The 144,179-nt window shown below is 36.9% G+C and overlaps 4 protein-coding genes across 7 annotated transcripts in view; 1 reads left to right on the forward strand and 3 right to left on the reverse strand.

Moving 5' to 3' along the window:
• The first annotated feature begins 7,560 nt into the window (after positions 1 to 7,560).
• ric3a (RIC3 acetylcholine receptor chaperone a) lies at positions 7,561 to 15,527 on the forward strand. Its single transcript, XM_038283742.1, has 6 exons — positions 7,561 to 7,774; positions 9,828 to 10,045; positions 10,223 to 10,298; positions 10,729 to 10,825; positions 14,338 to 14,495; positions 14,637 to 15,527. Exons 1-6 carry the CDS (start codon positions 7,657 to 7,659, stop codon positions 15,410 to 15,412), a joined length of 1,443 nt encoding a protein of 480 aa, XP_038139670.1. The 5' UTR covers positions 7,561 to 7,656; the 3' UTR covers positions 15,413 to 15,527.
• Positions 15,528 to 20,195: 4,668 nt separating this feature from the next.
• On the reverse strand, positions 20,196 to 81,626 carry tub (TUB bipartite transcription factor). 4 transcript variants are annotated; one of them, XM_038283899.1, is made up of 12 exons: positions 81,433 to 81,626; positions 41,038 to 41,089; positions 39,075 to 39,237; positions 35,635 to 35,772; positions 32,624 to 32,776; positions 31,978 to 32,099; positions 25,715 to 25,906; positions 25,452 to 25,564; positions 23,498 to 23,612; positions 22,867 to 22,965; positions 22,575 to 22,746; positions 20,196 to 20,708 (listed from the first exon to the last, which is right to left on the reverse strand). In XM_038283899.1, the coding sequence occupies exons 1-12, from the start codon at positions 81,486 to 81,488 to the stop codon at positions 20,575 to 20,577; spliced, it is 1,509 nt and encodes a 502-aa protein (XP_038139827.1). In that variant the 5' UTR covers positions 81,489 to 81,626; the 3' UTR covers positions 20,196 to 20,574. The 4 variants fall into 4 exon arrangements, with proteins under 4 accessions (XP_038139827.1, XP_038139826.1, XP_038139828.1 ...); XM_038283898.1 differs by having other exon boundaries at positions 39,075 to 39,246; XM_038283900.1 differs by lacking the exon at positions 81,433 to 81,626 and adding an exon at positions 47,402 to 48,011 and having other exon boundaries at positions 39,075 to 39,246.
• A 6,622-nt stretch (positions 81,627 to 88,248) lies between these two features.
• Positions 88,249 to 133,621, reverse strand: rras2 (RAS related 2). Its single transcript, XM_038283827.1, has 6 exons — positions 133,225 to 133,621; positions 97,435 to 97,522; positions 97,165 to 97,267; positions 94,681 to 94,789; positions 93,323 to 93,441; positions 88,249 to 89,683 (listed from the first exon to the last, which is right to left on the reverse strand). The coding sequence occupies exons 1-6, from the start codon at positions 133,324 to 133,326 to the stop codon at positions 89,596 to 89,598; spliced, it is 609 nt and encodes a 202-aa protein (XP_038139755.1). The 5' UTR covers positions 133,327 to 133,621; the 3' UTR covers positions 88,249 to 89,595.
• A 3,952-nt stretch (positions 133,622 to 137,573) lies between these two features.
• The window catches only part of copb1 (COPI coat complex subunit beta 1), a 16,456-nt gene continuing 9,850 nt past the window's right edge, over positions 137,574 to 144,179 (reverse strand). The window contains exons 12-22 of the mRNA XM_038283884.1: positions 141,941 to 142,037; positions 141,681 to 141,841; positions 141,413 to 141,533; positions 141,089 to 141,316; positions 140,623 to 140,802; positions 138,938 to 139,082; positions 138,722 to 138,841; positions 138,501 to 138,646; positions 138,281 to 138,370; positions 137,965 to 138,120; positions 137,574 to 137,814 (exon numbers count right to left, since the gene is read on the reverse strand). Of these exons, the coding sequence (XP_038139812.1) occupies positions 137,755 to 137,814; positions 137,965 to 138,120; positions 138,281 to 138,370; positions 138,501 to 138,646; positions 138,722 to 138,841; positions 138,938 to 139,082; positions 140,623 to 140,802; positions 141,089 to 141,316; positions 141,413 to 141,533; positions 141,681 to 141,841; positions 141,941 to 142,037 (1,504 nt within the window). The 3' untranslated portion in view covers positions 137,574 to 137,754. The remainder of the gene's footprint in view (positions 137,815 to 137,964; positions 138,121 to 138,280; positions 138,371 to 138,500; positions 138,647 to 138,721; positions 138,842 to 138,937; positions 139,083 to 140,622; positions 140,803 to 141,088; positions 141,317 to 141,412; positions 141,534 to 141,680; positions 141,842 to 141,940; positions 142,038 to 144,179) is intronic.

The raw sequence follows: 144,179 nt of genomic DNA on the forward strand, positions 1-144,179 counted from the left end.
CTTTTATTTTTTTTTTTTTTTTTTTTTTATTTTTTAAAAGGTTTTTGGTTTTTGGGGGGGGGTTTTTTTTTTTTTGGGGGTTTTTTTAAAATTTTTTTTTTTTTTGATTTTTTTTTTAAAAATTTTTTTTTTTTTAAAACTTTTTTTTTTTTTTTTTTTATTAAAAAAAGGTTTTTTTTTTTTTTAATTTTTTTTTTTTTTTTTTTTTTTTTTTTTTTTTTTTTTTTAAAAAAATTTTTTTTTTTTTTTGTTTTTTTTTTTTATTTAATTTTGTTTTTTTTTTTTTTTTTAAAAATGGGTTTTTTTTTTTTTTTTTTTTTTTTTTTTGGTTTTTTTTTTTTTATTTTTTTTTAGAAATTTTTTTTTTGGTTTTTTTTTTTTAATTTTTTTTAAAATTTTTTTTTTTTTTTTTTTTTTTTTTTTTTTTTTTTGAAAATTCTTTTTTTCCTTTTATATTTTTTTTTTTTTTTTGTTTTTTAAATTTAAAAAAATTAAAAAAAAAAAATTTTTGTTTTTTTTTTTTTTTTTTTTGGTAATTTTTTTTTTTTTTTTTTTTTTTTTTTTTGGGGGAAAAAAAAAAAAAAGGGTTTTTTTTTTTTTTTTTTAAAATTAAATTTTTTAAAAAAATTTTTTTTTAAAATGAGCTTTTTTTTAAATTTTTTTTTTTTTTTTTTTTAAAAAAAATTTTGAATTTTTTTTTTTGTTTTTTTTTTTTTTTTTGGGTTTGGTTTTTTTTTGGGTTTTTTTTTTTTTTTTTTTTTTTTTTTTTTTGTTTTTTTTTTTTTTTAATTTTTGGTTTTTGGGGGGGGTTTTTTTTTTTTAAAAATTTTGGTTGTGTTTTTTTTTTTTTTTTTTTTTAAAATTTTTAAAAATATTTTAAAATTTTTCCCTTTTTTGGTATTCCCTCTGTTTTTTTTTTTTTTTTTTTTTTTGTTTTAAATTTTTTTTTTTTTTTTTTTTTTTTTTTAAAAATTTTTTATTTTTTTTTTTTGTTTTGGGGTCCCGTTTTTTTTTTTTGGGGGAAAAAGTTTTTTTTTTTTAAATTTTTTTTGTTTTTTTTTTTTTTTTTTTTTTTTTGGGGGGGGGTTTTTTTTAAAAATTCCCCATATTTAAATTTTTAAAAATTTGTTTTGTTTTTTTTTTTTTTTTTTGGTTTGGGGTTTTGGTTTTTTGGGTTGGTTTTTTTTTAAAATAAAATTTTTTTTTTAAAAAGGGGGTTTTTTTTTTTTTTTAAAATTGGTTGAAAAAGTCCCCCTTATGAAAATTTTTTAAAAAAATTTTTTTTGGGGAATTTTTTTTTAAAAAAAATTAAAATTATTTTTTTCAAAGTTCTTAACAACCTTTTATACCCCCTTTTAATTTTAAAAAATTAACCCCATAAATTTTAAAAAATTTACTTTAGGTAGTTAAAAAAAAAAAATTTTTTAAAAAAAAACAAATTTATTTTTTTCTTGGAAATGTTTAAATTTAATACAATTTTTTAAAAAATTTTTTATCAAAAAAAGAAAATTGAAAAATTTTTAAAAAAATTAATTTTTTTTAAAATTTTTTTGATTTTTTTTAAAAAAAGGGTAAAAATTTTAATTTTAAAAAAAAAAAAAAAATTTAAAAAATTTCTGGTTGCCGCTTAAAAAAGTTTTTTCCTCACTAAACATTATACATGAGTCCCTGTAACTCATTTGGGGGTTAGAATCCCTCTGGGAATTCCATAATAAGTGGAGTTTGCATTTCATTATCTATATAATAAAGAAATTGTGCTATTTTTGAAATATGGTATAAAAGACAAAGAAATGAATGTCACCCTGGGGGAAACAATGCAAATGTTCCTGCAACATCTTTTCCCACAATAAAGGTTTTCTGAAGAACTAATACTGAAAGTTAAGCTACGGAAGAGGATTAGGGCCACTGGAAAAAAAAAAGTTAACAGATTTGTTTTATTTTATTTCAGTATAGTATGGGAAAAATACTGACTTTTTTCAGAATTCTGACTTTTTTCAGAATTCTGAGATTAAAGTCAGAATTCTGAGAAAAAAGTCAGAATTCTGTAATTAAAGTCAGAATTCTGAGAAAAAAGTCAGAATTCTGACTTTAATCTCAGAATTCCCATGTTAAACTGAAATAAAATTTAAAAATCTGTTAACTTTTTTTTTTTTCAGTGGCCCTAATCCTCTTCCGTACAAATCAATGAACCTCAGAATGTTATAAATTAATCCAAACAAAACAAACTAATTTTTTTTTTACACATGTAGCTAACTTGTAATTCACCGACCTGTTCCCTAAAGGTGTTTTCAGACCGACCTTAAATTTTGAAGCCAGAGAAGATATCAACCCTTTATAGAGGGCAGCTCTGCTAGGAGGCAAATGTTGCCAGGTGTATAGCATGTTTTAGCATATACATACAGTTAAGGCAGAAGTCCACCGCACCTGCAAAGTAAGTGTGTATATATATATATATATATATATATATATATATATATATATAGCTGCAAGGGGTTTAAGAAAACAATATCAACTGATCATTTTTATTATATAATACAAGTAATTATTTAAATATACATTCACCCCTGGATATAACATACACTTAATCATGACTGAAATAAAAAGTAGTAATAAAAAAGATATATAAATTTCCATGTTCACTGATAGTAACAAGGTTTAAAATCAGACTACAGAAATTAGTGCAATTCCAAGGCGCTTACTAATGCTGTAGATTGTTACATTTGGTTAGTCTGATTTATATATTTTGTTGAATATAAAAATGTTATTTTGAACTTAATTTTCAAAACAACACAGTTAATTATTTTTGTTTTGCTAAAAAAGTGTGTATTTTACATCGTTGTTTGTTATTTCTGATTATTTCCAGTATGACCATAAAAATTAAGGTTACATAATCACAATTATTTTGCCAATTTTTTTTTATTGGAAAAGGGGTTGAATGGCAATTTTTGGTCATTCAACCCAAGTGAGATCTGTCTACCGAGGTCAATCGATTCAGCAAGCGACGTATATTAAAATTGTGGGAACACCAGAGCCAGGTTAACCGCTACTTTACTTGATACCATTGAGCACAACACACCGCACCAGTCATGTCTGATCTTACAACCCCAAACAACTCTCTTTACAGTACATTAGATAAACATAGCGCAGCACTGGTAAGAGGGATCTGGCCAAATAAAAGAGTGAAACGATAAAGAACACCTAGTACACCCTGGCTTCCTTACATGTTGCTGTTGATTGTTTACTTTCCTGATTTCTGTCCCACCGGTGACATCATCAACGCTAACATAGCGTGATGGTGTTACCAGACACGCTGCAGCAGGGGGACAGAGGCCAGCGAGTGGTAAAACCGAAAGTTACATTGTAATTATGGTGCTGTGAATTCCTGGATGACTTCCAGTGGCAGTAAACATAGTGGAGGTGTCTCCTCCTGCTCTGCACAGGTCGAGATAGAATGTTAACAAAGTCGTGCACATGATACGTAGCCCTCCTGGGTGTGCTTCTATAAATAGCATGTCGAAGGCTACGCTCCGAGAAGTTCCGAGTGATCAGTGTGACTGGCAGTCATCCAGGAATTCACAGAACCATAGTCTCATTCCTTCCTGACTGCCAGTGGCAGTAAACAAAGCTGATGACTGATGCCAGCAATATCATGAGAAACACAGTACTCACCCACCTCCTTGGAGGTAGCGGAAACCAAAGGAAGGATCGTCGAAGCCAGGTTGGACTCATGTCCCACATCAATACAGTAGAAAAGTAAAAACGTGCATGGTGTTGCCCAAGACCCTGCTGTACAGATATCCCCCAGTGGCACACCTCTCATTGTCCAGGGCTTAGACACACTCCTGGTAGAATGGCCCATAACACCTGAGGGGGTAGCTGCCTCCACAGATTCCTAAGCCAGCTCAATAGCACTCACAACCCAATGCGACAGCCTTTGTTTTTATAGGGCTTTCCCCCTTTTCTGCCTACTGTGGCACATGAACAGCTATTCTGACCGGAAAAGAGTCTCTGTAGTCATGATGTACAGCTGCAATGCCCAGACAGGATACAGTGTGTTCGCCAACCTCTATTCATCCAACTGGAATGGGGGCAGGCAGTAGGCCGCCAGTTCAATTGCTGAGTTCATGTAGCCCAGGGGGCAGAACCTTGGGAAGAAAGGTGATGGTTGGCCATGTCACTCTGAAACCACCTGCCTTCTAACGGAGGCAAGTTGGGCAGATGGCCCAAAAACCTCAGTGGGGCATCACACGTTGGCTCAAAGGGCAGCCCACTCAGGGCCCTCAATAACGGTGGGAGGTCCCAGGCTACTGCCAGCCTCCGTAAAAGGGGCACAGCCTCTTTGCACCCTGGAGTACCTGGGACACTATCCTGTGTGACCCGATCCATCCACTTTCAGTGCCGTTGTGCCTGGCTAAATTGCCTGCCAACTGCACCTTAAGGGTTGATGCCAGCCATCCAGCCTTTAATAGGCCCTGCAGGTATCTGGGGTTGCAGATGCCACCGGCACCCTTCAGCAGCCACACTGTGTGGAGAAGATGCCGTGGAGATGGATGCCAAATCTGCCCCCAACTGGGAAACCAGTTCTGCTCTTACTGGTAGCCAACACGACCCTCCGTCCAGCAGTGGAAACCAGACCCTCATGGGCCACTTGGGGTCCACTAAGAGGACCCTCAGGGTTGACAATCTCACCCGATGGAGAGTGGGCAGAAGCAGCGGAAAGGGGGCAAATTCTTACAGCAGCTCGGCCGGCCATGCGTTTCCAAGGGCATCCATTCACAGTGGGATGTTGGCCTTTGCGAGGGAGAACCACAAGGGACAATGCACACTGCTTCTTGAAGCAAAAAGATCAACTTCGGCCCTGTCAAAGCCATCCCATATCTGCTGCAGCACCTCAGGATGCAATCTCCATTCCCCTGGGGGAAGCCTGTGGCAGAATACATAATGTGCTACTGAGTTTCTAGTCCCCTGTAGGTGCATAGCTCTGATCAATGCAAAGTGAGGGTATGACCAGGTCCATAGCCTCTGAGCCTCCCTTAGGCACACATGTGGCATTATACATCAGGAAATATATTAAATGCTTCTTTAACTGATATTCTGAGCCGACAATTTCGATTGAATTCTTTTGTCATGTCTTACAGTAATTTAATAGATAAACCATTTAAAGTGTTAATGAAAGGGTTTCTTTCAAGTTCCAGTCTCTCATCTGGAAAGAATAGGGGAGAAAAAGCTTAAAGGTTTAAGCATAGAGCCTTCCTTTAAAAACCATTTACTTTCCTCGTGAGGGTACACATGAGTTTGACTTGTGTGTCTGGTCATTTAGATTCTGTGCATTTATTTTAATACAGTGTGTTGGTCCCATTTTACATGCGTTATGCTCCAAAACAAACACAAAATCTCAGTGGTGGCATACACATTGAGAGACAAGCCGACTCCATAATTTTCTCTGGCCCCCTTCCTGATCGGACCCCATGATGACATGTTTGGTTGCATGTCTTCAACAGAACAGCTGGTTGTCTAGGTGGTGTTCAAAAAACAGTGTGAGCTACGTTGATAAATTAAAGACTTTTGGGGAAAAACCTGGTAAGAGGAACTGCTTCCATCACACTTCAGATGGTTCAGCTCCTCTATCTAGGAATCTCTCCAAATTTACTATTCCTCCCAGTAATTTTTAAGGAGGACTAAGAAATTTGGTACCTTTTACCACATCCAGACAGTGTCTCGCCCATAACATCATAATAATATAATTAAAATTGGCATAACTCTAATTTAGTTAAAGTTAACATAATTAAATGTTGTTTATTGAACATAATATCTCTCTCTTCAAATAGTTAGTTTGAGAATTACTTGATTTGTGATGATCAAATTGATTTAAGTTGTCTTACAGAAGCTTTGGTTCAACAAGATAATCATGTTAGCATTAATAAGGCACTTCCCTCCATCTATTTAAAATTTTACCTGTCCAGAAAGTCTGGGCGAGGAGTGGAGAGTACCAACAATCATTCAGTCTGATTTATTGATTAGTCCAAAGTAACCTAATGGTTATAATTCCATTGAACATTTAACCCTTTGTTACCCAATCTAAGTTAAAACAACAAAACCATGTTACATAAATAAACTGAAATTTCTTTTATTTAGGATTATCTTCAATTCTTAGATTTTTACCCTTATCAAATTTTCTTCTTAGAAATTTCCCATTGCATATTCCATGTTCTACAATGCTGTGATTGACTGGTGGCATGTCCAGGGTATACCTCACCTCTCACCCTATTACCTATGCACATTATGGGAAAAAACAAGGATAGATGGATGGACAGACGGACAGATGGACGGACGGATGGATGACAGTTGTATCTTAATATTTCATAGCTGAATAAAGGTTTAGTAAATATAAAACTTATACAGAAATGTACACATGGCCCTTATTTCAGTCTTGTGCTGTGGGTCCCAGAGCAAAACCCCTAACCCTAGATTGCTCCCTGTGTACTACCCAGTGTGGCATACACTTATCCCTAAGGGATGGGTTAAGTGCATAGAACAAATTCCCCCATGAGCCTATAAAGGGATGATTATTTTCTTGCAAATTGTTTGTCTTAAAATTATGGTATTTTTAAACTTAAGTCTGTAGTGCCATCTGCTGCTCCTTTACATGAAATACACTCTAAAGAGGAACAGGGTTAAGTGTTATGCTAACACCTTTACTAATAAACTTTTAAATGTTAATTCAAACCATGAGTTTAGTAACAATTTATGATCACTTAATAAACATTTTGCAATACTGTGTTGCAGTGAAACACTTGGATGCATCACTACTTTGCCATGCTTTTGTTTTGTTGGGGGATTTCTTTGTTTCCAATGTTGCTTTAAGTCAAACACTAGGGAGAGCATTTAAAGCTTAAATTTTGTTTTCATTTAAAGCATATCTTAATTAGAGAGACACAGTTGTGGACTATAACCATCTAACATTCCCTGCTGTAGATTTCTCCTCACCTCAACACACATTTAAATAGGAAACATTTTGGCAGGGAATGCGGAATTAAGGTCAGTTCTGACTTAAGCAGAAAACATCTAAATTAACTTTGTCTTTATCCAAATTTGGCACAAATCAAACTACAAATTATAACTACAGAAATTAATTGTACATATATAAAATGCAATATATTATAATTTAACTTCACTTTAAGAGATACCTCCCATTTTCACAAGCCCATCCAGACTTACTAGTATACTGTAAGCATATTCAGCACTAAACATTAACAGTAGCTGATGAGGTTCAACTCAAGGTCAAATTCAATAATATGTTTTTTAAACAAAGACATTGACTGGTGGCCCCTCCAGATTAGCAGATTTCTAGCATTTTCCGTGCTCTTTGTCTATTCTATGTGTATTTTTTTGGGTTTAATGAATGGAAGCAAGAGCATTAGATAAGTTGGTTGATTTGGTTTATATCTAGAATGTGAAAGTTTGAATAATATAAATATAATGCAATGTTAAGCTTTTTTTTTTCATTCCATATTACAGACAGCACTTGAATGCAGCTTCTCTAATCCTCACTAATCTGAATGATGCATCGTTACATAAGACCCGACATCTGTGGACAGAAACTAGCTTTTCTACTAAAAAGAAATTCCTGAATGCCGTGCTTTTTTCTGAGACAGGATGACCATTACAACTTTTCAGAAGGTTACCCTAATTTCATGCTCTGTTCTTTGTGTGTCTCTCTTCCTCCCCAGGATTCTTCTACCTAGAGCGAAAAATGAGAGGGGGCAGTCTGAGGGTAAGGCTGTTTATCAGGTTATCGTCCATCAACATCCATCCTGCTCTATCTTAAGTCTTTCTGTTGTGTTTTTTCAAATCATACTATAGAGTGTTTTTTTCCATTTAAAAATCCTTTATACTGTAGATGTTTTTGCTGTAGATGTTTTTGCTGTAGATGTTTGTACTGTAGATTTTACTGTAGATGTTTTTGCCAATATTATGTCTGACAACATAATATTGGCAAAAAAAGATCTAAAAAAGTTAAAATTTATGCCTTGATCCAAAGAAATAAAAGAACAAAGGAACAAATTAATCTATACAGAAAGGATTCAAAGTCAACTTTAAATCTTTTGGTCTCTATTGGGTCACAGTAGGAGCTTTGATCTAAACAAGGAGAAACATATAAAACCGTTTTAAACCCCCCAAAAGAGTAATCAATCTCTTAAAATAAAATGAAAAGTAAAGACTGCCTTAGCTAAGGTTCATGATTCAATATTAAGAAATAGTAGGAGATAGATATGGGCTCTACATATACATATATATGGTATATTCTGGAGACAGGTAGTCAGATTGACTAGAAAAGAGTTATATAAATTAGTCCACTTAATTAATATATGCAGCGGTAAAATAATCAGCGGTCACTGAAAAAAATCAAAAAGTGATTCTGAAAAACTCTTATATAAATAAGTCATTTTAAATTGCAGTCTTTATTTTGATGTTATTTCAAGTCAGAGAACCGATCAAGATTCTCCTTGTTAGTTTTAAGCTAAAGATAAAAGTGTGAGTGTAGGTTTTAATAAAATTATCTAATTTGAGATTCTAATGTATATTTAATTAACAAATAAACGTATTTTCTGTCTTTTCAGACGAATGTTTCAATAAATCTGAGCATATAATAAAAGTGACTCCCTATGAGAAGAATCACATTTATTTATTTTTTTTTCATGTCAACTTCAGTCACATAAGACAAAGAATAAATTTGATGCCCAAACATCTATAAAATCAAGAAAACGTCATCTGAACTATAGATCAAAGAGCTTGAAATAGAGCACGGAATGTAGTAGGGCATAATTCAGTTTTCCCAAACAATATTACTCACGAAGGTTGTTCAGTGATAATTAAATTATAGAGAATTGTAGAGAATTATAGAGAATTACAATTAAGGTATTGCTATGCTGAAAATCAAAAAACAAGCCAAGTTTTCTAATAACTTCCAACAAATTACAAATTAAGTCACCTCCTTATTGCAAACAATGAGGACGATCTTTTTTAACACATACTCATCCAATTTTTAAAGCATATGTTTGCTTCATCTGTTACTGATGACCATCTCCGCAGTCCTAACATGGCCACAGTCATCTGGTTAAAGGAAAAAGGGCAGATCTGTTTATCGATCAAAAACTTTGTAAATACATGAACCACTTATATAATACAAGAGGGACATTTGCAACCAGATATGATGGGATCAAATTTAACAAAGTGTGGTGTTAAGTTTTTGTTTGGGGATTAAGGGTATTTCTTTATTGACATTGCTGCATTATGAAGAGCATTTTCAAAACAAAAAAAAATGTTATGAAAGTAGCTAATTCCTTAATTAGTTAGTTTTTATTCATGAATTAGTACTTCATACCAAAACATCATAATGATGATAATGTCATTGCCCTAATGTGTTTGTGCTTATGTTGATATTTCCTACATGATTATGGAGTTTTTAAGGTTAATAAAAAAGAGGAAGAAAGTGCCTAGAGCAGAGGAAAACAATATAAGCTTCCATTGAATATCAATACCTACCTATTCTTTCTTCTTGATTCATGTCCTTCAGCAGTAATTTGCCACGGGGTGGGATACACCCTATAAAAGCTCTTACACAATCAAATATCAACTCAAAGACAAACACACAGCCACACCTAAAAGCAATTAACCGGGACCAATTGGCCTCATTAACGTTACACACAGTGATAAAAAGTATTGAACAAATAGAAATATGGCAGTTCTTATTAAAGACTTTAGACTTAGATATTTGATGAATAACTTTAAGCAGTAATTGAGTAGCTGTCTTTTATCTTCTGCAGTTGGACCTGGGTTTTACCCTTCAAGGCGGCACCAATTATCAGTTTCTGATGACCCAGAGCTGTGGGAACTGGATCCTTCTCGCTCCCTCACACACAGTCTTGAAGCCATGGCTAAAGTGAAAAGCATTGGGCAGGGCAAGAAATACAACCTAATGGCTCAAGTCATACCCATATATGGTTTTGGGATTCTGCTTTACATCTTTTATATAATGTATAAGGTAATCACTACAACACTAGAAGTATTAATCCAAAGTTATACTCAGTTAAACTTCATGTCTGTGATGTCAGCGGTAATAACATCAATACAAATAAAATAAAATAATAATAATAAAATAAAATATCACTTTTCTGGATACTGCTCTACTGAAGTAAACCTAACTTTCTCTTTTCCTCAGCTAACCTGTAAGGGAAGGATCAATAAATCTCAAAACTATTCTACAGAGAGGACAATAAACAAGTCAAATACAAATGGTAAGTTCATTTAGACAAATAAGGGGTGCTAAATAACATGTGCAGTTTTTAGCATGTACAATAAGGGGTTGTGTTGCAGGTAATTAATAAAGATTGCTGCAAAAATGTAAAGATGTACAAACCTTCTGAAGATCAAGTTCATGGTGTTTATTAACACTAAGTTTATTCTATACCTTATTTTTTTTCAACATTTTGATTGTATAGATTCAATGTGGGAGACAATTCAAATGTTTAAAAACAAAAAGCAACAGTTAAGCAAGCTGCAACACATAAGAGCACAAGCCTAAAGCCAGACTCCCTCTAACCATGTCAGCAGTAAACAGTGATTTTGAAATCTTTTTAATCTACTAACATTGTTTGAACATTAGGTTTTTTTTTTTTTTTACTTTCACAGTTTATTTGACAGCATGATTTTCATTAATTGTTTTAGCCACTGAACATGAACTTGCTAGGCTTCAGGAGAAACTTTTGCAAACAGAGATGATGTTAGAGAGAATTGTCTCAGGCAGAACTCATCATTCTTCAAGGTAAGAAAGACCCCCACCATTGCCGTTTCCGTGTACATATGTCTGTCTTAATTTTAATTGGAAATTATGAATTTGAACCAACAATATCAAGTTATTGTTGTCATTGCGTCTCTATTCATGTAGCCTGGCCAGCCAGACTGACTTACACCATATATAGGTATATTAATCTGGAAGGACGCTGGTAGATCCAGGCAGGACAGGGCAGGACTTTATTCCCCAGGTGCACAGTATTTATATTGTTAAAACACTTTACAGTGCAGTATTTTATTTGTTTATTTTTTAACTCTTCACTATTATGTTATTCTTATAAACATATGTGTGACCATTTTTTCTATCATCTTTTTAACATCAGAATTTCCCCATTGTTGGACAATAAAGGATTTTCAGTTTTATTCTATTCTATTAGTCAGTGGAAACAGGTTAAGACTAATCACATAAAGAAGTGATGCAAAAATGTCATTTTGAAAAAGAAACGTTTTTACAAAAGCCAGCAGTTAAAATGTTAAATGTATATCAAGTTCATTCAGGACATAATAAAGGGCACCATTAAAACATCACTCAGTTATGGCTGCAATCTTCACTTCAACGATTACAAAAAATAGCTGATGAATTACTAGACTCACTTAAGCCCCGTGTAAGTCAGTCTGGCTGGGCAGGCTTCCGTTCTTGGGTCAATTTTTTCTCCTGCATGTTTTAGATGTTTCCCAGCTTTCACACACCTGTTATCAATTGATAGCAGATTATCCGGCTTTGCTGAACTGCAATCATCTGAATCAGGTGTGCTGAAGCTCAGAAACATCCAAAACATGCAGAGCAGTGTGCCTTGAGGACCAGGGTCGAAAAACACTGATCTAATGAAACATCTATAATGAAACTGTCATGGTTTTGGTTCTGTTAAAGTTTTCTTTTTGAGTTTTCATTGGTTTCATTTCCATTTTGTGTTATTCTAGTTGTTTCTGGTTGTATTTGAGTGTATACGTATTTCTTGTTTACCCTTTGTTGCCCCCCTGTGTAAGCCTCCTTCCCCTAGCTCCATTCTAGTTGCTTCCATCATCAATTGCTCCTTGTGAGCTCATAAGCCCCGTCTTTGATCAGTGTCCCATTTATACCCCTCTTATGCAGTTTCTCAGTGCTCGTTCCTCGTTGTCCTCATGTGTGTTTTCCCTGACATCTCCTGTTTTTTGGTTTTGCTGTATTTTGTTTTTGGACTTAATCTTCTGTTACATTTGGATCTACATTAATTCACCAAAAGCTCATCTCTGCCTCCTACCCTCTCTGCATTTTGGTCCTCTTCAAACCTCCATTCAAAAACAATATAAATTTTCTTATGTCTGCTCCACATTTGATGCAGTAAGTGTAAGGGTGTCTAAAATCTTGTTTTTTTCTGTAATTTACAATATTTGAAGTCATCATCAGGACTATACTTTATGAAGCTTAAGCGCAGAGAGGATGCAAAATACACAGCTGTTGTTATAGAAAGAGACTTAAACTTTAGCTTTACAGAAAAAGTCTAATACCAACTTTAAACATAGCCAAAGTAAAGGGTTTCTTGACAAAACTGCACAGAAAATACCTGTTGATTTTTTGTTTGTTTTTTTGTTTGTTATTTATTTTATTTTCATAGGCTAGATTATTTCATAACATTCTATCAGAAGTTGGGGGGTTAAAGCAGGACCAAAGCACAGCCAGGAGTTAGCAAGCAACATTTTGATTCAAAGATTTAATGTTAAATAAAAACCAAAAACCAAGGCCAGATGAGGACAGCTGGAAAGCTTGTGCATGATTTGATGGAAGAAATCAGCAAGCAACAATGAAAACCAAGTAGCTAAACGCTTAGGATGTTAGATAGGTGACATGGAACCTCAGCTTACCTGAGAAACACACAATCTCTTTTTCAGCTATAAAAAGCCTTAATTTAATTGGTGATTTTGGTTTGGGTGTTCTATCTTTGGGATTAATTTTTGGTCTGAATGAGTTCATGGGTTTAAAATAGACCTGTATGTTATGTTTGGAGAAACCATCCCGCTATCATCTCAACCCCCACCCCCATGCAGGGGACCAAACATCTCGCCTGGTTAGCCAGGCCACAAATGCCCCTAATGACCTCCCTTTCAGAGGCATAGACCAATATTGAATTGAAAAAGCTTCCTAGATGGTAAGTGAAACGTCTTCAAACTTGGAAACAAAGTCCAGTGGATTGTTTTTTAACTTTTTTGGAAATTTGGAGAAAATCCTTCTGTTTCTTCCAGAAAATCGAGACACATATGGAAATACATTAAATCGCATCTGTCTGATTTATCCTGTGTGGTAGATGGAAGGTTGTTCTGGAACTTGTTCAAAAGAAACAGAAGCACACTCATCATGATTCAAATGGCATAACACCTAGTCCATAAAAGACTTAAACAACCCAGGAATGTGTTGGGTGGGTCTTTGATTTGCAATTGAAATTAAAATTTAGGATATGCTTAGGAGGATGGTCCTCCATGGTGCTTGAAACGTTAGCGCTCGAACTACCTATTGCTCTTATGTGAACTTGCAGAATTGACAAAGACTCCTGGATAAGTGTTGAAATGTTTTCAGAAAAACTGAACCAAGGTTTGGTTGAATCTATATTAAGCCTGTTTTGTGGTTGCCATCATCCAGGTAACTGAGAATGTACACAGGCGATTTTTAAAGTTTAGGAAAAAAATAAATGTCTCATTTTGTCATAATTTATAAAGAAAAAAAAAATCAGGAAACAAACCAAGTTGAGTTTCTAATCAAAATGAAACGCAAATCTTAACCTATTCTAAAAGGGAAATTACTGTAAATGTTGCACAGGCCTTCAATAAAGCAAAAAAAAAAAAAAAAAACACAGTGTAAGTGGACTTTACAATTCCAATTTCTTCAAAACATTTAGGCTGACCTGCATTGATTCACAGGATTAAGCATTAAATAGGATTAAGATTTATGCTAACACAAAATCAAAGTTTAAATTGTTTTCTGTACCTCCAACTCCTACCATGGTTCAAATGCTTAATTAGCTGCAGACATTATTCTATCCTGTAGAGTGGAGTGTTTTGGCTTTTTGGCACCTGCAATGCATTCTGGATATTCTGGCAAGATCCTTATTAGTCCTCCTCCTCTACTTTCTTCGCAGGAGATCACACATTTGCCATTATGCTTAATGAAATAGAAGGTTTGAACTTCCTCTTTCACATTACCCCTGTTCTGCAAACCAAAATATCTCCTCTTTAGCTCAATGTGAATTTCAGGTTTAGGTTAGCGTAATAGTTCAGCATTAGAAAAGTTCCACTTGTGAATAACTGCCCCATAGAACTGTTAGATATTATATGTGGTCACCAGTAAAAAAGAAACAGCAAAAATCCATAATTGAAAAATAAAGAAATAAAATCAAACGCATAAAAATCAAAAGAGAAAATGCATAATGACATGTTAGAATAATAATAAGAATATGCAATGTTTATAGTTATATTTCTGAAGTTATTGTGTTAACTTGTGCTGCTTTATAGTGGCAGAAGGCGGAAGAGTAAAACTTCAGTGTCAAAGAAGGAGGAAAAACTCCTGAGGCAACTGCGACAAATCACACTACTGATCGAAGAGGGTCGCCTTGAGGGAGTCTCTCCTGAGATGGAGGCAGAGGAGGTCCCCTACAGTGCAGATTGGGAAGGTATATTCTTAAATTTAACTCCTCCACCCAAGGCAATAACTTTGTTCGAGCAGCAGGGTTAGCCTCTGGTGAAACCCTAATAAAAACCATATTTTTATTTTCTATTTAAATTTGACTATTTACTATGCCTTATTAAAACAGGGTATCCCGAGGAGACTTACCCAGTGTATGTTGACCCTTGTGATAGACATAAGTATGAGACCATCAAGCTGGAGGATTACCCCTGCCAACCCACTGCTGAAGCCCTTGCAGAGAGCATGGTGCAGGAAGATGAAGAGATCCTGGCCAGGAAACTCTCCATTGTGCATGAAGAAGATGAGGAGGAACCGGAAAATAAGGATGAAAAACATAATTTACATAAAGAAGAGGAGGATGATGAAGAAACTGAGGAATTAGAGGAAGAAGTGGAGATAACAGAAGAAGACAACAAGCATGAATATGTGCAGGAAGAGGATGAGGAACAAGAGGAAGCTGAGAAAAAACGATTGCTCGGTCCTGCTACTTCTGTCTTTGGGAGAAAGCAGGAAAAAATTGGTTTTGAGGTGATGAAAGAGCTGAACCTTAACAGTGGAGGAAAGAAGCAAATAACCTTCAGCAACAAGAAACATGTGTTCCACTACCCCAAAGAGGATACCTACGAGGAATACGAAACAGAAGATGGGATGGAGCAGGAGGATGAGGAGGGGACAGACGCAGAAGAGGAAACTGATGATGATGATGATGATCCTCTGATGGAGGCAGAGAGTTTGCAGTTTAGTTGCGAAGGCTCTTCAAATTTAGAAGAACAAGCTGAGGAAGTCAACGAAGAGTATTTGCTTACTTTATCACTAGTGAAAGATGAAGCTAAGATACATGCCGACGGCTCCAAAGAGGTTGGACGGAATGGCCTGAGGATGCGAAACCGAAGAGAAAGATAAAATTTTACAGCAAAATCATTCAATGAATTAACAGGTATAATGCACATGTAAAGTCCAAACCAGTACTTAATTAAGAAATTATGTAATTTCAAAAATAAAAACTGTCTTCTCATGATATTGTAATTTTTTGGTGTAGTTTACCTTTTCTCTGGTATACTCCCAGTAAATTGTCTGTTCAGGGTTCATCCCATCTAATGTTCAATGACAACTGGATAGATTCCAGCTCCACTATGGCCCCACTACCACACAAAGGTATAAATACAAAATGGATAGATAATCTAGATAAGGTTGGACACATTTGCAGTAATCATGATCAAATTCATTTAATTTGTAAACTCATGAAATTAATGTGAATAAAGAAGTTTCATAAAGAGGAAGGTGTTTTTTTAACATATTTTTCTGATGGATCTAAATAAACATTGGTGGATTTGTTTATAGTTGTTTACATATCACACATTTAGTAAATAGTCAAACTTATCTGTAATGTGTGTGTAAAATCTTATTTAACAAAGTATTTTTGCATTTTACTGATACAAGAAATAATGTGTACCATACAAAACTTTTATTTCAAAGTACAAAGTTCAACCTTTATTGAATTATCAATTATCACTTACTTATTTGTTCCTACCACAGCCTGTGCCCACCACCTTACTTTTATCTTTAGCAACAACAAAAAAGCTTTAACCTCTCCCTGGCACACATATGTATTGCCACCATTCTGTAACAAAGTCAACCTGCCTTAATGGTTAGCGACTATAAAGGCGCTCTATTCTGTGGTAAATGACATCAGCCAAAATGGAGAAATAATAAGAAGAAAAAAACTCCAACCAAGATGCAACAACCTGCTGCTAAGTTATTCAGTAAAAAGCTTAATAAAAGGACATCGCTCACTACATTCTACAGAATTTAAAGCCAGCACCCTAATAACATACAAACATACACCAAATTATTTGCTGGAGCTTTCACTGGACTGTTTGGTTATAAAAAAAATTAAATAAAAAAAGGGATATTTGGCTCCCTCTTGTGGTTCTATTTGGTTTAGTTTAGCAGTTTGGATTATACTGTGACATTATGGGTAATGCTCTAAAAGCATTACAGATTATTCCAAATCCTCCTCTGCAGGGAAAAGATATCAAAAGCATTTTCTGGTAAGAGCCATTACCAAAGTAAATGGCCATCATTTTGTCAGAAAATACATGCATCATTATTTGGTTTTTAAATAATATTCAACCTAATTCTCAAAATGGAGAGTGTTTAGAAATACCAGAAGAAATTTGATAACATTCTTTATTTCTGGAAATGTTTATTTTTGCTATTATATATTTCATTTTGTATCATTACTTGTTTATGTGTACAGAGGCATGTTCATTGTGCCTTGTTTTAATCTGTAAATGTCCATCACAGATTAAAATCAGGCAGCTTCATCCCCCACGAGATTCATACTGAGCCAAATTATTTCAAGTCCAGTAAAGAGCTTGACTTGAGGTGAAGAAACGTTAGTCTTTGGGTGATTCTTTTGTTTTGTTTAACTAACCTTATTTATTTATTTGATCAGGGACAATGTACAGAAACATTAAACTATCATAGATTAAAGATGTACTGCACAGTATTCTAGATTCTCAGCAGGTTTTCATTTGCAGAATCTGCGGCACATTGGAAAGGTGAGAAAGCTCAAGATAAATTAAATATCCAGATAAAAATATATCTCATGCAAAATAAATGATAACATAATTGGCTAATTAAAATCTGTCCCTTTTGTCTCCATTTTTTTTTTTTTTTTTTTTTTTTTTTTTGTGAGCATGGAGATTTTTCCATTCCTCTACTGTATAACTTCTATTACAAAAAAAACAGACCGTTTTGTATTTAGCGATGTTATATTTCCTCCTGGTTGTTGTACTTCTTCTAATAAACTGTTTTGTGAAAACAGAAGGACATGTAGGACTGCTTTAATCCATAGCAAATACCCCTTTTCATTTTCAGACTGGTTTTCAAGTTGGTCACTAATGGTAATAACAATTTTTTTTAGTTACTATGCATCTTTTTTTAATCTCTTGTCAAACAAAAAACACACAAACACACCTTTCCTGGTCTGAGATGTATTTTTGCATAAACGCATCATCTAGTGCAGTGTTTCCCAACCTTTTTTGACTTGTGCACCCCTTTGGGCATTTTGTCTTACCATGAGTACCCCTCTCAGTCAAAAGTATTGATGATTGTCCAAAAGGGGAACGTCCAATAACTCAGTGTTTTTCAACCCTGGTCCTCAAGACACTCTGCTCTCTATGTTTTGGATGTTTCTGAGCTTCAGCACACCTGATTCAGATGATTGCAGTTGAGCAAAGCCTGATAATCTGCTATCAATTGAAAACAGGTGTGTGAAAGCTGGGAAACATCTAAAACATGCAGGGCAGTGTGCCTTTAGGACCAGGATTGAAAACCACTGCGAATAACTGATTATAAAATAAAAACTATTTTACTTAATCTTTTTAACTTGAGCATCCAATTCTTGGGCATTTTATGCTTTCCATCTCAAATAAATACAAAATAAATATGATGCCTAGAAATTAGTAAGGAATCAAAATAAATACAACATCAAATCATATTATAAACCTGTATTTAAAAAACTGGAGCTCCTCTGAGTAACTCCCCTGTACTCATTTAAACTGGATGAATTGGGAACAAAATATAGAATGAAACTGATAGTCAGACTGACTTAATTAGTTTTGTTATCATTAAGACACCTGACTCAGGTTGGTGACATAATATTTGACCATGCAAAACACAGATTTGCCTTCACTTTGCCTCAGAAGGGCTAGATTTATCCTCAAAAAAGTGAACCTTTACATGAAATTTTGTCTTTATAATGTTTTTTGTTGTTGGCATTCATATAAATATACTGGTGTTATAAATAAGTAAATGTTTGATTGGTTTTTGGTATAAGTCTACTTTGAATTTACAGTCCCCCTGGACATAACTTCACCAGCCGCCACTGCACTTGAGCTGCTTTAATGAACTCCGATAGCTCAGTGTGAAAAACAGCTGATACAATGCGGTTCTCTATGCTGTTCCTCTGCTTGGTTTGGATGTGTGTCAAAGCTGAAAGAAACTCAAAGAAAATTTTACCTTTTAGTTAATAAAAGCATGTTTAATTTTTTAATTGGGTCCTCACAAAACAAAATAGATCCCAGTCCTATTCTTTTTTGCTATCTAAGAAATAAAATATTAATATACCCCTTGCAATGCACTCACGGACCACTAGGAGTATGCACACCCTGGTTGGATATCACTGATCTAGAGGCATGCATTAGAGACTAGAAATCAGCAAACCCTGTGAAGATGGGTTCAGAAGTGATGTATTTTAATATTTTTTCAGTCCACAATTGCTTTCTCAGACATTTCTGTAATGCTGGATCTGTTACTGTGTATTTGTGACACTTCTAATGACTTTTGAAGCATTTATTGGTTGGAAGAAACACTGTTCAGATGCTTTAAATTCTTTAGAAAGAAAGAAAAAAACCAACAGAATCCACAATCTTTTATTTGACATACTGTAAGTTTATTTTCTTTTCATGATCAAATGACTTTTTTTTTTAACCACCAGTGTAAAATTGTACACCATTTACTGTACATAATAATGAGAGCTCTGAAACCAGATCATGACAGAACCTTTGGGTCCTAGACACATAAAAGCAGACTTTACAGCAGGTATCAACCATTTGGAAATAGAAATTTCAAAGAGAACACAACTGAGTACAAGAATAGCATATTTGTTAAGGATCTTTTCATAACCCACAGTAACAAAAATGGTGTAAGTGGCTGTTCTTTGCAACCACTTGTAGCATTTTGTTAACGGTTGTAAAATAGAAAATCTACTACTTTACATTAGACGACAAAAGATTCCACCCTTAAAGTGTCATGTACAATATTTTAAGTAAAAATGCCAACAGTGTGTGATGTACTGATTTACTGCCAGTTAAATATGGAATGTACAGAAATTCTTTATGGAGCATAAAGATTTTGAAATATGTCCAAAAAAAGATATGTTTTAAAACAAAAGGTGGATTTGCACTCTTTGTTGGCAGTAAGGTGATTGTAGCTCATATGCTGTTAATAATTAAGAGACTTTGATGGACATAAGCAGATTCTTGCTTGGCTCAATATATACTTACGGAGGGACCAAAACTGAAACTTTATCCAGCATTTAGCACTTTGGAATTTAACATCTCAAAAATATTCTGCAATCCCCTGTGTTTACCAGTTCTGAACATATGCTTTAGGCAAATAAAATTTAGAGAAATACTTTCAGTGAATGTGAGAACATTAAAAAATAAATAGTAGTTCAAGTTCAAGCCATTTTGTTGCTAAACCTTAACACTGAACTTTGTCTTCAAAGGCACAATAAAGTATGTACAGTTTTTTTATCTCTCTATTACGTAATTCAAAGTAAAGTGCACCATCATCCTGTACATTCACATTTAACTGTGTGATATAATATGGTAGACAGCACAGCGTAACATGCCTTTGCCCTTTTGGAGTCTGATTCTTAATGGATTCTTTTGGAACCAAGCGATTTTCTAGCGATGATGATTCATGTTTGCAGCAACGAACAGCCAGTACTGATAAAATTGTTACAAATTACGGTAATAAAAGAAATTAGCATGCATGAATTATGGAAAAAGAAAAATGATGTAATGAGCATGTTTTGTTTTGTGTTTTTTTTTTTTTTACAAGATATAATTCATGCATGATATTTATGTTTGAGGATGTGCTGTAGACGGCTATCCGTTGAGCTGCTCAGACATAGTCCAGTGTTAGCTACAATTTACAGGGAAGGAAATGTTAAAATCATATCGCTACTAAATAAAAAAAAAAGGGTACATGTTTAAAATGCAATTGCAGAATACTAAATTATATTTCTTTATATAATTCCTTTGATCTTTCTTTTCTTTTTTGTGCTTTTCTTTTACGGATCATGACCATTTACCCCCTTTTTGCCCTTAGGCAATCATAAACACCTAGAAAAAGAAGCACACAATGTATTTTGAAGTATGCAGAAGTTCAAAGGTACTGGGTGATTTTAAGAGCTCAAACTGACCCAAGGGATACACAAGCAACCCTCAAGGACAGATGAACCAGCTTTTGTCTAAACCTCTGAGTTGAGTCTATTCACAGGCAAGTTTACTGTCAAAGCTGGAGAGGGCAATGGCAAAGGCTTGCAGTGCACACATTGGGTAGTTATAGTCCATAGTGAAGACATCCTCTGCCACACGGCCGAACTGCATCACAATGTAGTCAGCTGTCAAAAAAGGAAACATTTACTCAATCTGCACCAACTTACAAAAACTACAAAAACTGTAGAAGTTTATGTTTATCAACCAGAAAGAATAGTGAGATTTAATACAAATTACTAAACAGTGGCATAACTGGCCAGGTTTTCACTCTGGTTTCCATGTGTCAATCAAGACAGTGAGTAAAAGAAAGCATAACAGACCAATCAGACAACATTACCAACACCTGGGTTTATCAGGTTATGTTGAGCAGTTGCTTGACATATGGCTTGCAGATATCACAGGTGCGTAGGTATGTCATGGGTATGTAAAGACACCCACACAAAGCTTGTGTCATCCCACAATATGTTGTAAAAATTAAGTTCCATGTGGTTGGAAACTATAAAAGAGGAAAACGATGTCATGTGTACACCCAAAATACACTCCATGTCAAACTCTGTTAAGTGCTGGTAATGCTGTCTTATGTAAAAGGAAGCCTCTTTGCCTAGTGACTTTTTTCTTCTGTCAACAGGACTGTTGCTCCCGCAAGGCCACTAAATAAATATGGCATTTAATGTGCAATGCATGAAAGCTCCTTGCAAAACTCATTAAGTTGAGAATTTAGTCTAGATAAAAACAAATTAAATGACTACACACTGACGCTTTTTTGTAGCTACTAAAAACCTTAAGTAGTTTGTTTTTGCAGGATCTGTCTCTCGCATTCTTTCTGACATTGATGCTTGCAGACAGTTATTTTTGGACACAGCTGTCCAACTAAAGCATTTCAGCTGTGTCTGAAAATTTTGACCTTTTTGCGTCTGAAATCTTTAGACCATTATACAGACTTTAATTATTCTCTTGTGTACCCGTTTCTTTTGCTGCGGTTTTTTTTAACCATTTTCCTGTTGTTGATGCAGTTTAGTCTATCATATAGCTGTCAAAGATGGCCTTACATTTAGCTCCTATACTACTTTTATATAGAGCTGTGTTCCTGGTTGACTTGATTACAGCAAGGTGTGCCCCAGTCATATAGCCTGGCCAGCCAGACTGATAAAGCATGCATACATCGTATCAACCTAGTAAAGAGCTGGTTGAGCTCAATTACAAAGGTGGGACCAACACGGTCAGCATCATCAGGTTAAAACCAATCAGATAACTACAGATGTGACACAAAAACTCAGAGCAACGCACTCTGTTTTTGTGGTTTCTGTTTAACATGTCGAGCTGTGGAAGAAACTCTCCAGTGAGCAATTTCTGACGGTTTATATCTGCGGATATAAAGTGTGCTCTCTATCAAGTTCTTAATTTTGCCTGCAACATTGCTCCATTGCGGTCGCAGCATGTCATGCTAGCAGAAAAGCCCTGCTGTAGTATGAGTAATTCTGGCGTTGGGAGTCGCGCATCATAAAGAAGCACCTTCCGAAGTCTGATTGGTCCAGCCAGATCTGGCCACAGTCAATGGTGTTTTCCAGACTGAATTATGTTCTGTGCCATTCAGTCTGGCTGGCTGGGCTAGCAGCCATCAACCTGTCAGCACCATGCTCAACAGTTACCATGATCTGTTAAAACTCCATCTAATTTTAAACAACATTTTTGTGGAATATCCTGTATCAATTTTTTCACTGTCTGCAGCAACATTTTTCTTTAATCATTCTTTTCTTTGCAGCAGCTTTTCTCTTGACATTGTATATTTTTGACTTGTCATTATTTTGGAAAAACACCACCTCTTCTGATTAATTTACTAAGATAAAATTTAAGCCCCGTGGTGAAACCTACTTTGTAAAGAGGAAAAACAAAAAGGAGATCAAACTGTGAAATTCACAACATCTTATTCTGAGTGCTTTACTGAAAACCATCTTTCCACTCTCTACTGTACCAAAGTTGAAGGAACTTACGGTCGTTGTCGTGAATGATTTGAAAGTTTTTCACAGAAGCTTGTGTGACCCTGCCATGGAAGTTCAGAACATAGGACTGAGTGTCATCATTCCACACAGGTGTCTTGTTGTGAAGTTCAATCACAGTTTCTGTGTTCTTGTTCTGCCACCTTGCCAACAGAGATTCATGCTCCTGAAATGAAGAGCAATCAAACACCTTTGGAACTAGGCATCAAAGTTGTTTGATCAATTACAAAATTATTAGAAAGACTTAAATAGCTTAGCACATGTGTGGCAGTATATTAACTCTTACATTGCGCGGCCTAATGGAGACTCTCTCATGATCCATGTTCATTCCAGGAATAATGACGCTCATCTTGCGTGGTCCTTTGAATCCTAAAACATTGGTTTCCTGGATTGAAAAGATAATAAACTACATAAAATCTAGTAGGAGGACATTTCATCAAAAATATGAGACACTGATCATGTTTGAAACTTTTTTTTTCAATCAATGTAGTAAATAAGATTTACAAAAAGCCACATTAAGATTAATCATCAAATAGAAAAGGATTGATTGTTTGAGTAAATAAAGCCAAACAAACACATATTTAAACATTTTTTAGTGACATTAAATGAACATTTATTTAGGCTAAGAAGCTATGGATATGGATTGAATAAATAAATGCAATCCTCTTTTTAAATTTCACCTGTTTTATAAATACCTATATTATAGCTTTTTTTGTAATATAGGCTTCTTTTAGTTGGATAAGAATGAATTAGATAAATAGTTGGTATTTTTAATTGTTCTTTTCTTTCTATGATCCCAGGTCCGTTACTTTCTGCAGTATTTTAAAAGTAACGTAAATAGAAATAAGGTTAACAATTGTAAACAATTTGAAGATATATTAATGATGTAATGATGACAGCCAAGCCATTATACTCACATAACAAATGGCAGCTAGCTCTTGGCGAAGATTGCTGGCGTCTAGGCTGGTAGTGCCCTTCATGGGGTTCAGTCCGTTGTCATAAACGGTAAACTTGGTACCCATGAGGTTTGACCTGCAAAAAAAGCATTAGGCAATAAAGTCAAAAAGAAGTTTCATGTTTTTAATCACTGTATATATTTATCAAAACCATAATAGCCTTTTAGGAGTCATTTTATAGAATGTAGAAGTGTGAAACATAAGATCGGACAGCAATTATTTAAAAATTATCTAAAAGAGCCTTAAAAAGGTAATTATTTCCTTAAACTTACATTTGACAACAAATTCTGTTTCATTCTTTTTTACTGACCAACTCATTTTACCTAATTTTAAAGTGCAAAATTAAGAAAATGTGGCTTTAAATATTGTTGTAGAATAAATTTAAAAAAATCAAAATTGTGAAGCCTGTATTTCTGTTCGACCTCCTTTACTGCGATACTCCCATAAAATTCTAACCACTCCCTTCAGAAGTCACCTATTAGTAGGTCTACATTTTTTGAAAGGCCTCAGCAGTTATTTAGATAACATTAGGGAACAAACATTATCATATGGACCATTTCAGGGTCATTTTTTTTTTACCTTGGATCCTAAGAGGGTTAAAGAAGCAGCTCAAGAGAACCTTGTGGAAGATGGCAGCATTGGAGATGCCAATCCTGTCAGCTTCCATAGTGCAGACTATAGCTGTATTTTTTCATCTTAATAGACCATATAAATTATCATAGTTTGAATGATACATTCTGCAGAGGGAGAATGATCGATGATGAAGTGGGATCACACCTCGATTTGAATGCCTACACTTGAGGCACCACCTTTTTTGAGAATATGAAAGTACATATTCAAGGCTCATTAACAACCAAAGACAAATAAATACAAATAAAATAAGATGTTTAAAAGCATTCAATAAAAAAAAAACATTACTTAAATTCAAAGAGTCAAATATAATTTAAATATAAATAAATTTGCCTTATTTACCAGTCATTGCTACACATAAATACAATCAAAACATGCACACTATATATATTCAGATATATATATATATATATATGAAAGAATGATCGCAAAAAGGAGGAATTTAACTTTGCGTTATTGTTTCTATATCTACAGCTTAAAAACTACTGCCTGTGTATCTCTCTAAAAGTCACTCATCATTAAGGCTAGTCCTCACAAGGACTCTTGAGTGAGTGTTCATATAAGTTTAGATCTCAATCATTCAAGCAAGATTGAGACTGTAGAGGTTTGAGCAGCGGACAGACGAGCTCTGAAGATTAAAAGGCTCCGCAGAGCCATGTTTGATTACTCTGCAAAGGAGTTTCCATGGAGCTGCTGCATTGATGTTCTCTCTGATGTTGACATTATAACTCAGTTCAAATAAAGCAACAGATAAAACAATAATTTTTAATAAATAAAAAAGATCACCTAACATTTTAAAAAGTAAAACTGATGTGGAATCTGTCATAGTTTTTTTTTTATTATTTGATATTTTTGCTAATATGTAATAAATACACCCCAAAAACCTTTACTATCAAAAGTTTCTAAACATACAGTAAAAATATGAAATAAAAAATGTTTATTGTAAAAATGTATATTAAATGTATATAAAAAAAATCAATCCTAATATTAGGACAGGAAATTAAGTAGGTAGATAAAACATTCTTCCATATATTTTCTTATCCCTCATTATCCTGATATGAGAAACTAAACAGTTTTCTTACATTTCTGCATTTATCAAGTAGACTTTTGTTTTGTATAAAAAAAAAAATGAAAATACAGAAATTAACCAGACTTTCAAAGATACATATCAATCTTGGTTAGAACCCAAAACAAATCTGTTCACTATTAACTACATACCAGGTGTTTCTATTTTATCAGAGTATATAGAGTACACTCTATAGTGCAAAATATCTAGGGAATTCACCTCAGTTTTCCAATGAAGCTCTCCCCACCACGAGACAGATCGGTGGGATCAATGGAGATGAGGTAATTGGAAGTTTTACTCTTTTTCCTTTTCCTTCCAGCTAACAGGAATACCTGTAGAATTTTAGGAAAGAAGAAGAAATACAGTCGAATAAGCATGACGGTTAAATCCAGTAATTAAGATAACATAAATGTTTTTAAAAAAATTAAATGTTCTTTTCATTGAGAACACTTGTTCTGCTGCTGCTGCTCTTCTCCTCTCACCTTCTTCCCATCCTCCCTCTCCAGGTGAAGATAGTAGGTGGGATACATTCCTCTGTCCATGCCTTTTTTGTCCCTGGTGATTCTGCATTTCACTCTGACGCCCTGTGGGGCGGGCCGCAGAGAAAACTCCTCCAGGTCCTCAACATCGATGGCAGGTTCATTTGTTGGCGGGGTGGGTGCTGAAGCCACCTCCTATTAGAGGAAACAGTATTATGTATTAAGATTTTTTAAAAAGATAAAAAAATCGGGTCAGGCAGTGTAATAAGCCTGGAGATCAAACTGCCCACAGGGACAGAAAATGAGCACACATTGCTTAAAATAAAGATCCAGTGAAGGAAAGAGGATTGAGCTGATTGAAAAGGAAGGTAAAATGAGGAGAGAGCAAAAAATGTCCTAATAGAAAGTTAAAGCCACAGACACTGTTATCGCATATAAACAGAGGCGTCATGTAACAAAGTACAAATACTTTGGTACCTCACTTAAGTAGAACATTTGGCTATCTATACTTTATTGGAGAAGTTATTTTTTTGACAACTTTTTACTTCTACTCCTTACATTTTTTTTTTGCCATTATCTCTACTTTCTACTCCTTATATATTAAAAAATAGACTTATTAGTTTTGTTTCATTTAAGCTCATTTTCATTATGGCCTGTTGGTATTTAAAAAAAGTTAAAACCATCAAAATAAGTTGTTTCATCCAGACAATTAATTTCTTTGTGGTTGGTACGTTTTTCAAGATGACGCAAAGCTAAATTTGACACTGTTACCATTAGTTATAAAATTAAGAAACTTAAGTATACGGAAGTTATTATGCAGAATTGTAGGGAGATGTCCGTTTTATAGGGTAGCACAGTAATCAGTATAAAGTTTAAAGCATAGGTTCTTAATATTTTTTCCTGTTATGACTGGAGTCGTCGACTTAATTGTACAAATGTGAGTGTGCAGGTGCCTGTCTCTGATTGGTTCCTTGAAGACGACAGAGACGTCCAATTGGTGGCCTTCCGGAGGTGACGGATATAAAAGCTGCAGATGAGAATTTCCTGCTGACCATCCTCAGCTCATCTCAACCACCACACTGTTTGTCTGTTAACGCCACGTAAGAGTAGAGTTTGTAGTATTGAGCTGTCGTTTAAATTTGCTTAGTTTTCTCATGTTCTTAATTAGGGAGGTAAGATTTTGTCATTTGATTAATTTACTTTTAATTAGGTACGTTTCGGTTAATGTTCAGATAGTTTCCTTTTGTTTGTTGTTTTCAGCATTATAGCTCACTGAAGCCATTTGCTCCATTAGTAACATATTAACCAAAAATACATCTTTTTGAAATAAATAACATTATAAAAAGTTCATCTTCGTGTGTGTTGGCTGCTTGGGATCTGAATAGGATGGAATCTTCATGCTATGATCCGGCCACCCTGAAACGTGTCATAACATTTACTTTTAAAAATTGTGCTTTTACACTTTTAGTTGGGCAAAAAGCTTAATTTGATACAAAATGATGCCGTATTTACCTTGTGCCAAAGGAAGTAGGCATTCTTTGGGCCTGTAACTGTGATCAAACACTAATTATGTAACCACATTATTTAAGATGAACAGTTTTAATTTTTAACTGCAAATCAGATTTACACTTGTTATGTTATCTGTTTTGTAATGAGATTGCTTATTTAGTCAGCCTTTTTACTTAAAAAGGTCTTTATTCACAGATTCGTGCTAATTCATCAGTCGTTGTTTTTTATGTCAAATTAGATGTTTAATTAGAACTTAAGGGTTCTCTCTGGAATTGTTTTATAGCAGTAATCATATTCCACTAATACATATGAAAAGAAGTAAACAAAAGAATACATACAAGCCAGTTAATATCCCAAAGGAAGGTAAGGACCTTAAATGTCCGTATGGAGATGCTACATACATCATCCTGTGGTAAAAAAGTATCCTCATATATGCTGTGTCTTTGCTGTGGAGCAGCATCACAGACAGAGAGGCCAAGCAGCTGGATAAGCTGGTGAAGATGACTGGATCGGTGATTGGAGTGAGCCTAAAGCCCCCAGGCACCGTTCTGGAGTGGCACATGATGAGCAAGCAGCTGGTCATCAGGGACAATGCCAACCATCCACTTTACCACATCCTGGTAGAGCAAAGCAGCAGCCACTGTGGATGGCTGATCTACATGTGATGCGGACCGAGAAGCACAGGAGGTTCTTCCCTCCAACAGCCATCAGCATGTATAACAACTCAGTCAATGGCAGAAGCTCCTGAGGTGGTTGTGTGTGCTGCCCCCTGATAGCTCACATGTACAATGTGGTCAAGACTGAGGGTCCTTTAATGCTTGGTTGCTGTTGTCGTTGTTAGGTATTTGTTGTTTGTCTGTGTGGTAAATGTCTCCAAGTGGGGAAGCTGATTGAACAAAGCAGTTCAATCAGCTCCCTTTCTATGCAATTAATTTGTAACTTCGAAAGGGCTGTATTTCTTCACTGGATTCACAAATCTGATTGCACTGGAGTGGGCTCCAAAATTTCAGTAGATGGGAGAAATTTACCTCTGTTATATGTGCTGTTTTAGCAACAATAATAAGATATAGGGAAGGGATAAAAGAGATATAGGAAACGCAATTCTTTTATTAATTTTGCTGTTTTCATCATTGTTATACGTAAAAGAAAATACAACTTTCAGTAAACCATTTGTGACTGGTTGGAATAAAAAAAAATGCATTTGTAAAAATCACGGATGTAAAAGTGTATCAGATTATAAAATGATTACTTAGAGTCATATAGTTTTTATTTTGATGGGAAGAGAAACACTTAAACATGATTTATCCTATCTAATATCAGTTAATAAATAAAGAGAGCATCTCTGTTTACTCTTTTTGTATTTTTCTACTGATAGGTGCTGGTTGTGTGCTTACTTGGCACCTTCTCCTCTTTTCTCAACCTTCACAGCACCAGCTGACTGGGACAGAGATCCTCGGGGCCCCTAACCAAAGTAGTGCAGTATGGACAGACCTTCTGTTATTTTAATTCTGTCTAATACCTGATGAAAGTGGAGCGTTTGCTAAGCAACAGTTTTTAAGAGGAAATAAATTTGTAAATAGATCAACCATTTCATAAGGGCTCAGTTTTCCCTGTTGTGAATTTCCTGACTCGTTTCTACTTTGCTTTTTAAAAACCATGTGTGCAACAGGTCACGGCTCTCTCTTGTTCTTCTTTGATGGTATTACCATCCTTTTCAGGTAGACAATGTTTATTTCCTGTCTGTTCTGCAAACAGAAAGGGAACCCAGAGTCCAGAGCTATTTCTTTGGTATTCTCTTTTTTTTTTTACATAAAAACACATAAACTTGAAGTGACTATCCCCTAATGCATGCTAAACACCTTGTTTACTGTAAATGGCAGATCCATCCATCCACCCATATTCTAACACGCTTATCCCGAGTGGGGTCGCTAGGGGTGCTGGTCCCTGTCTCCAGCTGTCTATGGGTGAGAGGCGGGGTGCTCCCTGGACAGGTCGCCATTCCGTCGCAGGGCAACACAGAGACAAACATGACAAACAACTATTCACACACATACTCACACCTAAGGGGACTGTAGAGAAGCCAATTAACCTAACAGTCATGTTTTTGGGAATGTGGGAGGAAGCCGGAGTACCCGCAGAGAACCCACGTATGCTCAGGGAGAACATGCAAAGCGTAGTGGGCAGCAGTGTTACCCACTGCACCACTGAGCACCTAAAGGGCAGATGTTCCCTTAATTTTATTTGACATATTTTAATAATCCACTTTTTTGGTCCTTAATCAAGGGAGCCAGGTGATTTGAAGATATTCACAGGATTTTTCTAGCCAACAAGAAAAACTAAACTATATAACAAAATGGCATTTGTGTTTCTGCTGTATCAAAATAAAAGATTCCTTACTGCAGTCCTCCATTAGACATGTCTCTTATGTTGCAGAGGAGTCTCTGCTGCAACAAAGTTAAAGAACTGACTGAATTACCTCTTTGGGGTCTCTTAACATTCTACAGAGGGCATGGTAAAGTAACACTGATATATTCGTTGAATCAGGAAGACGATCTAAAACAGGCAGCATGCCGCCTCCTGAGGAATGGAGTTGGAAAACCATATGCTGAGTGATAAAGTTAACTCTGTAAGTAATATCTGTATGTAGTAATATGTCGACACATCACAGAAATCATTGATGTCAAATATAGATTCTTAGTAAGGCTAAATATTTCAGTTGTGTTTCTTGATTCTAAAGACTTCTTTATGTCCTATACTTCCACAGGTTATGATAATATCAGTAACTGAAACTGTCCAAGCACTTCAGGCATAATTGTTGAGTCAAGTTGAGAAGCAATAACCTTGCTTACAATCTGAATTCTAATGGTCTTCACAACACACACAAGAATCCATGTTGACCCACTCCAGCTGCATCCCCTTAAGACCGACCAATTTTAGGTAGATCGATCACGTTCATAGGCGGATCTACTGGGGTGGCATAGGGTGGCAAATGCCAACCTAAATGACAGCTTGCCCCCCCTGCTGCCACCCCAGTTAGCGGTAAGGGTAGAAAGGCTTATAAATTATGGTTAATTTGAGAATAACGACCAATAATTTCTAATGTCGGACTGCAGTGAATGCAGCACGAGATGACGGGAGAGCGACTGAGACTGATTTGTTTTAAAAACCGAATGGGGCAAAGCGAGGGAGCCAGGGATCATGGGGAGAGGAGACACAGGATGAAACAGGTAAAAACTGATTAACTATGTATCGAGAAATTAAATCATAATGAAAGCACAATGTTGCTAGCATAGCTGCGATGCTGATTTTGAGATGATAAAAATCAGGTTGCAGAACGTTATTTCTCTAACGATGATGTTAGTTACAGTAGGCCTGACGTTTCAGGCTCATAAAGACATATTTGTGGTCAACTATGACAGAAAAAAGACTATCAAGTTTGGTTGTACTCAAATCAAAACGCAAAAAGGCATTGGATCTAAATAAAGTTGTGAAGCGTTTTGCTGAGCAACATGGAAATCGCCGTATTCAGCTGTTATAGTCATGTTAACTTTATGTTAAGCAGTGTTGTTGTTTCTTTTTTTGTATATATAGTATGAAACTATCCAGAAATTACCTGTATGAACCTACTCATAAAATGTTTTGTACTTTTTCAGACTGGAAGCAAGATGTATTTTTATGTTGCTTCTTTTCAGATTTGTGGAGTTTTGGAGGTAACATACAGTACCTGCCTTTTGTGATTTTTTGATACAGCAGCTCTATCTACAGCATATTTACATGCATGAAATGTCCCTTTTATGTTGCCTTAACTGCTGTATGTCAAGTTACTGAGGAACAAATGGAGTAAATGTGTGTTCAGAGTAAACAATACATGGGTGTCTGGTACCTTGTTTGGGTGCCTTGACCCATTTATTTCTACTGTGTAGTAATGCTCACTTTAGAACAGCTCAGTCCATAGATTTTTGATGGGTAACTTTTTTCTTCCTATAGTTTCTTCTTGTGCAAATGCTGCAAAGCTGCCTCTCTGACAGTCAATATCACACATCTGCGACTCAGCACCTGTTTTCTTACCTTAATACCTTTCCTGTGATAATGCCCCTCTAGAAGTAGTGTTATCATTCTTCTATCTCCTATTAAGTGAGATCACATTGTACAATGTATTACTAATATGAACTGTTTCACATGAAACATTTACTGTACATACTATTCTCACCAAACTGTGATAACTGTGATTAAATTCAGTGTAAACAAATGCCATATGTTGCCACCACTCAAAAATTCCTGCCCCCCTCTCGCCACCACATAAATATTTTTCTAGAACCGCCCCTGATCACGTTGCAGTGTTATGGGAAAAATAGCTGTGATTAAAACAAGAGCTGCTGAGCTTCCATCTTTTAAAGTGGAACCTCAAGAGTGCAAAAGTTTAAATGGTTGTGGCTTCCTATGAAGTCTGCTGCTATTTCATATGTTACCATAATTGGCTAAAATCCAGCTTTGGTAGGCAAGAATTAGGCATAAATTCGCCTACAGTAATGAACCTTCTGAGCCTAAACTCAGTAGGTTCTGCTAAATGTCCCTGCTTCCTTTAAACAGATTTGATCGAAGCAGTCCCAGGTTAATAATGCGCAGAACTAACCTTGAGTGTTACACTTTATTATTTTTGGCTTACCAAGTTAGAGAGACATAGTGCACATTTCATTCTCTCTACTTATAACAGGTTGATGACACAGTGTTTATCCGAGAAATGAAATTCATTTTACCTTGGATGACTTCTTGCTGGTGGCAGATCCTGGTCTTGTGTTGCTGTTGAGCTGTGAAGAACTTGAGCTGATTTCATCATCATCATCCTCTTCTTCATCAAAATTCATACTGCTTGATATACCTTTGGAATAAAAAAAAAAAAAAAAAAAATATATATATATATATATATATATATATATATATATATATATATATATATATATATATATATATATATATATATATATATATATATATATATAAATGTATATTACGGTAAAACAGGAAGAATTAAAGGAAACCCATTAATTTAAACATTTAAAGAAAAATAAAAAAATAAATTAAATTAAAAATCCACATTTGTGCATTTTCTTCACTGACTGGCCAACAGTCTTGCTGAACCCTATATAACATTTTCATTCTAACTATAAATCATGTCTACATTAGGGAAGACTAAAGAATAAACTATTGAGTATTTTCTACAACATGATCCTAATCTCAGTATTGCTGGGTTTCAAAAGGGATCAGCTGTTTCGGAAGGATGATAGATTAAAGATCAGTCAGAGTGTTTTACTCACTTATTAGGGTATGGTAACTAGTCAAGTGTAAAAGTGACCTGGAGTGTGGCAGGGGTAAATAAAAAAATATAAAGACGAGAAGTTTTACCTTTCTTAAGCATGGTGACACGCAGGTCCTGCCTACTCTGTGACTGAGTGCAGCTCATAACCGGCTCTGCCTCGCCCTCCTCTGCAGCACAGTGGCCCACTGTCAGGATCTGGATCTGACTGTCATCCTGCAGGGCAGCTGGGCTGTTGATCGCTGCCACACCATCATGCAAAAAGAAAAAGCTTTTCAGGATGCTGCTCAAAAAAATAAATTACTATTCTTGCTTTGCATGTAAAACTATACAATTTAGTCTTCTATCATATTTATTTTAGAAGCAGATACTGAGATGTTCAGGGGGGGAAATACTTGCCATTAATTTGTGAGAGTTTAAAGTTAATTGTGCTGAGAAATTTAATGCTTCTAGCTTGTATGTAAAACTGGCAAACTTTATAGCAATGTAATAAATTCAACTTCCAAAATATAATACAATAAAACATAACTAAAACCACATTTTTAACAAGCACTGCTAAATGAAATGAAATCCATGCAAAAAATTCTATAGGTTCTCTTGCATTACAGACTATTACATTTTGCACTGACTATTGCAAAATTCTGTGATTGCTCTGTTTTAAAAGTGAGAATGTGAATGAAAATATGTGGCCCATTTTGCAATATACAATCCCTGTGTCTGTTGTTGTCATCAAAGTGCATTTAATAACAGCCATGATATGGATTCTAGACTTTAAATATTGTTTTTTTTAATAAATGCAAAACTTTAAACCATTTAGTTGCTTATAAGTTTCACTGCCATGGTGTTAAATTACTTGTAGGAACATCAACAAACCTTATAACATTAAATGCACAGGCTATCAGAACAATGTGCTATATAAACAGAGGAGGAATAACAGAATGAAGTTGATAAAACAATTTAGTACAATTTAATAGGGGCAAGAACATGTTGTCCGCTTACTTACGATCCAAGATCAACAGAAAACATCTAAACCAGTAAGAGGCAAGCTGACACATTCAACCAAAGAGGCAACATCTGTGTTGACCATTGTCCATAGCACTTAGTTTGTGGTAATGCAAAACGAAACAAGTTTGGGTTATTATGGCTAATTACTGTCGACAAATAGGAGCATAGGGGACTGTTGGCCTAGTGGCCTTAGTGCAGTGTGCTTGTGCTCTGAGAAGTTTGCAAGTATCCGGTTCGATTCCCTCATGCTGATCTCTGGATCCCTGAACAAGACCCTTAACCACACAATTCCCCGGGCACCACACAATGGCAGCCCACTGCTCCCCCGAAGGGGATGGGTCAAATGCAAAGGTAAATTTCTCCAATGTGAGATCAATAAAATTCAATTATTAAATCTCTCTGTAAGCAAACTCTTTTTCAGCACCATGGAGAGCGTAACCTTTAAGACTTGAATAATAAATTTAGGACATTCTGATTAGCCATGTTATCCAGCTGTTAGTGGAAAATTACACAATTTACTGAAGTGAAAGGGTCTTTTATAACATTTCAAACAATGCAGAATTTTCATCTCAGCAACTTTATCCTTAAAAGCCACCATTCTATCCTTAAAACCCCAGAATTGGCCAGTGACCTTTTGTCATCGAGCATGCATAAATAAAGCATGAACAATAAATACTGGCTGTTTTTTTTAACCATATCGAGCTTGATTCAATCAACTGATCAATAAAAGTTTATTTATAAAGCACATTGTATATTAGTAACAATAACCACCCCTAAAAAAGAGAGAGAGCAAGAGAATCTCTGATAAAAGGAAAATGTAGAACTAGTATCAGCTAAATGAAAGCGTGTGTGTACTTTGTGTACTTTCTGAAGTTTCCATGTTGTATAGGGACATCTCATTGACTTCTATTCATTTGTATTACTTAACCCAGATCCTAATCATGACCATGACCAACTAGCCCTAACCTAAACTGATTTCACATCATGCAGCCCAAACCCAAGAAGAGAACTTTTCCTTACAGGGGACCAGTTCAGTGGTCTCCACAAGTAACTGCACATTCCCATAATCTTGAATATTTAACAAAAATCTTTCTTAGACTATGAGAGTGTGTTTGGGGGGCCAATATCTGCACTTCACTTTAGATCTCATTGCATTTTAAACAGGAATGTGTAATTTTGCATAAAACACAATACAGGTTATTCCAATCTTGCAGAAACTATCCCCAAACGATGGCAGTTAAAAGTTTTCATTGGCTTAAGACCGACCCATAATCTTGTTGCATTTTACATTTTGTGGTGAATTTTAAAAAAAATGGAGTTTTAGTGACATTTTATTACATTTTGAAGTTAAAAATATTTACTACATCCATACATAGTTTGGAAATTCTACATATTACAGAGTTAAGGGTTTTTCTACTTATTATAAATAATTGCAAACAGTAAATTGTAAAGAAAGCCGAATAACCATGAATAATTAAAAGTCTTGCTAAGCTTTTATACATAAAAGGGTCAGTGGAGGAAGATATAAGCAGATTTACAACCTACTGAACAAAAAGGCCTCTGTTCTAATAGCTTGTTGTTTAATGTTAAAACAGAGCTTAATTCGAATATAAAAAAAAAAACACAGCCTCTCAGTTTGCTTGTGTGTGTTGGGTATTTGTGTCCTCTTGTTTAAGCTGCAAATTGAGTTTAGGTTGGGTTTAGGGTTAGGTAGGAAATTGTAATGGTTAGGTGCAGGGTAAGGGCCATGGTAAGGCAGTAGAAATTTATGGAAGTCAATTGAAAGGCACCGCAAAGACATTTAAAAAAGTCTTTCTGGTTGTGGATGTGTGAGTGTGTTGGGATGATTCTACAGCTGCAGAGCTTAGACACCAAAATAGAAGAAGGTGACACTGATTTTAGATTTGAATGTTCAGCTTCTGGAGTGTTCAGCCTCTAAAACATGACCCCAGCATAGCATATAAGCATAGCATAGCAATAAATTGGTTGATTCCATTTCATAATTTAAACTGTTACAGTAATGAGAATTTTTTTAAGCATTGGCCATAATGTTGTATAGTAGATTGCTTGTTGATTTGAATAATGGTATTCTAACCTTTGTGTTTCCCTTTCCTCTCCTTCTTTTCGCTGCCTGTCTGCGGAGTGGAGCTTTCTGATGCTTTGCCCTTTTTGGCTGAGCGAGGCAGCTGAGCTTCTGAAGTCACCTTCACCTCCTCCCGTTCAGGATCTTGCACTGCAGAACATTCAAATGAAGTAAAGATATGGAAAGTAATTTTCAGCAAAGTGAAGAAAATTGATACTTTATTTATAACATTTTAAAATTAATGAAAACAGTATTTTTAATGGAAAATGTTGGTTTTGAGAATTTGGGTTTATAAAAGAAAGTAGGAAAGCTTAAAACTGTTGACTTCTTGAACAGCAAATTTGTAATTCTTAGTTAGATCTATATAGAAAAAAAATCTATTACGCTTCCTTTGCTCTAAGTAAAAAGTACGACTTAATGGCTAGAAAATGTACCTGGTGTTTGTGCATCATAAGAGGACTTCATTAACATTCAGCTTAACACAGTTTCAACTCCTAAGTGTTTAGATTTGCAGGCATCAATAAAAAAGTGCTGTTAGCACAAAGAGCCGGTGTGAATTCCAAAGTCTGAGTCTGGCTGATCAAAAATTATGTTAATAAATTCAAAGATCAGTTATTATGGCTTTTACACAAAATTAAATGTTTCTACTGCTGCACATGGACAAGGTCTGAGAGATACTGACCTTCCTCGGTTTTCCCCAAAAAGTCTCTCTAAATTAAGTTAGAACACAATATTTAATTTCAAATAAGTATTTATAACTCTGAGCTTATTATTTAGTTTCTTTTCACATTATTGTTTTCATAATATTTGTTGGAGTCTAACCCCTTAAAGGTGCATTCAGACCAAGCACGGTGTCCAAGGCAAGGATGGTGGATTACATAATCTAACTATGCAAAAAGGGAAGCAATCAAAGGGTGAAGCAACCAGCAGTGAGTCCCACTCATTCCACCTTTTGCTACTACATAGAACTGAGATGTTGTCAAACAGCAGCACTGTATGGAGAGAGTAGAGCTGTGATCCCTGAGGTTGAAAAGACCTGAACTTTTCTATTAAATCACATGAAGTAGGTTAAAGAAGAGCAGCCAAAGCGAAGCTTTTTTCATTAGAAATCGGATATAGAGGAAATAATGTTAGTATGGAATGCTCTGAAGAAGATTTCAGTTGGCTTTTAAAAAGATCTTTTTATTTAGCCCTAGAAGGACCGTTCATCATCCTCCCTTATCTCCAGCACAAATCCCGGTCTGTCACTGTCCACTCCCCAGCATTGGTGCTGCATGGGTAGATTTACAAGAACCCATCGCCGAATCCGACACTCATCCAGACGCAGATCTGAAGGAACTACAGTGATCTGCTTTTTATCGCTTCAATTGCTTTTCTAAAAATTGATGGTCTCCCTGAGCCCATTAATCAGTTGTGCATAGAAAACAATTTACAAACAACAGTAACATGCATGATCTTTTTTTTGTGATAATTTTAACTACACAAACCTGCACTAAGATAGCACTAACCACTCAGTTTATTTGATGAATTTTATCACATGGGTGGGGTGTAGGCTTATGCTACTTCAATTTGATGATGCAGTCTAAGTGCAAACACTGTGCATCTGAAATGCAGAGCGGCAAACTTCCTGCGGTGCTCGCAGAAATCTCCAAAGACGTTGTGTTTGGTCTGAAATTTACAGGACTGAGGATCTCTGCTGTGGGCATGGCTGTGGGCTCCTGATTATCCACACCTGCGACTCGTTTTGTAATCACCCACTGGGAAAGGAGCAGTGTAGATGTCATAGCATGATGGTTAACCTACCTAATAGAATCAAGGCTCCTGAGAAATCATTAAAGATAAAGTGATGGCCAAATTAAGCTTCATAAAGCAATGAAGCTTTCAAACCCAATGCTTTGCCTAAAGGTTCATTACTTGATGCTTAATTCATTATTCACTATTGAGCAGCACAAACACTATGAAAGGCCTCATATTTAAAAAATAAGACAACAGTAACGAGTGCGTTGTTATACATATGCCTCATTACTTGTAAGTTATTAAAATTATTTATACCTAGAATAATCCTTCTAGTATGTTGACTTTCTTGTGGCAATTATTTTAGTTTATGTCATGGACAGATTTTTGCAAAGAAGATGGACTGTATGCTATCTGTTCATTATTTATTTCCTGGAAAACCTTACCGGTAATTCTAATTTATATTTTTCTGGGACTCCTCGAGATCCTTTATAGTCACTACCTACAGAAATTCATTCTTTTAACAGCATTCATTTTGTTTCTCCTGTGTGAGACTGAGTCAATGCTGATCAAATAAGTACATTTCAAATTTCTAGTGGATGAGTAATTGGGTATTAGTTATTTTGATCAAAAAATAGGACTTATTTCACAGTTTGGCTGTTTCTAATTTAGACAGATTAAACAATACATTTTTAAATGAAGACAATTTCATTGAGATAGATAAATAAACTTTAGGAAATAATAATAAATAATACATTTAGAAAACAAAAAGTCATACTCAGGCTGGTGTGTGTTTGTATTGTATAATTTCTCATGTACAGTTCTGTGATGCTGAAGCATTGCAGTATCATTACTGTAGACCAGCTCAAAACATCACAACCAACACTTAGACAACTTTTGATATCGTTTTGTATACACAGAGTGTATACAAAAATTTTGTTTTCTTCAGAAAGTGAATGAGCAGATGCTTAGCAGTAAAATTTACATTTCAATTTCATAAAGGGCAGCAGTGATCAAATGTAAACAGTGTGGGAGAAAAAACATGGTGCAAAACACATTGATATGAAAGTTCAGAGCATTACATGACAGACATATATAGTGAAAAATCTGAAAAACTAGACAACCTTATATGTCAAATGAGACAAAGTAAGTGCTAGTGATGAAATTATGACGCACTTCTTTAAACCTTGTTTTGAAGAGTAATTTCAAAGTAATCCCGTATGGGAGGGGCCCCTCTTTTTTTTTTTTTTTTTGCTGGTTCCATTCTTCTTTTAGACTATTCTGTTATAATACTCTTAGATGCTATTTCCAATGATGGAAAACCGAACCACCTACAACAACCAATGGAGCATCATGTTCCATTGAGCTTTTATTTTGAAATCTGACACCGGAAATGAAGCAGTGACATGAAAACAGTAATGTGAGGAGCATCGAAGCAGGGTTTCATTAGACACTCGGCACACGCCTCAGAGCCTAGCTGCAGATGCCCCAACACTAACAGCAGCCCATCTCAACTCTAACAGTTCACCCATTTTTACAAACTCAAAGAAACTAGAAATGTGAGTTACTTCAGAGGACTTTCATCTGTGGTTTAAAACAAGTTCTGAATGTATACATAAAAGCATCTGAGATATTTCATTGAATCAATCTGTTTCTGAACCCCTCTGTTTAACCTCTATAAATCAAAGGATGCTTGCAAGCTATTGGAGTTTTCTCACCATGGTAGAAGGTGCTGCTATTGCTGCTGAGGTAGGATTCAACCAGCGGGGCCTGTTCTTCACTCTGTTTGGTCCGCCGCGTTCGAGACCTCCCGTCTACGTTGGACTGGACCATCAGAGGCTCTTGCCTCTTCTTCTTCTGTTTCTGTTCAAGGAGGGCTCGCTGAGGTTTCAGCGGAAAATAAATGCCAGGGCAAAAGTCATTTAATGAAGGCACACTTTAGGCAAGTTTTCCTACAACAATTTCTCTACACTGGACAGCAACTATGTATGTTAATAAAAATCTCTGGTATGGCTATTTTACTGTATGTTTCAATTTAATTCAGTTTATTTATATAGCTCCAATTCACAACACATGTCGTCTCAAGGCACTTTACAGTTCACCAGATCATACAGTCAAATTGATTCAAAGTTTTCTATCGAAGGAAAACCAGCTGACTGTATCGACTCATTGACTCGAATGCAATCCCTCACACTAAGCATGCTTGTAGCGACAGTGGAGAGGAAAAACTCACTTTTAACAGTAAGAAACCTCCAGCAGAACCAGGCTGCTGATCTGGTGAACTATAAATTGCCTTGAGAGGACATGTGTTGTGAATTGGCGCTATATAAATTGAGTTGAACTGAATAGGAGTTTGAAATAATAATTTTAAGCTGCTGTCTGCAAATTCAAAATCTAGTCTATTGTTTCATTCATCCTTATAAAAAATAAATGTAATCCAAGGAGAAATCTTGATATATCTCCACAGCAACCTCAGCAGTATCATAAAGTAAATCCCTTCATGCACCTGAGCTTTAGAGAGAAATGTAAGGGACCTTCTGAACTGTAGGCAAGCAGGATTACTATAGCTTATCAGTTTTCTGTTGTGAGCTATTTCAGTTGCTTAATTTAAATTGTTCCTAATCTATTATGCTTTAAAGGCAATGTTAAATGGCCTGAAACAACATGACATCAGGCTAAATGGTTTTCGTGGCTTTTATCAGGACTAATTATATTCAACCAGAGCTTTTTAAATATTAAAGTTTCCCATTAGAGAATACATTAGATTGCACTATTAGATGAAGAAAAAGGAGATATTAAATCACATCCTGGACTACATACAAAAGGGATTGTTCAGTATGAATGTGATAATTTTTAGCTGTGGAATCTGTACAAGTAAAAAATATATTTTCATACACTGTCTGCCATTAAATATACTCTTATCTTTTACTGATGTATTTTAGCCAAAATTTAATTTAAATGCTGATATAATAAGACACAGATTCATACTGCTTTCTTTAAAATAAAAAGTTTGCACATAATAAGACTACCACTTTTTCTTCTTAAAGTTTCTGATACCAAATTCATCTTTGAGTTAAATGGAGGAGCATGTGAATACATTTTGAAGATGAATCTCCAAAACATTTTTAAGATGAATCTCTGTTTAAATCATAAGAAATCAAAAATAAATCAACCAAAATATACTGAGAAGAACAGTGAACCTCCATCAGTTTGTTTTATCCCTGGGTACAGTTTCTGGACACCTACAGGTTTCACATTTATCTCTTTAACAATTCTCTATGTTCAAAAAACAAGCTTTTTGGGTATGGAGTTATTCTTATTTCAGTCTCAACATAATTGACAGCTGAGAATTGAAAGCCTCAATACCAATAAAAAAATAATAAGAAAGGACTCTCTGACTCGTGATCTTCTTATAATGTACTTTGTTGATGTTATGATGTAAATATTTAAAAAGAATCGTATGAATCATAGCTTTAAAAAAAACATTATTTAAGACCAGCTATTGAGTTGTTTTGTTTATGTGTTGCAGAAATACAGAGTATCTCATCAGGGAACAATTTAGTAAAAAACCCTTTCCACAGTGACACCTCTTTTACGATAAATCTTTCCTGAATTATTCAATTTTTTTCTCCGTGCAGGACTATTTTTATCAGCGATATGGGATGAATATTTAAGGCTCACCTGTCTGTCCAGTTTCTGCTGTCGGAGGGTTGTCCCCTCATCATCTAAAGTGCTTTGGAGAAATGAACAGAAGAAGAACCAGGTTACAATAAATGTTAGAAAAAAAAGGATATCATGAACAGTGGTGTGAAAAAAATATTTTCTCATTTCACTGATCTGAAAAGTTTCAAACCATTAAATATTTTTTTTTATATAACAAATAGAAAAAACAATAGGCTATCATATTCAGTCCATTATCTGGACCACGTAAATACGTATTAACTTAAATTTTTTAAATGAGACTGACTGACACATCCCTTAAGTTCATTTTTATGCATGATCGTTGTCCGTTACTTAGAACATGTCTACAAATCATGTCATCATCAAAAGAAACAAAATAAAAATAACAAAAACATAATTAGCACCTAAATATGGAAAAGGTCATACAACTATTTTTATGGCTTTGGGAATGCAGTGCACCTCTATTATAGCCATTATCTACAAATGAAAGAAACATAAACAAGTGCTAGACATTCCTAGGAATAGCCTACGGACCTGTAAGCCTGAAAATGATTAGGATTTTCAATATAATGAAGAATAATACCGAAGAACAATTATAATTGTGTAAAAGCATTTCTAAACTGTTCTAGATTGCCTATGGCTGAGTTATCAACAGCTTATGTGGACTGCACATCTGATCTGAGCTAGAAGAAAATTAATTTGTTTTAATCTCAACACTTGCCACCTGTTATACTTTCTTAGGTCACACATTTCACATGCTAATCAAAGAACAGAAAAACAAGATCTGACAACATTAACAGACTGACTAACTTTCTAAAACATAGGTGAGATATCAGTAATATTTTGAAGCAGCGCTGTGTAATTTTAAGCCACTAGAGGCACTAGACCTGTAAATTTCAGTTTTAGAGGGCCTCATAGCCACATGCAGCACTGCAATATCTAAATTATACAGTCTTCCTCTGTGTTTTGGGCTCTGATAGCAAACCGCTCTGGACCAGTAGAGAACCCATGGAGTTAGTTGTGATGACAATGCCACATTCAACCCTTTAGATTCAATCCTTCATCATAAGGTGAGTAGCGTATCTGTTTTGTAGCAAAACCTAAATTTTTCAAGGTTAACTGTGCTTTGGGTCACATGGCCCATTCATTGTTGGATCCAACTACCGTTGAGCGATTAAACGATTTTCATTGATTAATTAAATTTTTTTTTTTTTTTTTTTTGAAGATTTAATTTCTGGAAAATCAAGATTTTTCTTTTTTCACAAATCCGCTCCTTGGCCTTTTATATCTCAGAGTGATGTCAGTTCATTAAACTTTCTGTTTTTAGATATGTACTGTACCTATAACTGATTACCTAGCACTCTATGTAACACCACTAGCTGCAAACATTTAGTTAATCAATTTTTATTGTTTGATGTGAGTCATTATTATTTTACAAGCATGTTTAACATCTTAAACGCCATTGGCCTTTGGTTCACCTGACAGAGGAAGTAGTTGAAATAAAAGCTAATTTTTAAAAGCAAATATGTCTAATTTGTCATTTTAATTATTAAATGTAAGTGAAATAAAAGATTTATCAGAATGGTAGGGAAACATTGGAGATCTTACTTTTAAGCCATATGACTGTGCCCTAGATTTAATCCTCTAAATTACAATGGTGGGTTTCTGAAACGGGTACATGCGATAACCTGAAAAATAACTTTACATAAGTCAAATTAAGCTAATACTTGGGTCAAAACATACATAGTGCTGTCTATAATATAAAGACAATTTTATATCAAAGGACACCAAATAATATATTTGCAGTTCATATGAATTTTTTCACTTTTTCTTTTGGATTACGTTTTTTTTATTTTTTCACTCACCCTGTTGACAAAGCCTCCACTATAGATATGGTTTCTGTTATATACAGAAACCATATCCAACCTCAACTCTTTACATTCTGAGCTCTGAAAGCCCAGATTTAACAAAGAGCAAGGGACATGTCTGTTTAAAGAGCAATCGCATTTAAAAAAAATGTAAAAAAAAATCATATTTTTTGTTCTCTGTGCATAGAATTGGAGCAGAATACAAGTAAGACATTTTTTTTAAGCATTTGAAGTGCAGTCCACCTCAGAGAGAGTAGAACTAGAGGAGCTCTAATACTTTATGACATTTTGTTACTGCTTGTTAGTTTACCCTGTTTCAGCAGCTTTCATTTTAACTGTCCATCAAAGTAGCTTTGCTGTTAGAGCATGTCCATGTGCCTGTCTGGGCTTCTGGTACATGGAGTAAAACTCATCAGGCTGAAAAAAAAACAGATCAAGCTCCACTAAAATCTAATTTTGAATGTATTTGTGACAATTTGTAATCCACAAACACAGTTAGACTCTGACTGATGGCAGTCTAGCATTTAAAATTCTCCCTGCAGACACAAACAGCACTTAATTTCTAAAGCTGCGTGCTTCTTCTTTGTCACTATGAAATGTTTAAAATAGTTTTTCTATTATGGAGACTATACAGCTCTTACAAAGGAAACTTTGCATGACAATGAATAATAAAAACCTTCATTATTCATATAGTGTTCATCCTGCTGTCAAGTTTATATCATTCTGGGCAAATAAAACAGTAGACATCATTAACGAGACACATGATATTTGCAGAACGGGTGATTGTAGACTTTCATTCTTGCATCGAGTTTTCCCTTCAGAGTTTTTTTAATCACCAGCGACAAACTCACTTATTGTTCCTGCAGTGCTTGTGGCTGAGCATTGTGCGGAGGCCTCTGAGAAAAACCTCAGTGGCTTTAATTAAAAAGATTTATGCAAAAGATTCAGAGGAAAAGAACCAGAGCAAGGGAGAAAAGATGAAAGACTGCTGGGTGGAGGGGTCCCTTGATGAGTAATGAATGGGGGAAATTATGTTCAGTTTTTTTATGCCACCAACTACAACATGCTGTTTAACATGTATTTAGGTTTCATCAGAAAAATACAGATTTTCTAAATGTAGCTTAAAATAATCATGAGACTGATCCTTTTCTTTTGTTGATTTTTATTGATCATAGTGTTTTTTTCATATTCATCATGTGTTGCTACTTAGATGGTTTCAAAGTACAAAATATTCTATCTTGACCTTTAGCATGTTGGACTCAGCCTCTACCTTCATGTTGATATGCCTGCGGTGTAAAAATACATGCATATTGTAAAATACATTTCATGTCTTTGTAGGACTATATTTTATGCTTTACATTGGAAACAACTTTGCATTGTTTTCAAGGTAAACCTTTTATGCTAAGTCACTCAAAGTATGAATTTCTACTTTGTGGTCTATAGTTTGGGTTTTCATTTTTGAAAATAAAACAAAAAGGCTCTAATGGCAGCGAATGGGATTCTAAGAAGGGAAATCTGGAAATTGATTGAAATTGAATGCTTTAGTTTCAACATCCATCCACTTATCCATCCATCCATCCATCCATCCATCCATCCATTCATCCATGCATCCATCCATTCATCCATGCATCCATCCATCTACCCATCCATCCATTTGTCCATCCGTCCGTCCATCCCAAGGGTAAGAACAGAGGACCCAGTATTCAAGGCAAGACAGACAGATTGTTCCTCTTCTCTGTACTTCCTCTGACTTCTAAAATTCTGGCCTGGAAACCTGTTTCTGCTTTGCCTCTGCCTTGGATTTTCCCTTCTGCTCCTCTGCGTGCTCTGGCTTCTGCTTGTCATTGCTCCACTTCTCTCCTGGAACACTGGAAGCGGCTCCATCACAAGCTATGGAGAAACCACTCATCCTGACTTCACTCCCTCTTCTGGGCTCAGACTGAACTTTACCAGGTTGGTGACAATCATGCTCATTATTGCTTCCTGTCTGAGTTCTGAAGTCACTGACTTGAGTTTCCGTCTCTACAGAGTATCCAGTGAACCCGCCCCAGCTGACGAGCAGTCACAGGTTTATATTTTAATAAAAGGCTTGTTCTGAAATCACCCTAAACTGTGTGCTTGACTTGTGGGTCCTACATTCTAAGCTCCTGACATTTATTTGATTTACTGCACTGCAAACAAATTCAAAGTTAAAGAATGTAATACTCCCATTTGGACTAAGTCCCAAGATCGTACTTGAGACAAAAACAATATCAATTTTCTTTACAAGCTGGTTTATGGCTTTGCCAGGCTGATGAACTGGTTGCATAACAATCATGAGCTTCTCATGCTACCCATTTTAGATCAATGTCAGCAGCATCAGAAAAAAATAAACATTTAGAAAAATGTCTATTTATTTTAGTTCTGAAACATTTAACTCCTTTGTCAATGCATGAGAAATACATTCTAATCTCTCAGGTAAAGCATCGGTCAGTAAATAATCACTATGCTGCAGATGAGAAAAGCCCACGCAGTTGCAATAAAGATATATTTACTGCCCATTTTCTGTGAAACATGCTGACAAACAAAGCACTCTATTTCTGCAATTAGAGCATTCAAGAGCGAAAATAAGCATCAGACAGGAAGATAATGACACAAACATGGCTCCAAAGATACAGGTCAAACAGCTCTTCACTTTGAAAAGAGTCTCTGGTCACTGGTATCCTGCAGCACATCAGCTGGTTTTACAGCATCCGTAAAGTGTAACGGTGCATTTGATCTAACAGAAAGTGGCATACTGAGTATATGGATGTGATATGGCATTGAGGTAGAGTTTCACCTTTTCTAACTAGGCCTGCAGAATAACCAGGAAGTTTGCAATTGTTAACAGAACATTAAAGAAACTTTTGTTGTGTGCTGCGATGCAGCTGCACTGTATGTTAATTAACACATTGATAATGTCAGACATTCAAAGTACCTAAATCCAAATCTTCTCATGTGCACAATACTAGCCACCTAAACTCTCAACATGTTAGGGGAATTTTGTTGAAAGTCAGCTCAATTTAAACATCTAGCATTTACAATTCCATTATGCCCACACCAAAAAAATGATTAGATTCTGTTTTATATTAGAATAGTGGAGTTTGACTTTACAGACACCTTTCAAACATTCCTATCTCTATCATCAGTTTTCACACATTATGTGTCTGTGCATGACTCAAACATGGACTTAATTTCTAATTTGCATGGTGCCATCCATGAAATCTGATGGTGCTAAGGGGAGAATGAATCACATGTGGACTGCATAGATATAATTTGACCTTGAAGGTGAATCAGAAACGATTATAGCTTGCTGTTTTTTTTCCTCAAAAACCAACAAAAGATAAGAATTATTCAACCCTCATGGGCTCATCTTTCAACACAAAATAAGAGATTCATCCCTTCATAACTAACAACACAAATATGGTGAATTCGCTCCCAGCAGAGGAACAACTGTGTAATGAGGAATGCTTCTTTGTGTGTCTTCTCAGATTGGCTCCCATCTTTTTGTTGATATCCATGAATATATGTGCTCTGTATTTGTGTGAGTTGACTGCTGTGACCTAAACCAGGGCACACAGGGCCTTGATTGTTTAATTGTTTAATTCAAACTCACTGAGGGCTAACAAAATAATCCCTGTTAATGTTTACAGGTTTGCACCAACCACTTCCCTCTTTAATTTGTTCTTTTGAGAAAAGAATTGTGTGTGGTTTTGTAATTTTGTCTGCCGCTTTGTAATGCTCATTTCCAGACTGGTGTTTATGAAAATTGTAAATTCATGATAAAGGCACACAGATTATAAGCCAATTTCATCAAAGCAAACAGGGGAAACCATGATAATAGTTTCTCAACTAGAGCAAAGAGTCAGCAGATTCATACTGCACTCGAAATTATTAAAACAGTTACAGTTTTGACAGCAGGAGGCTAAAATCTCGTTATGGCTCCAATTTCTTTGCTATTTCCCAATAAAAATTATTTTATCATCATATACAAATGACAGTAGAGCATTTTCTGCATTGGTAAAACCTCTGGTTGCACATAAAAAAGACATTTATGCAAAATGAAAGGAACTTATTATTCAACTTAAAACACAGAATAAATAAAAAATAACAGAATAATCATATAGCCCAAATATCATCAATCTACAACTGAAATAGACTGAAAATAACTGTTTGATTAGAGCTGTTAACACAGAAAACAAACACATGCCTTTTTTTCTGGTCCCCTTCATACTGATTGATATAAATTATTCTGTTTTTCTCTGCTTTGCAAATGATTAAATATAGCCAACATTGTTTCCACAAAACAAAAAAATGAATAATAAATGTAATTTACATCAGTTTCTGATTTTCTCACAATCTTCCTCTTGTCATTCCTTTCTTTCACATCTGGACGCTCACACACATACACACAAACTCTCCTTCAGAACACGAATGCAATGCTGCTTTTGCATGCTCTCGAGAACCTGCTACAGTACCTGTAGGGGATCCAGTCGGAGGAGTGCTTGGAGCTCATTCTGTATTGACTGCTACTGCCCTCTCTGTGAGGCTGACGGCCTGCGACAACCACTGAGAGTGGCTATGAGGTCTGAGCACAGCGATCAGAGCCACACAGCCTACATCTCCTGTTCATCCTCTGCGCTCAGCTCTCTGCTGCGAGCCTGTCTGTGTTTCTTCGTTTCTCCTCTAAAAGCAGAGCAGTGGCTAATTTGAAAAATCCACTCAGATGGCAGCAGGCTTCCCTTCAGGGCTGCACGTTGACCACATGAAATACCCGATTCTTCTTGTCCATGCATATGCCTCCGGTCAATGCCTCTCCTCTTCTCTCCTTCCATTCGCTGCCTGTTCTCTTTGCGCTGGCTCTCTTCCCTCACTCTCACTCTCTTGTCTGGATCTCCCTCTGTTTCTTTCCCTTTAAATCCCCCCTCCTCCTTCTCTTTATTCCCAATCCAAATCCATCTCTCTCTGTTTTTCCCGATCAAACTCCTGTTATCTGTGTTGCAGCATCACCTGCAGCAGCAAAAGCGAAGACTTAGGATGGGGGTGGGGGGGAAGCATGAGATCGCCCTCTGCTTTGCTTCCTTGAAATTCCCACCATGCTATTTCTGAACAGTGCCACCCACTCATTCTAGTGCTACCCTCCACCCTTTCTTTTAACACTATGCATCTTTCTTGCATCCTATCAGGCATGTAAAGCAGGGACTGGGATGTGTTTTCTAGGCAATAATTTATTTATTTGCAGCAAAGAGGAATTAGCATATGAGTGTGCAGACCAGGGCCAACAGCCTTTAATTCAACACTCTCCACAGCCAAACAAAGGTACTCTGTGATAGTGCCACAGCTCAGAACCTCGCGCACATCTGCTTCCGCCCTCCCTATACCACCCCTCACTGTCTCTACACAAACACACACCACTTACTGTGCTCTCTGGGTTATTTAGGAGTCCATCTATAGGCAGTTAAATTAAGCAGTTTCCCCACAACAACACTGGATTACAAGGAGTCAATTCAGGTCCCTGAAACAAGCAAATTCATTCGAACTGAGTAATCTGCACTTATTGATCTCTCTTCTGTAGGAATCTGTAAGCTCAGACTGCACGTTTTTTTACATGAACTGTTTCCCTAGAGCAGTTGGTAATTTCTTGGGAAAACACCTGCATTGGAGGGTGGCCAAAATCTCTGAAAAGAGCTAAGACATATCTTACCTTGCCAGATTCATTTCCCCATGTCAAGGCACATCAGGGGAAGATCCAGTTAAATTCACAATCACGTGGCTAATTTAGAAGACATTGTTTATATTACCTATTAATCCTTCCTTAAAAACAACCATCACCGAGCAAGTTCTGTGGTTGAGTGTTAATTTAAACAGGTGAAAACACCAAAACACAACTGGTTGAGCCCCAGAAAGCAACCAGATCCTACAAAAGCTTAGCATGCTGCTGAGAATTCAACTAAATATTCTGTTAAGTTTAATAAAGATGATTTGCCTTAGAAGCTTTTATGTTTATAATCCTGCATATCTTATGAATGGTATTAGAAATAAATTACATGTGTTTTCTCAATAGAATAAGAAATAAAAATAATGGAGACACTTATACAGAAATAGAATTGATGAAATACTTTGATATTTTGGGTTTTCAGAATAAAACAACAGTGGGAGAGAGAACAGCAGGTAATATTGTTTTGTTACGATGGGATAGTCATCTTTAGCTAATTTCCCCTCATTAGCTAAAGTAGTTGCACTGGTTTCACTACTTGTTGAGATACATACAGATCTAAAAAAGATGACATGTTCAATTGTTTACCTTTACCATATAATTTAGCCTTATTAATAAAAAAAAGACTTCAAATGACTTGAGTTTTAAAGTTTCTGACTTCAGACTTGACATGAGTTACCTGTCTTTACTTGAGAGTTGAACTGGGATTTGATGATAAAGACTTGAGACGTGCATATCAATGACTATCCCGAATATGCCAATTTCTCTGTTTTGCAAGGATCTTGGAATTAATTTTTCCCAGCAAATGATTAATTATACACTGAAGTTAAATTATTTAAAAGACAACCTAAGACTTTTAGTCAGTATGTAAAAACATAAAAATAAAAATTCAAATCCATCATTGACATGAGACCCATTGTACACAGGGAATGACATTACATCACTAGTCAAACATAGAATGACCTTTTCTACATTGATTTGAAAGGTGATCTAATTTTCAATTAAAGTTCTGGCTCCTTATCAGAGTTAATTATAATCAGATCAACATGCTTTAGTTATTAACAAATCTGATAAATTACATGCTAGGAAATACTTTTGAGCTTCTTTAGGGTGTTTGGTTACCCTAAAATTGCAAAAGTGGCGCCAACCACCAGCAAACAATAAATCTACAACCTCTTTAAAAATAATAACACACATTCAAGTGATTTGTGATGTATCACAATAGGTTGTTTTTTTTTATAAATACATAAGCTAAAAGAGGGGATTAGATTTTAGAGGGGATTACATTTTACATGTGGGCTTTTTATTTGTACATCCAACAACAGGGCTCTAACAAAAATAGTTCATGCACTTTGGGATATACACATTTTAAGCTCACTGGAAGTCAAACATTTCAATTTAACCTGCAGCTGCTGATGGCATGGAAACTGAGCAGAGGATGTGTATTATTGCTACTGATCCAGTCAAACCTATAGACCTATGGTCTTAATTTTCTCCCCTTCTCACAGTAAGGTGCCTTTTCTCCATCCTCTTAATTTTCCATCCTTTTTCTTTCCCACTGTAATTGATCATTATGACTACCGTCTAGGGTGGAATAGAGAAAAATAAGTAGAAGCATCAACACTAACCATAAACTAGCTCAACTTGAGAACATTAAGAGCACTGACTGACCTTTTAAATTGTATAATCTTGAAAAGGCTAATTTAAAATTAGAATTCGCTTACAAAAAAACAGCCATTCAAAGAACAACACATGAATAAATATAAATCACTTGACACAAGGTCAATTTCAAAAAGGCTTACCCCAGGGGGTAACCAGCTTTCGTTACACCAACTTTTTAAACCCAATTACAAAACACAAGGAGACAAGCTTTAAAAAATCCTAAATCAAATTAACTTGGGTTGTTTTTATTTTTATTTTTCGTAACTTTTTAAAACTGTCAAACAGTGCATTTTATTCCAAAACCAATACCCAGTTGCTCCTGCTTTAAAAGTGCCTGTGGATGTTCATTAAAATTACATTTGTTAACCTTCAGTATTTCATGGTGTTATAAAATCCATCCTAGTAGGGATTTGCTTCATTAAAAAAGGATGATTAAATTGTTCTATTGCTTAAGATAACAACACATTTTTATAAGATATCAACAAATTTATTCTTACCTCAAGCAAGTTTAGATTTGCTATTATTTGTGTTCAACCAAGCAGTTTCATTCTTATTGGAAATGAAACAGGCATCTGTTGAGAGGTTGTACATCGATGCATCTTTATCCATTATGACAAAGAAAAATCTGTTTTACTTTACATCAGGGGGGCCCAATGACGGTGCCTGTAGGCACCAATGCTCCCTCAGGGACCAAACTGCGTGCTCTCAAGCCTCTCCTATATATCCCACATCTCACCAGTGATGTGAGAGTCTAAAATTTAACTATATTTTGTTGCCTTCTTTCAAGCAAATTTGCATTTATTGACATTTAAAGAGGACAATATATAAAAGAAACTTTAACAATATGTTTGTTTAAGGCTGTCTCTTCCAGTTTGTAGGTCAGTATTGGTAGTTTATAGTTATATGACTAATTGGCCAAAAAAAACCTTGTTGTTGATGTCGACAGTGCAACGAAAATTAGGGAAGTAAACAATGGAGAGTAACATGGAGAAGAGCCAGAATGTAGTCAGTATCCTTTATTACTTCGCTTTTCATCTGTTTAACTCCCTCCTACCATTGCTGCGCTATGTTTATCGAATGTAAAAAGAGTTGTTTAGGCTTGTTAGATCAGAAGCTACTGGCACAGTGTGTTGACCTCCATCTGTTGCATTCAGTGGTGTCACGTATTTTAGGTCTGGTGTTCAACCGGCATGCTGATCAGAGCCAAGGCGATTTTAACTTGGGTCGCTTGGTGAGTCAGTTGACCAGGATAGACACGTCAGTTCCCACTGCCACTAAAAGCTGATTGTTCCCGGATTTAAATGGGTTTTACGGCCACAGTGAAAGGGCTTTTCAGAGTCAAAGAGGTTATGAATCCCTGCTTTACACTGTAGCAATAAAAAAGTCAAATTTCAGCCATTTCTAAGTTTCCATTAAAATTGTAAGGATTTTTTTCTTCTAAAAATCTTTGATGTCAGTGGCTTCTTTTTGATTGCCCTGATCTTCACTGCCCTCCACAGACTCTACTACTCTACTACTAGGTCTACTACACTGTACAGTTGATGTGGACTTGTTTTTATCCAATTTAAATGCATTTACCAATTTTTATTAACTTTCATAGATGAGAATATCGTGATTTATTTTTTAACTACACATTGTAAGAACATTTATTCATTTTTTGTCAGTCTCTAAGCAAATTGGCACTGCCCAGGGTTGAGCTGCTTACCTCAGTTCTCCTAAACTACATAAACTCCAAGGCTTAGCTAATAACGACAAAAAGTAAACCTATCTAAGATTTATAATTTACAATAATCTATTGCTCTTTGATTAACTTCATACTGTATATTAGCTTTTCACTTATTACCAAAGCCTCTCTTATAAGTCAAATATGGATAATGGACATCCACAAAAATCCTGGGCTATAGGATGTGGATGTGAAATATTTGATTTCCATCCTGAAATCTAAAAATGTCTATGTCAGGGGAACACCCCAGACTTTTAGATATATTCTTAAAGAAAGTTCTGGTCAGTTTTTATGGCATCTACTTGTACAGAGTTAAAGGCACTACAGAAAAGAGTTTTTGCAATGTTGGAACTGGACTTTTCAATGGCATGTCTCTATGGCAGTTGTCAGAGTAGCATCCATTATATTAGAACTTTTTCAACAAATCAATGTATTTTAAATACATAAAAAGCATATATCTGAATGCTATTGTTCATGAAGCCCCATGTCCGCAGAACAGGTATAACCTCTAAAGGCTTTAGCATTTAATGCTGAAGAAAGCACTTAAAAATGTGGGAGACTGGAAACAGAGTGGGAGACTAACTAACTTACTTTCTACCCCATATTTTCCTTCCCTCCCTGTGGGCTAACAACATGCATATAACAACAAAACGATAAGATCCTCTTAACAAATTAAATTTTTCTGGAAGACAATTTGTCCCCTGTTTTCCCAGAGGCATTTTACAGTTGGTAACAAGAGGCCAGCAGGACCATTAATTACAATAATTGAACTTGCATAAAAGACACACTGATGTAAAAATGGATATCTGGCTTATGTCTGCCTGTCTCATCAGAATGACTGAAACACAGCTGTACAGCACGCAGCTTTAATAATACAGCACCCTTAACATAGACACAGCAGACATAAAGACTGAGGACGCACTTTTCTATCTGTGTGGGTTGCAGTGCTAATAGGTACTTTTTTATCCACTAAAATCTATGTAAAAATATTTTTTTATGCGCACATATTCACAGCCTTCTGAAATTAGCCGGCCTCCACTATTCATGTTACTTTTTGTTCCTTCACAACAGCTGTGGGATATGTACATTTGAAGCTCACTATTCTGTCTACTCTGAAGTATGTATAAGTTGTATTACCATAGGCTCCATCCTTTAAACTGCATTTAACACCAGCAGTCTAGAAGTCCTGGAACAGAAGTTAATAGGGATGTCCTGATATAGGTCTGACATAACCTAAAAAATGAGTAGCAGAATTTATCTTCCGGCATATAAAATTTTAGATATAAGCAAGCTGATAGAAACACGGCTCTTCTATTTGCTGCTGTTCTCATAAAAGTATGTATGTATGTATGCTGATAACATATTGGATCAATATCGCCATCAACCAATAATTAAACACACATTTTATAATTTTCTACTGAAAAACATCTTTAAAGCCGCAATGTGTAATTTTTAGCAACATTTAAAGGTCAGATTGCAGACTGCAGCACTGAAATATAGCTTTACCTATATTTTCAAGTGATGACGAGGTTTATTTACATTAGATTACAGCATCAAATCCATAAATTCTTCAACAGTGTTATCTCAACAACTATAAAAATTAGGAGATGAGAAAGTCTAATGAATTGGCAACTGTTTCCGTGAAGGAAGCCGCAGAGACAAGCTTTTTAATCAAAATGTAAGACAGAAAATAGTGTTGACAAAGGAAAAAGTGGAGAATTCTTTTTAAGAGGTTTGTATGTGGATTTTTAAAAAAGCTGTTTAATTTAGGTCTAGAGGGACTGTTTCGGATCCTACCTCCAGTATAGACATGGACCAGCTGATGCCTTATCCAGCTCAGACGCTCCGTCCGCCCACAAGCTTCTATGATCCTTAGCCGACATCCGGCCCAAACAGTTACCCTAGAGCCTAGCTTTGGCCTGCCGTCGTCTCTACCAGCTCTGTCTCCCTGGTGGGCTTCTTCAGTGTCGCACAGTCCTCTTCACAGTAAGCCGCAGCCACTCTACCCTCCCAGCGGACATACCCCAGAGCTAATGGCTCGGTTTGAATGCCCAGTCCGGTCCAGAGAAACTACCTGCTTTGTAATTCTTGTAGAAGTAAGCCCAACTGTAGGCTAAACAGCTAAACTGGTGTTTTACATCTACCTCTATTCATTTTCTTGGGCCAGTGAACCAATGGACTGGTCTTTATGTCAATTTCAGGGTGCGACAAAAGTACAGGCCAGAACCAACTAAGGCAACATCCCAGAATTGACATAAATTCTTTTGATTTCACCCATTTTATGGTGGAGGTTTAGAATTGTGGGATTTGCAGAGAAAGGAGGTGTCGAAGGGGTTTGAACTTCTTTGTACATCCATTTCACCCACTGAACTATCGTTATTCATCTATGACAATGTAAACTCGGTTTTGCATTCTATGAACCCTTTAAGTACATGATTTATATTCCAGGGCATGTGCATATCAGACACATGAACAGGGGACACCTTCATTTCTTCAATTTATATGTACATAATTTATCAAGAACATTTATTCCCACACAACAATACACTGCTTTATGTTACGCCATTAGGAGTCAACTAATGAGTGAGTCACTAAATAGATCGGCATTACGTCATGTCACTCACAGGAGCTGCTGCTAGCTGTGCCTGAAGCAGAGCCAGCAGATCAGGTTGGTGAAACCAAAGAGAAACTTGTCTACATCAGGGGATAGAAGATGGATGGTATTTAATAACCCAACCTTTTAAATTATGCAAAACCATAAAACAGCTGAGTTACAAAAGAGGGATACACCTTAAGCGCAATAGATGGTGCAACATCTTCTGAATAAGTGCAACTTCATTTTCACATAAGTAAAAGTGCTTTTTAAACTTAAAGTGGTCTAATTATGTGTGCTTTTTTCCTTTCAACAAAAGGCCTGGTTTAACACACAGTCAAACAACAAAAGTTTATACGAAATGAGAAAGCAATAATAGAATATGTGACATGAAAGTAAAAATGGCTTTATCCACGTAACTAAATCACAGCAAGTTATACAGACTCAAAATACTCTCCAACAGTTAAGTGAGAAAATTTTTTTTGACTTTAAGTATTCTATGTACAAAAGCCCTCAAGGATTTTCAGCTAAATGCATGATTGTCAGAAGAAAACAGAAGCGCACTGATAGATGTGTTTCTGTCACTGGAGAAAACTGTTGTGTGTTTCTTTTACTGAAAAAGCTTATTTAAAGCCTTTGTGTACTCCCTTTTAGAAAAATGATCCAAAACTCTTGCCTTCAGGAATTATGAAAAAACTCTGCAACAAGCTTCCTCGGTTTACTTGGAAAGAGTTAAATAAAATAAATGAAAGTAAAATGTTCAAAAACTTTTTTCAAGCAATAATTCAGTTCAAGCCAGATATTTATATGCTCTATAAAAATGTATATTATCCTTTTTTTTATGTTTGAATAGGTTACACATCTTTGCAATGTTTTAGTACAACAAATATTGAGGAATCACTTGATATCAAATGGCTATTCGTACACATTCACCTGGTTGTTGACCAACCTGCTGCCTTTCCCTTTTTATTACTCTTCTTTCGTTCTTTCTCTCCTTCTCAATCCTCGCACCTGAACAACATGAAGTTTGTTAAATATAGCAGTTTTAACACATTCTGGTCAGTATCAGAATGATGACATCCTGTCAGGGCTCAGAACAGAGGACCCAGTATTCAAGGCAAGACAGACTTTGGGATTACTTCAAAAAGCTTTTATTTAAAGATGGAATTGTGGTAACACTGGCTAAGTTGTCTGAGGCAGGAACCTCTGCAGGAGATAAACACAAGTTAGCTGCCACGATAATGTGACAGAGGATGATTATGAACATGAGTCACTAACCCAGTTTAACAGTACAGTCCATACCCAGAGAACAAGGTTGGATCCAGCTGGTGGGCTGCGAACAAGGTGCGGCGGACGCCGCCCAGAGTTTCCCAGACCCTGCAGCCCCACAAGTCCAAAGAGGTTTCAGAGGGAAGTCCTGGTCGGTCAGAAACAGCTCCAAGTTAACTAAGCAGGCAGAATCCAGCAGGAGTCCAAAAACAGGTCAGGCAAACAGATCAGATAGGAACAGACAGGCTCAGTGGTTGAGATGCAGAACAGGTCAGGTCAGGATCAGGTAATCAGAAACACTCAGGTAATGTTGAATCACTTTCACCACTGGCTCAAGAATAAACTTGCCTGATGACTGAAACCAGGCAGGTTAAAACTGATCCGACAGGATCAGGTAGGCTCAGTGATTAAGAGGCAGAACAGGTCAGGATCAGGTAATCGGAAACACTCAGGAAACACAGGCACATTCTCCCTCTGGCTCGAGAGAATAATCTGGCCCTGATGAGTGGTAGCAGGCAGCTACCACATTCAAACACAAAGGAAACATAAAACATCTATGGTTTCAAAACTAAAGCAGTAAAACCACCATAAAAACTATTATTTTAATGGATTGGACACTGTATCTAATGTTATTTTAAGGATACCTTGTAATTCAAAAAATATAATTAAAGCCTCCTCAGTGTCATACAAAATAACAAGTTAAAGAACAACACAAACTTTGGTCTCTCTATTGACTGAGAAGTTATTAAACATGCATTGCCTTTATTGTATCTAAAATAATAGTTTGAACAAGTGTCAGTGGTTGAAAAATTTAAATAAGAAATAAATTAATAATCTGTAATTATATGTATTGTTATATGTATGATGCTATTTCCCTATCAGAAAATCAATCTGTAGATTTAGGAACAGGTTGTTTCCCCCTCTAATTCATCTATCAGTGCTAAATTTGACTTAGTTAAACTGATGATTGCCAGAAAATAAAATAAACAAAAACTTTGCATTTTTGACATTATCTGTTATATAATAAAAACTCCTACACAGTTGCAAACCACAGTAAGTTTTAGCTGTAGTAATTTAGGCTAACTTTAATGTGTACAAGCCTCCAAACAGAAGCTAAAGCTACTAAAATTCATCAACCTGCTGTCTTTTAGCCACTGAAGAAGTTGCCTTTCAAGGTGGCAATATCTCTCTGCTTCTTGTGCAGCAGACCCTACAGAGGTGGTGGCACTCTTCCTCTGCTGAATTCACCAAAAACTCATCATACACCTCACAAAATCACAGTGTTCACCTCACTCGACCCTGCAGCACTCCAAAGCCACCCTCTTGATAGGGATATCATGTTAATAGTTTGCTCCAGACGCAAAATTCAGGTTTGGTGTGATGCACCTTGAGGAGGCATTATAGCAGACCATTTGCATTCAAAGCTGCTGGCCATCAGCTGAAAAGCTAAAGGTAGCCATTTGGCTGGTCATTTATTTGAAACATGCTCTGGTGTTTTAGATGAGATATTAATTCTCTCAGCAAATAAAAAAGTTTTTGGAAGTGGAGGTGAAAATTAAATCTAACAGCTTCAGCACAAATATAGGTTGCAGATTTAGCTTGAAAAAGAAAACGAAAGTGACCTCATAATTCTATATCTAGAATTACAAGTCAAAAAATAAGCTATCTAATAGAGAATTCCCTTCTTTTTTGCACTGATCCTTCCATTTATCCATCCAACTATTTGGAGACAATTATGCATCTTAGATAAATTATGATTGACTTTCTCAAGAAAGGGATTGACTCACCATGCTTACAAAGACTTACAGATAAAATAAACAAGCATGGTTCTAGTGTCAACATGAATCCCTGCATGACACTACACAGTGGCCATCTGAGGGCATGCATAAAACATGATTTGATCATCAAATGTCATACTGGATAAAAGTGTCTCCCAGAATCCCACTGAGGTAACTAGATGGACTGCTTCAGCACACTAAAGTTCTCCTCTATTTCCCAATTCAATAACATGGATTTATGTGTACATACCACTAAATCCAGAATATGGCTTGTTTATAAAAACAAAGAGAGTAGTATATATTTGATTATGTCTAGATAGACCTCGACAAGAATTGCATTTTTGTAAAGCAAGAACTTGAAGTAAAATAATTTAATTAAATATAAATTATATTTAATTATATTTATAAATTATAAATAAACAGTAGTGTATAGTATTTCCTGAAAGCGCGCACATGCGCGCTCACGACGCTACGGAAGCCGGCAGACCAAACCAGCGCATTCAGCTCGGCAAAGAACTCATCCTCTTCCTCAACACTGAAGTCCTCAGACATTTTTCTTTCGTTGTTTCTTTCTTTGCACAGGTAAACAGCACATTTCTTCTTCTACGCTTGCATTATTGGCGGAGCAGACGCTGAATGCGCACTTTCATCTGGTTTGGTCTGCCGGCTTCCGTAGCGTCGTGAGCGCGCATGTGCGCGCTTTCAGGAAATCCTATGCACTACTGTTTATGCTCTAAAAACATTCTAAATGACTTCGTTTCGAGTAAATTCTGGATGCTACCCACTCAGGACACTTGGAATACATTGGACGAGCAGTATGGAGGAATATTGACATGTTTTTTGTGGACTTTTATGGACCTTTCTGTCTCGGTCACCATAGACCTCCATTATTTGAATGTCAGCAGACAGCAAGAAGCCTCCCAGATCTCCAGATGCATTTGAGATATCAAAAAAGTACTCCAGAGTGTTGTTCAGCATGGGGGTGAGTAGAAAATGATGGCTAATCATGTTTTGGGTGTACTATTCCTTTAAGAAACCTCAGTTTTAGGTTGTTTGTTGAAGTACTTTAGATCATTGTACTGTTGCTTGTTGCAGTTCATTCTAATAAAGGTATAAATGTTTTGAACATGCAGTAATTGTCATGGTTTTGGTTATGTTATGCTTTACTTTGCTCCTTGTTTTCTAGTTTTTATTGGTTTTATTCCTATTTTGTTGTAATTTCTAGATTTATGTTAGTTCTCATGTTGTCCTCTGTTGCCCTCTTGTGTGTGTGTGTGTTCCTTTCCCCTTGGGTCCCTTGTTGTCTCCTCACACCTGCTCCTTGTCAGCTCGTTAGCCCTCCCTTTGTCTCTGTCAGCTATTTATGCTCTCCCTCTGCTCTCACTCTTTGTTGGTTCCTCTGTTGTTGCTGGTCCTGTCTTCGCTGTAGTTGTCTCCCCTCGTCTCTCCCTGGCTCCTTCTACGTGTTTTCCCTTGATGTCTCCATGGTTCTGGTCTGTTACATTTTTAGTTGGATTTTGGACTGCCTTTGTTAACCATTTTCATTAAAACTACAAGTATTCACCTCTGCCTCTGCATTTGGGTCCTCCAAACCACAACCAACCCTGACAGTAGTAAGCTAAGAACAGCACGTCTATGGCCAGACGATTTATTTGCTAACAGCTTGCTATACCTCCAATGTCATTCTATATATTACAGAACAGAAGAATGGCATGATGTTCTTTATATTAAAAAATTCTGTCACATAACTTTTTTTTATTTATCACATTGTGAATATATGACACCTGTCTTGAATACATCTGATACCAGAAAATGTGCAAGGGCTATTGAACAGCATATATCTAATGGAGTAACCTTAATTTCAGCTGTAACTATTGCAAATTTTTTAATCCATATTCCTGCTTTCAGGGTTCAAGCTAAAAAGCAAAAAAAAAAAAAAAACAACATAATCTTCCAAGCAAGTGTAATGTGATAATTGTGTAACAATATGTAAAAATGCATTAAGTTAACTGGAATCACTATCTCTGTGTGACAGCCTGAGCAATGAGTATATATCTTGGGCGTTGTTAAACTGCTGTTTGCATTTAGAAAGCACTTGTATCCAGGGACAACCAACTAAGATGACAGATTGGACACCTTAGTCTTTCTAGAGGCACATAAAGCCAGTTTAAAATGATGATTTATCTTTAAGATTTGTTTCAGGATAGTCTTTATGTACAGAAAAACTGTTGCTTAAACTCAGAATAACATCTTTAAATCTGTTGAGATGCAGGATAAAACATATTTCCTTTTCTATCATTTCAAAGGATTTTTCTTCACCATAAAGAACAAATTATTTCCATTTATTGGTTCAAATGATGCTACATCCCACATAGACTGACCTCATTGACAAAAAGACAACAGAGGTAGCTATGATAAATGACAGTGTCACCTTGTCTGCTGCTGTACAGTAGTCCTGCATATATCTTCACAAGGATAATATACTTGTGACTCACTCTTTGTGCTCCTACTTGTCTTTTTTATATTAATCCTAGCAGAGCTTCGCACAACCATTATTCCTAGACTGTAAACCTCCCAATAAATGTAAATTTTGGCAAAAAGTTGATAGCTATGGAGCAAAAATGAACTACAGATATTTTCAGTTTCTGACTCTCATTTTACATGTCATACACACCAAAGGCTAACAAAATACCTATTAGAGTTACTGTGATGCACAGTGTACACCATGTGTACACAATATAATCTTGACTCCTTTAGGAGAAAATAAATGCTTTGGATGTGAATAGATTGGAAAATAGACAGGAGGCTGAGACATAGAAGGGGTTGGAGCGTGAGCTAGTGTTGCTCACGTCACTTCACAACTCAGCATCTCTGTGAGGAGGCTGACGTCTCTCCCTGTAAGTAACACTGCCTCATCCGCAGGCTTGCTCTCATGGCAACAACTCAACTTCATCTAAAAGCTCACCAGTCAGCCTTTTAAGCATAACATTTGCCTGAGGGTAAGATGCAAAAGCACAAACACACATGCATTACTGTGCTGTCAGCTGCCACTGCTATGATTAATTAATATCTAGCTGTGCCTGCATCACGGAAGCAGAAATGAGAAGCAATAAATCTGTTATTTTCACAAGAAGGGGGTGCAATTGGGCACTTAAAGGGAAAAAAATTGTAGTAACTTCTCATGGACACACAGAGGCGCTATACAACAGCAAGAAATGTAGATTCTCTACCATATATAGCTAACAACAAAAGATGGAAATGGGAGCATTTTAATTTTACAGCAAACACAGCTGAAGCTGGGAGGAGAAATTAGTTTTTTTTTTCTTTTCTTTTTTTCTATTGTTTTTCTCAGTAGAAATCTATATCATAACATCTTACGTTTTGAAGACCCTTAAGAGTAACAGTACCATATAATAACTTATTGATATTGTAACATCATAGGAAGTTAAAGTTCCATTGTTTTGGTCCACTTTGGGAGTGAAAACACATAGACATGCTTACATCACATTAAAAGACTTTCTACATTGGTGAAAAATGAGAATGTACCCATGGATACAGTAACAATTATGCAAGACGAATTCATCATTTGGGGTTTCTCTTTGTTATTGATTCACAGACTGTGTTAAGTTCTGTGATTGTGTAAGACACAGCAACCAAATAGTTGGGGTGCCGTAGCAGACAAATCACAAATTCTACAAACACCTAATAATTGGGTATTTTTCATATAAAAGCAACAACCACTTATCAGTATTGTTTGAGTAGCAATATTAAAGCAAATAAATTGAAAAGAAAATCTCAATTACAACATCATATGAGTGGTAAAGAAATGTTTGCATGAATTTCCTGTCATCCATTGTTGATCAAATGTTGCAATTGTTGCAAAAAAAAAAAAAAGATGATGGGATCATACAAATGAAATGAATATGAATATGTGATTTTTGTTTCCTCACATGGATGGAGGAACGACTGCTGCATGGTTAATCTTGAATTCTATATCAAGATATTAAGGACTGATATGATGAGCGGTCAATGCAACAAACCACGATTTGAGAAACCATAAAGAACTGCTAAATGCCCGGCTGTAATCTCTACACAGTAACAAGTAGCACACTCTGAGATGGAGAAAGTAATAGGTGCTTTCCTCTGAAGGATAATGTCACAAATACTTCGCAGTAGTAAAAGCTGCTCTTAATGCTCGGAGGAAGGTTAAGAAGGAAAAGGGAGACAACTGCCAGACATGCAACCACACCGCTGCTGCAACTTCATATTTGCAAATATTTTTGGACACTCCCGAGTATTTGTTGTAGGTCATCTTTTGTCTTGAGGTGTAAAATGTGTTGTTTTTATTTATTTATTTTTTTTTTTTTTTTTACAATTTACTACAAAGTACGAAGCCTTTGTTGAAGATTTTAACCAAGATTTGTGTATCACTTATTATTTAGGATAACTTCATTCAATATGAGTTGATATTTGAGCAAAACTTCTTATTTCACATAGGTATTGTTAATATCTGGTTCATGGTGGACTATATTTCTAGATATTTCAATAGAAGGGACTATACATCCAATAAAGATTAAGCAGTAGACTACGAAGGTGTATTGCTCTCACTTGAGCAAATACATTTTTGCTAATTATATTGTAAATGTGATAATTATATTATATATACCGTACATGATATAACAGCCTTCTTTATATCACTCTTTTAACTTTAATGCTGATGTGAAATATTCTCTGCAATTGAAGTGAACTGAAAAGACTAAATTTCTATGTTTGCATTGCTTTAGATATTACTATTTATAAATACATATGAGCAGGTTTCTCATTTAACTGTAGAGATTACCATTATGGTGGACTTCAAAGTGACTGGGGTAGGTATAGATGTTTGAACTGAGATTATAGTGAACAATAGGTGGCAGCAAAACAACAGTTAATGTTGTTTCTCTCTAGTGTTTCAAGGACTCGGAGATTACTTCTCAAACTACTGACATCAGTAACATTACTACATGTTGCGATCAAAGCTGTAAATAAAACAGGTTGAAATAAGATGATTTATTTCACACTGGATACATTAGATATCTTCAAAGCTTGTTTCCTCGGTTCCAGTCAGTCCCCTAGCATCTCTCCCTTACCTGGCTCTAGATGCACGCCCACCGCAGCTTCTTTGCCCTCTTCCTCACCCACTTCCCCATCTAATAACCCCAATGACGGCAGTATGAGCAAATTGAAGAGCTTGTTGGGTGGGGAAGGTTGATGACCTGCCAAACCAAGCAGCCTGTACCTCAAGATGGCCTGAAGCAAAAATATGCTACTTCGCAAAATGCTCTCAAAGAACCATCTTTCCACTGCCTCATCAATACCATCCCATAGGGGTTTTTTTTTTGTTCTCTTTTCCTTTTTCTTTAAACAGAGATCTCCTAATATTTTTGTGTAAATCTAAATCCTGTTTCTGTTCTGGTTTAAGAGCTTGCTGCGCAGGCTGGTCATGACATGGGGCTTTGCATTGTAGCAGCACTGGCCGTTTTTTGTAGTTTTTTTTTTTTTTTTTTTTTACTTTTATTAATCCGAACCAGTCAAATGTGGGACATTGTTTCAATTCATCAGGCACAAAAACAGAGGGAAAAAAAGAAAATCTGCGCAGATCAGGATCTGCTGCTCTATGGGCCATAGGAGCAGGTCGGTCATACTTGCTGAGTTGTGAAAAATAAGGACTTTTTCCCATACGTGTATCGGACCATTGGGTCTTGCCTTGTATTTTAAACCTGTTGAATGAACCTTGTTTTGAAAATTCTGTTTCTTTGACATTCAGTTAATGAATTTTAAGGATAATAAAACATATATATATATAATTGAAATTAATAACAGATGGCTAAAGAATAAGGCAGTTAGATTGTAATGCATTTAGTATGCAGTATTGCAGATTAAATTAAAACATCTGTACCACTGACTTCCACATCTAAAGTATAAATTGGATGTTGCCATGAAGAAAAGTAGCTACAGCTACTGAACTTGAACTTCAAATTCATACAATCAAAAAAAAAGAAGTATATTTATTAATTTGTTCTTTATGCACAACCAAAAATTTCTATTACATATAACTTCCATGGTTACCTGTGTTTGTTGTTGTTGTTTTTTTCTCGCATCAGTATTTTTTCTGGGGACAGCTGGATCGCCATGTCTCTCCAGATTCATGCTCTAAAGGCACACCTGCTGCTCAAAGGGCAACTTAGCACTAATCCGCATTGATGTGATAGGGAATCAGCAGCTTTTTCTGTTGGAAACTAACAGCATCAAAGTCGCTGTGCTGCAAACACAGTAATAACACTTTGCAGTGATTGTGATTTATAAAGGGAGTTTATAATTTTCCTTTGATGGCCCTTTCATCGCAAGTCTACATTTAGAGCAGATGTTTACAAAAATGGAAATATGAAAACATGATTACTTTAGCATTAATCTTACTTGCACTGAGAAGTGAACTATACAAATGTCTAGTATCTTCCATATTAAACCTTCTTTTAAATAGTTTTTTTGTTACAAAAAGAAAAGACTACAGCGTTTAATTAGCACCTAATCATGCTCAGTAGATGTCAGAAACTAAAAGTTTTAATTGAGATTAGGAAGGATATTTTCCTTACTGAATTAGTAAATAGAAGTATATCACCATACAAACACCCACTAACCCTTCAATAGTGTCTCTAACTCTTAAGCACCAAGAAAAGTGACCAGGTTGACATCTGCGTCTAAAATACATGAATCCACTGTAAACGGTAAAATAATCAATTGATGTTTTATTTACTGTAGGTATATTTCAATGCAGGTAAAATTACTGCAACATTTGGTTTTAATATGAATTTGTGTTATAAAAAGCAAAACATAATGTATTCAGTAATGCAAGAGGACATTCTTGAACACATGCATTGCTTGTGAATACAAACCAAAGTAGTTTGTGTTTTTTTTAAGTGAAATGATGACATTGTTTCAGTTGTTTAAACAGTACAGTACCAAAAATGATTAATGACTCAAGAACGGTGTGATTTTACTCTGCTCAGGCCTTTCTCATAATTGAGTGTGAACGAATACATAAAATTGCTTACTAGTTGTGGCATTTGATATAACTGGCCTTTGCCTTTGATGCATTTATGTGGTAATTTGAGGGGTGTCTAAACCATTTTTATTTGTGTTTATAATGGTTTACTTTGGCCATTGACTGTCCTTCCCTTCTACTTCCCTCCTCCAGTGCTATCAATCACTCGGTCATTGATCTGCTTATTGCAGGTCATCTTTCTTTATTACACATAGCTGCTGTCATATGGGGATTCATGATGCCGGCATTTATTTCATCACAGAGAATTGTATGATACAAACAAGGTCTAAAAATACAAAAATCCCCTTTACAGAGTTTTCATAAAAGTATTCTTTTTGTTTATTATATTATAATTTAGAAAAGAAACAGGAAAAAACGTAGCTATTGTAGCATATTATTGTTATCATCAATCTGTTTGTCAATTTGTTGTTATTATTTCTGAAATAATGAAGCAAAATTATGTTCTATTCCAGTTTTCGGGGGGAAATGTGGTCTGATAGGAGACCATCTTTATGTTAATGGCATGGGGTGTTCAGAGGTTACTGCTACTCAGAAACCTAGAGGAGCAGTCTGTGGGAGTGGATTTCAAACTCACAACCTCAGGATTGCAAGCTCTATGCCCTAACAACTAGCCTGCCACTCCCTTTTGAACTATTAACTAGTCTTATATAAAAGGGTAAACAAAATATGTCTCAATATGTTTATAATCAGGATAAATAACAGTTTTTGTTTTGTATTCTAATAAATTTTCCAGTTACTGCCTGTTATGTTGTTTGTGTGTCAAATCCACAGAAATTATGCAATATATTTTTGTGAATCACATACAGTCAAATTCTCAAATATCTAATATGTCTATGAAAAAGTTTTCAACAGCAGACAGAGTAAACTCTCTTCCACTGTCTAGACATAGCTGTCATTTTAGCTACTTTCTGGCCAGACTGTTACAGCTACAGAAAGAAATGTGTCAATCAGTTACCATACGCATTGCACTAATGCAAATCAGTTTTTTATCCAACACTTGTGGGTAGTGAATAAACAAGTCTGCAGAAGTAAATAAATCTGAGGAAAAGAGAAATCAGAGAGGCTAAGCTTGAATACCTAACTGTATCTCTTGCAGGGTTTTTTTTTAAGAACCAGTAATGACAGGAATTTCTCTTAGAGTATGGCAAGTCGGTATCTTACTCCCATTCAGAATATGTTTTGTCTTAATTAATTTCTGACCATTTTCACACAACATAAGGTTTTCTTTCAGTTGCCTTTGCAACATATGCTCCCCAGAGGTTTATCATCCTGTACTTTCCTTTGGCATTAAGCACCTTATGTTTAAAGAAACACTGTTAAATGTACAGAGGAAGGAAAATTAGTATATTTTTACCAGCCAGGAATGTAGACTAATTACAGTGAAGGGACAAAACAAAAATAAAAGTTGAAGTCTAACTTCCATTTCTCATTTTTGTTTATTTACAAGCTAGTATTAGAACTCTAATGGTGCAATCACACCAAAGGTGGTGACAACACCATCTGCAGTGGATTCACATAGAATCCCTATAGAAACCCATAGGTGAAGGGTGCTATAAACAATCTGTTGAGGGTGGCTAATCACAGGATGTCTCTCGATGTTTACGTTGTGAACTCTAGCTGTTAGGAACTGTTGCCCATACAGCAAGTTTTTCCTGAGTGGCTTTGTCACAAATTTTATGTGGCGCGGAAATTCTGTCTGCCCGTATGTAATTTGCGTTTGAGGACATGTCAAGCATAAACCATGCTTAACACAACTACTTGACACGGAGTTTTCAATGCACCAGTTCAAATTTCATATGACTAATTCCTTCAAAAACAAATAATTCAAAGGGCCTGTTTTATATTTTTGTAGTATTTCACCCAGACGCATAATAATTTAAACATATTTTATTTTGCAAATATACACAAGTGCCACCATGAAATAGTTCCTTTCATTGATGTGGTGATTTCGAGTAGCTGGAGTCCACTAAACTGGTAAAATATACTATAGATATGCAGACGCTGTATGTTTAATGGTTAAAATACAATATCAAACCATATTAACTATTGGAAAAGGTTTTGTTTTCATATGCTAATATGCTTTGAGATTATTTTTAGCAAAGAAGCAAAGTAAGGCTAAGCAATTAAAAACATTTGTAATTCTATCACAGTATAGCAAAGTGCAATTTTTAAATTGCACAATCAATTATGCAATCAATTATAATTAGTTTGGATATGACATTTAGCAAGAGTGATGTAGAACTGACTTTTTCACTCTTCCCCCTACCAGCGCTAATACCCTTAAAGTGGGTTTGCCATCACACAGAAGGGAAGAGAAAGTGGCAGAGGCAGATCCATGCATGCTAGTAGAAATAAGCAATTTTACACACAACAGTACATTTATTATCCTATGACAATGGACTCTGGGCAAGCAAGCTTTTAAGGTTCATGGTTAGTAGTACAAAGGAAAATGGAAACATAAAATCACAAATTTTGATTTTTTTTTTTTGCCAATCACTTAAGAGGTTCAGAGCCGTCCCTAAATGAGTCATGTGCTCCAGGGCGGTGGTTTATCCAACTTTTAGATAACAGCTAACTAAGCTAAAAGTTGTTATTATGCAGCAAAAGAGGTATGAAAATTACCAGATATATTTTCAGCTCTCTGGTGTAGAATCCAGAATGCGGCCTTGTTTTTTAATAGTAACTCAGTGCGTTTAGTGTTGCTTGTTGCTTTCAACAGGTTTAGCAACCGCAGCGACTGAAAGCTACACACATCCTGCAAGTATTACTTGTGTTTTATATCATTGTAGAAATTATCTATATATTTTATATTACCAGTTAAAAAGTAGCTTATATTTATGAGTAAATGCTCACTTAAGATCAGTTTTTAGTGTTTGATTGTAATGTTTGGAACAAAGACTGGGTTATATATCAACACCTTTGCTATAAACACCTTTTATAGATGTTCGAGCTCAGCCTATTTTTCAGTGTATTCCTGTTTCTCTGACTGTGACTAACTGGATTTGCTCACTGTGACTAACTGGATTTGCTCTCTTTCATCCTCTGACATGGGAGCTGACTCAGAGCTCATCTGCCTGGTTGTGTGTTTCCTGGACAGGGCCTTTTGTATCTTTCCTTCTTTTTCTAAGTCTGCTTCTGTCTCCTTGAAAGCCAGTCAGCCTCAGCAGATGGCTGCTCACACTGAGCCTGATTCTGCTGGAGGTTTCTTCCAGTTAAAAAGGAGTTTTTTCTGCTCCAGTGTCAATACAAGCATGCTTGGTGTCAGGTCAATGAGTCGATGCAATCAGCTGGTTTTCCTTAGAAAACTTTGAACAAATCTGACTGTATGATGTGGTTGAATTGTCTCTGTAAAGGGCCTTGAGATGACATGTGTTTTGAATTGGCCCTATATGAATAAACTGAATTGAATCGAATTATATCTATATAGGCTAATACAACATTTTCTCCCATTATTTTTATACTGCAATTTATTTTTACTATAATTTTTTATTCAGTGTTTACAGTGTGTAGTTTGCATACACCACAAAAACATTTTGCTTATAATATTGCTAATCCTAAACTCACACACTGAACAGGATAAGGTTAACTAAAGTGCCTCATGGAGTGAAACAATACGAGTAATGAATGACTACGCTCACTGGTTTTGACACTTTAAGTCATCTTTTTGGTAAACCACTTTGCTTAAAACATCTCAACAAACTTTAACTACATCGTCATCCTCTGTGACTCATTTTCAGAAACAGCCTACACAGGTGTCCAGATGGACAGTAGGTCCATATTTCATAAGCATTTCGCTGATTCCAAATTAATGAAAAGTTCTTTGTCTGATCAAAATTAAATAGTAGCACCTACAGAATAACAACATTTTCATCAGGCAGCTGCTTAAATAAACACATTTTCTAAATTCAGGGACAGCAACACAGGAATATTATTGAGAAATTGAATAAGTAAAAAAGGAAAAGCTACCAACAAACAAACAATGACTAATAGCCATCCTACACGGTGCAAAATGTCCAATGGCTGTTGACACAAAAAATTAGAACACAAGAAAAAAAGGAGTCTGGTTGTTATTTTTGTTTATAACAATGTTAGTCACTTTTCCATTTTGTCAAACTAACTGTATGTATGTATGTATGTATGTATGTATGTATGGATGGATGGATGGATGGATGGATGGATGGATGGATGGATGGATGGATGGATGGATGGATGGATGGAAGAATTACTCCTATTAGGTCTTGCATGAGGCAAAAATAAACTTGAAAAGCCCCTCATGCCAGGTAGAGAAGCGGTGACACTTCAGCTTGTTCTCTTGTTAGAGCGCCATGTCAATGAAACTTTTTAAATCAACAGAACATTTAAAATAAATATCAGATGGGTCCACTAAAAACTGGAAAAAAGCTGAAAAGTTTGTCTCTGGATGATCCTAAGCACGGGTACCAAACACCTGTCCTTCACCTAGTGTAGAGATGCAAACAGTTCAGCCATTAGATCCAGATATATTGGACCAGGAACATCTCTTAAAATGGATGGACAATCATATAAGAAAGTCTATATATAAAAAGGGGAAGAATATTAAATTAGATTGTAAAACTTTTATTCACAATAGTTTTGGATAAGAAGAATAGATTGAAAGAAAGTTGTCTTTCAACCTAATATTGAAAGAAAGAATCTAAAAAATACCAGAAATATAGAAGGAAAAATGACCCACATGCTTTGCCGAAACAAATATATTTATCTTTAACTTGGTTTGAGGGATTGCCTTTGAGTCAATGAGTCGATGCAATCAGCTGATTTTCCTTAGATAGGAAACTTTGAACCAATCCGACTGTATGATCTGGTTAAATTGTCTCTGCAAAGTGCCTTGAGATGACCTGTTGTGGATTGGTGCTATATAAATAGACTTAATTTAATTTCAATTATGCTGTTAGGCCACAACCTCACAAGAACACACTTAAGGCAGTACCATGATATTTATCAGGTTGATCCATCTCATTATCAGGTACTAAAATAAAAGGAAAATAAATGAAGTTTGAAAAAAAAACTGAGGTCCAATTCAGGTCCTTTTTTACAATGCTTAAGTTCTAGTTAATATATAAAAAAAAAACTAAAAGTAGAAAAAATAGACTTCCGGTTATGGCCGCGAGCTAGAAGGTCACGTTCGACACCGCTCTCTACAACAATCCTGAAAAATCCCTTGATTAGACTTCAAAACGCCCCTAACAGTCATATTTGAACTTGATTCGGATACAACAATGCCTGGCCCTGGAAAAACCAGCAAGGATAAGGCAAAAACAGCCACGCAATCTAAATTAACTGACTTCGGACCGCAAAACGTGGAGCTAAGTGCTAAGGAGGCTAGCAAAGATGTTAGAGTTGAGCGGAGCACTAGCAATGAGGCTAGCGCGGAGCTAGCGCAACGCAGCGGGGATGACACGAACAGCCCACCTGGTGCCAAGGCGGAGATATTGGGGGCAATAAACAACTTAAAAACAGAGTTCGGAGTAAGATTTGATGGCGTCATGACTGCCATAGATGCTATACGAAAGGACGTGGGTGAATGTGCCAAACGTCTGACACACGCAGAGGAGCGCTTATCTACGGTGGAGGACGAGCAAACCGGGCTGAGGGCTACGGTCCGCAATATGGAGAAAAGAAATAAGTTTCTGGAGGAGAAGGTGGTCGATATGGAGATGCAAATTAAGCTCAATAACATCAGGTTGGTAAACCTCCCTGAAGGTGCCGAAGGCTCGGACACCTGTGGATTTTTGGAAACCTGGATACCAGAGGTATTGGATTTACCCACCTTAAGAAGCCCTTTGATTTTCGAGAGAGCGCACCGCGTTGGACCGAAAAGAAATGCAGAATCATCCCCAAGAACTGTAATTATGAGGTTTCTTAATTATAGGCAAAAAGAAATGGTACTTAAAGCCGCTAAAGGAAAGCTGGATATCCTCTACAAGAATCAGCGGGTGAGATTCTACAACGACGTCGCCACGGAGGTGCACAAACAGCGCAAGCAGTACGATGGAGTGCGAAAACGGCTGCGCGAACTCGGGCTGAGACACGGCATCATTCACCCGGCTAAACTGGTGCTCACACACCGAGGGGAAACGCACAAGTTTGACACACCAGCGGAAGTTCAGGCTTTTATTAATCGGATTCAGGAGGTGCAGGAGTAAGGGACAAAGTGGCTGTTATAGGAATGGACTGGTGGAGTACAATAACTGCGTGTACGTTTCCCTATTTTTTATTTTTTTTCTCTATGAATAATACTTTTACGGTAAGAGCAAAGCACACTTTGTGTTCATAATGGGTGATAACGATGTGTTACATTGGTCCTTGTTTTTAATACAATTACTGCTGTAATTATTATATCCTCACTTTCATTATGTAAGCTTTAGAGGTCATGTTGCTTATATTGGAGCATTTAAACATATGTTTAGGGAAAACTGATATATCTTTTTGTTGATGTTTGGAGTCAGTGGAACAGATCATAGAGATCTGTACTTGACAGTGGTCGGAAGGAGTGTATTAGAGGGGTCTGCCCATTTGGATGGGAATCGTGGGTTTGTTTTTTCACATAGTTCAGTATTCGTTTGTTGTGTATGTTCAGTTGCACATGTTGTCCCTCTCAGGCATGTTTGTAGAATATTTATGCCATTTTCCTTTGAGTTGACATGACACAAGGAATAGAAATTAAATGTACATCCTGGAATTGTAGAGGCCTACATAAATCTAAGAAAATTAAACAGGTCATGAATAAACTGAAGGACTTGGAATCTAAAATAGTTTTTTTACAAGAGACCCACATCTTAGAAGAAGAATATATAAAAATAAGCAGGAGGTGGCAGGGGAATATATATGCAGCTTCTTTTACATCAAGAGCCCGTGGAGTGATGATACTAATCCATAAATCAGTTCCTTTTCAGGTCACAAATGTTATTAAGGATAAATTTGGCAGATATTTGATTGTACAGGGGTCCCTTTTACAACAAAACCTGAATTTAGTGAATATATATGGTCCCAACGTAGATGATTATAATTTCTTCTCAAATCTTTTTCTGACTCTCTCATCCCTCTCAGGTAAATACATTGTTGGGGGGGATTGGAATTGTGTTCTGGATCCCACTCGCGACAGATCGACCGGGACTGACCAAACACATAATAAAAGTAGAGAAACCATTTGTAACTTTATGAAAGAATTAAATATGGTAGATATCTGGAGATATCTAAAACCAACCGACATAACCTATTCTTGCCATTCAAGTACATTTAATACATACTCTCGCATAGACTACTTTTTAATTTCAGCAGATTTGTTAGCAAATGTAACTGACTGTTTCTATGATAGTATATTACTATCGGATCATGCCCCTTGTAATTTAATTTACTTAAACAACAAATTGGTGAAGGATCACCCCAGATGGAGCTTACATCAAAAATGGCTTAAGGATGAAAACTTTCTTAAATATGTTGAGGAAAGGATAGACGAATATTTTAATGTGAATACAACACAAACTACAGCCTGTATTAAGTGGGATGCCTTCAAGGCCTGTTTAAGGGGTTACATAATTGGTTACACCTCATCAAAATCTAAAGAACAACGTAAGAAAAGGGAACAGTTAGAGTTTAAAATAAAAACACTTGAAGAACAGGTTTTTAGAGATGGTAACTCATCAGCTGAGAAGGAATTATTGTTGTTAAAAGCACAATACAATAAAGAATCTGCTGACAGAGCAGCCTCCAGTTTACTAAGGTTAAATCAATCGTTCTATGAACAAGGAGAAAAGCCCGGGAAACTCTTAGCATGGCAAATTAAGCAGATGGAAGCCCAAAAAAACATAACATCGATTACCAATAGTAAAGGGGAAAATGTGGTAGAGCCGACCAAAATTAATGAAGAATTTAGAAAATATTATGAAAGACTTTATGATTCTCAGGATACCTCTGATTTACAGGAACACAGTATTTTTCTTAACAAGTTAGATATTCCAAGTATAAATGAAGATTACAGACAACAATTGGAGGCTGAAATGAATGAAGAGGAAATAAGTAGGGCAATTGACAACATGAATCTGGGGAAAAAAGCAGGACCTGATGGGTTCCCAATAGATTTCTACAAGAAATTTAAAGAGCAACTAATAAAGCCTATACTAGAGATGTTTCAGGAAGCGTTTTCTCATGGTGGGCTCCCTAAATCAATGATGGGAGCATTAATTATTTTGTTACCCAAGCCAGGGAAACCCAATAATAAGTGCGAAAACCTGAGACCAATAAGCCTACTCAACGCCGACCTTAAAATACTTTGCAAATTATTAGCAAAACGTCTGCAAGATTCACTTCCTTCAGTGATACATAGGGATCAAAATGGTTTTATTTTTGGACGCCAAGGTCTGCATAATGTCAGAAGGCTTTTTAACATTATTCATGGCCTAGACAACAACTCAGATAAGGCTCTGCTTTCTCTAGATGCCGAGAAGGCATTCGATAGGGTTGAGTGGCCCTACCTTTTTAATGTCTTGAGTCGATTTGGTTATGGAGATACATTTAAAAAATGGGTGCAATTATTATATTTGAATCCTACTGCGGAAATACTGACAAATAAGAATGTATCAACCCCAATCACTATTAAACGTGGATGTCGTCAAGGGTGTCCGTTGTCCCCATTGTTATTTACGTTAGCAATGGAACCTCTGGCCATAGCTGTAAGGTCTCATCAATCTATAACAGGTATTACAATTGGACAAGTAGAGCACAGACTCTCATTATATGCAGATGATGTCATCCTGTTCATCTCAAACCTAAATAGATCTGTCCCAGCTTTGTTAAAACTTATAGAGGAGTATGGTCACATTTCAGGGTATGTCATCAACAGATCTAAATCATCTGCGTTGTTATTGGATGAGAGAGAAAATGAAGCACCACCTCAGGTTCTTTCTCAGTTTAAAGTTGTTAGTGAATTTAATTACTTAGGAATTCAGGTACTTTCAAATTTGGATGTAGTTGTCAAAAATAACTATGAACGTTTGACAAAAGAGATTACTGAGAATGTCAATAGATGGATGTCCCTCCCCATGTCATTGATTGGTAGGGTTAACATTTACAAAATGAGTATACTCCCAAAAATATTATATGTTTTTCAGAATGTTCCCCTGCCTCCTCCTGCAGACTGGTTTAGTAAAATGAAGAAATTAATGATTAGTTTTATATGGGAAAATAAACGAGCCAGGGTTAGATTGTCTCTCTTACATTTACCCTACAGTGAAGGAGGACTGATGTGCCCGAATATAATCTGGTATTACTGGGCAGCCCAGCTTAGGACCATTCGATATTATTTTAGTACTAAAGATGTCCCCCAGTGGACAGAAATGGAATCTAATTCTGTAAGTCCACCTCTTCCCCTGTTTATTTTGTCTGATACAGTAGCTAAATTAATGAAGAAAACAGTTAACCCAATGGTTAGAAATATGATTAAAGTTTGGTACGATGTAAAGAAATTTACAAAAGAGTCAGTTACATTGTCACAGTTCACTCCAATATGGGGAAACCGTGATTTCAGTCCAGGTAGATCAGATGCCGTGTTTAAACAATGGGCTCTTAATGGAATAGCCAAAGTCCAGGATTTGTATCCAGCAGGTTCAATTTATATGATGTCATTTGAAGCACTCAGGCAAAAATTTAACATACATAGAAAATACTTTTTTAAATATCTTCAACTTAGAAGTTATATCAGGACAAAACAAAATAATGATATAACCAAACCACCAAAATCCAATTTAGAAGAAATGGCCTGCAAAGATAGCTCAAGCAAAGGTGCAATATCAGAATTTTATAAATTAATAAGTTCAAATTCATTAGAAAATTCAGTTCTAAAATTGGATGCATGGAAGGAGGATTTAGGGATAAATTTGTCAGCGGAGGAGTGGCAGTCTGTCTGCACCAAGGCTCATAAACAAACAATTAATTCACGCTTAAGGCTTTTACAGTATAAGTGGTTAATGCGAGTTTATGTTACACCAGTTAAATTAAACAGGTATAATTTTAATATACCAGACACATGCACAAAATGCTCTGACGAAAAGGGTACATTGTTTCATTGCTTCTGGGAATGCAGGGCAATTAGGATTTTTTGGAGAGAAGTAAAACAAACTATAGAACAACTAGTTTCAAAAGAAATTGCTCTGGATCCTGGTTTTTTCATTCTGGGTTTATATCCCAAAAATATTAAATATACCAAATGTGAGCAGTTATTGATCGATATACACTATATTGCCAAAAGTATTTGCTCACCCATCCAAATTATTGGAATCAGGTGTTCCAATCACTTCCATGGCCACAGGTGTATAAATTCAAGCACCTAGGCATGCAGACTGTTTTTACAAACATTTGTGAAAGAATGGGTCGCTCTCAGGAGCTCAGTGAATTCCAGCGTGGAACTGTGATAGGATGCCACCTGTGCAACAAATCCAGTCGTGAAATTTCCTCGCTCCTAAATATTCCACAGTCAACTGTCAGCTGTATTATAAGAAAATGGAAGTGTTTGGGAACGACAGCAACTCAGCCACGAAGTGGTAGGCCACGTAAACTGACGGAGCGGGGTCAGCGGATGCTGAAGCGCATAGTGCGAAGAGGTCGCCAACTTTCTGCAGAGTCAATCACTACAGACCTCCAAACTTCATGTGGCCTTCAGATTAGCTCAAGAACAGTGCGCAGAGAGCTTCATGGAATGGGTTTCCATGGTCGAGCAGCTGCATCCAAGCCATACATCACCAAGTGCAATGCAAAGCGTCGGATGCGGTGGTGTAAAGCACGCCGCCACTGGACTCTAGAGCAGTGGAGACGCGTTCTCTGGAGTGACGAATCGCGCTTCTCCATCTGGCAATCTGATGGACGGGTCTGGGTTTGGCGGTTGCCAGGAGAACGGTACTTGTCTGACTGCATTGTGCCAAGTGTAAAGTTTGGTGGAGGGGGGATTATGGTGTGGGGTTGTTTTTCAGGAGCTGGGCTTGGCCCCTTAGTTCCAGTGAAAGGAACTCTGAATGCTTCAGCATACCAAGACATTTTGGACAATTCCATGCTCCCAACTTTGTGGGAACAGTTTGGAGCTGGCCCCTTCCTCTTCCAACATGACTGTGCACCAGTGCACAAAGCAAGGTCCATAAAGACATGGATGACAGAGTCTGGTGTGGATGAACTTGACTGGCCTGCACAGAGTCCTGACCTCAACCCGATAGAACACCTTTGGGATGAATTAGAGCGGAGACTGAGAGCCAGGCCTTCTCGTCCAACATCAGTGTGCGACCTCACAAATGCGCTTCTGGAAGAATGGTCCAAAATTCCCATAAACACACTCCTAAACCTTGTGGACAGCCTTCCCAGAAGAGTTGAAGCTGTTCTAGCTGCAAAGGGTGGACCGACGTCATATTGAACCCTATGGATTAGGAACGGGATGTCACTTAAGCTCATATGTGAGTCAAGGCAGGTGAGCAAATACTTTTGGCAATATAGTGTATGTCTGTTACAATCTAAACGTCTAATTGCACTTTTCTGGAAGAAATCGACAGCACCAACTATCAGACACTGGGTCAGACAAATGTTGACAACTTTACCCCTGGAACGTATAACCCATCTCCTAAAAGGAAAAGGTGATCTATTTGAAAAAATATGGGGACCCTTTATGATGTTTGTGGAAGGTATGGACTTATCTGAAGACGACGAGGACAATTAAATAACACCAGCTTGGAAATCTGGTTGATATCGGAGCCTTTATTACTAGTTTGTGTCTTTTGCTGAAAAAAGTGTAAGAGTATTCAAATGCAGATGTGTATCTGAGAGGGTATTTGTGTGTTTTTCTTTTTGTTTTTTGTTTTTCTTTTTGGTATGGTTCTTGTATTTGTTTATACGGTATGTATAATGGTTGAAAATAATAAAAATATTGATGGAAAAAAAAGTAGAAAAAATAAATACAACCTGTTATGTAGTATTTTAGGCATGAGAACATCAAGATGTGAAGACTCAGAACTGCGTGTTGTCAGGCCAGCTTGACCTTCATCTCTGGAATATAGTGTTTTGTGAGAAGGCTTGGTGAGAAGGACACAGAGAGATTGCACATGCTGTTGGGACAAGAATAAACAGGCTCCAACAGGAAACATAACAACTACTGATACCCAGCAACAAGTAACCGTCATATTTCCTGTAGGGTAAACCTAGGTAGAAACATTGCAGGTGATACATAATCATCTTCCAATTCTCCAAGAACTAGTTTTGTTTAAACAACTTTCCACATAAGAGCCTGAAATAAAATAACAGATACAAGATTTTCTCCACTAACAAGATTGCATATAGAAGTGTGATGCCATGGCATGGCCATATTGTATAATTTTGTGTATTCTGAAATATGTAGCACTAAAATCCTGTCCAATCCTTGCATCTACTCATGGCATCTCCATGCATCTATTTTACCCTCCTGGGACACGGAACATTCATTTGTGTGCATTATAATTGACATTGTGTTCACCCTAATCTTCTTTTACTATTTAGGATGAATTTATCAAGCCCTACTGTAATATTTAGAGGACACCCTGGCCTTTCCGGTGATGTAGGTGTAAATTCTGGAAAGCCCTTGCTTTTACTTAATCCAAATGGCTGGCTGACCTGTACCCACATTTTATGATAAAAGGAGTGGTATGTCAAATAATTAAGTTATTTTGATATTTTTGCCAGGATAACTATATATAATCTTGTTAAATAAAGCCTAAACAACAATATTTTGACATCTTATGAAGTTTCTCTGTTCATATATAATAGCCCTTTTATAAACGTCTATTTTACTGGACACCGGGTCAATATTTGTATTTTTAGTGACTGCCAATTGCCATAGGAGACAGAAGTGAAGCAGTAAGGGTTCGATTCACAATGGTGCAACAAGATTCAGATTTGGATCTGTTAGATGGACAGAAAGATGAGGAAGAATATCAACAGATATTCCTAAAAGAGAGAATTGAAAACTAGTTTTAGCATGTTTAAGTTTTATAATTTACTGTTCTCAATCCACAAAATCAATGGAATTTTGCCCCTAAAAATAAACAAATTACAGAAGATATTCAAAAATGGTTTGCATTTTGTAAAAATGTGTTGCTTTATTTGGTTAAAGTTATTCTAAAATCAGAAATAGTCATTTCTAACTATTTAATACGGTGCAATTTCAGACTTATATAATCCTGTTGTTCACTACATTGGACAAGCTATAAAATCAAAATATATGTTAAAAAAAATAATTAATAAATAAATAAAAGTAAGGTGTTCATTTAGGCGTAGATAGGTTGGAAATCACATAAAAAAAAGGAAATGCAGGACAGGTTTTTTTCCGGGTCTCAGGAGGACACTACAGCGCCCCCAAAACAAATAACTAACCTTATGACAGCTAATTAGTATTTGGCTCATATACACTATATTGCCAAAAGTATTTGCTCACCCATCCAAATTATTGGAATCAGGTGTTCCAATCACTTCCATGGCCACAGGTGTATAAATTCAAGCACCTAGGCATGCAGACTGTTTTTACAAACATTTGTGAAAGAATGGGTCGCTCTCAGGAGCTCAGTGAATTCCAGCGTGGAACTGTGATAGGATGCCACCTGTGCAACAAATCCAGTCGTGAAATTTCCTCGCTCCTAAATATTCCACAGTCAACTGTCAGCTGTATTATAAGAAAATGGAAGTGTTTGGGAACGACAGCAACTCAGCCACGAAGTGGTAGGCCACGTAAACTGACGGAGCGGGGTCAGCGGATGCTGACGCGCATAGTGCGAAGAGGTCGCCAACTTTCTGCAGAGTCAATCACTACAGACCTCCAAACTTCATGTGGCCTTCAGATTAGCTCAAGAACAGTGCGCAGAGAGCTTCATGGAATGGGTTTCCATGGTCGAGCAGCTGCATCCAAGCCATACATCACCAAGTGCAATGCAAAGCGTCGGATGCGGTGGTGTAAAGCACGCCGCCACTGGACTCTAGAGCAGTGGAGACGCGTTCTCTGGAGTGACGAATCGCGCTTCTCCATCCGGCAATCTGATGGACGGGTCTGGGTTTGGCGGTTGCCAGGAGAACGGTACTTGTCTGACTGCATTGTGCCAAGTGTAAAGTTTGGTGGAGGGGGGATTATGGTGTGGGGTTGTTTTTCAGGAGCTGGGCTTGGCCCCTTAGTTCCAGTGAAAGGAACTCTGAATGCTTCAGCATACCAAGACATTTTGGACAATTCCATGCTCCCAACTTTGTGGGAACAGTTTGGAGCTGGCCCCTTCCTCTTCCAACATGACTGTGCACCAGTGCACAAAGCAAGGTCCATAAAGACATGGATGACAGAGTCTGGTGTGGATGAACTTGACTGGCCTGCACAGAGTCCTGACCTCAACCCGATAGAACACCTTTGGGATGAATTAGAGCGGAGACTGAGAGCCAGGCCTTCTCGTCCAACATCAGTGTGCGACCTCACAAATGCGCTTCTGGAAGAATGGTCAAAAATTCCCATAAACACACTCCTAAACCTTGTGGACAGCCTTCCCAGAAGAGTTGAAGCTGTTCTAGCTGCAAAGGGTGGACCGACGTCATATTGAACCCTATGGATTAGGAACGGGATGTCACTTAAGCTCATATGTGAGTCAAGGCAGGTGAGCAAATACTTTTGGCAATATAGTGTATTTAGAAATATGGATGGTTCATATTCAGTTTATTCATTCATGGATTTTATAAAATCCTAGCAAATGTAAGTAATATACAAGGGAATATACCATCTAAAATTCCATTTAAACTCTTATTTAAAGAAACTATAATTCCTTACAGGACTACATCAGAACATCCCGCATTCAGTTTCAATTAAAATACCTAAAAGTACACAGAGACTATCCTTTTAAGTATACACGATTAGATAATCATTACTAGGCATTTAGAAGTATGTTTGACTCATTTAAGACTTGAATGTGCCCCTGACCATTAAGACATTGTGATATTTAAAGATCTATATGATTTGTTTTGTTGTGTTCTTTATAAGGGAAATTGTCACAGTTTATTGGTCAGGTTTCCTTTAAAAAAATAAGTTGAAATCAGTCAAGATTGGTATTCCGATCAGGTTCACACTGAAAAAAGACAGCAAAATGCTAAAATAAGTCTGGTAAAACCCCAAATTGCCATCACAGGGCTTACAGACTACTGTAGCCCACAATTCATAAAAAATGTGCAGGTCTACCTTTAATAGGTATGCAGTGTGAAAACCTTTTCTCTTAAAGCCTATAACACCTGGTATCATATTCTCTGGGCAAATAGGTCTAAATTCATTTATTTGACACTAAAAAAGTAAAAAAAAAAATTTTTATTAATTAATTAAAAAAAAGACAAGACAGAAGGAGAAGAGCCTGGTGTCACTTGTGATGATGTCATGGTTTGGAGCTGTTTACAGTAGGACCTGGAAACCCAATTACCGGTATTATATGGAGACTGTGATACATTTAAAGTTTAGTTTTAGGTCATAAGGTGTTTTTTAGATCATATTAAATTTAAAAAAGAATGATACTTAAGCAGATCTACACCTTGTAACATGAAGAGGCATCTAACACAAGTTATTTCAGAAGAAGGCAGTAAGACTTGTAAGTAGAGCATAGGGTATCTGGTTCTCTTTCCTTAGTTTGAACAGGCATTTTTCTTGATATCATCATTAAATAAATTACACAAGGTATTTTAATTAAATTAGATTAGATATCATAGATCAGAAATCATATGTTCCATAAATGCTTTTTTTATAGCTTAAAGCCTAGTGGCTCAAGAAAAAAGAAAACAAACAAAAAAATACTTGGCATATCCAAAAACATATTGAGAATATTATGTAAACTGACTGAGCCAAAGTATTTTAAACATTACCAAGGTAAAACCTAATCCACTCTGGCCCTAATAATCAATGAAACAGCAGCTGTCCTACATCCTCCATGTATCAATCCCAACTGCTTCCCAGTCAATAACAAGAGATGGCTTGTTTCCTCTCGTTTCAACAGAAATATGTCATTGACTGTTGGATGAACTCCAAGCAATCACCCTTCACTTGAATGTGTACCCTTCACTAGTCAAGAAGATGAAGTCACAGACTCATTCACACTGATGACTGCCAAGATTAGGCTGACACACTGCATACACAATGATCATTCAAATGTTCATTTATTATTGACTGTCCCTAGAATGGAAATATTAAGATATGGATGGATGGATGGATGGATGGATGGATGGATGGATGGATGGATGGATGGATGGATGGATGGATGGATAGATAGATAGATAGATAGATAGATAGATAGATAGATAGATAGATAGATAGATAGATAGATAGATAGATAGATAGATAGATAGATAGATAGATAGATAGATAGATAGATAGATAGATAGATAGATCAGTTTACCAATGACACACATGAAGGGACTGAGCCCTTCATCTATCAGCGATGCTGAAACAAGCCTTCTATTTTCCAACCCAATAGTAAATACTAGAGGGAGGAATTCCGCTAAGATGTTGCTCCATCCTGTGAAAAAACAATCGGCCTTCCTGCATCATAAAAACGAAACGCACGAGACCTGACAGCCGCTTTAAGCGCTCAGACGTTTGAGAATACAGGATGCCGCTTACCTGTCATAACTCCATCTACTGTAAGACATGCTCCTGTTGCTGCTCACTCCCTCCATGTCAACCCCCAGAGATGTGGGACAAATCGGAGCGGACAATAAGACTCTAAACCAGAGACGGAGTTGAGGTGTAACTGGAAGCGCCTGTCAGGGAAAAAGCAGGGAGGCTAAGCGCTGCTAGACCTTCTGCTATCTATGGACTATACCACCGCAGAGAGGGGAGCGCTTCCTTTCCACGCACCGACTGATTCAATAAACAGGTGGCTCCTAATACCGCAGCCGGGACTGTATGACAGATCCAGTTCAGGGATATTGAGATCAATTCAGGTTTTAAAGAACTGTTTCAGATATTTTCTTTTTAGACAACTAAATTACCTGAACACAGCAGGTTAAAACAAGTGACAATTGATCTTACAATGAGTTGCTTCCCTGCTTCCAGTTAAAAAAATAAATCAAAAGGCTACTTTTTCATTTATTGACATATTGTTTATTGGAAATACAATACCCTGCTTGAACGCCCAAAACCGAGGTTTAACATTGATTGGTCTATGAAAAATCCTGCTGTGTGCTCTCAAAGAATAATAAGGAATGTTTATTAATTCGATTCAATTCAGTTTTTTTCTATAGCGCCAATTCAGAACACATGTCATCTCAAGGCACTTTACAGTTCACCAGATCATACAGTCAAATTGATTCAAAGTTTTCTATCTAAGGAAAAACAGTTGATTGCATGACTCATTGACTGGGAAGTACATGTAATCCATCACACTAAGCATGCTTGTAGCAACAGTGGAGAGGAAAAACTCCCTTTTAACAGGAAGAAACCTCCAGCAGAACCAGGCTCAGTGTGAGCGGCCATCTGCCGAGGTCGACTGGGGTTCAAGGAAACAGAAGCAGAGATACAAAAAGCAACTGTAAAAGGCGGCCCCGTCCAGGAAACACACAGCCAGGCTGACGAGCTCTGAGCTAACTCCCGTGTCAGAGGATGAAGAGAGCACATCCAGCCTGTCACAGTCAGAGAAACAGGACTACACTGGAAAAACAGGCCGATCTCCAAAATCTATAAACAAAGGAGTTGATGGCAGCAGCACAGCTGATATTTCTCTCCAGGATGGTGTCACAGCCAAACGGGAACAGACGAGGCAAAGCTACTATGAGAAAAGGCAGAGAGAGCATAACGTTTGAGATTAAACTAACAAATTCTGCAGAGTGGGAGAATAGAGATAGAATGATGAAATAGGGGTCCCTATGTCCTCCAGAAGCCTATAGCAGCATAACTATAGAGATAGCTCAGGATTAATGATCTAGTAATTAGAGAACGTCTTTATTGTTTGCTGAACTAGCACCACTACCCCTCTCAACTCACATCTTACAGATAACGTTTGCAGGACACCCTGAAAAAAGGAGACATTTATGCATGTAAATATGTGTCACTATTTACTTGAATCCAAATGTTCTCAATTTCACTGTAATTACTGTTTACTTTATCATAAGATAGTAGTATAGTTTAATATATGGAAAAGCTGTGGTTGATATTCTTGAAATAGATTGTTTGCGATGTAGTTTATCTTAATCTATGAAGAGACAGTGGGCCTATCTCAGTTTCAATAAAACATCAGACAGAGGGCTTTTGTTTGCCATAAACTATTTTGCACTATTGAAGTAAGCAATAAATCAATGATATTGTCAGGACATTTTAAGAATACTATTAAGATATATGAGAGTAAGACTGATATTTTGAAAACTTGACTATGGTAATAAATTTGCTTCTCAATCATTTGCAGTTGGAGTCACTAAAGATTTAATATATTTGCGTACATGTTCGGCACACAGGATGAGATATGTGTGTGTAATTTGCCAGTTATAAACATGTACCTTAAGTAAAACTCAAAAACCCAACTCAGAATATGCCAGCATGTGAATGTGTTTATAAATGGGTGATTGAATATCTTGAAAACAGAGAAGCAAAATAAAGTGCGATACATGTACTGGCCATTTACCATTTCATCATATGTATTTAAAGTTTTCTATTGTTTCATTTTTCTCATGGGGGTCACAATTCCCTATGTTGTGCATTTATATTTTAAAAAGTATAGAATTAAGCAGTTTATATCTAAATCTTGATGTCTAAACCTAGGTCTTGTTATTCATTTTTGCTTTTACTGCTAATTCTTTCAGTCATTGTTCCTTCTGTCTTTTTAATCCATTAAAATACAGTCTTATCTTGTCATATCTGCTGCTTGTGATTATAGTTTGTATTCGCTGAAGCTGAATTAAGCTTTTACTTTAGAGTCTGTTAAAAAATCTATTTGATGTTAGGGATTTTGTGCATGCTGGTCAAAGGATGGGATGAAAATACAAATAACAAGATTCTGGGGAGGAGGAAAACCACAGAAAAGCTTTTTAGATGTGGGGAAGGATGCAGGTGGTTTGATATGAGAGAGAAGGGTGCTGAGAGGGGAGAAATGATTAGCTTCAAAGAACCATAAAGACAGCAGTGATCAAAAATGCCTCTAAAAATATATACCTTCTGAAAACAGCTGTTGCGAATTACTGCTATTTCAATAAAGCAGTTCATGTTTTTTAATTTCATGCTGCATTTTCTTCTTTCTGTCTTCTATGAAAGTGCTTCCTAAATTAATAACAGCTTAAGGACGATATTGAGCAAGACCCTTAACCCCACACGGCTCCCTGGGCACCGCACAGTGGCAGCTCTCTGCTCTACAAAGGACTGGGACAAATGCAGAGGTAAATTTCTCCAGTGTGAGATGAATAAAGTTCAGTTTTTAATATTTAAATGACATTTTACACTGACACCTTTACTAGAATTTGAGTGATAAAATGCATCTAACCTACTGTACTTTGGTTTTGTTTTGTTTTTTTACACTTTTTCCACCTCTGCATAGCACCAAATACTGTACAAGAGTGGCTGCTTATGCAAATCATCTGGAAGGGGCACGTAGAGGGACCAATTACCCTCCGATGAAGCAGATTGAAAATGTATCGTTATCTCCCTTTTATCTCCTCTTTCTTTCATATTTTCTCCTTTTTTCTGATTTTCTTTCCCTGTTCTACTTACATTGCAGTGTTCATATAATCTGTAAAACTCCCTGCATAATTATAATACAGCTATTTATATGCAAGAAACAAGCGAAACACTATGGCGATAGCTGTACTGCTCCACTTGTGAAAGTAAAATCTGTTGGGCTCTTTTTGGCAGCAAGACACTAATTCTTATTGCCACAGCGCCAGACAGGACAATGTAAAAAAAAAAAGAAAGAAATAGTATGTAAAGACAGTGGATTTAAGCATGGAGAGAGTATGCATCTCTTCTAGAAAGGCCAAGCTTCTTCTTGTCACACAACAACATTAATCCCTGTCACCCAGCAGGGTTCCTGCAAACACTTTGGTTTTCATCACTAAGAACAGATTTGATTAGGAAATATATTGCTATTTATGCTATTTGCAATTTATACACCATATTTAGATTTGTCAGTGCATTTTCAATTGTAAAAGAAAGAATTTGGTGTTTTGTTATATAGCATTAACATTTTTAAAGGAGGCTTTAGGGTTTTAATAGCCTTAGATACATGTATTTACAATAAACACTTATTTTTTGGCCGCTTGAAACATCTTGGTTTTTCCTCCCATTCAAAATTGAATTGTACATAAATGTACATATACATAATTTACAACTGTAGTGCCTTGGCCAGCTGGTTTAAAAATATAAATAAAAAGTCTTACATTATTTGATAAACAGTCCATTAGGAAAACATCATGATATATACATTAAAGCAGCTACAAATCATATAAAATTATTTATATAATCTGTAGATCCAAACCTCCACTGTAGGTGACACTTTTACAGATCAGCTCAGATTTAGAGTGTTGAGAGAAGCAATTGTTTTTTGAAGCATAGTAACATGTGAAAGTCTATAAATGTGTAAAAGTTCTGTTGGCCATGTGTTCACCACAATTTTTAATGCTGATTTGCAAAAAAGATATTTGTATAAAGCCTCCAGATGATCTACAACAGTTTTAGAGACCAACTTTTCAAGCAGTAAAGAAAATATGGGCTTATCAACATTTTTTCTGATGTCTCAATGGTCAGTGAGATTCTTATATATTACAAATCTTCCAAATTTTATTTTGATGTGTGAAAACTTTTGTATGTTTTTGAGCATTTGGTATAACACCTACATATTTGAATTCACTGACATCCTTTAGTGTCTGAGCTTCTACGCCGTCTGAGAAGATTTAAAATTCTCTGTAGATTTGTGAAAAGAAATCAATAAGAGAAGACCAAATGGAAACCCTCTGAATTCGCACCATGAATTAGGTCTAATAAATGAGTTTAGCTCAGGCGTGGTCTCTGGAGAGTGGAACACAGTGATATCCTGGCAATCAAACCAACTCCAAAAAACCCTTTTTATTATCCTCTTGGTAGTGAGGACAGTATCCAGTATGGAAGAGGGAATCTCCATATAAGCTTATCACAAGAAGAAGGCATTACAGGTTCTAAAACCTTCTTGTTTAAGGTTGTGCTTCGTTTTGAGGTAATAAAACACAGTAATCAAGTTACTAAAATCCTCATTAACTGTGAAAACTTTACACTTGACCACAAGAATTTTGTACTAATGACAAAAATGTTTAGCCTCTGTATAAAGATTCTGACATCTTCAATGATGCTCAGTTGCAGCTAATGTCCTGCAAATCTGATGATTCTAGAAGCACTGGCAACAGCCATAGCATCTTGTTTTTAGATATACCTTAAACTCTTGAGTAGAATTTGTTTACAATCCTCTCAAGACTGTTTTCCGTACTTGAAGCTCTTTTCTGCTTCATCATTTCCTTCCATTAGTGTTTGGCTAACACATTATGTCAAGAGCTCGCTTTGTCAGCAATGACCTTTTGTGATTTTCTTCTTTAATGAATCTGTGAGTTTCCTTTTTTTAAATGCAATCACTGAACTAAATATTTTTTCATTAAATTCCAATTTGATTAAATGCAGTGGTATTTGTGCACAGACTTAACAGGTATTTTCCTTTCTCAGAAGATTGTATGAAAATAAGCAGCCCATTGTCATGTGGGTGAAAAGGGGATTAAGTAAAATAGAATATATGTGGGGTAAATAGAACATTTGTTAAAAAAATTATTTTTTTCTCAAAAAAAAATTAAACCATACTAAATGTTCTCTTAGCACTGAGAACTAATGTTTAGTTTACACGCTGGTTTGCAAAATAACAGCCAACCCATTACAGGACGTGCAAAACAAAAAATAATGCTATTCAGCATCATCTGTCTCATTAACACATTTTATTTTAGCAACAGAAGCTAGACAAAGGGTAAAAGACACCATTGTGAGAGAGAAATAAAACAGAATGATGCACATGTACACTTCAGTAAGATTAGCAATAGGATGAGATGTGGGCATTTAAATCTTAATGACAAATGGTGGCATGGCTGAAATAATCATTTGTAAGACCTCCAAATTTGACCTGACACTCTACAATCAGAGCTGGTGACAAACACCTCAAGATAAATACATATTGTTTCTTTTATAAATGAAAAGAAAAAGAAAAAATAACAAAAAAATAAAACAAAAACATTTAAAATATTTTTTTCATATTTGGGCCAGCAATCATCTTCACTTTAAAAATAACCAAAAGAGTTAGATATTCTTCTTTACATATAGCGCAGCCTACGCTGTGAACATGTATTTACTTAGAAACATATAAAAATACTCAACTGGTTTGATAAGAAAATAATGTAGAAAAGTAGAGTAGAAATATTTAATCAAGTCCATTAATTCCATCATCTGATGATCTTGATCATAATACAAGAGGAGGGATACGTGGAACAGACTGCAGCACTTCATTTGAAGAGGACAAGACAAAACGTCGTTCTGCGTCTTCAGTGATTAGAGATCATGTCCTGTTGTACACGGACAGTCCTAAGATGTGCGTCCCCGGCAACACACTGATTTAAGTGCACAAACAAACACATTGCAATGGTGTTAGAGGTGCAGCAGCAAATGTAAGCGCTGTCAGAAATTATGTACGACAATGGACTAAAATGAGCAAAGCTTTCATGGTTTATAACAAGCTGATTTTTAGATTTATTTTCCAATAAAAAATTGAACACATACAGCTGACATTTTCTGTCTGAAACTATGCGTAATTCCAAGGCTACACCATTTGCTACCAGTGGTTACATTTGAAACCAGGTGTGTACAGACAGTGTGCAAAAATACCTTTTCCTTGATGTCGAAATTTCTCTTGGTTTAGTTAGGTTTTAAATATTTTTTGTTCTTTTTAAATGGCAAAATATTTCCTAAATCTCCAAAGTTTGAATAAGTAAATATTACCATCTACATAATTTGACAAAGCCCAGATAATGTCATGGTAATTCTTAACATTTTAAAAGAAATGGAGGAGCACATTTTCCTGGTGTCGCACCATATGAACATTTAAAGGAATCAGCCAAGATATAATAAAGAATAATTGCAGAACTTCAAAAAATGGTTGTTAGAAATAATTTTAAGATGCCTGAAGGTGCCAAGTTCATTGGTTCAAACAATTATATACAAGCATAAACACCATGGGAATGTTCAGTAATCATTCGGTTAAGGAAGGAAACCGGTTCTGTGAGCCAGGCATGATTTTCTTTAGGTGCAAAACGTACATATGATCCCTTAAAAAATGCTTGCTGAATAGGCTGAAAGGCCACTCTCAAGGAAGAAGCCACCATTTGAAAAAAACAAACATAAAAAGCCAACACAGAAAAACAGAATGAAGCTTAATTTTAAAAAAAAAATACGTGCAGTCTGATGAAAATTAACATCTTTTCTTCTCCTTCAATGATTGTAATATTTAGATTGATGATAAAACCAAATGTTTCCAGTGGCTAACACAAAGTTCTTAGTTCTGCATAAAATTTGTAAGCATAGCTGAAATATTTTGTGCATTCAAGGCAGCCAACAAGCCTGACTCAGTTACTCTAGTTCCGGTGAGAGGAATGGGCTAAATCTTGAGCACACCAGTGTGGAACGCTTGCTGAAACCAAATAGTTTGATATAAGTCATTGAGTTAAAAAATGAAAAAATTCTAAGGAATCCTAAATTGAAAGACTGAAAAAAAAGAAAATCTGAATTATGACATTTATCAGAATAACCTAATTTTTACTGAGCCACTATCAGAAACCTTTAGACTGAGTTAATGTCAGAGACTAAGACAAACTGGTTGTATTTTTTTATGTAAGCATGAAAATATCATGAGTCAACTTTATGTTAAAAAATTATGCTCATGATAATTTTAAAAATTTCTGAATTTACTGAGTGAGAAATAAAATTGAGGCAAAACCTGCTACTTCATGTATTTTGAGAATATGGAACATGATTGCAATCATTTAATCTATTAGCCGTGGGGGGGGAAATCAATACAGCAGACATCAATATTTGGCAATTTAGCTGAAGCAAAAAAGGGGAAAGTTATCAAATGCAGAATACCAGAAATATGCCAATATATCATTAAAGGATATCTAGGAATTACATTTATATACATACATATTCAGTTTTTATAAGTAAAACCAAACTCAACCTCACACACTGCACTGTGGTGATTTAATAGGTCATTAGAAATACACTTTTAAAATCACAACAAATGTCACATATGTACAGTAGCAGATTAGCACATGGGAGTAAAGGTGGATATGGCACACAAACGCAAAGCTTCATAAGATAATCTCTGCTCTATTCAGACCCTGAAAACTAAAGAAAAGTCATTAACATTCTGGATATAGATTTCATTCAATCTCGGTAGCAAATACAAATGTCACTACAAGGCAAGAGGAGTCCTTCAGAGTACAAAACATTTAATTTGACAGGCTGATTTAAGAAGGCAATGTTTAGTGTTGGTACTCTCTGGCGTGGATTAGATCGCAGCTGAAGGTAGAGTGGTTTTAAAAATTTGGCATCGTCAGTTGTCCCATAGCGATGTCCTGGAAACAGCAGTTCCTGGTCCAAGTTAACTCAGAAAAGGCTGTCTGAAGTCATGCACATGGAGAAGGCAGCGGTCAGTCATCCAACGTGGGATGAAATGTCAGGCAGAGTGGGGCTGGGGATGGGGGGGATAGATTAGCTGCATGAGTTAACAGTGATAAGGCAGACTCAGACGATCACACAATGGCAGCCGCTTTTGTCTTTCTCTTTTCTCGTGGGCTCCGGTGACGGGGGACATTCTTGTTCTTGGAATTTCCTGTTAAAACAGAAAACAAGGGGAAATTTGGACCAAAACTTTGAAAGATTTTAATACAAAAATGACACATTTCCTATTGTTAAAATTTAAAATCGATGTGAAAAAATCTTGATTATTAAACTTAAGTGTTTAACTGAATAGAGCTATTTAACTTCATTAATCTTGAGCCAACCGTTTTAACAATAGGTTTAAGTATTTTCTAGGCTGTCTTACGGTTGCTACATTACTGCAGTTGCTGATTATAATACAATGTATAAAAATAAAAAATGTTGGCACTGCAAAGATAGTCTTACCATGTCTGTTATAGTCTTTCAAGACCAAATATTGAACTTGGTGTTCTTTTAGAGTGCTCAAAAAATAAGGGGGACACTCAAACACCACCTCCTAGATCTCAATGAATGAAATATTCTCATTGAATACTTTGTTCGCTACGAAGTGAAATATGATGACACCAAGTTACACAAAAACCATCAATGGAAATCAAATGTATTAACCAATGGCGGCCTGTATTTGAAGTCACACACAAAATTAAAATAGAAAAACACAACATAATAATCCAACTTTGATGTCATGTCCTTAAAATAGGTCAAAGTGAGGCTCAGTTTTGTGCGTGTCCTCCACAAACCTGTATGACCTCTGTGTATACAAAATGACAATAAATCTTGTCTAAGTCAGATGTACTCAATCAGATGTCACAGGGAACAGGCTGGTCAGTCCATAGCTTCAGTGCCTTCATCTTGCAGGAACTGCTGACACACTCCAGCCCAGGGGCAAAAGCACCAGCATATTGTCTCGCAAGGTGTCTGAGGATCTCATCTCAGTACTTAATGCCAGTCATGCTACCTCTGGCGAGCGCAGGGAGGACTGTGCAGCCCTCCAAAGAAATGCTACCCCACACCATTACTGACCCACTACCAAACATTCTGAAGGATGTTGCAGGCAGCAGACAATTCTCCAACGTCCGTCACATGTGCTCAGTGTGAACCTGCTTGTATCTGTGAAGAGCTCAGGGCGCCAGTGGCGAAATCGGCAATCCTGATGTTCTCTGGCAAATGCCAAGGGTTCTGAAAGGTGTTGGGCTGCAAGCACAAGCCCTATCTGTGGACTTTGGGCCCTCATATTATCCTAATGGAGTCGGTTTCTAATCCAAATGTACGGACACATGCACATTTGTGACCTGCTGGAGGTCATTCTGCAGTGCCCCGGTATTGCTCCTCTTGTCCTCTTGCCTTGCACAAAGGCAGAAGTAGCTGCCCTATTGCTGTGTTGTTGCCCTCCTCTACATCTCCTGGTGTACTGGCCTGGGTAATGGTAGAGCCTCCAGCCTTTGAACTCTACGCTGACACACATAGCAAACGTTCTTGCCAGAGCTCGAATTGATAGCCATCCTGGATGAGCTGCACTGGCTGAGCTTGTATGGGTTGTATAGTCTGTCTCATACTATGAGTGTAAAAGCACCACTAACATTCAAAAGTGACCAAAACATCAGCCAGAAAGCATAGATACTGAGAATTTGTCTTTGGTTCCCACCTGCAGAATCACTCCCATTGAGTGTGTCTTGCCAATTGCAAATAATTTCCGCCTGTTGTCTATTCCATTTGCACAGGAGCATGGAAAATGTATTGTTAATCAGCTTTGCTTCCTAAGTGGACAGTTTGATTTCACAGAAGTGTGATTTGATTGAATTTACAATGCATGTCTATGCTCGTCACATAAAGATTTACTGTAAAAGTAATGGCCTTACTCTATTATTTCTCTACTCTACCACACTATTCTACTTTCTATGAATCAGTAGTGACCCTCCTCTTGAATAGAAACTAAAGGAAATAAAAGAGTCAATAAAATTGTTAATTAGTGATGACATCTAAATCTGTGCTATTAAGAGGTTTCCAAAGTGCCCTGCCAATGAAACGTAAAGAAAAATAAACATTTAAATATTTATTTATTTAAATATATATATATATTTTTTTATGTAGGCTGATAAAAAGTACAACGTGCACATGAGTTTGCGACATCACAGGGTGACTTACAAGAACATAGTACATCACATCTGATTGGTTAGACATCCCAAGAGGAAGAAAAATACGGTTTCTGAGCATTGTTACTACTGATCAAGCAGATAACGGCACCCAGGTCTGAGCTGTTAGCCTGGCCAGGAGCAGGCAAGCTGCACATAATAAGCTGCACAGAATAAATAATAAATTGCCGTGGTAACTGATGTGCTACTGCTTTCGTTAAACCAAGTTGGGGCTTAATTTTGCCTCAATATCCAGGAAAATCACTCGTTAATCCTTTATATTGGTTTCATAAAATAAGGCCCTAGTATGCCTCCCAAACAAACACATGATATGTTCATAGAGGCTAGTGATTGTTGCATCAATTTCCAAATAATCTTTTGCAGCAGTTTTCTAACAGAGAGCATGAGGGGAACGGTGCCCCCATCATACTCTGTGCATTCTTAGTCCCTATGTTTTATCTTTTAGGGGTTTTTTTGTTTTGTTTATTTTTTACTGTAACCCCTTGCTCACACTGGCTCCGGTGCGGTTACCGAGCCGACGGAGACCGCAACTCCCGCACACCCCCTCTCACACCGCCCTTTTGACTACGGTGCGGTGCGGCTCTGCGGCTCCGGCAACAGGTCCGGAGATTTAACAGAAGTTCACTTGAGTTCACTTGAGTTCACGTAACTTCACGCAATAACACGGCCCAAATAAGGATATTTGCGAGAGCTTGTTGCGGAGGGCTCCGGCACGCCGCAAGGATAGCTTTCTTGCGGAATTGTCTCGGTAACAGCAGCCGGACAGCTCAGCAGCCGGTGAGAGAGGTTTACGTCTTTTTAATGACTTGGAATCAATGCGGCGCCGCACCCACCGCACCGCAACGGTAAGACCGGAGTCGGTGTGAGCCTGGGGTTAAGGAAGCAGTGAGCAATTTTCTTTGAGAAATTTCTTGTCTTATGAAGATAAAAAAAAAACTTCCCCAACTCTAAGTACATGTCTTTTGAATATTGAAGAGCAATAAGGGCTGGTTATACTCCCCCAGCAGTGTGTCGCAGTGAGCTTCTCGCAGATATTGTTGATTTATGGCCAATGTTTCAGTGTGGTCTGCGCTATGTTATTCCATGCCACAACGCAAGAGGGACAATCACAAACTAGCTGTGGGTCTCGATACAGTCGAGGTGGCGAAAAAGTGGGGGCAAGTTTGTGCAACAACGGAGGGACATGAGGGCGAAAAATAGCGGGGATCCAGGTCCCAGTGTTCTCATGCACCTCGTTCTTCTAGCTGGGCCATCTTCACCAGTCGTTTTCCACAATGGCAGTCATACAAACAAAACAAGCCGCTAAGGTACCAAACGGAAATAACCATAGTGTAGAGTGGATGTACATCTGACCATTTGCATTCACTCCAATACACGTGCAGATGACCTGGTTTCTGAGTATAAATCAGCCTTAAATCAAATTAAGTTTATATTATCTGTCAGGTTATACCATGTAGACTTTAATTAAAGGTTAATTTTCAAAAAATATTTTATTACAAGATGGATTTTGGCCTTTTTTTAATGTCTTTACAAGGGATGCAAAAAAGTTTTGAGACATCACTAACACTAGATGAAGTAGGTTCCAGTTTAAGATAACTTACCTGATTACCCTAACCAGCTCGTGGAAAGCTTGGTCTACGTTCATTCGGATTTTAGCCGAAGCTTCCATATATGTGACCTTTAATTGTCTGGCCAGCTGCTGGCCTTCTTCCTGGGTTACCTGGGGTAAAGGAAGAACAGAAGAAGGCTGAATCACAGAGCAGTGTTCATAAAACCTTAAAGCAAATAGTGCAGAATAGTTCAGAACTACAAAAAAATACATACAGGTGTTAATAAAAAGCAGGATGACTTAGGTTTTCCTTTAATAAGATCTTTGCGACAAGGTTCACTTCATTTATGCACCTACATAGTGTGCTTAACCTTAATAGTTTATGATTTTTTTGGGAAACAAAAATAAACCTACCTTATAATTCCTAAACTTGGTACATGGTACTCAAATATTTAGATACATTCTTCTAACATACTAAGAGCATGAATTGAAACTTTTTTCTCCTCCTGTTGAGGAGATGAGCTCCTTTCCTGTTATTAGAGATTCTGAGGGACTGAAGTATAAATCCACACCAAAGCAAACGTATTTTAATTAGTTTGTAGAGGTTATGTATTTGTGAATCTTGTGACTAGTGGCCTTTATGCACAATAAGCAGGAAAGGGGCAGATGGAAGTAACAAATGCAGTAAAGTTTCAAAGGTCAGGAATCTGATCCCTGCAATCATTGTAAGTCAATCATTCTTTTAAAAATCTACAAACAAGAGCTGAGGTTTTACCACTGATGCACCAACCAGGCTTTTCTTAGTCAAATTCTAGTATGCCCTGATTTTTATTCATTTATTTTCGTCAACTAAGACCTTAAACATGTAATAAAGCAAATAGTGCTGCATATATATAGAAATAATGACAAAATCAGTCATATTCCTGTACCAAAGTAGGCAAATAATCCTTATCACATGCAAAAACATTAAAAAAAATGTAAAACAGTAAATTAAAGCACAGGTTATTAATTGCTGCAATTATTAACCTAAAAGGATGGGAGTGGGAAAATTGGCCCTATTTGCCCTTGTGGTTACAGACTGGTGTATTTCCGGTATGTAGGGAGATGACACTCTGAGGCAGTCATACCCTTTTTACCCAAAAGGGGGTGGTAAAGATTTACCATACTAAATGTTGTGTGGCTAAATACCAACAATTTGAAGATCTGTTTCTTCACACTCCCTTCTTCATCAGTCCTCCCCTCCTGACACCACTTTGTCAATAGAATCCCTCAACATCCTGGCACACCGCTTAACCAAGCTTGCAGCTGCAAATCTTGTGCTTTAAAGCCTGCAAATCTAAATCCCTCGAGCATAGCTGATGTCGTTTTTGATGAGGGCGGCTTCAGATTGCTCCGATCTTTCAGACTTACTTGTCTCTGTAGCTCCAGATCTGCCTTGTTTCCTACAAGGATCATGGGGAATTCATCTCTGTCTTTGACTCGAAGAATCTGTCTTTGGAATTTGTAGATTTCTTCAAAACTGTAAATCACAGGGCAAGGTCTGTTACATACAAGTAAAGGCATACAATCATCTCCTAACAATGCAAAAAAAAAAAAAAACTGAAAAAGAAGCCCTCCAACCTACAGGCATATGCAAACACTCTGCAGAACCACCAAAAGATGTCTGGGGTTATCTCTGCAGGGTTAAACATGTCAACAGAAAAGTCTGCCTCACTTTTACGGCAAATATTTTTTATCCAAAGCTCTGCTTCTCTCTGCCTGACCCAACTGTTGCCCCACTATAATACAGATGGCATGTGATGGCAGGCTTTCAACTTTACAGCAAATAAAAATGTCACTCAGGGAGGGGAAAAAAAGACGAGCAAAGGGGCAGAACGTAACCGCATAGCAGAGACGGCATTCCAGTCGTGTTGAACACATAGTAAATTTGGTCAGGCTTGACTAATATAAATGGAGGAAGGAAAGACTGTTTACAACATAAACATTGGGTGGGGGTTTAGGGTGGGAACAAGGGAATGCAGTTAATTGTGCTGCTGTGCAGGGACAGTGTGCAGGAACACAACACGTAGGATGGGCAGCCAGAGACTGAAAGAAAAATTCCAAAGATCATTTAAGCTTTGATGAAGTACACTTTTTCCACCTTAATCTAATCTGGTCAAAACACAATTTCTGGATTAAAATCCTCAAACGGAGCATGTTGTGTGTGGAGGATTCACCTGAAAACAGCTTTACCATATATTACATGAAGCTGACTGCAGCCCGTTTCCTCTTCTCGCCTCATTATTGCCGCCCAAGCTTACGCAAACGCAGCGTAAACGCATACGGCGGTGGTACAGCTGTCATAAGTGCTGCAAAGCAGCAGGTGGAATAAGTTATGCTTTTACTTTAAACCCACCTGCTGTTGCCACGCAGGGCAAGGGGGGGGATGATGGTTTCAAAATGACTCGTTTGCGTCTCCAGCAGCCTGATTTCAAAACAGCTTCAAACGAGGACGCCTTAAACGTGTTTAGCTTCCATTGTATGAGGTTTTTTTTTTTAAGGGGACTCTTTGTGCCTGAAAGTGTTGTCAGTGTCTACATACATGTTGTCAGTACACACAGTGACAGCCGCTTTTATTGCCACTCCTGGTACAAGAAAGCTTAGAAATATATGAATTCACTTTTTTCAGCTGGGTCCAACAGAAACATTTAGAAAAACCAAATTTTTACTCCAATCATGTACAGGATAAAAAATCCACATTAAGACAATTTTTTTTCATGTTGCACCTTAATTGGAACTCTTAAAACCCAAATGAATAAATGTAAATAAGGCAGCGCGTGTATGGATGACCTATTAAAGAATCCGTGACTTCCTGTTTCTCCAGGCTATAAAAATGACAACACAAAGATCCATTTACACACTGGCCATCATGCTGGAGGAAAAACCCATATGTGTTTTGCCACCATATAAAAGTCAGCGGAATGTTAAAGGTAAAAAGAAAATTCTCTAAAACTCGCTGTTAGAGAACTTCAGAAAAACCCAAACATATTGGGTCACTAAGCCTTCATGACAGCCAATCAATACTCTTGTTGTTTTAATAACAGAGAAAGTAACTTTCTGTCCTATTAAAGGCACCTATGATTCTCTGGGAAAAATATAATATAGGAAATATGAAGATCAGGAGAATCTGGTGCAGATGAAAACATGCTAATAGGGGTGCAGAAAACGTTTCTTGATTTTGAAACAAAATAATTTGACAGCCTGTATAGAAACCTGTTTAACTCTTGGGAACAAAAAATGTAATGTATAAAAAGAGGAATCTGAGGGAAAACCTTACAAATAACACTACCGGTATTAGGAACAGTGTTGGGTTTTGTGTTAGCACACATGGAGCCATGAACTCCTTAGAACATCAAGAAATTTGAGCTAAAAAAGATTTTATGAGAGTAAAACAAAAAGATCTTGATAGGATTATTTTATCTTATCATATAAAATAAAGGTAAAAAAGTTAGATAATTCACTTAAAAGCCTTTATTTCATCTCTAGAAGGGGTGAATGTTAGATAGGGATTCTCTTCACCCAAGTTTGCCTCCAAACTTGTGGATGTTGTCGCTTAAGCAGCAGGTAGGCTTTAAATAGAAATCTAAAGTAAGCCTGTAGGTGAATTAAACAAGAGTAGGGCAACGGCAGGAAGCACTGAGAACAAAAGCGAATGAGAAGAAGAACAACACCGAGGTCCGGAAGCACAAGCAGCAAAAGTTAGGGTTGATGCAATATTTATGGTTCTTTTGAAGGAGGAGAGAGTGAGCAGTTGTGAACAGAACACATAGCTTTACAAAGAGAGTGAGAGAGAAAAAAAGACGGCAACAAGAGTGTGCGTATGAGCGTTTGCTCATAATGAAACCTGTCACCTACCTTCCTCTGTCAGTGACTGAGAAGACGAGCAGGAAGCCCTCCCCTGTCCTCATGTATTGTTCTCTCATGGCTCCAAACTCTTCCTGTCCGGCCGTGTCGAGGACTGCACAGCGGCAACACGTGCACACACAGACAGAAAAATAGACCTTTATGAACCAGCAGTACGTTATCAGAAGTATGATGAAACAGAAATACACAAACAATTGAACATGTGTGGTTATGATCATTCTAGCTGTTTTTTTTTTTTTGTTTTTTTTCCCCCCCACTTACTGTCCAGTCTGGCTGGCCTTTCATCAATGACGCACTGCTTTGTGTAAGAGTCTTCGATTGTGGGGTCATAGTCGGTGACAAAGTACGACTGCATGATGGAGAAAAGGGGACAAAAAAGAAGACATGAACATTCAAACCCAGCTTAGATTAAGTTATAATAAATCAGAAAAAGGTATTTTTTTTCTCACACCGAGGTCCTGATCTTCAAAAGGTTTACAAAAATAAATATACTTGATAGCTTGTGCAAAGTTGCTCTACTAACCAGATTTGTGTGTTTAAAATGAGTGAAACAGTAGGCGCATGTTTTTGAAGTGCCATGAGGTGAATATGCAGATTATATGCTGGTGAACAAAAAAAATTATTATCAAAGGGAGGATATACAAATGTAATTATTTACCAGCCATCCGATGTATGTAAAGAAAACTTTCATCTCTGTTAATTTAGCCAATTATTGTTCGGAGCTAATTAAAAGATTTCCTTCAAAAAAATCCTAATAGGCTTAATAAAAATAAATATTTAATACAGAACTCTGACCCTACTGGAAAACAGGCCTGTCTTTTGAACAGTACCTGCACACTTTCTTGTGCAGTTTGCCACCGCCCTGTCAACCCCCCCCCCACAAAAAAGAAAAAGACTTCCTGATCATATTTTGTCAGGATGCACATATAATTTTAAGTCCAGTGACATGCTCTATTGGTTTTATTTATAGATTAAGAACCCTAACATTTGATTTCTAAGTACGTAAGTTTTTACACCAACATAAATTAATTATTCTAGAGGGGAGCAGATTTTCTCCAAGTTTTACTGATTCTGCTTGAGTCAGACTTTATTTTGTCATTTCAACTAATGCAGCGTAGAATTACTACTTCCATTGATGTCTGGATGGATGGCTTCAAAATGTGCAGAAGTGGAAATAAATAACCGCCTGTGTTTCAGGTTAAAACGGCACAGACAGCCTTACTGACCTCTACCTTTCCTGCATCTCTGCAGACACAAGGCAAACACATTGTCTGCACAAAAAATTTGTAGGTAAATATTCTGCCACACAACAACCACATGCTTGGCTTTTTCTCACCACTGGCTGTTTTCTAAGCTAATAACACATTTATAATATGGTCTGCAGAGTTGCAAGATTTGCACAGCCTGTCAAATTCTTTTACTTGGGGCCAGCATCTGTACTTGTAGTAACCTCAGCTGGAAGGGTGGGGCTCTGCAACAAGGACGAGGAGAAAGAAAAGAGGGAGGAGAAATGCATTTTCTACATATTTCCCATGTTTTGTTGTTCTCGCGCCACTCAGGGACTGCTGAAGGGAGTGCATGGGGCTTGTTGGACCAACACCCAAAGAAGTAGGGAGATATCAGCATGACCCTAAAAACCAAACACATTTCACACAAGGTCCAAAGATGAGCCAAATTAAACTTTCACTGTCACTCTGCAGCTGTTTGTGTAAAGAAAGTGTGGGATGCTCCACAACAGAGAATAGGGTGCTTATTTAGCATAGTTTAGAAGTAGAAAAGACAAGAAAGAGCCTGCCCTGTCTTTGCAGAAGAACACATCTTCTAGACTCATGAAATGGTTAAGGCAGATAAAAAAAGGAAAGAAAAAAAAAGCAACTTGGAAAAACTTAAGCTGCAAAAAAACTTCATAATACCATAGGAATTATTAATGTGATAACATATTTGAACCTTATAGGTTTCTTTATTTATTAAACACTAAATGTTAATTAAAAACAAACTTGAGAGTCAATACAGAGAGCAGTTTTTAAATGATTTGCACCAAACTTGGCCCTATGTGAACATGTAATGTCTCCATTGTACCAATTGCCTGTGCCGGACTGTTTTATTATGTCTGCCACACCAGAGAGGTTTCAGCCCTTACGGACATCCCAATGAGTCACATACAAGTCTAGACTTTGACTAGGCCTGTCCAACACCTTCATTTACTTTCTTCGCTGTTGTGCTTCAGGTCATTGTCCATTGCTAGGTCAGTTTCACCTTGGAAGCTTCTCCACCGCTCCATGTTTTCTCCTATTGTTGATAATGGCTCTCATTATGGTTAACTTGAATCCCTAGGCCTTGGATATGATTGACTCATATCCTCTTGAATTTCTTTAGGTCAGAGCTTTATGGGTTACTTTTTGAGATCATCTATAAACCACATAAACCACCTCTGCATTGACGTCTTTGTAAAGTTTTTACTCAGTTTATCATTTGTTAGAACATATCATGCCAACCTGCTTGTTGAAACAGAGCAACAATATATAACAGAAAAAAACCTATAAAGAGATCTATAAGGTCAATTTTTTATTTACTACAGTGCCATGTGTCCTTTTGCATGCTCTTCCTGATACAGACTCGAGTTCGCCGATATTACAGTCAAAGACAAATAATTTCACCATGATGATGCATATGGACGAAAGTAAACTAAATCAAAGAGGCAAAAGCATCATAATAAGTTGTGCTGTTGTAATATTACATACCTGAACATAAGAGTTATATTTTAATTGCTTGATTCCATTTTTCTTTTGTTTTCTTTTAGCTATAACTTCAACTAATGCTGCTTTTCCTTGGTGTACATTAACCTGACCCAAGTTGCTCGCATGTTTCTGCCCATTTTTAAATCCCCATTATGGAGCCCTGTGGTTGTAGTCTCACAGAGTGACTTTCTTTCCACTAAGGTTCAGTGCGCAGACAGATATGCTGCTCATTTAAGTTTTCTGAGGCGATTTAGTACCGGCTTTTCCAAATGTAGTTCTTGCTGCAAAAGACAGACAAACCATAATAGTACCAACACTGTGCTCCACATATCATCCATATTTCTAATCTATAATGACGTTTTAGAATTATTCAAACCAAATACATTTCATTTATGAAGATACTTTTTCAAGATTTGGGGGGAGTGGCGGCCTATGGTTAGAGCTTGGAATCCTGAGGTTGTGAGTTCGAGCCCCACTCCCACAGACTGCCACTCTGGGTCTCTGAGCAAGACCCCTAACCCCACACTGCTCCCCGGGTGCCGCACAATGGCAGCCCACTGCTCCCCAAAGGGATGGGTTAAATGCAGAAGTAAATTTCTTCAATGCGAGATCAATAAAGTTTAATTATTATTACATTTGTGAACGACAGTTTACTTATTTCCTAAATAGCTTCGACTTTAGTTCAGGATTCATCAACCCTGGTCCAAAAGACCCATTGTTCTTTATGTTTAGATTGCATCTGTACTCTTGCACGCTTAAATTAAATGACTGCATTACCTCTTTAGCAGCAATTAAGGGCTACAGAGGGCTGTTAATAACACATTTATTTCAACTGACACAGTGAAAGAAAACCTAAAACATGTAGGACGGTGGGAATTAAGGACCAGGGCAGAAAACCCCTGGCAGTGTTTTCCCAATTCTCTTCTCATGACCCACTGTCCTGTATGTTTTAGATGCGTTTTTGCTCCAGCACAATGCATTAAATAATTGTAGTATACCCTCAGCAGCCATTAAAGACTGGAGTAGCCTGTTAATCACCAAATTATTTAAGTCAGGTGTGCAGAAGCAGGGAAACATCTAATACTTGTAGGACACTGGGTCCTGAGGAGGAGAGTTGGGAAACACTGCTTTAGAGTATTCTAGTCTCCATCTTTGTATTATGCTGCTTCAGAAAGAGAGCCAAAGCTCTTGACTTATTTAATGAAATCATGTAGGGGGCCCAATGTGCACCATAACATGCCCTGTTATGGTGCACATCTCATAACACCTTTTCACTTTATAGTAAACTAGGGCTGGGTAAAAAAAATGATTTAATCGATTTTGAATCGATTCCTTTACATTTTTGCAAAATCGATTTCTAGGGAATGAGATCGATTCATTTTATAGTGACGACAGGACGTTCACATTCAAATAAGCAGGAAAGATGCACTCAAGATGACTTCAAGGCAGACATCTGCAAATATACCCAATAGGTTGGCTGAAGACATTAACAAATGGGGGCTGACCAGCAAACACCCTGTAGTTGATGCAGACAACGCTGCAAATATGGTTTGTGCAGAGAAGATAATGCAGCTCATGAATGTCTGCTGTGTTACATCAGCTTGCTCGACTGAGGTTTCACTTTTTCACTTTTCACAAACAAGTTTGCACTTTTTAGACAGTTTTGTTCACATCTCGTTTAAACTGTCTGATTTACAAGTTTGCACTTTGTGTTTAATATGACAGGAAAAAACAAAATACATGAGTATTTTGAAACACAGTTGAACCACTTTCATTATTGTAAAAACAGATTGAATCGAAATTAATCGATTTAGAACTGTATGAATCAAAATCGAATCGATTCAGGACTTTGGCGAAAATACCCAGCCCTATAGTAAAGGTAGTTACATTCTATTAAGATGTTCTGTTATGGTGTGAGGTGCAAATAATCTCTGTCACACTCCCTTGATGTCTGCAGCCTTCAAATACTCTGGCCTGAGTCACATCCAGCCATTGCTGTTCAGTAATGCTGCTTCTTTGCATATCTGAATCTTCTCTGCTGCTTTGAGAGTTTTCCTTTAGAGCAGACAGAACAGAGACAAAAGATTTTTTTCAATCCTCATCCCTACAACTCTGTCTGCTGTAGAATCTGAATTTGCCCACTAGTGGTGGTCTCTTCCTTCAAAATGTCTCCCTTGGGGTGCTACCCACTCCACTGGCCTACTCAGTCCTCTCCTCCTCCATATGTATGGGTAATTTAGCTGCAGCGTCCTGCGCTGATCAAAGCGATTGTCTCTTGTCTTCTGATAGATGACACTGTTCTGCATTGCCGGCAGCATTTCAGCCAGCAGTAACAGGGGTAGGAATCCAGCCTGGCTGGCTTTCAGCTGGGCAGCTATGGGCTTGGAAAGACAAACATGACTAAAGAAGACCAGCAATAACTACGCGAGAAATGCCAGTTTGAATCACACCATTTGCATATATATATATATTTATAACTAGCTGTGAATGTTGCGGTGTGACATTACAACAAAAAAAACGATGAGTGTTATAAGAACTTATTAAAGCTGTAATAATTAGTTTTTGTATCAATTGTTGGAATAGCTGTTGCTTTTCTGCTGCAAATGAAAGCAGTTAGAGATATTGACTTTTTCCTTTTTTTTGTATGTCAGTACTATGATTCTGTGAAAACCAAGTTAATTATAGACAGTGTAACCGATGAGAACCTGATACGGATCCATGCTTACTCAGTATTGTCCCAGCTTGTGTTTATACTTCTGGCAGAGCATCCAGAACTGACAAAAAAAAACAAAAAAAAATGTTCTGTCTCACTTACTTGCTTTTACTTGACATTATGGCTCCCAGTGAAGCAGAGAGATTTCTGGACACATAAAAAAAACAAACTCTACAGGCAAGTAAAGGTTAAACCCATCTAACCTATTTTCTTCTTGTTAATGGTGAAAAACACAATCTTCCAAGTCACCAACACTCAAACAAATTTAACTGATATTTAAACTTAGATTGGGTAAAAAAAATCTACTTAGAATGATAAAAGATAAAACAAACACGGTATTCATTAATTAGGCAAGACCTAAGCCAGAGCAAGGACAAATGAGAGTGTGTGCATTTCTAAGGTGTGAAGTACTATCTCTGAAATATATCCTCTAACTAGGAGCAATGGAGGTCAAGGTCAATTACAGGCAGTATTGTTAGGAGTTTTTGCAAGTTAAAAAAAGGAAAAACAAGAGAAGAAAAAAAAAATATCAGTAGTATCAAACCATGTTATATATTAGATATTGTTGGGAAGGTGTGTTAGGCTACGTTTGGGACTTAGTCTGCACTGCAGGAAGGAAACTCCACCTCTACAGCCAAAGGCTGGCCCACCAGGCCCTCGGTAAGCCTAGATGTCACACATCACACAGAAATCCAAATGCTACCTACATTTTACACATGCCTATTTTCTTCCCGAACATTTCATAAATGTTTTTAACTGCTTAACATGCAAAAACAGCATTAAATCTGTGTCTGGGTATATGGGTGCTAAAACAAACCAGGTACTTTGCATAACCAATCAAATGCCATAACTGTAAAACGGGTTGCACAAAAAACAGTTTTTGCATTTGAATACATTTTTATAACTTCTGCTTGCCATACTACAAAAAAAAGGTAAGAATGAATGATGTGTGGGCCGTGGAATAAACATCAGGTTTGCACTCCTGCACACCCACTTCCTCCCTGCACAAACAGCTTCGGTAGCACTAAATATAGATGGTTTTCCACCTCTGTCAGTCAGTTATCCACTTAGTTAAAACCACCGATTTGACTTTAACACAATAACCCCCTCAACTACAAAGACGTCAAAATCTCAGCATCTGCTGATCAAAATGGTCTAAATACCTTTATAAAACTTTACTGTCGTATTTCTGCTGCTTAATATACATGATCAATATCAGTATTAGATTTTCAGTATTAGCTCTCCTCCAGGCTCTAAAAAAATAAAAATAAAAAATTAATCTCCAAGATCTGGCCAAAATGCTTTGCCTGACACTTAAGCCATCTTGAGTCATCAAAACATTGTTTTTAAGAGTTCAAAATATATGCTCTATCCGTCTTACCCAAATATCTTCTCGATATTTGTCTTTTCAGTAACCTTGTGTGAGAATGTAGAAATTCTGAAAGGTTTCCAAAACAACTCATTATAAACCAACTTATTTAAATCATAATTTGTCCTTGGGTGACTGATTGAAATGGCAGTGGAAATGCTTACTGTCATTAGTAACTTTTCTTATTTCCGTTACCATGTTTAATTTCCAGTGTCTATGAGCTGAATCACTGCAGGAGCATAAAAAAGCAAGACTGTGCTTTTAACAAACCGAAAAACGTAAGCTGGAGAATGCTGGATACATAATCCATATTGTTTGTGAGGGGGGAAAAAAAGAAAAAAAAAAGAAAACCTGTTTGACTAAAGTAAGGCACCTTTTCCTTCCTCTAAATTCAACTTTATGTATGAAAACGAGAAACCCTTATCTAAACTCTGGAAAATGCAGTTAACTTCTGATGAGGATTATTACATTCTTATAAAACATATTCTCTTAAGATCAAATATTGTATTTTTTCAAGGAAAATAAATTGTCTTCATTTTACCAGTTATAAATGATTACCATTGTTGGCATATCTTTACCATTGAGAATTATGCCTTCTTTCCAATTATTGCTAATATGCTATGACCAACCATTGTTGGTACGGAATTATAACCATACCAACAATGATAACAAATAACCCTAACATTAAAACAATGTTACAATTAAATATATTTGGTTTTGCTACATGGTTATGATCATTGCAGTTGTTTCTTGTTGTCTTTATGATGAGATGATCAGCTATATAAGAGGTCACCTTCTTGTGTTCTATTAAAATGTACTGCCTGAAATTAACAAATTAATAAGACGATAAATCTCTATAAATGTTATCCTGTTATCTCATGATAATACAGTTTCTCAGCTCATGGCGTTTTTTTCCCCTCCTCAAGCATAGTTATTATTGATCGCTGCTGAAGAAGTTTTTAATCAGAAATGATAAACAGAATCTGTTTACCTTTAAAATTCATGCTAGACTTTATTCTGTAGGTAGGAATATTTCCTTCAGATAGATTTTAATAAATTATAATATGGATCATCAGACCAATAGTCTATGCATTGCCTAATCAATATCCCATCCAAATGAAAATCTTCAGAAGACATATTCTTACAGTTGGCATATTATGGTCCCCAGGAGCACACCTGTCTTGCCATAACTTCACTAATTGCCAAACAATATCTGACGTCATTTAGGAAAGGTTCGACCTATAATATAGTAGACTGTAGTCTGGCCTTCTTTATACAGTGCAGCACAGATGTCATAAAGGTTAAAGTTGTGCAAACTGCTTTTAAATGTACTAACATGTACACCAGACATGGGCAATGTGGAGTCAACAAGTCATCTCCATGTCATGTATTTAATCTACTCAGCCAATTAACCAGGTGAGTCCAATCTGCACAGGTTAATTCACGGTGAAGATTGGACTCACCTGCTTCAGTGGCGTGGTAGAACAAATACATGACATGGAGATGACTTGTTGACTCCACATTGCCCATGTCTGACGCGTACATCAAGAGCAGCAACAAGTAACTCCTCTAGTTACTTTTGAGGGCTTCTGGATACTTCTTTTAGCACCTAGCAGTCTCCGTTCACCTGTAAACAATCTTTCTGAAACCCCATTCAATTCTTTTGCATCCCTAAAAATGTTACATTGAAGAGTAGATATTCTGTCACAGATTACTTTGTTTGTGTCACCAAATGGGCCCCCTGGCTGTTGGTTCTGCTGACAGAGCGATTACAAAGTGCTACATACTGAGGTATCAGCACCAAAAGACAGAGAGGTGGGGGGGCAGCTAAGCAATGCTGTGGACAGTGGGGCTGCCCCCACACTGACAGGTGAAACATGCCATATGTAAGACAAGTTCAGTGGGCCAGAGCCAAGTCTGGCAATTTTAATTAAAGACCCAAAGTGCAAACCAGACATACTGGAGCCTGACAAGTCATACTGTAGGCCAGACTGTAACAGAGTGGCAGACTGCGCTGATAGCAGAGCAGACATTCTAGGTCATATGTTGAACGATTAAAACAGCAAAAAATATTTGCTGTTTTAGCAGTGCAAAATACATTCAATTAAACTAAACTATGAGATGCTGGTATATGAAAAGAGAAATCTGGCTAGGATCAGCCGTGTATCACTTCCTGTTTCTGAATGGAAATAAATATAACTTTTCTGGCCTTTTCGGAGCAGATGCCTTAAACCAAATAGCAACCATCAAAAACCAGCCCTTTAACATCTTTACAGTATGCCTTTCCCAAGTTTCACACGAATGATGCAGGAATATGCAAAAGTCTATTATTTGAACAAGTACCAAGGAGTACTTCAAGTGAGAAACAAGGGTGGGGGGGTTACGGCGGAATGAAAGGTTCGAGAGGGAGGGAGACTGTAGGCTCTACAGAGAGCGAGAGCAAGAGAAAAAAAGAGGGGGAGGGAAAGGCATTAACTTCCTGTGGAAACACCCACTTTTCCCATGAGCTCATACAAGCTAAAAAGGTCACATATTCAATACCTAATACATATGGAAAGAAAGCGAGAGCACAATGTGCTCGCCGCCTTGATGGGCCACTGGGGAGCATTTAGTCCTAGCTGGGAAAGATTTAAGACTCAACACAAAATCATCATCATCAAAGAGAGAAAAAACATTTTCAAATCCCTCACACGATTGCTGTAAAAGTGAGTGATGCATCAGTAATAACATTCTCAAACTAAGGTTACAGCTACAATACAGTTTGTATATAGTGCCATACTTTGGCCTGATGCCGAATTAAATGAGCCCATAACTTCAATAAGATTGCTTCCTCCTAATGTGCAACAGATCAATGGGCTTTATTTTAATCACAGCTGCCTTAAATGCCAACAGTCTAGTGAAACTGGCCCTGCAGACAGAACCTTAGCCTACAGCTTGCATTCATCCAAATTGCTTACTTACATTTTAAACCCTACCGCTGCGATGATTAAAGTTTTGCGTGAAAATGTAAAAAAAAAAAACTGTGTTAAACTGCTTACTGATGCATTTGGTTTACCTTACACATCAATGAGGAAGAAGGTTGTAAAATTTATGTAACAGGAACATGTATCTACATGCAATGGACAAAAAAGAAGAGGAAAGATATATAATGCATACGCACACTTAAGTGTGCAGATAGAACAGAATAAAAAATCCCTTAATTGTCGCACAATGGGGAAATTGTGGCGTTACAGCAGCAAACGATCATAGCAAAAATAGTCAAACAACTGTGGACCTTAAATAGTGTAAAAAAATAACAGAATAAGTGACAGAGTTTAAAAAAAATAAACAAATAAAATACTGTACAGTTATAACACATAAATACTGTGCATCTAGAGATTAAATAATCAATATACAGCTGTGGAGGTTTTTACAGTGATAGATATGTGGGGAAAAAAGCAGCAAACACCAAAGATATGCAAAATTGACAGCAGAATGTTATTTAACTAAGATAGAAACTGTGCAAAGATCATCATGAATAGAACAACTTATTGAGGTTGTTGGGAACAGTGGTGGTTATAGAGTCTAATAGCTGCTGGGAGGAAGGATCTATGATAACGCTCCCTGGTGCATTTAGGGTGCAGCAGTCTGTCACTGAACGAGCATCCCAGTTCTGCAACAGCTTCATGCATATATGTATTAAATACTGAATTTCTGAACAGCAACATGTTTGAATTTTATCCCAGCTGCACTAGCACTATAATAATTGCATAGGTCCAATATTCTACACAATGCAGCTCTGTTTTTGGCAGCATTTGATAGGAGCTCAGACATGTTTGTCCTTCCCCTTTTACAGTGGTTCTTCATCCTGGTCCATAAGTTCCACTGCCCTGTGTGTTAATAGAAATATTAACAGGCTTCTGCAGCTCTTGATGGCATCTATTTGAAGACATCTGTGCCTTTTCCCAAATCTACATCAATGATGATAATGCGTCCCTAAATCATGCACTGATAGGTCTAGGCAAAATACTGTTGCATTATAGCATATCAGTATCCTGCCGGTTGGCCCAGTTACAGAAAGCAGTAAAAGTGGCGATGGCACTCATGTGGAGAATAAAGCAGCAGCTAAATGTTCCAGCACGCAGGTCAGCTCTTGGAACCATGAACCCCCTGCTCTCTTCCAACCTCTTTGGCATTAAAACTTCAATCACACTGCTAAATATCAATGCATGCTGGACACTTCTGAATGAGCTCAAAGGCTCAGAAGTAAAGAGGTGCCATTTAAAGGCCCTTCTTCCACCAGATCACTAGGATTAAAGGGCCACACTTGCTCCATACTGGTCGCAATACACACAGTCCGAGTTTTTATCTTAAATTTATAAGCACATTTGGTCATATTAGGGAAAAGGAATAAGGAAAATGCTTCTCTCACAGGGTAACAAAAAAAAAAAAAAAAGGCGAGACTGAAAGCAACACAAACCTGAAAGATGCTGATGTAACTTTACAGATAATACATTTCTTTGACTTTTCTCATTAAACTATCAAATTATGAATCTGCAAATTACAGATATAGTATCCTCAGCAGAGAATTGTATTGTTATCTGGTCAATACTAATTTAGTCTTTTTTGACTCATGGTCTGGTTCCGACCAGCTTGTGACATTGTGTGGCTGTAAGCATTACAGCAGGATTTTCATATATCTGCAAAGCGACGAGGTTCCATACATTAGGTATTTATTAGAAATATAAAGGGAACATTACAGTTCAAAGTAAAATATCCTTTTAAAAACCCTCTGTAGGGTCTTAGTATGGTAATAGAGCTCCATTGACTTTTACACAACATTTTAAAAGTGGATTTTAAATCCTCTTATCTACAGTAACAACTTCTTTTTCTCCAAATGAAGAATAACAGTCCCTATTGATTTCTTCACATTATGGCATCCAGGCTGACGTGGAGCTTAATGATCTTTGTTCAGAATATTTTCCAATCGCTGAACTGTCTTTTCTATTTCTATGAGATGACCAGTGAAATACCAGTTTGTCAATGAATATTACATTTTCTTTACAAATTTTAAATTATTGGCTATTCTCATTTTCCCTGCTAATGGCCAACCATAGTGTTTGATGAAGAGGTAAATAAGGAGAGTAATTACAACCATTGCACCTCTCCAACTGTTTAAAATGATTTTATTAGGACCAAGTTGATCAGAGTTATCCACTGAGCAAATGTCTCTGGTAGCCTGAGATGCTGTTTATATAAATGTTTGGAGAAGCAGTGACGTAATCCAGGGAAGTAAAAGGTTTGGTCATCTCTTCAACGGACAGTTAGTCTGTGGCTAGAATGACATGTTTTCTAACTTATTAGCTGCTGCTAAATAATGAAGCTGTGAAACAATCTACCTATTTGTAAAGCAGGAAAAAGAACTAGAATGGAGGCCACCCTGCTGCTGCAGGTGATCACTAAGAAAATATTCGGCAGAAATTTGCTGATAAGCAGAAATCACACACTGCCGCAGCTGCAACCTTTTCACGAACCAGGTTCTCGTTTATACACACAATATATATTTGCACATGACCTGTACTTGTTTTGAAACAATTTATTTTCGTACAGGATGATTTGTTGTGCGTCCCTGAAGTTTAATTTATGAAAGCAAAAAATATAAGGTATTTCAATAAAAAATAAAACATACTGCCAAACCGAATCAAAGGTAAATACTTCCATAGAGAATATTTTATCTTGTGCACAGGTGTGGCAAACAGAGGGACATTTTGTACAAAAACAAGTGCTGAATCGTCCTCTAGTTTTTGGTTTGGCCCTAATAAAGTAGCTAAATTTGTAATTATTCTTATTTCCTGAGTGTTTTTTTTTTTTCAGTGTCGGTATCCAGTTTAAAATTTTGGCATTAGGGCAAACTTGATCATGAACAATTCTCAATCTATTTTACATTATTAAGGGTTCCAACTCTTTCGAAAAAGAGATATTTAAAGTTTTCTTTGCAAAAAGTTTTCTTCCATCATGTACAATTTTTCTGACTTCTAACTGACCATCTTTCTTTATTTTTACGCAGTCACAGAGCAATTTAAAGATGATCTTTTTTAGTAAGGCCTGTTGAGGAAATTTGTTTTTTTGTTTCCTTTTTAAGATTAAAAATGCATTATGATCATAAAGAATAACTGAAGCAATTAAAAAAAAATGGAAAACCTTGGCTGGTTGTATAATTGTAAAATCTACAACTAAATAGAAACAGGTGTTATTTTGCTACAATAATCTAGTCAGAATCCTTTAAACCATGTAAAGTTAATCACAACCAATGGACAGAAAGCTCAAACACTTGTAAACAAAAGCTCAGTGGTGTTAGACAGCATTGTGCTTTGTCCCGTTTTTGGTCCATTCGGGGTTTTATTCAGTTCTTCTTCCTCTGCTTGTCTTTGTGGAGAAGTGGTGCTGCACGCGCTCTCGCCAACAAAGCGGCACTGTGATGTCGGCCGAAAGGGAGGACACAAACTACTGCAGTTGCCATGTGGACAGAGAAACTACTGTCTGACTTTTAAAAGCCATATAAAGCCATTCATAGAAGCGTGGCTCCCAGCCTTTGGTTTTTACGAAGACCGTATGACTGACCACATAGTGGGATGCTGATCAACTTTGAAGAACAAAGCAATCAGTGAATACAGACGTTGTCCCACAGTTGAAGATGATATATTTAAACATAAACCAATACAAATGAAGAAAAAAAAAACGTAATTTATCTTTAACCCTTCAAGATGATCCATTTCTAAACAAAATTACCGGAATAGCAGCTTTAAAGTCTCTCGTCTGCTGACAAACCTGAACATGGAGTGATATGTTTAAAGAAATAAAGACACTTTTTCACATGTTAGACAGGACGGCATTACTGGTGAGGGCTTTAAAAGAGAGCGGCCCAACAACAGAGGCAGGAGAAATTTTATTAGTTTATACAGTTCCTTGTAAACAGACCTAATGGACACCATCTTCGCTCCTTTCAGGTCTGTCTGGTCAGCATCAGCAAACGCATTATAATTGACACTAAGATGCTGTGCCTGTCACTTTCTTGTGGTTACAAAAGCAGGGATCAAAAAAGTTCAACATGTCAGTAGAACAGGTATCCAAATCAAGCATGGATTTTGTGTAGTAGTGCAACAATCGCACTTATATTCGCCTAGCTGGAGATTCTGGCTGGTTGTGATTAATTTCTGAGGGCAAACTTTGACACAAAGTGATCTCTAATCAAAGTTTTTACTTGGTTCACCAAGAAAAAAAAGGACCATTACATTTACATTAAAATGTTACTATGATACAAAAAAAGATTCTGTCTGTTTACCAAATCTAAATATTTAAAAAGTGATCGAAATTCAAATTAGGCTTTTACTACTCAATATCATATCCCCGTTTTCTATTAAAAATTACTGTTTCATTTGAATTTGTCAATGAATTTGAAAGAAAAGAAGCACATCTGCAAAAGTTTAAGCCACAATCAAATTTATTTGTATAACCTTTAGTTTTAATCAAATTTCTAAATTAGACAAAGATGATCACAAAGCTAAAAAGTGCAACAAACTGTTGTAAAACCGTAAATTTTATATGCAATGTATCAACTCTTTCTGAGCCATATTCAAAGGACACCAGAGAAAGATCTGTTTTTGCTTTATTTCTTAAAAAAAAAAGAATAAGACATGTTTTCTTTATATTAGACATGTTGATTATGGCTCCTTGGCCTTCAAGTGGTAACTTTCCTGATTTTCTTTTTTTACTTTGCGTTATTTGAATTCAGTGAAAAAGTATTGCTGTTCATCTTTTTAAAATATGCAGGTTTTGTCATCACATCTCAAGTTATGAAACTGCTACAGATAAAAGGACGTTTTTTTAAATATGTTTTTGGATTCAAAATAAAACTGCGTCTGAGGTGAATTTGTAAAACTCAGTTCTGTTAAATCTAAGATATTATTAATTTTATTCTAACTGTTAAGGCGGAGGTCTTCAACTGGAGGTAACGCATGGGGGTCGCAAAAGTTTTGGTTGAATAGATTTTTTTTTATATTCCCCCCCTGCAGTTTTTTCCACTATTTGAAATGTCTTTAAATTCACATTGACATGAATTCAACACACTGTAGTAAACACATAAATGGAGGCAGAAGACGTCTTTCAGTCATCAATGCACACATTCAGCGACACACAGCAGCTCTTTCAAGCTGGGCACCGTTTCATTGACAACACCTGTCGCATCAAACAGGAATCAGAATCAGAAATACTTTAATAATCTCAGGGCAAACTTACTTTCGTTACATGATTCTATCTGTAATAGAATGACTATAGGACCAGTTTGATAAAACACAATTTCATACAATATGTATAATTAAGGGGTCGCCGCTCAATCTTGCCATCAGTTTGGGGGTCCTTAGCCTGGAAAACGTTTAAAGACCCCTGTGTTAAGGCACCACGCCTCGTATGTTACAAAGCACTAAACAACAGCAAACACACCTCACCTATTTCTGTCATCTCTGACTTATTTTGATTTTATGTCCCACGGATTTACTAATATCTTATATATTATTTACTGTCATTGCAATATGAGTGAATGTAACAAAAACACTTGCAGTAGTTGTTTGGAATATTGCGGATTCAAATCCTCCATATTTTTTCACTTTGCAAATGAATATAATGTTCAGCCTTTGATGCTGTGAGAGGTGGCAAAACCCTACAGCAAATGATCCCATCACATCAATTTGCTGCAGAAAAATGAAATCTAAATAGGTCCTTTTTTTCTTAAAATAAGTGAATTTTTCTTAGATTGAGGTGCGCCAGTGGAACAAGACAATTTACATTTAAAATAAGAAAAAACTATTTCATTGTCTTATTCAAGAGCATATTATCTAGATATCTGATTTTATGAGTAAGACTGCTCATTCCATTGACAAATCATCTTATTTACCTACTAAAAATTAAGGGAAAATAACTAGGGATGCACGATATAATCGGCCCCCAATCGGTATCGGCCTGTATCGGCCTTAAAACTGAATATCGGACATCGGCCACCCCACCGATATTTAACCCGATATTTGATCAGCTTCTGAGTTTCTAAAGTCAAAAAAAAAAAAAAACTACTTCTTCTTCGTCCTCAAAAACTTCTTTTTTATAGACTTAAAAACTTCTAAAGATTAGGGAAAAAATATTGATACATTAAAATATCCAAATATCTTCATATGCTGATATATTGCCATTTAAAAACACCATATCAATCTCTTTTACTAATGAAATATTGCTATATGTCATCGTTATGCTACGAAATCCCCCGAAAATTCACGAAATTTTGCCATATTTTTATATGTTGATATATTGACGCGGTATCGGTCTATTTTACTAACAAAATCTCACAAGAATTTGCAAAATATCCCGAGAGTTTGTAACAGAACGATGAAATTTCACGAGATTTTGAAAGTAAAATAGATCAATATCTTGTTTTTAAAAATCAATTTGATATCAGCATATTAAAATATATTTGAGTATATTATTTTTCAAAGTGTCAGAAATGGATAACAAAACTGCTATTTTCAATGACTACTTATTTTTGTCCAGCTTTAACATCAGTATCGATATCGGTTATTGGCTACATGAGTTTTAAAATATCGGCATATCGGATATCGGCCAAAATCCCAATATCGTGCATCCCTAAAAAATACACTTAAATCAAGAAATTTTTTGCAGTTCTTGCAGCGTATTTACCAATAATATTACATTTCTCCTCCATCTACATTGAAAACATAATGTAGGAAACAATGAGCTGCTTGGCTTTAGAGAAGAATTGCTCTACAGTCAATGGATCCTTAAGATTTGTAAAAAAAAATTTAAGTTTAACTTGGGAACAAAATTTTACAATTATAACTTTCTTTTGTACCCATTAATGCAATGAATTCCTTCTTTGTCTGCCGAGAGCTCCACATGCATTTCCTACCATCCAGAGGGGAGTCTCTCTGAAAGGAATCTGTTGTGGTTAGACAAAATATAAACACTCTTTAGGTCAGCTGGTGATCACTGACTCGTGTTCCACTTCGCAGTTTAGTCTAAGGGACACCAGCTGGTGATGTGGACAGGGTCATGTGCAGTTGCTTTTGGGTCGCTGCTGCAACAGTCAGAGCAGCTGTGACACTGACTCAACCAAATATCGCAGCGTATATGTAAACATGTGCTCAGTGCGCACTGAATAGCTGCTCTTAATGTGATCTGGTGTTTTAACAGTGGGCAAGAGGAACTCGGACACAGCTGCTGGGCCTACTTTCATGCTCACATTTGCTCAGTAAAACAAGGATCTGTTGTCACCTGTTGACAGGAGGATCGTCTCATCGCCTTTCCCGATGGACAGCAGGTGCCCAGCAGGCTCCTGGATGCAGACTGCATGGGCTGGCCAAATGTTCACCAGCTGCCTGGCAGGGCTCAGCATCCACAACAGATACATTTCTAACACAAGATGACTTATAAATTGACTTATAAATTGGGTGAATGCTGCTTTGAATCCAGCCGGATCAAAAAGCTTTCCACTATTCTTAATATTAAATGTGAGTTTTAGGTGAGCATGGTCTGCTCAAACAAGCAACAAGTATTTTGGTTTCCCATAGGCAGAGATGTTGGTGTTGTTAAATGACTTAGATGTGAGAGCCGATACTGTGACCAGTTATTCTGCCGCAGACTGATGCAGTGATACAGAACAAAGGCCAAAAACAACACAGAGGAACTCGGCGTCTACTGTCTGGGCTGAATACGACCTGCCAGAGAGCAGTGCAGAGTAGGGCACAGCAGATTTTTGAGAAAGTTCTGTGCTACTGATTATAACGAACAAAAACTCTGAAAACCATCAAGAACCATTTTAAAACCTTTTTGATGTAAAAAGAAAATGTGATAATACAGTTGTTTTCAATCCTATTCCTTAAGTACCACTGCCACAGGCAAAACAGGTAAAACACTATAGGTGTGTTCAGTTTCAGCGGCTGCATCCTCCAAGGACCCGATCTACCTGGACTGGAAGGGCCATAGCCAGAAGGGTTTGGCTATGGATTCAAACAGGTCCAGCCTTCTCCATCTTTCACCGCCTGTACGCTCTGTTGCCTAGCAACAGTTACAGTTGAAACATAAAGCAGACAAATGATGGATACTGAACTTCTCACTACTGTTCTGGGTGCTAATAACATTTTCAAGGAGCTTCAGCAGCAGTAGCGTTGTCACAATGCACAAATATTAGATTCTGCATTTAAATCTCAGCCAAACCTGTAAACACAGTGACAGATAAAACCTTACAGTAAACCAAACATTATGCACCATATCTGACCCAATAACCATTTAAAACAACTATTTTTATTCATTTCAGATGGAACTATTCACATACTTGTATTATATTAAACTGCACTTACAACATTCACCACTGTTTTTGGCTGCATTTATCTTTTCCCTCTGAGCATGGAGCAGGCGGCTTGCTTGGACTTGCAATGAATCATGGGATATCCGAGGCTATGTAGGATACACCGGACCCGTTCTTCTGAACGGGCAAAAAGAAGGTTGAATTTGTCGGCCACATAACGAGGGGTCTTCCAGTCTGACATGCATCGGCACGGCGCTACAACGCAATCAGCCAACGAATCTGGCCGTTGGAGTACGCAACCACAGAATTCAAAGAGCATATGTTTTCAGTGGCTCCTTGCTGCTACATACCTGACTTATATGAATCAGCTAACTGCAGGTTTCGATGGCTGCCGATAAATCTATGCAATCATTTGAGTCTGGTGTGCTCCAACTGAGAAACATCTAAAACATGGAAGGCAGTGGTACTTGGGGAAGAGGATTGAGAACCTCTGTGATAAAAGTTATGTACACAAACAAACAAACAAAACAAATCTGTTACAAAGAATTGAATGTATAACCTGGCCACATTAAAAAATTAACACTTTATGAAAATAGCCTTCGACTCAATTTTAGATTTCAGCCTTCTATGGCATGTCTCTGTAAATATCACGTGCCTTTATAGCTTTTAAATACAGTATATTTCCTCGCAAAAATTATCCAAATAATTCGGATTTTGTGACAAGAGTCCAGAGCATAATACTACCACCAACATGTTTCACTGTGGATATGCATTCTTTTTTTATGTTTCATGTCATACAAATCTTATACACTTGCAACATTGACTAAAGTTCAATTTTGCTTTTAACTCGGGATGAATTGATCCACATTTTTTTTTACTTTCAATCCAATTATGATACTTGAATTTGGATATCTGCAGATCCAAATACTTTACCGATACAAGAGCACTTTTTGATTAAACCTTATTACTGTTGATACTCCTTTCCACTTGAAACTATTTTTATAATACATGTATATCACATGTATTCATGCATATATATACATACACATCATGTATATCCCAAAGAGCAACTTAGATTAGTACAAGGTCGAAAAAAGGAATTCAAAACAATAAATCGTGTTAAAAAATGTATGCAGAAAACAAGGCAACTATAAATGCTGAAAATGGCTGCATTTATGACATCAAAGGCGGATTGCCATAAAGGTCAAACTTTTCTGCTGTTCTAAAGGTTTTTAACATAACTTAGCAGAAAATTTACTGTAGAAATAGACTGAATAGATATACCCGAATGGAAGAGGGCAATTTACAGATTCCTATCAAATGTGTTGTTGTCAACCGTGTTGTTACCGCGACCAATTCTGATATTAGTATCGGATTTCTACATCTCTAGTTTCATTAGTTCATGATAGACTTTCAAGATTTTTGACTGATTCTTGCCAGCCTCTCTATGTTTTTTTTTGGTTTTTTTGGATGTTCTTTTTTTGTCTTGCAACCAAAGTCAACATAAAGAAGTAGAAAACAACTGTTTTCAACATTTTATTAGTAAATCTATTTAGTAATTCAAGCCCACATGGAGGGGCGTGGGTGCTGAATTGTAGTAATTTGGCCGTGCAGCCCTTTGCAGACAAGTCAAGCATATTAGCCATCATTTGGAAATACAATTTTCATTTTCAGAAATAGTTGCATTTGGAGCAGTGTTTTGCAAAAGCTGTAATGCCTTTTTTTTTTTTGCCTTTTTGCATGAACTAGTCAATCTTGCCAGCAATTTGTCTTTTTATTGCTGTAAAAGGCAAAAAAAAAGGTAATTTAAATGAATACATTTGGTATTCCATCAGAATCGACAGACTGTTTACAATCTTCCCTGTGAAAATGAGAAATTCCCTGTGTAATGTATTATCACATTGCCCAAATCTGTAGCGCAAGACTAAGGCTAAATCAGGAAGTATTGTGGTAAATCCGTTTAGTCCCACAGACCACAAGTCGCCCTTACTAATAAATACAAACTATTCTAATCTGATCATAATTTATCTATATGCATTTATTACAAAATAATTTAAAAAAAAACAAGGTGGAAACCAGAGACACACATCTGACTTAAAACATTTGTCTTAAAAGTATTGATTAAAGTACATCCTAATTCAATCAATTCTTTTAACCACCTTTGGAGAGATTTGAGCATGTTTTTTTATTAATATGATTCACTAAGCATATCAGCTGGTGGTTTTAGGCATAAAAATGCTGTGTACAGTCACTGTCCTTCCTGTTATTTGTAAAAAAAAAACTGATGAGTGAAGCGGAGACCAACTTTGAAAACTATGACTGGTTCTTCCTCAAAGTGGTTCCCCTCATAACATCAGAGTAAAATCTGAATGCAGCTAAAATAATAATAAAAATAAAGAAATAAAACAATCAGATAATTTGGTTAGTGCCCTGAAAAAGTTAGACCCTAATATAGAAACACTGGGGAAAGGTGTCATACTTAAAAAAAGGAAAAAAATACTTAATTGAACATTAAAGAGAAACATTAAAGACGAACTCCATGTAAGAGTGCTTTTAAGTCTATATGCTGCACAAATTGTTGCATAGACACAGATCGGTGCATTTTTTTTTTTACAAAACTTTTATAAGGTAGAACGAAAACAAAAAACAAAAAAAACACGACGATACTTTGGGTTGATGTTATTACAATCGGCCCATGAACTTAAATATTCAACCTTTATAAATAAATAATATAGCAGGCCTTTTCCCGGGAATCCCGGAAATTACATCAGAAAATATTTGTAAATTATTATCAGTGCTGTAGACAAACAATTTCAAGAACTAGCTAAGAAATTTAAAAAAAAACAAAAATATTGTTTTTGTAGTTGCATGACATCTCCATCATTGTGGGTAATGTTTTTTTATGTTTAGAGCTACCATTTTATCCACAAAAAAATAATGACTAAATAAAAATATTTAATAATGGAAAAGTTTGTGGACACCGTGTGCTGGTGAAGGTTAGCAGTCATCCAGGTCATAGTCATTCCCAAAAAAATGTAAGGCAATCCCCTGGACTTGGTATCCGAGTTTGAAGACATTTTGCTTCCCATCCAGGAAGCTTTTTCAATTCAAAATATCAGGAACTCAACCCTATTCCTGGCATTTTCCTGCCAGATCTCAGCATAAACTCCATGGCCCTACCGGTAAATATGGGATAGAGGGGATTGACTTATTAGCACTAAGCTGCGATTGATATTGCCATGGGAGACAAAGCTGTAGCACTCCATGACAAAGAAAAGGAATGCAGACTTTTAACTCGTACAGCACCCATAGTGCATAGGATCTTTTAAATACGAAGTTTCTTTCAGTTTTTGAGTTCTCTTCCAAACTGATCCCGTTTCCTGCATTCAAATTTTCTTTTAACTGCATGTGCTGCTCTCATATGAAGCGCAATTTTTTAAGACAGCTTTGCAGAAGGAGTGAAAAATAATCAAGTAAAAGTCAATTACATATGCTGAAGACAACTCTGATCACTTGTTTTGTACCATAAGTGATATCACCTCAGGTGCATGCAGAGAATCTTGTTTTTGGAAGTGCACATTTCAACCTTATAATATAGCAATTTTTCACCAAAAGGAAAAAAAAATAGCCATGACATGTTCTAAAATCAAATCATAGTAAGTTTGATTTTTTTTCTTTTTAACAGAAGTGTCTTGCAGGTTGGTTTAACAGTTTTCAGCGTAATTTGAGTCACTCTCGTTCCCTTTGAAAGCTACAAATCATTAAGTACTTCTGGCTTTCTTTTTGCTTTGCAGAAGGTATATAACAGCATTACTTAAATGTGATCTGATATGCTAATGGTCTTTATACCATAGTCAACTTAGTGCGAGTTCTTTTGAAAAACAAAAACAAAGAACTAATTTTAGACAGTAAGCATACAGAAGAAGCATGCTGAATGAGGAAGCTCACAATGTCCGTTTTTAGGCTGGCCAATGTCAGTAATCAAGTAAGGGTAAGCTTTGTCAATATGCCCATAACCTAAATCACCTTATATTTCTACATTTTGGTTGTTATATAATTCTAATAGCAGTTTTGAGAATCTAAAACACTGTCAAGAATTCCCATAACAGATAACTGTACAAACTCCAAAAAAACTATTTAGCCCAGTCTATGAAACATCTTCAGTTCAACATTTTAGAAATATTCGATTTAAAAAAAAAACGACCCAACCCGTCTAGTTTAATTTTTAGCTACAAGCTCAGCAGATGACATGCAATGTGACACTAGTATAAAATCTGCTCGAATCAAAGCTCAACAGGCAGGATGGTCGGACGGGCAGGGAAGGCTAAACTAACCAGCAGCAAAAATGGGAATTCTGACTTACCTCAGCCTTTATTTAGCCACAAATTAACCCGCCATCAGTAGGTGCTTTAGGTGAATATAAAGCAATACTGAGCTGCAAAAATGTATCTCAACATGCATACTAATTCATCAAAATAAGTGTTTACCCCTCGTTTGAGCAGGTAATTAAAATAATCGGCAATCCAATAGTTATTTTATCATCTTAAATAATTATATATATTCTGCACTTGAGATTAAATAACAGAGATGCTTTTTTACTTAAAGTGTAAAACACTAATTTCACTGGCAGACCATTTTATTCATCTACTCATATCAAGTGCATTATACACCTATTTCAAGAAACCTTTATCACTTTTAGTTCACTTTTTATAATGTAGGTATATGTCTGTGAAAAATGCTGTAATTAGGAACCAACAGATAATTGTTGTTTTGTTTGTTTGTGTGTTTTTTAAAGCCGGGCGTACACTGTGCGATTTCCGGGGCTATTTTCCAGTCGTGCGAGAATCTTTCGAACGGGCCAACTTTCAGCCTGATCATGCGTCGTGAGTCGTGTAGTGTACAGGGGGTAACGAGGTTCAATCAGCATCTCACGACCACCTCCCGATCAGGAATCGTGAGGTCGGGAGAAAATCAAACGTATTTGAAATTCAGTCGGTCGTCGTACGGTGAGAACATACATCGTGAGCTGTGAAATTTTAAATCCTACAGTTTGAGCTGTAGCTGTGTGCAACAATTGAAAATATTTCACAGTGTATTCCTGGCTTGAGCCACTGGCTGTAGAAATTCCAGAGGCTAACGAGGGGCGATCAGCCTCTCACGACCACCTCCCAATCAGGAATCGTGAGAAAAATCAAACAAGTTTGATTTTCTCTCGACCGTCGTGGGCAAATCGCTCAGTGAGAGCGACTTTGAAAGAGCCACAGGTCGCAGATCCCTGGTCTAACCGATCCCCGATATGTGCTGCCAATTTTTGGGGCCAATCAATGCAGCTCATATTGCTTTTCCTTCCTTCCATTTTAAAAAGGGTACAATAACAAATGTTAAACCAATCTCAATTTAAACATCAAGAAACATTTATTAACGAATCAAATAAAACATTAACAAAGGATAGCAAATGGAAGGAGCAGCAATGCATGCACTTCATGTAATCTCAAGGCATGGCTGCTGAAAGCATTAATGAATCAACGAAACCATGCACACAATGACTGATGCAGATAAAAGGGGAAAAAAAGCAGCAGAAAATATCAGCTGTCCAATGTATCAGGCAGTTGTCTTGCTGTCATCGTAGACTGTATTTGTTTAAAATGTCACTGTTATATAACAAAGGTATATAGGGATACCTGTTGAAATATGCAGTTATTGTCCAGTCGTAGATACGGGCCAAAAAATACCAAAACAAGCCGATATAATCAGGAACATGACTTATTAAAGTCCTTTGATTTGCAATTACTGATTTTTTTTTTTTTTTTTTTTTTTATAAATCTAACATCTAAATGCTGGCAATAACTATTCTGGAAAAAAACATAAAATTTCGCAGTCCTATTAAGAGAAAAAAAAAAACTTTTCTGATAATGACATAAGTATCGAACACTATAAGTAGTACACATTGTGAGTGGTTTAATAAATACAAGATGTAAAGCTGGCGGAAATTCAGACACCCAACTTTGAAGACAATGGATAAAAATCAGAGAAAACTGTTTGACAGCTGAGAAGAGCCTTAGAAAGGGAATGCTATCTTCAAACGTTTCTGAAATTCTTAACTTTTAAAACATTTGCTGTGTGAGAATACCAAACAAAACACCATTAGATCATGTTAGATATCTTTACTTTTATGAAAGCACTGTGAAAATATTGTCACATAAACAAAGAATTCTGGGATGAATATCATAATCATGGAGAGTTTTGGCCTTGTGGGTTGGAGCAGTGCGCTTGTGCTCTTGAAAGGTTGCAAGTATAGTAGTAGCCATCTAAAATGTCCCCACTTTCCTTGATGGGCCCTTGGCTGGTCCCCTACAATTCCTTTTTAAAAATCAATCTTTGTACTAAATTATTCTTTCCGTCATGATTTGTAAACATTAAGATCTAAAGAGAAGTGTTGTCTCCTGGTCAAATCCTGTAATTCAGTGAAAGGGGGGAGTCAGAGAAAAAATATGCACGCTCAGGAGAAGGCCAGTGGCTGGAAGTTGGAGAGGATTTTGCTGAGAATCGCAGGGGAGTTGGCTGTGATTCGACTGGCGTTTGACTGGGACTGGCCATATTGAATGGCTGCTACTGCACCCGGTTCAGTCTCCATTCTGGGTTCCTGAGAAGGACCCTTAACCCTGATTGCTCCGCGGGCGCCACACAATGGCAGCCCACTGCTCCCCAAGGGGATGGGTCAGAATGCAGAGAACAAAAATTTCCCCATTGTGGGACAATAAATGGATTCACATATTCTTTTTGGTCAGTGACCCATCCCTGATGATTAGCTCTCACTGATAATTCAACTTTATCTTATTGAAGAGAGAATGGCCTGCCATCATGAACTGTCTAAAATGGGCAAGAGTCTCTTGTGGATCTGAAACTCCTTGTCCATCTAAGGTGGGCTGCAGGGCGTGTGCCAGAATCAACTGAACTATCTAACTAACAGGACTGTGCTTATTTGTAGAAGACCTGAACCCAGTAATACCAAAGTCATTACCCAAAGTAAAGAATTTCTTCTACACAATCTAAGAAACATATAAACAAAAAGGGTTCTTTTTATGACAACTCATCATTTTCTCTCAATATTTTGTCCCTGAATAGTTTTAAAAACATAATACTCAACTTCTTAATATCTGAACCGGCTACAGGCCGGTTTGTTTAACTTGCACTTAAAGGAATGTGACCGTGTGTCTCCAATAGTTAATATTTACTAGCAGGAGATTACTCTGGTTTGATCAGGGGCCATAAGAGTAAACAGGCCTAAACAGGGATTAGAATAAAACTTAATGCAAACAGGGTGTAGCTAATACCAAAGTCTTTGAAGAAACCATACCAAAAAAACTTATACTAGTATGGAGCATTAAATTATATAATTAACTACAAAGGAAAAAATTGATTATAATACCATATGTATTTATAAAGGTATGAAATTAAGCTAAGAATTAATAGAGAACTAATGGGAGCCTCTTCTTACTATAACCATGGAGCCAAAGCAGTGTTTGGGAGTAATCTTCCCATTTATCATACATTTTAAAATAGATTGCTGCCATCTTTGGCATGAATTTAGTTTTTTATTCAAATAGTTTTAAAGATGGATGTGGTTTCATCTGACTCATTTGCTTAAGCTAACCTTTTTTATTTTTTTTTTATTTTGCATTCTGTACAACTTGTACCTTGCAGAAGAGCTTTTTGAGCCTTGTCAGCAGTGTGTTTATAAGCCAGGGATGCATAAGCCACTAGACAGCCAGCTTTGTGCACGCCATGTCTGTAGAGAGGCTACAAGTGTTCCTTTTATTGTCATCGCTATCTGACTAAACTTTCTGCTTATTGATTAAAAAGAAAAGGCCTAAAGAGCAAAAGTAGACCCATTATAATCTAGATCCCAGATTCTGGACCTTGATTCCTCAATTAAATTATCTTCAATCTGAAAAGAGGACTTTGGATCACAAAGCATCAGTCAAGTCCCACTTGGTTTAACTCAGGAGGAGCTTAACAGAAGAAATACTACAAAGTTTTCCTTACAAAACCTTTTGTTCCAGTCAATTTTCCAACAATATGCTTCAATTAACCCTGTGAACGGCCAACGTCTTTAGTAAATCATCCTTTGTGGCTTACCCTCCTTCTCCTTCACGTCTGCTGGACAAATGTAAGGTCATCGACAGTCTTCCCCTTGATTAGGTCTGAACAACTCTGTATTGACATTTTTGATTTTTAAGTCTTTATAACCTACTATGACAGAAATAATTGCTTGTAAAATATAAGTATTTTTTGCTGAACGTATATGATGTGCATTTCATTCTTTTACTGATCCACTTAAAAGAGCTCAAATTATTCATTTTGGTAATTTATTGAAGTTGACCTTCATATTACATTTGGACAAAAAAATCTGAAAACCTATCATTTCACACCCAGCCTATTCATAGAGAAAGGTACATTTTGTTATAAACCTATAAAAAACAAGCTACACATAACAAATTTACACGTATGTTTCACTCTGAGGTTCTAAAGCTTGCTATGAATACAGCTGAAGGGCTTATTTGCTCAAACCGTGGCTCTGCTGTGTGAGAAATCAACAGATGAGTCTCCTACAGAGCTAGACAAACAGTGGCCTCTCATCACCTACTCTCAGACAAACACACCCACCCACACTAAGGTTTAGACATCACTGGCTTCAGTCTGGTGTTTAGAAGAAAAGGAAGACACAGCAGGAGATGATCTTTCATTAGCAGTACAATTTAAAGTGAATATACAAAAGAATTGTCCCAACGCTTTGTGAAACCACCTTCTGCATTTTTGTCAAGGCACCAATATTAATGGATGCCTCAACATGTCTTTAGAAGAGCTTTGCCCATAACCCACAGGTCTCATTTCATTTTTATATAAATTGTTCACCAAGCAGTAGAGGTACACATGGAATGGCTCTGTATAAGAAGTGGGAAATTCACTTTATGCTTTAGCTCTGACTCCAGCCAACATTTTCAAAAAAAAAATCCCCAGATCTGTCTGGACTTGATCGGGCAGGATGTTTCGCTCTAATCCGTACAGCCGAAGGCTGACACTGCACTAATAGCAGTGAGCCTGTGAGCACACAAACATCCTGCTGTTATTCAGCAGTGGGATCACACTGATGTCTCATAATACAGCAGTCTCATGTTAGCAGCTTCTTTGAGTACTCTGAATGAACTGAACCACTTCTTTGATTTGCCATGTCTGCTGGTATATATATATATATATATATATAAAGTTATGCATACAACCCCACATGGAGTCTTCACATGGCCAGCGTGACTCATGTTTTCCTCACTTGGGATCCTTCCTCCCTCTAAGAGACGCATACATACCACTGTAATCGGCAACTTTTTTCTATGACTCAATGCTATGTCAATCTGATGCTATTTAAACTTGAGTCAACCGCCTGGCATTAGGGACCTGCCGCTCTGTTATTGCTAGAAGTATTATCTTTACCCTCTGACTCAAGGAAATCTTTTCTCAAGGTCATTTTTGGCCATCTAAAACTGTGCTCCAAAACCTTAATCAGCACACCATTACACACCTCTGGACACTAAAGAGTCTAAAATAGTACCAATACTCTAGAAACAGTGATGCTTAAAGTTTACATCAGATACTGGTTCATCATCAAGTTAATCCTGTATCAGATAATGACATATTTCGACAGACATTGCTTGTTATTTAATCCGTTGTAAACCATGGGAGCAGACAGTATGCCTGAAAAAAGCTTCTTTTCTAGCAGTACAGCTACTTGTCGAATTTTCTGATCCAGCAGAAAATGCTTATGCAGTACATTCATAGAGCATTATTCTATAAGCATTATTCAGCCTATATCTAATACCTGAAAAATACCCCTTATAAAGGCAGTGCTAGCAGACTAAGGAACATCTGGTGGGGATGAGAGCTGGGTGGGGTTTTAGCTGTGATTGACAGGTGAACTAACAGGTGTGGTGTCCTCTGGATGAGGCCAGCAAGCTTTTTTAGGCCGATACTCCAGTTGTGCGAGAATTTGTCGATTGGGCCGACTTTCAGCCTGATCGTGCATCATGCATCATGTAGTGAACAGGGGATAACGAGGGGCGATCAGCCTCTTACGACCATCTCTCGATCAAGAATCGCAACGTTGGGAGAAAATCAAACATGTTTGAAATTCAGTCTGCAGTTGTACGGTGAGAACATACATCGTGAGCTGTGAATTTTTAAACCCTACAGTTCAAGCTGTAGCTGTGTGCAACGATTGAAAATATTACACAGTGTATTCCTGGCTTGAGCCATACCAGTTTGATCCACTGGCTGTAGAAATTCCAGAGGCTACTAGTGTGAATGCAGACAAATTCTGACTGTTAAGGTCAAATGTATATTACAGTAAACTGTTAAATGGACCTTTAACATTCCTACCTGGAGCTTAGAAGCTATACGGATTCCCAGTCCTTTGTGTGACGTGACGTAAAGACATTTCTTTTGTAGTTCTTTTCTGGAAGGATGTAGTCTCAATTTGACAAGTATCACCTCTGTGTTTCTGTCAAGTAATGATGCCCTTAGAGCTGTCCTGTCTCAGCAAAACACTCTGAAGTTCCCTTTCTATCCACAACAGTGCTCTAACAGTTGCTACATTGAAAGATGAAGGAAGAATAGCTAGGAACAGTGGCCAAAATTAGCTAAATTCAGAATCAGCCAAGACTAGACATGGTTACCAATTACCAGTTTTAAGGTTTACCAAAGTATGAACAATTTATGATTTCTAAACCGCTAAAGTTATCTGTCATTCAATTCAAGCGTTGTTTGTTTCTGTTGGGTTTTTTTTGTATATATGTCAGAGAAATCATCAGAGAGAGTGCTCAGGTTGTGAGCATGTGCAGCATTCTGACCCCTGTGTAGCTGTTCGCTCGACAGGTTAAATCATGACGGAGAGTCAAGCACCCCAAACATCTCTCCATGCTTTAGCCCTTTCAGAGTACGTGCAAGGCTGGGTGCACAGCCCTCTGAAACTTATCAAAGTCAGCTATATGAGAATATCTTGGCAACCAATAGAAGATGGCTAGGAGGAAGGTTACTTATGTCTGCTTGGGCAGTGGCAGCAAGAAGAAGCATTACAGCTAATGTAATATATTATATACTATTTTTTATATGATAATAGTGCATCTCGTGGACCATCACCCATTATAATACAACAATAGTTTTGCTTGAAGTTATCGTACAGTCAAAATGTCTAATTGGCTCATGACTAGCCTAAACTTGCCCCAACTCTCAACGGAGGTATTCAGCAGAGATATCCAGGGTTCGTAAGCATAAACACCAATCAACTTCTTATTACTTAAATGCTGAAATGTTCAAAATTTTACAAGTAGCAGATGAAGGAGTTGGAAAAATTTTAATTTTGCCGCTCGACACGCCATATCAACCAATCATAGAAGCTGATCTGCGAACTGGCAGGGAGACGGACAAAGCGCTGCTGATGACACTCCCCTGAAAATGATTACTAATGCCTAAATTAACTTATAATATGTTAACTTTTAATATTCTAGTGCTTGCAGTTTGTGCCATATACCTAAAAAACGCTAACATCTACGTTCAGCCGCCACGAACAATAGGGGAAATGCCCCTAAGAGCCGAACAGGCCTGAGGCAGCTGCTCCTGGGGATTCTCAGTTGCAGTGCACCGCTGGTGCACAGGGGTCTGCGCGCCTCCGACAGCAAAACAATATTTCCAGGCAGGATCCTATTCTTGTGAGCTGATTGCGCAGACAAAGATCATCAAAGATGCTCTTGAGGCGCTTTATGTGTGCTTTATGTGTGCAAGCATCAAAAATGAAGCAGCAGAAGCTTTTTTGATGCTTAAAGTGTGTGCAGTGATAACATAGCTTTACACTTTCTGATTGTTGGAATTAACCTATGAAACATAATATAGGAACCTAAAAATGATCTCGTCTTCCTCATGAAATTTCCACCTCTTGTCAAGCACGTACTTCCCATAATCAAGACAAAAGCAGTGTTGTAACAAAGACAAAAAAGTTAGCTGCGTTTTACCTCTAAATGCAGGAAATGGTTTCAGAGAGTCTAAATTTTAAAATTTTTGGGGGGAGGATACCCCCGGACCCCCCTACGCCACCTAAAGATGTGATACACCAATGATCTATTTCTAGCTAAAAGCTTGCTACTTCTGCATGTAGCTCTGTGTTATAAAATGCTCTAGTGTCCTTCACTGCCCCCTAAAATCTACAAAAAAAACATTGGATAAAATGAGAAAAGCTGCTCAGCCACATTCCACACCTCTCAATCCCATATGGAACGTGGAAGCATCAAGTACCATCCAACCATTAGAAATCTATGCATACAGTCTATCAGCAAAAAAAGTAGATTTAGCGGTGTGTTTTCCACCTTTAGTCTATTCACTAAATAAAAGAGTCCCTCTATAAGTCAGCAACATTTTACAATTCTAACAATAGACGTCACTCTTTTAAAAACGTTTAACAGTTCTGTTAAACTGTTATTTCAATCAATTCCTAAAAGACAGAACTGGAATTTTAACCATTATTACATAATAGGGAAGTAAGTATTGATAATTTTGATTCTAGATTAGCCAAAGTGGATGTAACCAATGCATAACAGCCAAAAGTTTACATTGGGTGTGGGTGTTATAAACAGGAAGCAGAGGTGACACACTAGCACAGACCAAGCATTTAATAAAAAAAGACATAGGTTTACTTGTTTTGGCAATGTTGCATATTGTTGCGAGGTTCTTTTGTGGGAGGTTGCTGACACCAAATAAGTAACATAGAGTTACAGTATTTTAGTAATAGTCTCCATCTCCCTTTTTATTTTCTATTAGCTATTCTTTCCAATGTGAGACATGAAAACCTGTTGATGGAAGCATGATTATTTTTACAGCTCCTGATCTCAATATCAACTTCATAAATAACATATTAAACATTATTGGTTTTTGCAGGTTGTGACAAGCGACATTGACATTCAATAAGATTCTGTAAAGAACTCGAATTAAACCCCTGGCCAAACTGTTTAGCCAAAGTTTGAAATGGCATTGTAACTGTAGAGCTAAATTATTCTCTCTTTTTTTTTTTTTAAGATACATAGATATTATTAAAACATCAAACATGCAGAACACTTCATGCTAGAGGGTGCATATGATTACTTTTCAGTATCCATGTTGACTTTAGCTGTTGTGAGTCCTGTTGTCATGTTTTCAAGAGGGAGGCGGACTAAAGCAAACATGACCAACTGATTGGTTAATTACTAGTTCTTTGACTTGAAGGTATTCAAGTTGTTTCTGGACAATGTTTACACAACCATTCTGGCTTTGTTTGTTTGCAAATGTATACTATGTTGTGTACTAAAGTACAGCAAATGTATAATAACAAGAAGGGCTCTAGATCCCAACACTGTTTTAACTAGGTGAACATTAAATACCCCCCTACTTCTACAGATTATAAATAGCCATGCAAAAATAAGCATGATTTCATGATTCATTTTATGACGTTTTTGTTATATAGATATCAAAGGGCATGTTTTGGTGTATGGTGTGTCTAGTCTGTCAAGAATGCCACTACGACATACCCCCACCTACATACACCCCCTTGTGTGTGTGGGTGTGTGTGTGAGAGAGAGATTCAGGAAGCAGGTCATGGTTTTCCGTGCAAACTTAGGAGGTCCTGTGAGCAGGGACTTCCTTAGCCAAAGGCCCAAATTCCACATGATCCATGACCATCAACCCACCCAGGGTGAGTCAGACACCCCACACCCCGTAACTTCGCAACAACCCTGCACTGCATAGTTTTGGTGAAAGCCTCGACTTGACAGCCATGTGTTAGGGCTTGGCCTATAACAGGCAACTTCTAGAAACATCAGTGGCGTATGCTTGCCCCCTTCCTCGCATGGTTATGTGAATATTTTGTCATGTTAGAAATATACAATAGCGGCTAACATAAAGTTACAAGTCTACACTCTCAGCTGAAATCAATTCGTTTGCATTGCTTTTCTACTTATCTAAGATTTTAAAACTTTTTTTGGATCATCAGGGAAAAAAAGTGAATAGGTCATGTTAATCTCTTTGGGTAAACTATTGAAGATTACCTGTTAACTTGATGCTTTTAACCGTCAATGCCACTAACAGATTCCCGAGCTTTGAATGTTAAATTGGAGTTGACTAAGAATAGCCCACAGGATTTCTTGTTGTGAAATCAGATATTAAGTGTACAAGCAGAGATATTTCTGGGATTTTAAGCAACAGTATGATGCAATTTTACACATTCAGGGATTCCCAAATTTGCATACTCAACCAAAGGAAATTGTTTGTGCGCAGCTTAAAATTGTCCTCTAGTTTAGGGCATTAGAGGAAAAAACAAACAAACTGAGAAATGAATCAGTGCTAGAGCTAATACTCTTGACTTGGTATGCAGTTAAGGAGCTTTTTGAACCCCCATTAGACACCCCACCCTACCCCCCAACCTCCAACTCACTCATGAGCCCCCCCCCCGCTCTGAAACGTGTGCCAGCACACTATTGTCTGACAGCATGGAGACAAGCAGCTGCCTACTTTCTAGCCTCCTAAAAGGCAGGACATCATCCGTTACACACTTATTCACAAAGTAGCGTTTTTTTGGTGCAGAGTTTGAGGAGACATGCAAGGCAAAGGCAACGCTTGTCATCTCTTTCATGCAGCGGGTGTGTCTGTGAGGGTGGGCACACATGTGTGTGTGGGCCTGTCATAAAGAAGTTCGCTCCTAAATGTCTATGGGGGAGACCAGGAGGGTCAAAGTGGGTCAGGCTACGTCTGGAGTGTGCTGGAATTTAACCAAGGGCTGGCGGGAGGTAAACAGTTGACATGCCTCCTCTGTTCAAGACCAATGAGCTTTCATGAGGGCTACTACAAGGAGGCATCTGCCTTAGATGCACAGTATAATGGCATTTTAAAGCTAAAATGTCTAGCACAATATAATCTCCTTTGCTTAAAACAAAAATACTTTGTTTATTTCTACAGCTGTAAAACAAATATAGCATACTGTTATGAAGTTTCAGTAATATCATTAGTTATTTAAGAGATCAAAAAGAGACTTCAACACTTCCTGTGCTAAAATATTCTAAAAGAGGTAATAGTTCAGTTCAGTTCAAAATAATACACAATGTTTGAAAAGCATGATCATTAATAGAACTGCATGTAGAGAAACATTGATGGATTTTGAACTCTGGATGATTTTTTTGGCCAATCGCTAGAAATCAGTCTCATTCCTGCTTTGCAAGATCCTGGACTTGGCTGGACAGCTGGTACGCAATGCATAGCTTTGCAGGTTATAGTTTCAAAACGCTTTCCTTAATAGGAGAGTGATGGCCGGAACTGCATTAGTTTTCACATCAGGATTTTTCCATTATCATTAGGTTCTTAAGTACTATGAAATTCCTTTTCTTTAAAAAAAAAAAAAAAAAAGTATAAAAACCTTCATTAAGCCAGCTGTCTTGAAGTACACAGCAATACAGACACTGCTCTATCAAGCCATTGAAACCTTACACTTGTTATAGCGTCTTGTAAAATAAATAAATAAATAAATAAATGTAGGACAGGTGTGATTGATCCTTTAGGCAGATGTGAAGACAAACATTTCAAACACTGAAATCTGTAATTGGCCTAGACTTACTTTGAAGGGTTAGATAAATGTTGTTGGTTTTTTTTTGCCTTAATGAGCTGGGAAAAAATTAGCAGCTTGAAGGTATGGACCTTACACATTGTCATCATTAAATGTGCAATTCGTATTGCCTCTTTTTCCTCAGTCAACAATAGAATAGAATAGAATAGAATAGAATATGCCTTTTTTGTCCCACTATGGGGAAATTCTGACGATTACAGCAGAAAAAAAAAGATTATAGAAAAAATGGTGACACAAATGTGGAGCTTAGAAAAATGTATAAGAATAACATGATAGTGACAAGTTAAAAGATGAACAATAGAATACTGTACTTAAAGTATTTAACAATATAATACTGTGTACCTAGTGAAAAAAATTAAATAACCAATATACAGCTATGGATATTTTGATAGTACTAGACATTTGAAAATATCAAATATCAATTATGCCTCAATTAGCCATGGTTCCAAACAATATCAGTACATACAAATCCAGCAGAGAAGAAAGGGGGCACCAATACGGTAGAGGAATAGGGCTACTGAAAAAAAATAAAATAAAATAAAGAGTTAACTGATTTTTAAGTTTTATTTCAGTTTAGTATGTTTAGGAGGGCCAGTAACACTTTGGTGAAAAATGACGAAATTAGGCAACTTTGATGCTATTTCATTAATGGAAAAACAGAAGGTGCTAAAACAAGAGAGCTAATCCCTAAAACAGACATGGCTACGGCTTGATGCTAACATGTTTGTTAGCTGTCAGAATTCAGTCAGAATTCTGAGATTAAAGTCAGAATTCAAAGATTAAAGTCAGAATTCAAAGATTAAAGTCAGAATTCAGAGATTAAAGTCAGAATTCAGAGAGAAAAAAGTCAGAATTCAGAGAAAAAAAAGTCAGAATTCAGAGATTAAAGTCAGAATTCAGAGATTAAAGTCAGAATTCAGAGAAAAAAGTCAGAATTCAGAGAAAAGAAGTCAGAATTCAGAGATTAAAGTCAGAATTCAGAGAAAAAAGTCAGAATTCAGAGAAAAAAAGTCAGAATTCAGAGAAAATAAGTCAGAATTCAAAGATTAAAGTCAGAATTCAAAGATTAAAGTCAGAATTCAAAGATTAAAGTCAGAATTCAAAGATTAAAGTCAGAATTCAGAGAAAAAAAGTCAGAATTCAGAGATTAAAGTCAGAATTCAGAGATTAAAGTCAGAATTCAGAGATTAAAGTCAGAATTCAGAGAAAAAAAAGTCAGAATTCAGAGATTAAAGTCAGAATTCAGAGATTAAAGTCATAATTCAGAGATTAAAGTCAGAATTCATAGAAAAAAAGTCAGAATTCAGAGAAAAGATGTCAGAAATTAAAGTCAGAATTTTGAGATCAAAGTCAGAATTCTGACTTTTTCCCCATATTAAACTTAAATAAAATAAAAAAATCAGTTAACTTTTTTTATTTTTTCACTGGCCCTAATCTTCTTCCGTACACCAATGTGTCCAGGGATGGCATTAATAAAAGCAAATATACAGTGAAGCATATCCACACCCAGATTATAAGCCTGGAAACGACCTGGTTCATTCAGATCGACCGTTTCTCAGCCTGAATGCGCCCAAAACTTTGAGTGAATGTGTCCCACCCTGCAGAAGTAGATCAGACCTAGCCTTTGGTAGCAGCAGACCGCAGCCATGCATGCAAACACATAAACAGGAGAACTGACATTACTTTCCTGGATCCAAAACAAATAGTTTAAAATACACAGCCAAGTTTAATGAGGATGTATTCTACTTCAAAAAAAAAAAAAAAAAAATTGGAAAACTTTTTTGTATCATGTTCCTTCCAAAAATTCTAAGATAAACGAATTTTTAAAAAACATTTTTGTTTAAAATGTTTAAAAAAACAACAACATTTAAAATAGTGACATCTGAGTCCTGCAGTTTTTTTTTTTTTTTCTTGATGCCGTCGCTGTAAGCTGAAAAGTGGAAGTAGTTCTCTCGGAAATCGTGTTAAAGTGACACCCGTCTCCCCAGTAAAGATCATAAGTAAAGGTCCTGAAATATTCGCGTTGCCCCGCTACAGGCCTTAAAAAGTAGTTGAAAGAAACAGATCTAGTATCGCTGCACCGCTTTGCCCTGCCTGGCCTCCCCCTCAATCTCCGTTATTTAATCGTGTTTCGGGTAAACTGGGGGAATAAAAGCTGTTTTTTATTTTAGAAGAGAAGCTTTTAACACCACTGACCTGAATAAACTGTATAGTCAAAGCTGATTTCCCGACGCCTCCACCTCCAACCACCACCAGTCGGTACTTCTCCTGCACCGAGCCGTCCTTCCAGCCAGCCATCGAGGACACTTCGCGCCGCCGCAGCTGCTGCCGAAACACCAGTAAGCAGCAAACACCCACTTTCCCCCAGAAGAAGACCGAGGCCCTGCAGTGGAGGCACCGGGGCGCAGGCCTGGGTGTGCGCTGGATTAACTCGTCAGCGTAGTCCGATCAGCGCTCGGGAGTCGGTGGTGCTCAAAAAAGGGATGGAGGAGCTACGGTCGCCTGTCCATAAACCTGACCGTTTCCCAGCCTCGACAACACTGCGCTGTTCGAGATGAAGGTCCGACACTGGGAGTAATTTAACAGCCCTACCTATGTCTACCGCTAGAGGCGCTAGAGAGCCTCAGGCGCACTTCACACACACGCGCTGCAGCCTTGTTCTAATAAATAAAGCGCTCCTGTCCTCAATGACGTTTTCCTTACACACATGATCTGCACTCATAATTCAAATATAAGCCAATATAAAATTAAAGTTAAAACTATTTTTGAGCCACAGTAATACACCTTTGGGTGAAAATTAAGCACCATATTTGATACCCTGGTATTAAAGTAGTCTGATTAAGAAGACAACCACTTTATAGGGATTCCAGAATTTTTGATTGTTTGCTAAACATTAAGTAGCTCCTATGGAGAATTCAGTGTATTTTCTGTAGGGGCAAAAGCCTTTTCTCTTTGAAATTGTTTGTATTTAAATGCTCCTTCTAGTATCATCTACAATTGCCATGCATCAGTAACTGAAGAAATAGGCCCCTAAACAATACCCAACTATGCTTATAATGCAATCATCTGTTAAAAGTGTAAATAAAGAGAAAATTGCCAATTTGTTTAGAAAGCCTGATTTTAAACATCAGTTTTGTTTGTGTAATTATTTATATTTAGGACTGTTTTTAGTATATTTAATTAACTTCTGAGGAGCAAAGGTTGAATCTAATGTGGTGGACCCACATTTTAGAGGTGTGGTGTGAATTACATTTAGGATAAGGTTAGGGATATACTGATATGGGTTAGGGCTAATTTCAGGGTTAGGCATAAATGCAGTAAATAAACTGGGTGTGAGTAAATTCCCCATATGGTTAAAAACTCTAACTTGTATGCGTACCTGTCTAGGCATCAGAGTGAGGACTGTTTTTTCTGATTTCACCATCACATTGAGACATTGACAGCAAGCACTTATTTGATGAGATTTACAAAAGGTGACAAAAGAAATACAGAAATATAAGACTGAAGATGAAATTTAACTTTCATATTAGTGTCAAAAATTCTTTAATCCAGAATGTATTATTTGAATTATTTGAAAAGTCTAAAGGTCTTATATTGTATAACTCATATTTAACACGTCTATTGAGACAGGCATAAACTTGTGTGAATTTTTTTCTACTTCCTCAGAAGTAGTTAGAGAAAAGCACAGTGTAGATTTACCGTCAGTCCTGATAAAGAGAACCCAGTACTAATTTAAAAGATGAGTGCATGATGAAACAGGAAAAGCATAAAGCATATCTTGGCTTTAATAAATGACTTGTTACTACATGTCGTAAAATACAATGCATATTTTCAGACCTTCAAACACCAATTAAAAACTACTGCTTTTAAGTCCATTCTTAGTTTGCACATGTGGTATTAGTGCCTTTCGAAAGAAGCAAAACCATGTTTACTTCATTGTCAGTAACCTAGTTTCACCACAAAGATGGGTTTGAAACTCTTAATTTTGTATCAGTTTCAGAGCAGTTAGGATGTCATTTAAAGAATCATGTGCCTTGTTATGACTGATCATGAGGCAGAACTGTCTGTTTCTAAAACCCAATGTGCTTTGATTAATGTGGCGCCACCCAGTGTCAAGAGCTTTTCTGAAATTCAAAGGACCCTTTTACCTAATTAATACAGGTGCTGGTCATAAAATTAGAATATCATGAAAAAGTAGATTGATTTCAGTAATTCCATTTAAAAAGTGAAACTTGTATATTATATTCATACATTACATACAAACTCATATATTTCAGATGTTTATTTTGTTTAATTTTGATGATTACAAATGACAACAAATGAAAATCTCAAATTCATCATATCAGAAAATTTGAATATTGTGAAAAGGTTCAAAATTGATGGCCCCTGGTGCCACACTCTAATCAGCTAATTAACTCAAACCACCTGCAAAAGCCTTTAAATGGTCTTTCAGTCTAGTTCTATAGGCTACACAATCATGGGGAAGACTGCTGACTTGACAGTTGTCCAAAAGACGACCATCGACACCTTGCACAAGGAGGGCAGGACACAAAAGGTCATCGCTAAAGAGGCTGGCTGTTCACAGAGCTCAGTGTCCAAGCACATTAATAGAGAGGCGAAGGGCAGGAAAAGATGTGGTCGAAAAAAGTGTACAAGCAAGAGAGATAACCGCACCCTGGAGAGGATTGTGAAACAAAACCCAGTCAAAAATGTGGGGGAGATTCACAAAGAGTGGACTGCAGCTGGAGTGAGTGCTTCAAGAACCACCACACACAGACGTATGAAAGACATGGGTTTCTGCTGTCGCATTCCTTGTGTCAAGCCACTCTTGAACCACAGACAGCGTCAGAAGCGTCTTGCCTGGGCTAAAGAGAAACAGGACTGGACTGCTGGTGAGTGGTCCAAAGTCATGTTCTCTGATGAAAGTAAATTTTGCATTTCCTTTGGAAATCAAGGTCCCAGAGTCTGGAGGAAAAGAAGAGAGGCACTTCATCCACGTTGCTTGAAGTCCAGTGTAAAGTTTCCACAGTCAGTGATGGTTTGGGGTGCCATGTCATCTGCTGGTGTTGGTCCATTGTGTTTTCTGAGGTCCAGGGTCAACGCAGCCACATACCAGGAAGTTTTAGAGCACTTCATGCTTCCTGCAGCTGACCAACTTTTTGGAGATGCAGATTTCATTTTCCAACAGGACTTGGCACCTGCACACAGTGCCAAAGCTACCAGTACCTGGTTGAAGGACCATGGTATCCCTGTTCTTAATTGGCCAGCAAACTCTCCTGACCTTAACCCCATAGAAAATCTATGGGGTATTGTGAAGAAGAAGATGCAATACACCAGACCCAACAATTCAGAAGAGCTAAAAGCCACTATTAGAGCAACCTGGGCTATCATAACACCTGAGCAGTGCCACAGACTGATCGACTCCATGCCACGCCGCATTGCTGCAGTAATACAGGCCAAAGGAGGCCCAACTAAATACTGAGTGCTGTACATGCTCATACTTTTCATGTTCATACTTTTCAGTTGGCCAACATTTCTATAAATCCTTTGTTTTTATTGGTCTTCAGTAATATTCTAATTTTTTGATATGATGAATTTGAGATTTTCATTTGTTGTCATTTGTAATCATCAAAATTAAACAAAATAAACATCTGAAATATATGAGTTTGTATGTAATGTATGAATATAATATACAAGTTTCACTTTTTAAATGGAATTACTGAAATCAATCTACTTTTTCATGATATTCTAATTTTATGACCAGCACCTGTATATATACTATATGTTAGTGTTGTAAGAGCATGTCAAATGATGATATCAATACCTTAAAAAGGATTGGTTTAGAAAATATAAAATGCTGCTTCAGTTTTTTTTTTTTTTTATCATCTAGATCAAAATAGACAAAAGCAGAACATGATCTGCCCTTCTGGTAGAAACGCTCACCCCGACACGTTAAATAAAAGAAATAGATAAAAAAGCAAAACTACTTTGAACACAGTAGCTGGAGTGCTGCCAGACGGCCCGCTGTTTATTTTCACAGCCGAAGTTCTGACCTCAAAGCAACCTTGCTGCCTTTATCTTACCCCCTGGAGGGACAGATTCTGCAGATACCATAACTGTATGGGCAGGGCTGTGACCCTGTGGACTGATTCTCAGAAATCTACCTTTTTCTCATGAATTATAAACAGGAGGGTAAGTGGAACATTGACATCTGTCCAAAAAGGACCTCCATTTCCAGTGATGGTAAAACTTACAAATGACCAACTATACTCTAAATAATTACAATGTATTAACATAGCATAGAAAGAACTACGTTTTCTGCCTTGGGAATGTGTTTAAGCCCCTTTGGGAGTATTGACAGGACAAATACAAAGGGGTTTTACACTGTATGAGATATCATGAGAGGAATTTGAGGAATTCTAATTAGTACCTGGAGATACGAAGCTTAGACACACAGTCCTTATACTTAAAGGGCACAATCACCTTTAGGCAACCGTCTGTTCCCTGGAATTTGTTACAAACACTCACTGAATAAGACACAATTGTAACTTTAATATAAGTGTTTATTGAAAATTAACAATGACAGTAAAAGAAATGGAGCTTTTAGAGAGATATGAAACATCTGAAAGGACAGAAGCAGAAACTGCTATAACATGACTGGCTTCTTAATCAGGGAGATAGAGGCAGAGGTGGTAAGATGGATGACAACAGAAAAAAGCAGTCATTTCAAATATTAGCCTTCTTTTGAGAGAGGTTGATCTTGTCCCCAAGACTCAGGGCCATACCCTGTGGAGAGAAGATATTTGTTACAAAAACACTATTACCTTGTTATTAATCCATGATATAAAACATCTATAAGTTCTCATTCAGAGACAATATTTGAGCCTTTATTTCACAGATTGCTATCATTTTAGAGGCACACCAGCTGTGACCCACCTGACTTTTGGCCCTAATGCGTATGTGTCCGGTGACTGGTGCATCGGGCCCCAGATGGATGGGCTTCTCGATGCTGACGTTAGCCAGGGCATCTTCTCCAAAGATGGAGCGAGCATACAGGTTAGCAGCCATGAAGCCACAGAAGCCAGACAGTGCCTGATTTATTTTATAAAACAAAAGGGAAGAAAATCTGTTAAACATACAAACATCCCAGAAAATTTTGTTTAAAAATCAATGTTGACCAATGAAATAAATTAAAATCTTCAAAGTGCAGAAGCAGAGGACTGACGGCTGTTGAGTGGATCTAGTAACTGACCTTTTCAGGAGTCAAACACTTCATGTTAGTGGACTTTAGGATATGCTGTAGATATTCATTCAGATCGGTGATGTTGGTGTTTACCGTCACCTACAAACAAGACATTATACATTTCTTAAACATGATTGTTTGTAATCTCAAATAGACATTTTTTTTTTTATTAAAAGGGAAATTAGTTTAAATTAAGAGACACTGCAGATAAAGCAGAGGTAAAGCTAACCTTGTTTTCCCACTCAAACTCTGCCCACATCTGTCTGAACTCTGCGTCTGTGCAGGAGGCTGGCTGGATGTAATCCATGATGTCAATATGAATGTCGCTGAGTACAACACAGTTTCTGTCGCTGGCAGCACCAGACACATCGTAGACTAAAGAAAGGGAACCAAATGAATAAAAAACACATATCAGCAGAAACAACACCTTGCCTGATGTCTCTCTCTTACCAATGTTGCCAAATATGATCCCATTCTCAGTAGAAGCCACCTTGACATTAGCCTTTATGTTCGCAAAATCATGAGGGGCCAGAGTTAGAGGCGAAGGCTTTTCAACCAACTTGAGATCCCCTGAAGAGTAAAATAAAAAGCTTAGTTCAAATAACATAGGAACAGAAACCTATAGCTTTTTGCTCTTAGAGTAAGAAAGAAATGAAAAAGACAAACCTAAAGTGGCCAACTCCAGAGTGCAGTTCTGAAGAGTGTCACTTGTTTGGTTGACCACCAACACATCCAGGACAATGTCGTACTGGTTCACATGGACATAGGCTTCAGCATACACTGGGTCTGAGAAGCCTGTTAGCTGGGTCACCTAGTATGAAAAAAATACATTTAATCAAGGTATTAGATGCCTGTTTTATATGATCAAATACTTCACATTATTCATTTTCAGCAGATTTTGATTAAGTTTTAGAACAAAGAAGGGCTTTTTCAAAGAAGGAAGATAGCAGATAAATATTTTGGCTTAATTAAGCCTTGGTTTTACTAAACTAGTGAGACATAGGTTACCATGGTAATTTATTCTGTGCAGCTAGCCTTTTTCATACCAGGCTAACAATCGCTAACCAATAAGAAATTGATTTGTTTTGTCCATGATTCAATTCTCTTATCTGTGTTATTCGTATTTTTTGACAGCCTACATTAAAATACAACTAATGTGTATTGTTATTTAGTCAAGTCTACTCAATGCCATTATTGAATTTATAGTTTCTATGTAGACAATATTAGTGTTTGATTGTGTTTTTTAATACTGCTATTGTTTTAAGTTTGAGAGAGAGGCCTTTAATAGAATATAGCTGCGTTAAGATTGTTGGATAAATGGCTGACAAAGAAGCAAAGCTTTTGTCCATAAAGTGAGGCCCTGAAAGCAGCCACAAACAGACGTATCTTACTTTACATTGGCATGTCCTTTTGTTGAATTTTCCTGTTAATTTCCTGAGCATTAGTGCTTCTCTAGGGATAGCATCCGCTAACTGTGTAATCTGCTGGGTTCCAAAATCAGCTCTGCACAGAACAGTATCCTGCCTTTATAGTGTTACGTTCAACTTTTTCTCCTAATGGTATATTCCTGCATGCAGTAGGATGGTGTATTTGATATTAAAAGTAAATATACACATCATCATAAAATGTCCAGACCACAGAAGTATGAACTGCATCAAGGAAGGATTGTACTATATAATTAATTAGGCAATACATCTCAAAATAAACTTTTAAACAGGTGATCTTTTTTTGTATTTCTTTTTAAACAGGATTCCTTAATGCCATCATTGTTGGATTGCACACAAATCAGGCTAAATGGTTTCCTCCTGGACCACATGAAGACAATATTGCTAACAGAAAATACCAACATTCAGGTTAGAGTAAGTAATGGTTTTGCCTACTGTCAGTGTTACGACATATTTATTATTTATTATTATGTGTATTAAATTACACAAATATATCATTGCTCAAGATGATCTGTGATGCAGACGGCGTCTTTAGCAACATTAAGGCAAAGTGGTTTGGCTCAATTTATGACCCATCCCATCTAAAACAGGCCTCCCTTTGTTAAACTTGACGACCAGCTTTTGGGCCTAAGATAAGTAAGATGATCAAATATGTGTGTGGGCACTCTCTAAGTCATCCATATCCTGCATCTCTAAATTCTGCTTTTGAGAAACAGCCCTTTGAGGAAATTATTTTATATTTTTAAGGACAACATATCACTGTAGAAAGCATTTAATGTCTCAACAGTTGTGTCCTTCCTTTTGTTCAGCAACAACAACAGCGCCCTCTGTGGTATATAAATAGATAAGCGTTGAACCAAAATGTGTTCTTCGTTTGAAGCAGCTCTGGAGAGCATAGGGGTTTACCTTGTTGAGTTTTGATGCCAGTGGATCTGCAGCCTCCTTCCTCTGAGTGTTGCCCATAGCAGCCAGCAGGCTCAGCTGAAACTGGTCTTCCTTAGACGTCATCTCATTCTTGGCTGTGAGCTGCATGAAGGAGATCGGGTCGTCCGCTTGGACCGTCACATTTCGTTTCTCGGATTCTTTCTGCATTTAGGATGAGAAATTGGGTAAAAGATGAGTCTTTATCTGTTTAATGATCAAAACTCTTAAAGAAATACTTTTCTACTTTTCTTGGCTGATAAAGTAATTTAAAATGAGTTAAATTTCTTTTTTCTGTTGTATATTCCTGTGGATACATTACCTGTATTTAATAATTTATCTATTACTTTTATTACTACAGCTTATGTTCGCCAATCCTAATGTTTTTTTCTTTTTTAAAGAGTGAATGACAAAGTTGTCTCGGCATAAACCAATATTAAACCATCTCTACCTTCTGTGACAGCTTCTCCTCCTCCAGCCTGACGGTGAGCATATGTGACAGCGATCTGCGGCACTCCTTGTTGAAAATGTCATTCATAAGTGGGGAGCACTCTGAAAGGACCTTCAGGCACAACGAGATGCGGTCCACATCGTCGTCTGTAATTGGCTTTTTGGGCAGAGAGGACTTGCCCAGGTGCAGCACTGTGACCATAATCAGCATCGCTTCAGCAACAAAAGACTGAAGATTTAAAGAGAGTGCAGGAATTAGAGAAACAAAATGAGGATGACTGAAGAGCTATGGTAAGGTGAGTGACATTATTGCATATCAACTTACATTTTGTTTCTTCTTGTCTTGAACAATGGAAACGTAGCGCAGTGCCAGTTTGGTGAGGGTTGTGGCCAAGGAAGCTGCAACAAAGAAATCTCCATCCATCAGGAACCCTCGCAGCGGTGGCCTGAAAAAACAAATTAAGCATCTGAGTTTCCAGAAAAGTGCTATACAGATCAAATGTATTATTATTATCAAAAGGATGTATTAACAATCATATAGGAAAACCAAACCAAAGAAAAAATACATCTTATTTCCATACAGCAGCTTTTACCTGTCCTCTTCTTTCTTTGAAGGCCTGGAAGAGCTCAGGGCGCTCTGTGTTACATAGGTCCCCATCTCAGTCACCAACTTCTGAGCTGGAGCTGCACTGACTTCATCCTCTGCTTTCAATTCACCGGTCTCTTTTTTGATCTCATTCTCCACTATTGGGATCTGTTGAGATAATAACACATCATCAATTTAGGATCAACACATCTGAAAAACAGATCCCATCTAATAAAAACTCAGAAATATCGATAAACACACACACACCTCTCCTAGAGACCTGCGAACTTCAGTCATCACATTCTGGATGTCCTCCTTAGTGCTACAGTATTCTCCTAAGATCCAAAGCGCTCCCCTGTAAATCCTGGAACAATATCACTGTGTTAGAGGCCGACTGCAATAGTCACAACTTCTATGCTGCGCTTGTAGACTTCATTAAATTTAATTTAAAAGGTATAGGTACAAATTGCTTTGTAGCTGTAGCCAAGTAATTTATGTACACATATTCATCTTTTTAGTTTCTGTTGCTTCTTTGTGCATGTTACGATTTTAATAAAGGTGCCAAAAATCATAAGAAAGAGTGCACACCTAAAGGGGGAGTGAGAGCCTGCCAGGGAGAGAATTTTTTACCTACAATTAAGAGTTAATAATGAGAAGTACGCAACTAAAAGCTTATTTATATAGCGTCTTTCAAAGACAAGAGGGAATCACAAAGTGCTTAAAAAAAGTAAACAAAAATACAATTACATTCGCTCTCCTAGTTTAATAAAAGTAAAAAACTGGAAGAGAGGTAAAATTAAGTAAAATATTACTTCATTTTGAGCTTACAGTCTAACTTCTATGTTATAGTTGGTGTCAATGCTACAGTTCAATAAGTTATTTTTTAAATTTGTTTATATTCATACATTTCAGCTGTAATTATAATGTAGAGATACCATGAAACCCTAAGGTTATTATAGGGGTGAACAATAATCAAATATAAATTTATATTAAAATATAACTGTATTCACCAATACTGATAGGACTTAAATTAATTTTGATATATGCTACAGTCTATAATTACAGCATTTATCTAAATGAGTTACACACAAGGTGAGATATCTTAATAGGAGGATATAAAAAAGGTTAAAAAAGGGGTTATAAAAAGTTTGATGTTTCAGAATTAACTAGGGCCTAAATCTGTTGAGCTTGTAGCTTCAAATAAAAATAGTTAAGAGGGGTTTTTAACATTTGCTTAAAAAATGTTATTTTATAGAACTTTTGCAGATGTGGAAAAATTATTTTCAGAAGTTTGTTCAGGCATCTTCTGTGGGCTTCCCTGGCAGTCTTTCTGAGGCTTTCATATTGTTTATAACAATATTGGGATTATATCATATCGAACAGAATTGAAGAATATATTTTGATATATGTTTTGACCAAAATGTCCAGCCAGCCATGGGTTATCATGCAGTCAGATTTTCATACCCGCCTATGCATAACCCAGTTCTATGTGGACTTTTCTTACCATCATACTATTTCATTTTTTTAGCTTTTCATGAATAAGCTTACACAGAGCACTCTTAAAGGTGTCATAGCATGATTATATAGGGTATTTGGTATTTTTCCAGGACATTTCCTACTTTTCGTACCTACAAAATATGTCCGGGAGGGATTTCAAAATCATCCGGGATTGACTAGAGTGCAGCAAGTAGTCGATACACACCGGGCATTTGAACCGAGCTGTCAGCTCCGGGGCTGGTCCGGGAACCCCGGTGGACAAGGCAGGAGCAACCGAACCTGACTAATCCTATCGTTATTCATCTATGACAATTTAAAACTCTGTTTTGCATTCTATGACCTCTTTAACAGCCAGACTTTTTTTGGGCTTAGACTCATTGTGGACGAGGTTGGAGATTTGCGAATAATCGTAATTTACGAATCAATTAATAGTTAACTGAAGTATAGAGACTCTAAAACACACCATTAGCTAAACGAGTGGCCCACCTAGAGCAGTAATTATACCAACATTGTGAAAAAATAAAATAAAATGAACATTTTGCATTTAAGATAAAAAAAAAATGCTTTAGTCTGTCATAATGCTCTATCCAGAACTCCATAAGTGGAAATGTTTTAGTCTCCCCTGGTTTAATTTTGTAAAAAGTCTTCTTTTGGGAACCTTTGTCTATTCGATTATTAATTAATCGATTAATAACCTAAAAAAATAAACTAGGGCTGCAACAACGAATCGATAAAATCGACTTTTAAAAGCGTTGGCAACGAATTTCATCATCGATTAGTTGTGTCGCGCGATTAATGCGTCATCCGCCGCCGTCGTCATTGCCGTGGGGCGCCTCCCCTATCCCAACTCCGCTCCCGCAGGAGTCCCTCTCAGCGCAGTCAGAGAATGTTTACCCTCAGCGTCCAGACTGCAAATGAAGCGCACATGCGCCGGGATTGACGCCGCAAATTGATCACAATAATTAAAATAGCCTGCGCTTTGTAAAGCGAAAAAAGTCGTAACATGCAA

This window comes from Cyprinodon tularosa, unplaced genomic scaffold, assembly GCF_016077235.1.
Source record: "Cyprinodon tularosa strain WSP-4 unplaced genomic scaffold, ASM1607723v1 ctg197, whole genome shotgun sequence".
Lineage (NCBI taxonomy): Eukaryota > Metazoa > Chordata > Actinopteri > Cyprinodontiformes > Cyprinodontidae > Cyprinodon > Cyprinodon tularosa.

Excerpts from the sequence above, each read along its gene's own strand:
- ric3a (XM_038283742.1), top strand. The coding sequence starts at position 7,657 with ATGACCATTACAACTTTTCAGAAGGTTACCCTAATTTCATGCTCTGTT. Across the intron at positions 10,046-10,222 it reads TCTTTTATATAATGTATAAG|CTAACCTGTAAGGGAAGGAT; the intron begins GTAATCACTACA and ends TCTTTTCCTCAG. Across the intron at positions 10,826-14,337 it reads AGAACTCATCATTCTTCAAG|TGGCAGAAGGCGGAAGAGTA; the intron begins GTAAGAAAGACC and ends GCTGCTTTATAG.
- tub (XM_038283898.1), bottom strand. The coding sequence starts at position 81,488 with ATGGAGGGAGTGAGCAGCAACAGGAGCATGTCTTACAGTAGATGGAGT. Across the intron at positions 25,907-31,977 it reads CCAGCAAGAAGTCATCCAAG|GAGGTGGCTTCAGCACCCAC; the intron begins GTAAAATGAATT and ends TTCCTCTAATAG. Across the intron at positions 25,565-25,714 it reads AGAGGGAGGATGGGAAGAAG|GTATTCCTGTTAGCTGGAAG; the intron begins GTGAGAGGAGAA and ends AAAATTCTACAG.
- rras2 (XM_038283827.1), bottom strand. The coding sequence starts at position 133,326 with ATGGCTGGCTGGAAGGACGGCTCGGTGCAGGAGAAGTACCGACTGGTG. Across the intron at positions 94,790-97,164 it reads TCAGTCACTGACAGAGGAAG|TTTTGAAGAAATCTACAAAT; the intron begins GTAGGTGACAGG and ends TGTGATTTACAG. Across the intron at positions 93,442-94,680 it reads ATCTGGAGCTACAGAGACAA|GTAACCCAGGAAGAAGGCCA; the intron begins GTAAGTCTGAAA and ends CCTTTACCCCAG.